This window comes from Giraffa tippelskirchi, chromosome 5 (assembly GCF_054371585.1).
Source record: "Giraffa tippelskirchi isolate mGirTip1 chromosome 5, T2T-mGirTip1v1.2.pri, whole genome shotgun sequence".
Classification (NCBI taxonomy): domain Eukaryota; kingdom Metazoa; phylum Chordata; class Mammalia; order Artiodactyla; family Giraffidae; genus Giraffa; species Giraffa tippelskirchi.
The window spans coordinates 40546279-40690457 of record NC_137279.1 but is presented as its reverse complement, the minus strand read 5'-3'; the positions used below and the strand labels follow the sequence as shown (position 1 = coordinate 40690457).

At 38.4% G+C, this 144179-nt stretch overlaps 1 protein-coding gene across 14 annotated transcripts; it reads left to right on the top strand.

The window, feature by feature from the left end:
• The first annotated feature begins 45170 nt into the window (after positions 1-45170).
• On the top strand, positions 45171-143380 carry MROH9 (maestro heat like repeat family member 9). Of its 14 annotated transcripts, none has more exons than XR_014052273.1 (23): positions 45174-45218; positions 49994-50085; positions 52069-52115; positions 66735-66814; positions 71216-71351; positions 71904-71990; positions 74988-75092; positions 80418-80553; positions 83123-83247; positions 86745-86894; positions 107821-107975; positions 110144-110309; positions 111422-111564; positions 112830-112967; positions 114684-114804; positions 118627-118764; positions 121686-121862; positions 124721-124873; positions 124975-125091; positions 125315-125443; positions 125675-125777; positions 139598-139660; positions 141454-141974. XR_014052273.1 is itself a non-coding variant. In XM_081485598.1 (23 exons), the coding sequence occupies exons 2-22, from the start codon at positions 50031-50033 to the stop codon at positions 142602-142604; spliced, it is 2526 nt and encodes an 841-aa protein (XP_081341724.1). In that variant the 5' UTR covers positions 45174-45218; positions 49994-50030; the 3' UTR covers positions 142605-142643; positions 143251-143380. The 14 variants fall into 14 exon arrangements, 12 of the variants coding, with proteins under 12 accessions (XP_081341715.1, XP_081341721.1, XP_081341724.1 ...); XM_081485598.1 differs by lacking the exons at positions 125315-125443; positions 141454-141974 and adding exons at positions 142474-142643; positions 143251-143380; XM_081485592.1 differs by lacking the exon at positions 125315-125443 and adding an exon at positions 81626-81630 and having other exon boundaries at positions 45200-45275; positions 83125-83247.
• The last annotated feature ends 799 nt before the right edge of the window (positions 143381-144179 follow it).

Here is a 144179-nt window from a genome sequence, read left to right as displayed (position 1 = left end):
AGTCAGAGAAAGTTCCCTAACCTCCAGGGTTTCATACTTGCCTCCATGTTGCCTTCTAGAGAGGTGACCAATGAAGTGATTTTTTGGGTAGAAGACCAGGACTCCTAAGTTGCATCAGTATAAAGCCCATCTCTCCAAAGGAGCTAGACATTCTTTTAGACCACACACTCACATGTGATTCTCATAAAAGCTCTAAGAAAACTTGGTGACTTTGCAAATTGTGGTGGTGGCTTATAAGTGGCACCACACTATCTAGGGAAGAGTTATTTTTAAATTGCTTCTATTTCTTCAGGGAAATTCTCAAACCATAGGTAAAAATAAAAATGGTTCATGGCACATTTTTGGATGTTATTATTAAGTAGCTTCATTTGTTCATAAGGTAAATTTCTCAAGGGCAAAATCTTTGCCTGATTTATACACTGATATATCCCAAATACCTAGAACAGTACCTGGGACAAATAGACCCTCAGTGAATATTTGTTATGTTTATTCATGCGTCTAGGCCATAACAATACATTAATACAAGACATAAAAAGTCTCTGCTCTAATGATGTTTTAGAGATGAAAACAAAAATGTCAAAGGACAAGATGTATTTGCCCATGAGCAGCTTAAAGATAGAACAACAAGATCATCTCTGTGTCTGGAAGGTATCTCTGCTCTCCTTGGGGACTGTTACCTCCTTCATCAAGAAATCTGTGTCTAGAAGATAGAATAAGATCACCTCTGTGTGTACAAAGTGTCTGGGTCAGAGTTGGTGTTTATTAAATATTTGGCTAATTTAGCTCAGCAAGTAAATGTGTCTTGGCCAACATCTAAGAAAGCTACCATTTACTGAATTTTTAATAAGTTCCATTTACTGTGATGAATGTTTTATACACATGAACTCCTATGATCCTCAAAACAAACAAATAAACATCCAGTGAAATAGATATAAACTATTTCCAATGTTTCAATGTAGAGCTGAAGGTTTTGTAAGGACAATAACTTTTTGAGGTTGATCAGTTAATAAATGCCAATCCGAGATTAAAAATTTGGGGTCTGTCTTAGCTAAAAGTTGATATTCACATGCAGTCCCTATTTTCGCTCATGTAAAGCTCTAAGTGTCCCGGAAGGCCTGCTTCTAACACACCAAAGCTCAGGGATTTCATGGTGATGTATTTAAAAATCTGAAACTACATTATCATCATTTTGGAAACAACAATTTCCATTTCCACTTCTCCCTTGAAGCTTCTGGAGTTGTACATTAACTAGGCCTCCTAATAACAATGACATCCTTCAACTTTGGCTTCCTGAGCAACTGTAGCCTTTAGATCTTATGGGCTCCATCCAAGAAGCAGATATTCTCCTTGTTTTCCAAGCAACATGAGGGTAAGTAATATACTTTTTCTCTTTGGAATTGAAATGGTACCCTGTCAGGTTGGATGAACTTGGCAGGCTTGAATTAAAGAAAACCCACCCATCCATCCCACACTCTCTTTCTCTGATGATTTAAATGGAAGTGTAACAAAATCCCTTAAACCTTCATAATTTAATTCCATCCTCAACTTTCCAGAAAGCCATCAGAACCTTCCTGTAGGAATGCCAAGTGAGAAGCAGTACAGGATGTTGCAACAATGGGAAATGTGGAGGGAAGTGAGGGAAAGTTGGAAAAGAGAACAGAAGGACCCTAATTATGCAGTGGCTGAGCATCTTCACACACTCACACTAATGAGTGGCTTCTGAAATCATGTGGTAAAGAAGAAAGCTGGCCTCCATGTTCTTGAGCCTGGCATTCAGGCCTATGACTCATATGCTGGGTCTGGAGTAGACTAACGAGTTATGAACAAACTACTAGTGCTAATTTTACATTAGAGAGACTATGATCTATTTGTCAACTGTTCACTTATCACTAAATATTATCAATCACCACTTCTCAGTCTTCATGCACAGTGTACGAAATGTTACTCTAGGAGCAAATGAGATGTATATTTATTCAGAGAATGTCCCATTTAATTTCATTAAGCACACACATAAATAAATATGGGATGAAGATAAGAGCTCCCTCTTTCAAAGAAAATAAGAATGTCAGAATACAGGTCTTTTCCATCATTTGTTAGGTTTATTCTCTAATAGAAGAAACTGAAGATTACACATATATATGGAAAGATTTACTGTGTTTTTAGACTGGAAGAATTAATACTGTTAAAATGACTATAGTACCCAAGGTAATCCACAGATGCAATTCAATCACTACCAAATTACCAATGGCACTTTTTTAATGGAACTGGAGCAAAAAACTTTTAAATTTGTATGGAAACGCAAAAGACGCTGAGTAGTCTAAGCAATCTTGAAAAAGAAAAATGGACCTGGAGGAATCAGGCTCCCTGACTTCAGACTACAGTAAAAAGCTACAGTAATCAAAACACTATAGTACCAGCACAAAAACAGAAATATAGATCAATGGAATAGGATAGAAAGCCCAGAAATAAACCCATGCACTTACAGATTAAATCTATGATAAAGGGGGAAAGAATATACAAAGGTGAAAAGACAGTCTCTTCAGTAAGTGTTTCTGGGAAACTGGACAGCTACATGTAAAAGAATGAAGTTAGAATATTCTCTAACACCATACACAAACGTCAACTCAAAATGGATTAAAGACCTAAATGTAAGATCAGATACTATAAAACTCCTAGAGGAAAACATAGGCACAAGGCATTTTGAGACAAACTGCTGCAATATCTTTTTGGATCTGTCTCCTTGAGTAACGGAAATAAAAACAAAAATGAACAAATGGGACCTAATTAAACTTAAAGCTTTTGCACAGCATAGGAAATCATAAACAAAACAAAAGATAACCCAGAGAATAGGAGAAAATATTTGCAAATTATGCAACCGACTGGGCTGAATTTCCAAAATGTATAAACAGTTCATACAACTCCATATCAAACTCAATCAAAAAATGGTCAGAAGACCTAAACAGACATTTCTCCAGGGATGATATACAGATGGCCAACAGGAACATGAAAGAATGTTCAACGTTCCTAATTGTTAGAGAAACATAAATGAAAACTATAATGAGTTATCACCTCACTCCAGTCAGAATAAAGTGATAAAGTGAAGTCGATCAGTCGTGTCCGACTCTTTGCGACCCCACGGACTGTAGCCCACCACGCTCCTCCGTCCATGGCATTCTCCAGGCAAGAGTACTGGAGTGGGTTGCCATTTCCTTCTCCAGAGGATCTTCCTGACCCGACCAGGGATTGAACCCAGGTCTCCCACATTGTAAGCAAGACGCTTTACTGTCTGAGCCACCAGGGAAGTCAGAATTGCCACCATCAAAAAGTCTACAAATGATAAATGCTGGAGAGGGTGTGGAGACAAGGGAAATCTCCTGCACTGTGGGTGGAAATGTAAATTGGTGCAATCACTATGGAAAATAGTATGGAGCTTCCTTAAAAAACTAAAAGCAGTTATCATATGATAGAGTTATCAGAAATCCCACTCCTGGGCATGTATCTGGAAAAAGCATTCATTTAATAAGATAGATGTAACCCAGTGTTCATTGCAACACTATTTACAATAGCCAAGACATGGAAGAAACCTAATGTCCATCAACAGATGAAAGGATAAAGACAATGTGGTGTATATGTAATGGAATATCACTCAGTCATAAAAAGAATGAAATAATGCCATTTACAGCAACATGGATGGACATGCTGACAGCAACATGGATGGACATAGAGATTATCATATTAAGTGAAGTCAGCTAGACAAAGACAAATATCATATGGTATCATTTATAGTGGAATATAAAAAAAAAGATACAAGTGAACTTATTTACAAAACAGAATGAGACCTGCAAACATAGAAAACAAACTTATAGTTACCAAGTGGGAGGAGGGATAAATTAGGAGGATGGGATCAACCAATACATACTGCTATGTATAATATATGTAACCAAAAAGGACCTACTGTGTAGAACAAGAAACTATAAACAATATTTTGTAATAGCATATAAAGGGAAAAGAATCTGAAAAAGAATATATACATATAAATTGTATCACTGTGCTATACACCTGAAACTAATATGACATTGTAAATCAATATACTTCAATTAAAAAAATAAATTAAAAATCAGGATAGGATAAAAGTCAGTGTGTTAAAATGAAAAACACTAATAATAACAACAACAAAATTAATATTTTTATTTAGCTTCTATTTTGTTTCAGGCACAATGCTAAAAGCTTCATAATAACCTTATGAAAGTAAAAGTGAAAGTCACTCAGTCTATCCGACTCTTTGTGAACCCATGGACTGTATAGTCCTGGATTCTCCAGGCCAGAATACTGGAGTGGGTAGCCTTTCCCTTCTCCAGGGGATCTTCCCAACCCAGGGATCAAACCCAGGTCTCCCACATTGCAGGCAGATTCTTTACCAGCTGAGCCACAAGGGAAACCTAAGAATACTGGAGTGGGTAGCCTATCCCACCTCCAGCAGATCTTCCCCACCCAGGAATTGAACCGGGGTCTCCTGTGTTACAGGCGGACTCTTGACCAACTGAGATATCAGGAAATAAGAACCCTTTTGAGACACATATTCTTATCCCTATTTTACAGATGAGAAATTGAGACTCAAAGAGTTTAACATTAGGTTCCACAGCTAGTAACTGACAGAAGCAGAATTCAAAGCAGCTCTTACATCACTAACAAACTTTCTATATATCTTGGATAAAGTCATTTCACCTTCTGGGCTTTAGCTGTACCATTATTCTATCAAATTAAGAAGATGAATTTCATGCTGTTAAGGATTTCAGTGGGAAGTTTTGGTATCCAAATCTTACCCTACTCCTACCTCAGGGTTCTGTGCTGGAGGTATCTCAGCAAGGCTAAATAGCAAAAGGGGAAATAATGTACCAGCGTTTCAGGTGTAGGGCTCTTTGGCTATGTCATTCTAGAGAATCTTGGTCTTTGAGGCTGTACTGGGCCTTCCTTTCCTTACTCCCATCTAACATGACTGGATCTGGATAGCATATTCCAAATTTACATAAATAATTAACCTCTGGATAATACCAGTCAGCTTGTCTCAGCCATCCAAGTGCAAGGAACCTATGTGCTCAGTCGCTGAGTCACGCCTGACTCTTTGCGATCCCATGGACTGACTGTAGCCTGCCAGGATCCTCTATCCATGGAATTTCCCAGACAAGAATACTGGAGTGGGTAGCCATTCCCTTTTCCAGGAGATCTTCTTGACCCAGGGACTGAACCCAAATCTCCTTCATTGAAGACCGATTATTTTAGCACTGAACCACCTGGAAAGCCCAGCTGTCAGTCAAACTGAGACATGGAGTGAAGCTGAGGATTATGTGTAAAGATATGACAATGAGATTAAGAGCAGAATTTTCATCAAAACAATAGATATCAGAAGACAATGGCATAATATATTTAAAGTGCTAAAGGAAACTCAGTAACCTAGAATTTTTCACTTAGCTTAACTATCATTTAAAAGAAGAGGGCAGAAACACAGTTTATCATGCATAGTCTCTCACTGAAAAAATTATCAAAGAATGTGCTTCATGACATTATCACTTCTTTTAACCATGAAGCAATATATAGCAGTGGTAAAGAATTTGCTTGCAATGCAGGAGATGCCAGAGATGCAGGTTTGATCCCTGGGTTGGGAAGATTCCCCTGGAGGAGGGTGGCGACCCACTCCAGTATTCTTTTTTTTTTTTAATAAATTTATTTATTTTAGTTGGGAGCTAATTACTTTACAATATTGTAGTAGTTTTTGCCATACATTGACATGAATCAGCCATGGGTTTACATGTGTTCCTCATCCTGAACCCCCCTCCCACCTCCCTCCCCATCCCATCCCTCTGGGTCATCCCATTGCCCCAGCCCTGAGCATTTGTCTCATGCATCGAACATGGAATGGTGTTCTGTTTCACATATGATAATATACATGTTTCAATGCTATTCTCCCAGAACGTCCCACGCTCACCTTCTCTCTCAGAGTCCATAAGACTGTTCTATGCATCTGTGTCTCTTACTCTGTCTCGCATATAGGGTTATCGTTACCATCTTTCAAATTCCATATATATGCATTAGTATACTGTATTGTTGTTTTTCTTTCTGGCTTACTTCACTCTGTATAATGGGCTCCAGTTTCATCCATCTCAATAGAACCGATTCAATGTATTTTTTTTTAATGGCTGAGTAATATTCCATTGTGTATATGTACCACAGCTTCCTTATCCATTCGTCTGCTGATGGACATCTAGGTTGCTTCCATGTCCTGGCTATTGTAAACAGTGCTGCGATGAACACTGGGGTACACGCGTCTCTTTCAATTCTGGTCTCCTCGGTGTGTATGCCCAGCCGTGGGATTGCTGGGTCATATGGCAGTTCTTTTCCCAGTTTTTTAAGGAATCTCCACACTGTTCTCCATAGTGGCTGTACTAGTTTGCATTCCCACCAACAGTGTAAGAGGGTTCCCTTTTCTCCACACCCTCGCCAGCATTTATTGCTTGTAGACTTTTGGATAGCAGCCATTCTGACTGGTGTGAAATGGTACCTCATTGTGGTTTTGATTTGCATTTCTCTAATAATGCCACTCCAGTATTCTTGCCTGGAGAATCCCATGGGCAGATGAGCCTGGCCAACCACACTCCATAGGGTCAGAAAGAGTCAGAGACGACTGAGCACGCACACAATATAAAGCATTATACCAGGTTAAGATAGAAAGGAGAAACAGGGGTGCAGGTTTCCCTCTCATATCACCTAAAAATAAGACAAAAAATATTTTAAAAGGCCAAAACTATATATCATACATAGGTTGTATGTATGTGTGTTTACTGAAGGTAAATTGTTACCTTATTAGTATAGTTTGTATGTGGTCCTACTGGTAAAGAGTATAGAGTTAAAATGTTTTCATGTCCATTCCAAGGCCTGAGTACTTGAAAACAACTTAAAGTATTGTGTTATCTGGATTTTACAGTTGTATATATGTGTCTATGTATAACATTATCTGTTTCTAAAGGGAAATTGTATGATCCAATATAATTTATTTTAATCTAGTTCAATTAGTTTATACCAATTCCTTCTAGGTCAGATCAGCACAGTTAAATTTAACTGAGTACAACTGCTTGCTCTAATCTTGGCCTACTTTTATAGTAGTATGAGAATACATTACTTTCCAAATAGTTCAAAGAGATAAAGAAGGCAGACAGGCTCTATATGGCTGGTAAAAATGTGGCATCAAGGGCAGATAATGGATTTGAACTAGAGTTTGCTGTATTTTTATGCTTTGAATGACAGCATAAGTGTCTTTCTGTTATTTTTGGCAAGGCAGAAACTCAAATTTTGCCTTTGGTGCTTTTTTGCTATTTTATTTTTTTAACTGTGGTAATGCTGTATTTCCCAAAACTGAGAAAAAACACTAAGTCATCTTCTTGATTGCTCTGGCCAAGAATTATTTCCTATGATGTGTTTGAACATCTATGAACAAATTAACCTTAAATCTTGGTTATGTTGTCACTACTCTCTTTGGGACATGTCTCCCAAATCAAGTGATTCTTATTAAATATGTATTAGATATTTATTTCTGATTCTGGTTTCCAAATTTTCTACTAATATTTCTCTAAACTACATCTGTCTATATTATGCAGTAATCCTAACAGGGGGTTATGACCTTCATATTAAGAAAGGCATTTAAGTTCATGTACTGAGTTATGTATTCAGTACTCAGTTAATGTACCCTGTACTCAGTTAATGTACTGAGAGTAAGAATAGGTATGTATAAGAGAGTGGGATGTTACAGAATTTCAGTGATGACCTCCTAACCCCCAACATGTGACATCTGTTTAAGGTAAGCATCAAAAGATAGCTTGGTGGATGCCTGAATTAGGGCAGTTCCAACTCTTCCTTATAGTTGAGAGAGCAGATCACCAACTAGTTAGGCTGAATCTTTAACGTTCTATACAGTCTTTCTATAAGTTCTTTCTGTTCTTTATGACAAACTGTGAACATTTTCCACCCCTGTATGAACTCAGATGGTTTTTTTAGCTCACAGCTTCTTGAAAGTTGCTCTTCCCCCAGTAGCTGCACTTTGCCCAGCATTGTAGAATCTTACCCTAAGCATGCACAGCTTGCTTGATTTGGCTAACTAAAATTTTGATAAAGATTTCTGGAGCTGACAAAGAAAGATACCCATTTTGACACTTAACATTTAAGATTATAATGGAGATCCCAGCCAATTAAAGAAGGCAAGAAAATAAATAAAAGATATGTATGTTGGAAAGAAAGCTACAAAACAGTTTTTATTCACAGGTAAAATAATCATGTGCATAGAAAAATCCGAAGAACTCCTTGAACAATATATTATAACTAATATGTAAATTCAGCAAGGTCACAGAACAGAAGGCCAATATATACAACTTTAAGTCTGGATACTTACAACAAATTAGTAACTGAAGAATTGGTTTCCACGTTAAGAATTGATGACTTCTTACTGTGGTGCTGGAGAAGATTCTTGAGAGTCCCTTGGATAGCAAGGAGATCAAACCAGTCAATCCTAAAATAAATCAATCCTGAATATTCACTGGGAGGACTGATCTGAAACTCCAATACTTTGGCCACCTGATGTGAAGAAGTGACTCATTGGAAAAGACCCTGATGCTGGGAAAGATTGAGAGCAGGAGGAGAAGGGGACGACAGAGGATGAGATGGTTGGATGGCATCACCAACTCAGTGGACATGAGTTTGAGCAAGCCCCGGGAGATGGTAAAAGACAGGGAAGCCAGGTGTGCTGCAGTTCATGGGGTCACAAAGAGTTGGACACAACTGAGCGGCTGAACAACAGCTAACAATAAAGTGTGGAAAATAAAATTAAGAAAACAATAACATTTACAATAGCTTTGAAGACTATAATATGCTTCAAGTCAAATATAGTGATATATACGCAAGACTTATGCATGCAAAACTACAAACACTGCTGAAATTAAAGAGCTAAAAAAAATGGAAAGATGTGCTATGCTTGGAAAGTGAAAAACTCATGCTATGTTATCAATCCAAAAATAAATCCATACTTTTAGAGTCACTTGATTTTTTAACTAAGAATACAAAGCAATTCAATGGGAGGAAGAAAGTCTGTTAAAAAGTGGTGCTGGCTACCTATGCAAAAATAAGTGAGGCTCACTCAATCTGCACCTCACATAATACACAAATGACTATTTTGAAATGGACCATAAAACTAAATATAAAAATCAAGTATACATAGTTTCAAAAGGAAAACACCTTCATGATGTTGGTGTAGGCAGTAATTTTCTAGCTGTAATCTAGCAAACACTAATCATAAAAGAAAAAAGTCAAATCAAATCAACTTTATCAAACCTAATACTGGAAGATTCTGCTAAGATAATCTAAAGACAAGCCATGGACTGGAAGAAAATACTGTATATATCAGGTTTCCCAGGTGGCGCTAGTGATAAAGAAACCACCTGTCAATGCAGGAAACATAAGAGATGTGGGTTAGATCCCAGGGTCAGCAAGATCCCCTGGAGGAGGGCATGGCAACCCACTCCAGTATTCTTGCCTGGAGAAACCCATGGACAGAGGAGCTTAGCAGGCTATAGTTCATAGGGTAGTAGAGAGCCAGAAATGACTGAAGCAACTGAGCACCCACACACCCACCATATATATCAAACTTTAAAAAATGAACAAAAGACTTGAACAGGCATTTTACAAGGACAATATGCAAATGGTCAATTTGTATATGAAAAAGTACAGAGTACTCTACACCATTAGTTATCAGAGAAAAGCAAACTAAAATCTCAATTAAATACCAACTGACACTCACTAGAATGGTTAACATTTAAAGACTGATAACACCAATTGTTGATGAGTTCATGAAATAATTAATCTTTTATATATTGCTAGTGGAAATATTATCATAAAACTCTTTGGAAATATTCTGGTAGTCTTTCACAAAGTTAAACATATACCTATTTATGATCCAACTATGCCATTTTAGCTACTTATCCAATATAAATGAAAGGATATATTTTAACAAGTGGATGTTCAAAGCAACTTTAATCATAATAATTGAAAAGTTGAAAATAACTCAAATATCCATTAACAGGTAAGTGAATAAGCTGTGGTATATCCATACAATAGAATACTATATGCAATAGGTGTGGACCTCAAAAAAATTATGCTGAGTTAAAGAAGCCAGACACAAAAGAGTATACTTTGATTTCATTTAATAGTGTTTGATTTTCATTCAACTGTTCTATAATACTGAAAACAAATCTGTGGTTCCCAGGGGTAGTGCAGTGGGTGCCTAGCAGGTTTTGACTGTGAAGGGGCAAAAAAAGGTATCTGTAGTGTGATTAAAATGTTCTGTATCTTGGAAAGAATAAGTGTAACATAGGTGTAACACCCATAGGTGTGGGCAAAATCATCAGTCCTTAAATCTATTTCATTGATATAAATTATACTTGAAGAAAAAATTTTAATGAAATATTCATACTGTAATTTTGCTCTTTGCTCTCATGTCTCCATAAATGCCTACCCCCAATTTTTTCACTCCTGATGAGTACTTGAGTATAAAATTAAATTTTATTTACTTACAAAATTTGTGGCTCAGTTTATTTAACCACAAGTATGCATTTAGTACCCATGCCAGGCATTGTTATGTGTCTTGGAAATACAGTGATAAAGTTTTTCCCAGGGATCAGCCTAAAGTCATCTTCAAAGAAGACAGTCTGACAGGGGCTGAAAACTAGGGGCATAGGAAGGAGACGTATATGGCCAGCCAGAGGAAATACAGACTACATGAAGGGAACTCTTGATAATAAAAATTGAAGTTTTGATGATTAAATGAAATTAGACAAAAAAATTACTGAAATAAGTTTTGTGAATAAAAATCACAATGGAGAATAATCAGAAAAGTCGCAGGACCTGCTCTTTTCATCAAAGAGGTGCAAACAAAAAGAGGGGAGGAGCAAACCCCCAAAAGACAACTTTACCTAGTAGTATGGGTAAAGGATAAAGACTGTTGTTAGTTTGGTGTTAGTATTGGTAGTGGTAGTTGACTTCTTTATTTTGCACTTTATCAAGATCTACTCTTTCAACCTAAGTTATTTTGTGTTCATTTCTCATAGTGGCATTGTCGAATAGAACTTTCTGTAATGATGGAAATATTCAAAAGCTGAGCTGTCCAATTTGGTAGCCCCTAGCCACATTTGGCTCAGTACCTGAAATGTGGCTAGAATGACTAAAAAACTGGATTTTAAATTTGATTTAGTTTTATCAGTTTATATTTAAATAGCCACCTGTGGCTAGAGGCTACTATATTAGACAAGTTATTCTCAAAGGTACACATGTACTAATTGATGTAACTACAGAACCAAACAGACCTAAAAGTCATTGAAGTTCTCCGTAAAATATTACCTTGGCTCTAGAAGGTGAATTTGCACACTTTTTTTTCCCATGAAAATATATTTGGCTTTATTGGATAGTATACCTTTTTAACATCTGTATCTCAGACTCTGTAGGGAAGCTCATAATTTTTCTCTCATCATTTCTCTTAAGGCCATGGGGTCTCATTGCTGAGGAGTCAAACACTTATAATATGCATGGCTCTTTCAGTAATTTTTATTTGTGCCTAAAGTACTGGAACAGGGCTTCCCTGGTGGCTCAGTGGTGAAGAATCTGCCAATCTTGCCAATGCAAGAGATGCAGGTTCAATCCCTGGATCAGGAAGATTCCCTGGAGAAGGAAATGGTAGCCCACTCCAGTATTCTTGCCTGGAATATCCCATGGATAGAGGACCCTGGTGGGCTACAGTCCATGGGGTTGCAGAGAGTTGGAAATAACTCAGTGACTAAACAACACCAACAACAAAAGCACTGGAAAGGCTACCGGTGATTACAATTGTGTGGTTCCTACCTGCATGGAATTTACTTCCTGCTTCAGGGGACTTCTACTCTGAGAGCATCAAGGAAAACCAGGTTAAGTAGTTCTACTCTAGACGTCAAGGAGAAACTTACATTCTTCCCCTTCTACTCCTTCTGTCCTCTCCCTTTCCTTCACTTAGCGTCCTTATCCTTAGGCTAGTCCTCATGGATTTTATTTTTCATCACACTGGTACAATCTAAAGCAACATTTCTACAGGCTTTTTGTTGAACATTCAGTCCACATGATCATAAACTTTATGTCAACTTAAAATCCAGTTATCATGTCAATGTATGGCAAAAACTATTACAATATTGTAAAGTAATTAGCCCCCAACTAAAATAAATAAATTTATAAAAAAAAATTTAAAAAAATCCAGTTATCAGAATTTTAAATAAAATTCCTAGTATTAAAAATCATCCATTACAATGAGTATATTATCTCAGTGACATTATTCACAAACTGTGCCAGCCCATGTGTTTACCTCTTGATCAGTGGAGGCAGCTTGACTCAGAGTTCTGATTACCTTCTAAATGGAGTAAAACGTAGAGATTAAAAGCAAGGGTTCCCTGGGTTAGCATAAGTGGTTTCAAAACCTGCTTCCGCCTCTTGCTAACTGTGTGACCTTGAGTAAGTTAGTTAGAAATGTGCTTCAGTTTTTCATCTATAAAATATAGAATCAGTTTTATAATATTATTTTGAGGATTAAGTGAGATAATGCACAAAAGGTCCCAAGTAGAGTGTGGGGCCCATAGGACACAGGACACACTCCATCAGCATGAAGTATCACTTCATCACATGCCCTGATTCCTCCTTGCTTAGTCCACTAAATTAAAAAAATACATCAACTCACAATTACAGACTGTTAAGATTAGAAGCATTTGTTGATTTTGTCAGATTGCTCTGGATATTCATATTCAATTGGACCCAGAAACACTAAGAACATTTTTCAACAAAGAAATCAGTACTGTGTCAAGCATTGACAAGGTAGCCAGTTCCACTCACTTGAAGTGTGGGAGAAAAAAAAAATGCTTCAGCGTCAGAGATTAAAGCTAGTAGTTTCCTAATACAGTTTTTGTCTTTTTCATTTGGCTGTGGAAAGCATTTCTTAGTTCTCTCTTGTATGTGACATTTTGTTTTGCTTTGCTTTGTTTTCCTCAATTCTTAATACATGAATTTCTTTCTCTAATGAAAGAAGGAAATTCCTAAATGTAAGAGAAGAATCAAGATCTCTGTGATTGACTTTAGTGCCAGCTCAGTCTTTGTTTTAAAAATCCAAATATTTTATCCTCAATAATAAAAATGGTGATAATATTGTCCCTAAACCAGTAAGTTCTGGATATATAAATGCAAATAATGTTACTGAAATATATCACCTGAGCAATTCACTGACAATTATAAAACTGACCTAATGAAATTTCCAGTGTCAATAAGAAAGTCTCAGTGTCATCCCTTGTTTCAGAACCTAAAATTTGCACTTTTAACTTGGACAGTCAGATAAATTTTATAAGACCAGTGTTGTGTAATTGCTTCTCTTCTTGCACAGAATGGTGAAAACACATATCCCCGTCACTGAGATTTGCTCACATTTCCTTCAATAATTCCTTCAATCCTTTGATCAAGATCATGTGACATTTTGTTAATCATTAACTTCTCTGGGAAATACAATAATCATAAAGATAAGTAGAAACAACATTCACTAGCAAGTTTCCATGAATTTACTGTAGTTTAGCTAATTGATCATTTTGTGATTTTCACGAACAACTAAGGTTTTAGTGCTGGCTGCCTAAATGATTCAGGATTTAGAAATGGAGATTCTAAAGAAACAAAGTCTTGATTAGCCACTAACTTCTGAAATTTCTCTGTGTGCTCCCATAACACCATATGCCATTCATACATCATTTCACATTTGTGTAACTGTTTAATTTTTCTCTTTCCCACTGAACTTGCAACCCAGAGAAGGCAAAGCCCGTTTTGTTTGGTGTTGTGTAGCCAGTGAGTAGCAGAGTGCCTTGTACCTAGTGAGGTCTCCATACACATTTCTCAACCATATAAATGAATAAGTGAGCAAACCAGTCCAAATTGTAAAGAAAAACTTAAGAGAAAAATTTATTATGAAAACTAAACTGTCTTTCTTGTATCACAATAATGAGTTGTTGAAAGACCATCATATAAATTATAGTATTTCAACATTCTCTCTATCTTATTGGTTGTCTTTTCCAAAATTAAACAAATGCATCTTACTGTAATTAATTTAAGTTGTACACTGTTTCAGAAACCAAAGATAAGACACATTTGTCAACCACATAGTTAAAGACGGAAAAATGTGTGAACTCTACCTTAAGCTAAATAGTTTCTAAAGGGAGATTTTTTTTCCTTGCATTATAATTCCAGCTAACAAGTGCAGAAGGAACGATAGAATTAGAGATCATCATTTTCCAAACCCCTGTGAAATAATGACCAATGATCATCGATGGATACTAAACCATTAGACAAAAAATCGAAGGGGAACATTACAAGGGGTAGCTCAGACTGACAATACCCAGACTCACTGGTCTCAATATCACAAAAAGAAAAAGAATCAGGCATTTTGTGGCTACTAGTGTGATGCATGTAACACTTACAACACCATCTGTGAAGTATAAGCATACCCTATTTTATTCCACTTCACAAATATTGAAGGTTTACAAACTGAAGGTTTGTGGCAACCCCTCTTTGAGCAAATCTATTGGCACCATTTTTCCAAGAGCATTTGCTAGTGTTGTGTTTCTGTGTCATCTTTAATTCCATCTTTAATTCTGTGTCATCTGTAATTCCCATGATATTTCAAACTTTTTCATTATCATTATATTTATTATGGTAACCTGTGATTAGTGATCTTTGATATTATTACTGCAAAAAGATAACAACTTGCTGAAGGATCATATTGATCATTAGCAATATTTAGCAATAAAGTATTTTTTAATTAAGTCTATTTTAATTATGTCTATTTTTTTAGACATAATGCTATTTATATTTAATAGACTAGAGTGCAGTATTAACATAATTTTTATAAAAATTTATTTTCAGTTGGAGGATAACTGCTTTACAATATTGTGTTGGCTTCTGCCATGCAAAAACATGAATCAGCCATAAGTATACACATGTCTCTTCCCTCCTGAACCTTCTCCCTATCCCTCTAGGTTGTCACAAAGCACCATGTTGAGTTCCCTATTATATAGCAATTTCCCATTAGCTATCTATTTTACACATGGTAATGTATATGTTTCAGTGCTATATGCACTGGGAAATCAAAAAATTTGGGTGACCTAGTTTATTGAGATAATCATTTTATTCCAGTGGTTTGGAACTGAACTCACATTATCTCCTAGGTATGCCTGTTTTCTTGCCAAAAATCAAATCTGCATCTTATCAAGCTTCTAGATCAAATTTCCAGTTTATCTGAACTACAGAGGACAGAGGAACATGCTAGTGACACCACAGAATGTAATAAATCCAGACTATATGAAATTCTACCAAATAAACAGCTCAGTTCTCTCCACAAATATATGGCAAGGAGGAAAGAAGAAGTAGGAGAAACCTATGGTTTGAAAAAGATTTAAAAGACATACCAACCAAATGCAATGTACAAACACTTTGGGATTTGAAAAAAATCATAAAATAACACATTTTTTAAACTATGAGACAATTATAAAAGTTTGAATACTGAATAAAGTATTTGGCTTTAATTAAGAATTATTGGTCATTCTTTTAGATATGGCAATAGTATTGGTAAAAATCTTAGAGATACATACTGAAGATACATATGAAAGAACTGTAATACAAAAAAAAAAATCTTAATGAACCAGATTACTACAATGGTGTGGTCAACCACTCAGAACCAGACATTCTGGAAAGTGAAGTCAAGTGGGCCTTAGGAAGCACTGCTGTTAATAAAGTTAGTGGATGCAAAGAAATTTCAGTAGAACATTCAAAACCCTAAAGGATGATGTCATCAAGGTGTTACATTCTATATGTCAGCAAATTCAGAAGACCCAGCAGTGGCCACAGGGTTGGAAAAGATCAATCCTCATCTCAATTCCTAAGAAGGGTCATGCCAAAGAATGTGCTAACCATCGGACAGTTGTACTCATCTCCCGTGCTAGTAAGGTCATGCTTAAAATCTTGCATAATAGGCTAGGCTTCAGCCTTATGTGAGCCAAGAACTTTCAGATGTTCAAGCTGGGGTTCGAAAAGGAAGAGGAATCAGAGATAAATTTGCCAATATTCAGTGGATCATAGAGCAAGCTAGGGAATTCCAGGAAAACATCTACCTATCTTTCATTGACTACACTAAAGCCTTTGACTGTGTGGATCATAATAAATTGTGGAAAGCTCTTCAAAAGAGGGGAATACCAGACCATCTTACCTGTCTTCTGAGAAACCTGTATGCAGGTCAAGAAGCAACAGTTAGAACCCTGTATGGAACAAATGATTGGTTCAAGATTGAGAAAGGAGCATGACAGGGCTGTGTGCTGTCACCCTGTTTGTTTAATCTATACACTGAGCACATCATGAGAAATGTTGGGCTGGATGAGTTACAAGCTGGAATCAAGATAGGCAGGAGAAACATCAACAACCTCAGATATGCAGATGATACCACCCTAATGGCAGAAAGCAAAGAGGAACTAAAGAACCTCTTGATGAGAGTGAAGGAGGAGAGAGAAAGAGTTGGCTTAAAACTAAATATTAAAAACTAAGATCATGGCATCTAGTCCCATTACTGCATGGCAAATAGAGAGGGAAAAGGTGGAAGTAGTGACAGAATTCCTCTTCTTGGGCTCTAAAATCACCACAGATTGTGACTGCAGCCATGAGATCAGAAAACGATTGCTTCCTGACAGGAAACCTATGACAAACTTGGACAGTGTTGAAAAGCAGAGACATCACTCTGCCAACAAAGGTCTGTACAGTCAAGACTATGGTCTTCCCAGTGGCCAGTACAGTTGAGAGAGCTAGACTATAAAGAAGGCAGAATGCCAAAGAATTGATGCCTTTGAAATGTGGCACTGGAGAAGACTCTTGAAAGTCCCTTGGACAGCAAGCAGATCAAACCAGTCAATCTTAAGGGAAATCAACCCTGAATACCCTTGGAAGGACTGATGCTGAAGCTGAAGCTCCAGTATTTTGGTCATCTGATGTGAACAGCCAACTCATTGGAAAAATCTCTGATGCTGGGAAATATTGAGGGCAGGAAAAGAGGGCATCAGAGGATGAGATGGCTGGATGGCATCACCGATGCAATGGACATGAACTTGGGTAAACTTCGGGGAATGGTGAGGGACAGGGAGGCCTGGCATGCTGCAGTCCATGCAGTCACAAAGAATCGAACACAACTGGGCGAATGAACAGCAACAACACTGAAGTATTTACAAATAAAATATATCATCCATGGGATTTGTTTCAAAGTAATCTAGTTGAAGAAGGTAAAGAATATATAGATAAACCATATTTGGTCATGTTTGGTCATTACTGAGGCTGGGTAACAGGCATATGCAGATTTATTATAATCTTCTTGTTACGTTCATGTGTGTTTTAGTATCTCCATAATAAATAATGTTTAAAGTGGGATAAAACAAGCAGAAATAAATATTGGAAACAGTCCAGGGTTGTGGTTAAGAATGCACCTCTCTAATCAACTGCCTCAGGTTGAATTCCAGCTCTCCCACTTACCAGCTGAGTGACCATAACAAGTACTAAATGTTCTTGTTCCTCAGTCTCCTCACCTGTTCAATGGGGGTAACAATGGTAACTTTCTAACAAAGTTGCCAAGATTCAGTGAATTCATACTGTAAAGCACTTAAAACAGTGATGGATACCTAGTATATACTAATACATGTTAACTATTTGAGAGGAAGTCATCCTAATAACCAGGAATTAATTTTGAAGTTCAACTGGAAAACATTCCAACTCTAAACATTTGGTAGTATTAGAGGAAAACAATAGAAAGGGAAAGACTAGAGATCTCTTCAAGAAAATTAGAGATAAAAGGGGAATATTTCATACAAAAAAGGGCTCAATAAAGGACAGAAATGATATGGACCTAACAGAAGCAGAAGATATTAAGAAGAGGTGGCAAGAATACACAGAAGAGCTGTACAAAAAAGATCTTCATGACCTAGATAATCATGATGGTGTGATCACTCACCTAGAGCCAGATATCCTGGAATGTGAAGTCAAGTGGGCCTTAGGAAGCATTATTATGAACAAAGCTAGTGTAGGTGATGGAATTCCAGTTGAGCTATTTCAACTCCTAAAAGATGATGCTGTGAAAGTGCTGCACTCAATATGTCAGCAAATTTGGAAAACTCAGCAGTGGCCACAGGACTGGAAAAGGTCAGTTTTCATTCCAATTCCAAAGAAAGACAATGCCAAAGAATGCTCAAACTACCACACAATTGTACTCATCTCACACACTAGTAAAGTAATGCTCAAAATTCTCCAAGCCAGGCTTCAGCAATATGTGAACCGTGAACTTCCAGATGTTCAAGCTGGTTGTAGAAAAGGCAGAGGAACCAGAAATCAAATTGCCAACATCCGCTGTATCATCGAAAAAGCAAGAGAGTTCCAAAAAACATCTATTTCTGCTTTATTGACTATACCAAAACCTTTGACTGTGTGGATCACAATAAACTGTGGAAAATTCTTCTTGAGATGGGAATACCGGACCACCTGACCTGCCTCTTGAGAAACCTGTATGCAGGTCAGGAAGCAACAGTTAGAACTGGACATGGAACAACAGACTGATTCCAAAAAGGAAAAGGAGTACATCAAGGCTATATATTGTCACCCTGCTTATTTAACTTATATGCAGAGTACATCATGAGAAACGCTGGGCTGGAAAAAGCACAAGCTGGAATCAAGATTGCTGGGAGAAATATCAATAACCTCAGATATGCAGATAACACCACCCTTAGGGCAGAAAGTGAAGAGGAACTAAGAAGCCTCTTGATGAAAGTGAAAGAGGAGACTGAAAAAGTTGGCTTAAATCTCAACGTTCAGAAAACTAAGAACATGGTATCCGGTCCCATCACTTCATGGCAAATAGATGGCGAAACAGTGGAGACAGTGGCTGACTTTATTTTTTGGGGCTCCAAAATCACTGCAGATGGTGATTGCAGCCATGAAATTAAAAGACGCTCACTCCTTGGAAGGAAAGTTATGACAAACCTAGACATCATATTAAAAAGCAGAGACATTACTTTGTCAACAAAGGTCCATCTAGTCAAGGATATGGTTTTTCCAATAGTCATGTATGGATGTGAGATGGACTATAAAGAAAGCTGAGCACCAAAGAATTGATGCTTTTGAACTGTGGTGTTAGAGAAGACTCTTGAGAGTCCCTTGGACTGCAAGGAGATCCAACCAGTCGATCCTAAAAGAGATCAGTCCTGGGTGTTCATTGGAAGGACTGATGTTGAAGCTGAAACTCCAATACTTTGGCCACCTGATGCAAAGAGCTGACATTTGAAAAGACCCTGATGCTGGGAAAGATTGAGGGCAGGAGGAGAAGGGGATGACAGAGGATGAGATGCTTGGATAGCATCGCCAACTCAATGGATATGAGTTTGGGTCAACTCCGGGAGTTGGTGATGGACAGAGAGGCCTGGCATTCTGCAGTTCATGGGGTCGCAAAGAGTGGGACATGACTGAACAACTGAAATGAACTGAATAGCTTCCTGAAGTCTTGAAATGAGTATGATTTTTGAGGCCAAATGTGGGTACAGTAAGCATGGAGAAACTGGATGCATGTGGTGATACTTACCATCTCTCCTCTGTGAAGCCTAAGAACCAATGGCAGGACAGTTTTCATACAATTACAGAACTTTGTAACTGGAATCTGTTGTATCCTTTTCTTTTACAGAGGAGATAACTGGGGTCCAGAGAGGTCAAGTAACTTGTTAAAAATTACACAGTTGGCAATTAAACAGTCCCTAGAATCCAGATCTCAAGATTCCAGTAAATTATGTGTTTCTTATATTCCAGCATAGCAGCAGTGTTGAAAGATCATTCATCCATGAAATCAATTATTACTATAGAGCTATAAATTATCTTCTTGGGGGATATCCCTAAATATTGGGAAACAGAGAAAGAAATCAATGTGGTGGGGCTGAATGGGTCTGAAACAGACAACTGGGCCATCATTGCCTGCTGCTGCTGCTGCTAAGTCACTTCAGTCGTGTCTGATTCTGTGTGACCCCATAGATGACAGCCCACCAGGCCCTGCCATCCCAGGGATTTTCCAGGCAAGAACACTGGAGTGGGCTGCCATTTCCTTCCCCAATGAATGAAAGTGAAAACTGAGAGTGAAGTCACTCAGTCGTGTCCAACTCTTCGCGACCCCATGGACTGCAGCCTACAAGGCTCCCCCATCCATGGAATTTTCCAGGCAAGAGTACTGGAGTGGAGCGCCATCACCTTCTCCGCATCATTGCCTGGTTAGTAGGAAATTGAATCATTCCCCAATTCTTTGTTTTGCAGAGTTTTGAGTTTCTCAAGGATTTTGTATTTCAAGCCTTAGACAGTGGTGCCCAAAGGAACTACTTCAGGTCTCTGGTTTCCTTCATGGCTAATGAGATCCCTCCAAAAACTCAAAAATGACAGTAGTGTGGATCATTTTTGAGGTCTGTTTGGAGGCATCTGAAAACACCATTTATTTGCCTTGAAATAAAGGAAACATTTGTTTTATTTGAGAGTGTCCTAACCGTTCACAGGGAACATCCAAAGTAAGCATATTTTTTCCCCAAGAACAGTTTTCAAGAAGGGTGTATATTTCTTGCACTGCCAAGAACAAAGCTTTCATCTGTGAGAGACTTGAGAGCTAAAGTATATTTCAAAGACATATTAAACTTATCTCCTAAAGGCAATTATTCTTGAGAAATTTCAGTGGCTGAGTTGAAGAAATGTTCACAAGGAAATTAAACCTGAAATTATTCAAAATTTTCCTTTCAAAAAGCACTGTTAATCAAAATGGGCTTTTACAAAGATCAGTCAATTTTTTTTTTTTTTTTTACTTTACAATATTGTATTGGTTTTGCCATACATTGACATGAATCCTCCATGGGTGTACATGTGTTCGCCTTCCACAACCCCCCTCCCACCTCCCTCCCCATCCCATCCCTCTGGGTCATCCCGGTGCACCAGCTCTGGGCACCCTGTATCATACATCAAACCTGGACTAGTGATTCGTTTCACATATGATAATTTACATGCTTCAATGCCATTCTCCCATATCATCCCACCCTCGCCCTCTCCCATAGAGTCCAAAAGACTGTTCTATACATCTGTGTCTCTTTTGCTGTCTCTCATACAGGGTAATCTTTACCAACTTTCTAAATTCCATACATATGCATTAGTATACCGTATTGGTGTTTTTCTTTCCAGCTTACTTCACTCTGTATAATAGGCTCCAGTTTCAGCCACCTCATTAGAACTGATTCGAATGTATTCTTTTTAATGGCTGAGTAATATTCCGTTGTGTATGTTTTTTATGTCCCCTCACCATGTACATGGCTGATGGGAAAGAAAACTATAAAAAAGTTACTACCATTTTTTTGGGCTCCAAAATCACTGCTGATGGTGATTGCAGCCATGAAATTAAAAGACGCTTACTCCTTGGAAGGAAGGTTATGGCCAACCTAGATAGCATATTTAAAAGCAGAGACATTACTTTGCCAACAAAAGTCCGTCTAGTCAAGGCTATGGTATTCCAGTGGTCATGTATGGATGTGAGAGTTGGACGGTGAAGAAAGCTGAGCACCGAAGAATTGATGCTTTTGAACTGTGGTGTTGGAGAAGACTCTTGAGAGTCCCTTGGACAGCAAGGAGATCCAATCAATCCATCCTAAAGGATATCAATCCTGGGTGTTCATTGGAAGGACTGATGTTGAAGCTGAAGCTCCAATACTTTGGCCACCTCATACGAAGAGTTGACTCATTGGAAAAGACCCTAACGCTGGGTAGGATTGGGGGCAGGAGGAGAAGGGGACAACAGAGGATGAGATAGTTGGATGGCATCACTGACTCGATGGACATGAGTTTGGGTAGGCTCTGGGAGTTGGTGATGGACAGAGAAGCCTGGCGTGCTGCAATTCATGGGGTGGCAAAGAGTTGGACATGACTGAGTGACTGAACTGAACTGAACTGAACTGACTCTTAGCTATCATTTGCACAGAGAGAAGCATTTTGGAAACTAGGCAGTAATTTCAACAAAGTAGTTTGGTGTCTTAAAGACAAATTTTTCAATAGCAAATATGCCTGCAAAAGAACCACTGTTCTAGTAATTATTGAACTACTTGTAGTGTCCTTGACATCATGTCTTTCCATATGCTTTTTCACATATTTGTGGTTATTCTTTGCTACTATACCAAAGCAGTAGTTTATTAAACGTTACTTACAATGTGAAATCTGAAATCATATCAAACACTTTTCATACTCTATTACATTAAAAACCCATTGGTTTGTCTTGCACTTTGAGGAAATCTTTCACTTATGCCTAATTTTGTAATATCATACATTGGTAATTTGGAACATTCTGGTTTACTTAGTTATACAGATCTTCCAAATACTGACACAAAGTCATGATTATTAATATCACCACCAACTTCATCAGAAAAGTCTTTAAGTATTTGGAAGCTGTCAAACTCATGGTGATAGATAAAATTCTCCAAGATTTGAATTTTCTCCTTAAAACTTTAATTGTATCATTGGCATCAGATAGTTGTTTTCCCCAAAGTGACAAACTCACTTGTTTTTGAGAAAATGTCTGCCAAATACCCAAGTCTGAATAACCATACTGTGTCATTCCTTCTTTCAAATAAAAAAAAAAGTATATTTCATGAACAGAGTGTTGAGTTCAGTTCACAACTCAAATAATCACACAAATGCTTTTCCCCAAAAACAAGAAGTCATTGTATTTCATTCTGTACAGGAGTGTTTTATGTGTCCTTCCCATTTTATTACACTGAATATTTCAAAGACTTTTTTGAGCTGTGCCTGTTTTCCTTGTTTTGTTTACTATGACTACTAATACAATTTGGTGCCACTGTACTGATTCATGCAAAAGGACTGGCAGTTTTACCCATCAATAATTTTACACTGTAAGTGTATTATTATGAAAAGAGTTTTGATCTCATGGATTCCTGATAGGATCTCAGAGGGCCTCCAAGGATCTGCCGATTGCTGGTGGTGCTTCGAAAAGTTAATTCTGATAGAGTATGATTTGAAATAAAGATTACAGGAGAGTGACAAGGATGAAAAATCTTAGGCTCTGTGAAGGAGAGCTTAATTCTTACTTGGTTTATGTCAAATGGAATGGAAGAATATTTAATGGAGAATATCTTTGGGTCAGGCTATAAATGGAGCACTACAGGTCAATAATAAAATGAAGGAATTTAATGAATAAAAACCTAATACAAAATAAGAAACCAAATTAAATATTATAAAAGCATTTTGCATCTGAAATGTAAAAAATCCATTTGGATTCTGTTATTATTATTTCCTTTTTACTCTGGGAATAATCCTGGTTAGATAATACCTCACTGGCAAATTTAGGAAAGTTCTTGTAGTGTATACAAGAATGAGAATTCTTTTTTCTAAAATTGCATTTTTTAATGTTTCAAAGAAATGTAAATCTGCAGCTTCAATTTGTCAGTATTAAATAGCAACTAACCTCAGAATTTGGGGAAATTTTATCCCCAAAGTAATGTATGAGATAAAGCCAATTTCAGGGCAAATGTAGATAGTTTGATAAAATAAGTTTGATCAACTTGAAAGGACATTTTTGCACATTGACACATTAAGATTTATCAAGAAAACTTGGTTTTGAAAAGATTTCTCAGATAAACTTTTGTCAGGCAGGTAATTATTTTCTATTTTTTAAAATTTTACATGTTGTCGTTTCTAAGCACAAAAGTAAAGCCTTTTCTTAATACGTAGAATGTGTTTTGCATTTTGTTTTTAGTTTTAAAAAAAAGACAGAAGGAAAAAAAAGTGAGAAAAACCATAGGAAATTTCTCTTAATGCCATGTTACCATTTCATACCTTTGGGGATTTTTTAGAGAGAAATACACATTCACTGTAAAAAAAAAAAAAGAGAGAGAGAGACAGGAAATATACAAAACAAAGCTTGACATAAGAAAATAGGAACAAAAAAGTTGTAAAAAATTCTCTCATTAAGTGGTTAATTAAATATTACTAACTCAGTAGGAATGTAAGTGTGAAAGAGTTTTGTATTTTTTCCTTATCATTGTCTTCAACTAAGCTAGGGAACAGTTTTATTTTCTGTCTCACAATGATACATAGGAGAAGACACAAAGCTTTTCCATGTTAATCTCACAGCCAGTGTGGACTTCATAACATCCTGACCCAGGTCCAGTCATGTGAACAAAACTTGAAGTTCATTGGAGAAGGTATTCTCTACAGCTTCACTCCTTCAATATATTCCACTTTTCTCCCACTATGGTCATTGCTAAGGTTCTTCCACTATGTTTTTGTTCTTCTTGCTTGCTTTTTCTCCATATAGAAAAGTTAACATTATCTAAGTGTTTTCCTTTTGTCTTAAAAATTTTTTTGAGCATAGTTTTAATGTCTACATATTATACCATCTGTTGTATGATTATTCCATAACTCTCCATTCTTCTTGTATTTAGTTTTCATAAACCTGACTTTCACATATCAGATTCTTTTTAAGCCTGTACATTCAATGTGCATTGAAACCCTAGAGCCCCCTTCTGTGAATTACTCCTCCCCTATAGCGTTTCAAGAGTTTTAGCTGTGTTACCTAAGAAGGAATTTAGTATCAAAAAGGAGAAGTTAGAAAATTCCTTTTAAAATTGCATCAAAAAATAAACAAAATATTTAGGAATAAACCAGACCAATGAGGTGAAAGACTCATATGCTGAGAACTATAAAATATTTATAAAGGAACCTGAAGCTGTTTCAAAGAAATAGAAAGATACCCCACGCTCTTGGATTGGAAGAATTACTATTGTCAAAATTGCCGTACTACTCAAAGCAATCTACAGATTTAATGAAATCCCTATCAAACTACCCATGGCGTTTTTCACAGAACTAGGACAAATAATCCTAACATTAATATAGAACCATAAAAGACCCACGGAGAAGGCAATGGCACCCCACTCCAGTACTCTTGCCTGGAAAATCCCATGGATGGAAGAGCCTGGTAGGCTACAGTCCATGGGATCGCTAGGAGTCGGACACGAGCGAGCAACTTCACTTTCAGCTTTCCCTTTCATGCACTGGAGAAGGAAATGGCAACCCACTCCAGTATTCTTGCCTGGAGAATCCCAGGGACGGGGGAGCCTGGTGGGCTGCCGTCTATAGGGTCGCACAGAGTCAGACACGACTGAAGCGACTTAGCAGCAGCAGCAGCAGCATAAAAGACCCAGAACTGCCAAAGCAATCCTAAGGAAAAAAGAACAAAGCTGGAGGCATAACCTTCCCAGAATTCACACAATACTACAAAGCCACAGTGATCAAAGCATGATGGTATTGGCACAAACACAGACATATCGATCAATGGAAAAGAACAGAGAACCCAGAAATAAACTCACACAACTACGGTCAATTTTCAGCAAAGGAGGCAAGAATATACAATGTAGACAAGACAGTCTCATCAGCAAATGGTGTTGGGAAAGCTGGACAGCCTCAGGTAAATCAGTGAAATTAGAACACTTCTTCACACCATACACCAAAATAAACCCAAAATGACTAAAGACTTAAACATAAGATATGATACCATAAAACTCCTAGAAGAGAATATATGCAAAAATTTCAAAATTAGAAGTTTTTGCATAAAAAGGAAACCATAAACAAAATGAAAAGACAATCTATGGAATAGGAGGAATTTTGCAAATAATGCAACCAACAAGGGCTTAATTTCCAAAATAGATAGACAGCTCACACAACTCAGTATCAAACAAAATAAAACAACCCCCCACAAAAATGAAAGAATATATAAATAGACATTTCTCCAAAGAAGACACACAGATGACCAATAGGTACATGACAAGATGCTCAACATTGCTAATTATTAGAAAAATGCAAATCAAAACTACAACGGGTTTCAAACGGCCATCATTAAAAACTCTACAAATAAATTCTGGGGAAGGTACAGAAAAAAAAGGAACTCTCCTTCGTTATTGCTGGGAATGTAAATTGGTGCAATCACTATGGAAAACAGTATGGAGATTCCATAAAAAACTAAAAATAAAGTTATCATATGATCCAGCAATCCCACTGCTGGGCATACATCCAGAGAAAACTCTATCATCATGTATCATTCAAAGAGATACACAAGGGACTTCCCTGCTGATCCAGTGGCTAAGACTCTGCCCTCCCAATGCAGGGGGCCCAGGTTTGATCTCTGGTCAGGGAGTTCAGTTTGGGAGTTCAGTTCAGTTCAGTTGTCCTGTCATGTCCTACTTTTTGCAACCCCATGGACGGCAATACGCCAGGCTTCCCTGTCCATCACCAACTCCTGGAGCTTGCTCAAACTCATGTGTGTTGAGTCAGTGATGCCATCCAACCATTTCATCCTCTGTTGTCCCTGTCTCCTCCTGCCTTCAATCTTTCCCAGCATCAGGGTGTTTTCCAACGAGTCAGTTCTTCACATCAGGTGGCCAAAGTATTGGAGCTTCAGCTTCAGCATCAGTCCTTTCAATAGGACTGATTTCCTTTAGGATTGACTGGTTTGATCTCCTTGCAGTCCAAGGGACTCTCAAGAGTCTTCTCCAACACCACAGTTCAAAAGCATCAATTCTTTTGTGCTCAGCTTTCTTTATAGTCCAACTCTCACATCCATACATGACTATTGGAAAAATCATAGCTTTGACTAGATGGACTGGTCAGAGAACTAGGCCCTAAATGCTGCAAGTAAGAGTTTGCATGCTGCAACTGAGTTCACATGTTGCAGTGAAGATCAAAGATCTTGTGTGCTCCAATTAAGACCCAGCACAATCAAATAAATTAATAAATACATATTTTTTAAAAAGATACACACACCTGTATGTTCATGGCAGCACTATTTACAATAGCCAAGACATGGATGCTACCTAAATGTCTGTGGACAGAAAAATGGATAAAGAAGATGTAGTATATATATTGTTGTTGTTTAGTCACTAAGTCTTGTCCAACTCTTTGTCACCCCATGGACTGTAGCCCACCAGGCTCCTCTGTCCACGGAATTCTCCAGGCAAGAATACTGGAGTGGGTTGCCATTTCCTCCTCCAAGGGATCTTCCCAACCCAAGGATCACACTTGCATCTCCTGCATTGGCAGGCATATTCTTTACCACTGAACCACTTGGGAAGCCCCAGAATGGGCTACTACTCAGCCATTTAAAAGAATGAAATAATGCCATTTACAGAAACATGGATGGACCTAGAGATTATCATGCTAAGTGAAGTAAGTCAGAGAGCCAAATATCATATGGTATCACATATATGTGGAAGCTAAAATATGATACAAATGAACTTATTTACAAAACAGAAACAGACTCACAGAAATAGACTCAATCATAGAAGACAAATGTATAGGTACCAAAGGGGAAAGGCGGAGAGGGATAAATTAGAACTCCAGGATTAGTCGATTCAAACTACCATATACAAAATGGATAAAGAGAAAAGTCCTACTGTATGGAAGTGAAAGTGAAAGTGTTTAGTCCCTCAGTCGTTTCTGACTCTGTGCGATCCCATGGACCACAGCCTGCCAGGCTCCTCTGTCCATGGGGATTCTCCAGGCAAGAATGCTGGAGTGGGTTGCCGTTCCCATCTCCAGGGATCTTCATGACCCAGGGGTTGAACCTGGGTCTCCTTGCATTGCAGGCAGATTCTTTAGCATGTGAGCCACTGGGGAAGCCCACAAGAAATTATATTCAATATCTTGCAATACACTGCAGTGCAAAAAAAATCTGAAAAAATATATAACTGAATCACTTTGCTGTACACCAGAAACTAACACAACATTGTAAGTCAACTAGATTTCATTTTAAAAAATAAGAGAGTTTAGCTAGTCTTTGTCCCTGGTTCCTGGGAGGGAACCTCTAAATCCTTGGAATTTCCTGAGTGGTAGGAGTGTCTTTGTTACTCATGATAACCACATGGGACTACACTGAATTTATGTTAACAAAGTGACTCATGCTGGCCCCTGGATAGGTTCTGGCCATGAAAGAAAGACCAACTCTGTTACCAGAGGGTTGCAAAAAGGGAAGTGGGGCTGGAGATCCAGTTTAATTACATGTCCAATGATTCAATCAGTCATGCCTATGTAACAAAACCCCAATAAAACTCTGAACACAAAAGCTCAGCTGAGTTTGTTGTGATACACGTTGATGTAGGGAGACATTTCTATAGTGTTCAAAGCAATAGCCACATCAAGAATGATGCACAGTGCAATGTGCCACTCAATTAAATATATTAATTATGAAGATCTTTGCCCAGCCTTAGCCAAAAAAAAAAAAAAAAAGATTAAATGAGTGGTAAAAGTGAAAGATAGTTTTTTATGTGTTGAGCAGTACAGAGGAGGAAAAATTTTCCTCTGCCCATCTAGGGTTTTTTGGCTGGTCTAATAATTAAATTGGCATAAGACAGATTCACAGAAAAACAAAGTTAGTTATAAATGTATGGCATCCCTATTAGAAGATGAGATGCAAGGGCAAGTCAGGCAGTTGAGGTTTATTTGTCATCCTGAGCCAAGGAATGAGATAAGGGCTTGGGACTTCAAAGGGGAAGAGGATAGGTTACAAGACTGTAAGAAGAGCAGATAGTTGATAATTAGATGCTTGCTCTGCCATACAGATATGCCATTCAGATAAAAGTTATCTCTGGTAATAGCTCTCTCTCTCTCTCAGTCAGGCTCCCTATCTAAATTCTTTTAGGAAGTTAAGGGAGAGGTAAGAGAGCTATGTTTTGTTTTGTTTGGGTCTAATGGGGTGATTTACTTCAGCTCAAAAATTATCCATTGTCAAACGTGGCATATTTGTGGGTCACTTATTCTGCTCCCCTTCAACAGACAACTGAGAATCAAAGGATGGATAGTGTGTGAGTTAATTTTCCTAGAATCTCAGCTGAAAGGGACAGGTGAGTGGCAGAGTGACAGAGGGTTTAAAGGGTGGCTTTATATGGAGAGTTGTACATGCCTATATGCTGATTGGAAGAAAACAATGGAGAAAGAATATGAAAGAGAGAGGACAGCTGATGAATTAACTTCTCTAAAGAGGGCACTGGAATATATATATATATATATATATATATATAATAGAGTTAGGAGAAAAAAGAAAAGATAGGACCTCTGAGATGACTGAGCTTTTCTCTGGGAATATTCTTCAGCTTGAGTTTATTCACTGTCATTAAACAGACTACTTAATCCAAACTGAAGCATACATACTTCAGTCCTTTGCTACAAAGGGTTGCTCCTAGTGAGTTATTGTAGCTGTTCCTGACACCCTTGCCTCAGTCAGATGAGCTGATCTATACATCCTCCTAGGTCTAGAGTCCATCATCGCCTCCAGGACGGTTCTTGCCATTCTCCCTACCAAACTAATTCCTAGTCATTTAGGGCCACCAGGATATTCCAGTGTCCTTTATTTAGAGCATGAAAAGCACTAAAGCCAATTATCCAGTGGAGTCCTGCTTCCCTCATGAAGGTGCATTCCAATGATTTTTCTAGAGAATGTCACTTCCTCCTTGTGCGTGTGCTACCTGGGATAGGCAGCAAGAGGAATTCATTTGTCCAATAAATGGAGTCATGTTTTAAAGGCCCACTGGAAATAGTTCTTGAAAAACACTGTGATGAGTTAAGTGCAAATAAATCAGAAATATAAGGATTGGATTTCCCTGGAAATACATATGAGCTGAAAAAAATGAAGGGAGGGAAAAATTTCCACCCAACATCCTTAAGACAGAACTAGACTGTGCTGCCAAGAAATGACAACCTGTTTTTCCAACACTCAAATGTCATTTGAATTCCCTGCCTTTCCTTTTCAGGAAGTGAGGGAGTGAAAGTCACTCAGTTGTGTCTGACTCTGCGATCCCATGGCCTGTTGCCCACCAGGCTCCATGCTGTGGAGCTATGGAATTCTCTAGGCAAGAATACTAGAGTGGGTTGCCATTTCCTTCTTCAGGGGATCTTCCTGACTCAGGGGTCGAACCTGGGTCTCCTGCATTGCAGGCGGATTTTTTACCATCTGAGCCACCAGGGAAGCCCAGGCACCCGACAAAAAAATGATAGATGCTTTTCTCCACTCTGAAGTATGACTTTATTAATTCAATTAACTATGGTCCACTTTCTTCCCACTACACAGACTAAAGGGACACCTAGAGTCTTACAAGAATAGCTGATAAAGCAGTGGGAGGCAGATGGCTCTCATGAAGTAGCGAAGGTCAGATAAGCCTTTGCTCAGGCTTCTCCCATGGCCCTACGGGACTACAATCCACTCACAGTTAACATGGAGAAGCTTCCACCTATGATAAAGCTTACTTTTCTGGAGGTGAAAGTATGGACAATGAGGTAAGGGGAGCCCAAGATGTGTCCCCTTTGCCTGCTGGTTCACTTGTACTATTGGGCTTCCTCGGTAGCTCAGTTAATGAATCCATCTGCAATGCAGGAGAACCCGATTCAATTCCTGAGTCGGGAAGTTCCCCTGGAGAAGGGATAGGCTACCCACTCCAGCATTCTTGGGTGTCCCTGGTGACTCAGGTGGTAAAGAATCTGCCTGCGATACGGTAGACCTGGATTCGATCCCTGGGTTGGGAAGATCCCCTGGAGGAAGGCATGGCCACCCACTCCAGTATTCTTGCCTGGAGAATGCCCATGGACAGAGGAGCCTCGTGGGCTACAGTCCATGAGGTTGCAAAGAGTCAGACATGACTGAACAACTAAGCACAGCACAGCACATAATAATAGAATAGTTTCTCCCTGGGCTTGAGTGACTAAGCGTATCAGTTAGCTTTGTGTTATATTACACAAAATTTAGTAGCTTAGCATTTCTCAAAATTCTATGGTTTGCCCAGGAGGTCCTCCAGGTCTGGGGCAATCATTTTGCTTTTGTTAGTCGTTGCATTATTATTATGTTTCACAGTATAAACCATACTGTGATGGATATCTTTGTAAACAAACTTTCCATTGAATCTCCTTTCAATCTTTTGAAATGTGACTGTTGTGTCACAGGGCATGAACTATTCCAAGGATTTACATTTCTGAATTATGTGTCAGGAAGATCCAAGTGTGCATTCCCAGAAGAGGATGACAGGGTCTGAGTCTCACCCCAGACGGAGCTCTCCTGCTGGGAACAGACATGTTGATAAGCAAAAGATAAAAGAAAAATGAGGGGGGAATGCTTTATTTTAATTTTCATAATTTTGATTATTGGTCAGTTTGAATACTTAAAATATATTTATTGACCTTTCCTTTTTCCATAAATTGTATCCTCATGACCTTTCACTTTTTTTGCACTAAATTTTAGTCTTTTTATCACTGTTTTATAAAACCTCTTTGTATAAGACTACTGAGTCACATTTGTCATATCTATGATATATTTTCCACATACTGTTATTGGACCACAAAGAAGACTGAGCGACAAAGAATTGATGCTTTCGAACTGTGGTGCTGAAGAAGACTTTTAAAAGTCCCTTGAACAGCAAGGAGATCAAACCAGTCAATCCTAAAGGAAATCAATCCTGAATGTTCATTGGAAGGACTGATGCTAAAGCTGAAACTCCAATACCTTGGCCACCTGATGCGAAGAGCAGACTCATTGGGAAAGACCCTGAGGCTGGGAAAGATTGAGGGCATGAGGACAAGGGGGCGACGGAGGATGAGATGGTTGGATAGCACCAGTGACTAAATAGACTTTGAGCAAACTCCACGAGATGGTGAAGGATGGGGAAGCCTGGCATGCTGCAGTCCAAGGGGTCATAAAGAGTCGGACATGGCTGAGCAACTGAACAACAACGAATAAATACTGTTATTCACATTATGTTTTTGATGGTATTTCAAACTTGCAGGTGCATAAAGCTACCAATATTTTCCCTTTTGATTTTTCCATTATTTTTATCCTCAGATCTTTTTTCATTCAGAGGTCAGAAATTTGCTCATTTTTCATACTGTTTTTTTAAACATTGACTTCTCTAGTCCAACTTAAATTCCTTTTGCTATACAGTGTAAGTTTAAACCCCAAACTAATTTCCCCTGAATAACTCATTTTCCCTGTACTCTCTGTTGACTAATTTATATGTTTGTCAGGGTCTTATGATGCATCTCGTATCACAGACTAAACTCTCATATCCATATGTCTACATCTCTACTAGAACATCTTCATAATTAGTATATAAAAGCTAAACTCCTTATTTTCTCTACCATCCTTGCTTTGCACTCCCTCCCTAGACTTCCTTTTTTACAGAATGGGATGTCCATCCTTCTATTTTCTCATAATTTCTCTTTTTCTCTCACCCCTCCACATCCAATCCATCACCTAATACAGACATCCTACTTTGAAAATAAAGTCAGACTCTCACCATTGTTCTTATCTGCACTGCATTAACCCTGGTTCAGAAACATCATCTCTTGCCTGAATTATTACAAACACCTCTTAACTGCTCTATATACTTCTCAAAAGAGATCAGAATGATATGTCAGTTTATGTCCTTCTTCTACCTAAAGTTTCTAATAGATTCTTTTCTCATGCATAATATCTGCGAGGTGACTATACTAGTCTATGAGGTTTCCCTCTCACCTTCTGTCCTAATAGTTGACCCCTTTCTCACTTATGTCCAACTATATTGGTACCAACTACAAATTGGCACTTGCCATCTACCTCTACAAGGATCAACTTATGAGTTACTAAAGCTACTGACCTTCAACACCCCCTGAAAGGAACTCACGGAGAAGATCAGGAATGAGTTACTCTGTGCTCTGGGTAAAAATGACAGGACAGGTCTTCAGATAGTTAGGTATTTTCAGGAGAAGATTTTATGAGCCCAATTTTTGCATCTGCTTATATCTAGAAAAGCATTAAAATCCTTCACAGTGACAGGACTAGCAATAACTTTCACAAGACTAGCAGCAACATTCTGCAAAAATTATGTGCTTGATTGCACATACTCCCCTTTCATCAAAATTATACATATACTGACCTCCTCCCCGCCACCTCTTTGGAGTATTTTCTCAGAGCTATATGAAATGCTGTCTCTGGGGCAATAGTCCTTATTTTGCCCCGTATAAAACTTAACCCATGACTCTCACATTTTTTTTCAGTCAACAGTGGTCTCTTTGAGGAGTCCAAGAATGCTCTGGTCCCATAACCTATACACTTGCTGTTTCCCCTACTGGAATGCCCTTCTTCCAGGTGCATGGATGCATGGTTCCTCCATCACTCCTTTTAGTCTTTGCCTAAATATAACTTTCTCACTGAAGCATTTGCTATCCATACTATTTAACACTGCAAATTACATCCCCTCCTCTTATGCCCAAAATCAAAATCTCTGCTCCCCCTTCTCTACTTTTTTTCTTTTTTTGCAGCATTTATAACCAAATGACACCCTACATTTTGATTTTGTTTATTGTCTTCTTCCCATTCTAGAGGGCGACCTTGAGGGTAGTCATGTTGTCATCAGTCTCTAAATTTTTATACTTTTTAATCCCATCAACATATGCTTTAATGTTTTCATCTTAATATTTTGAAAATAAAATAACCCTGAGTGTTTGACTAGATCATACTTTCTTGAGAGTCTTTTTTGTTTATTTACTCTTGTTGAATGGAGATGAGTTTCTGTATTTTCTATCTACTTTAGAAATGTGGTGGTGTTAAAGAACAGAAAATTATTACATAATGTCCGGTGCCCTACACATTACATAAGTCTTTTAAATTTAAAAACTTAATGGTGGACTACCAAGAGTATTATAGATTTTTCATACTTAAAAACTTCCATGGGGGAATCTTGAGTCACTTTGTAACAATTCTCAAATTTTACTATAAAACAGATGGCATGCTAAAATTATTTATGGACTTTCCTCCTTTTTTCCCCATTATAAGAATTTCATTCTAAATTCAATGATACATCCTGAAAATTACCATATCTAAATGAAAATGTGATATATAACCAAGTCCTTCTCCAACCCTCTAACTCATCAAATTGCCAGTTTTCCAGAAATTAAACTTAAAAAAATTAAGGCCAATTGTTGGAAGAATTTTCTTTAATGTGAAGGTGGAAAGTTTAATTATTTTTTTTTAAATGTGGCATAATCATTCAGCTATAGGTTTAAAGAAATGTCCTGATTAATTAAAATCTTAAAATAACCAAACTAAAAATCATATACAACGGAATTCTAAACTACAATGAACATGTTAGGGATGGGGCCAGCATCCTGCCTTCCTGTTGATTTTTCCATTAGGGATTGTTTTCCACTAGGCATTATTTTTAGCTTCATATATTTATCATTCCTATAATTAAATGCTAGGTAGTAAAAAAAATCAGAATGGCCTTTGCTCATTTTAACCATGTCCTTTCCATTTTGAAATACAATGTAAAGAGAAGAAAGAGAGGTACCTGGGAGAAAAAAACAAGGACATTTCTTTAGGTCAGTTTATAAACATGGGAAGGGTGGACTTCGCAGTGATTTCATTAATAAGCAAGCAATGTCTCCTCCTCCCTCTTTTCCCTGCTCTCAAGTCTCTCCCCCAATTGCCTTCCTGCTCTTTCATGCTTCCATCACTCAATCCAAAGAGTGAAGGTTCTCTAGCTCCTCAGTTGTACCTTTAAGATTCACCACGAGATGGGGTTCCCTGTTGACTCAGTTGGTAAAGAACCCGCCTGCCAAAGCAGGAGACAAAACAGACAAGAGTTCAATCCCTGGGTCAGGAAGATCTCCTGGAGAAGGAAATGGCAACCCACTCCAGTATTCTTGCTTGGAAAATTCCATGGACAGGGGAGCCTGGCTGGCTATAGTCCATGGGATTGCAGAGAGTCGGACACGACTGAGTACCCATGCACGCACACACAATCAAAGACAGTATCAAAATACATTTTATCAAAAGACCCACAAATACTTTTCCAACAAATATATGGTACCATATATGCATAACATAAAGTCACAACCATGGAAACTATTACTTTGGAAAAATAAGCCTAAATCTATAATTGGCTCTTTAAAAATTTTTTCAGTAATAATGCTTGTAACTTGTGCATTTATTCTGTCAAACAGAAAATCAGTCATTGATACCAGAGTTTTAAGTAAAATTTATGAGAAAATTATTTCAAACTAAGGAAATGCTCTGCATAAGCCTAACTTTTATGTGAAAATTATGAAAGACTTATTATTCAATCAGTGATCAAACTTGTGGACAACATGAAAGGCTCACTGTGACACCCCAGGATGCAGAGGGTGCCGTATTAATACATGCTGATAGATGCTATAGGATGAAAGGGTCCCCTAATCAAATGAGATTGGAAAATGCTAGGTTAAAGAAAATTAAATACATTTCTGAGAGCACCTCAGGGGTACTCTGGCATTTAATATGCTAATGTGCAACATGAACTTGCCAAAAGAGGCAGTAACTATAGAAACTTTTGTTCATGGAGTATGTCCTTGAACTGGAAGTCTCTTAGGGAAACAGTCTCAGAATCTGACAGAGAATTGACCATTTTAGGAAAAAAAATCCAAGTTCCTACTATATATTTTTATAACACATTATAATACATAATTTATCTAAGAGAAATATAATTATAGGAAATTAAGCATGAAAACACCATGGTAACATTCTTTCTTTACTTATTTCCCTGGATGTCAGTAGATATTCTTGGAATTTAATAAGGAAAAAACAAGGCATGCTGCCTCAGAGAACAGAGAAGAAATGTTGGAGAAGAAACCAGCCTCAGGGTGTTGATCCAGTGCCTGGTATGGGAAGGATGAGAAGAGGATGAGAGTGACCTCTTGTGGGCAGAACCTCCTTTACTTCACCTTTGTTCACTCTCCTTCCAGAACCTCATACAGTGTCATGAATGTAAAGTGATAAAAGTTAGGATGCATGAGTAAAGGCCATTTTCTTAATCTTGATTTTCTTCATCAACAAAGCTCTTCTAAAATTAAGTCTCATTTACTTATATGTTTCTATCACTTCAGTTCAGTCACTCAGTCATGTCTGACTCTTTGTGACCCCATGAACTGCAGCACGCTAGGCTTCTCTGTCCATCATCAACTCCTGGTCCATGTCCCAGTCAAACTCATGTCCATCAAGCCGGTGATGCCATCCAACCATCTCATCCTCTATCATCCCCTTCTCCTCCTGCCTTCAATCGTTCCTAGCATCAGGGTCTTTTCCAAATCTATCACTTAGGAGTTTGCTTGTCTGTAAGTGATAAAAACTTAAAGCAGTAGACTAGAAGTTTAACTATCTTCATTAAAAGAAGCCTATGTATACAAAGATAGGCTCGATAAAGGACAGAAATGGTATGGACCTAACAGAAGCAGAAGATATTAAGAAGAGGTGGCAAGAATACACAGAAGAACTGTACAAAAAAGATCTTCACGACCCAGATAATCACGATGGTGTGATCACTCACCTAGAGCCAGACATCCTGGAATGTGAAGTCAAGTGGGCCTTAGAAAGCATCACTACGAACAAAGCTAGTGGAGGTGATGGAATTCCAGTTGAGCTATTTCAAATCCTCAAAGGTGATGCTGTGAAAGTGCTGCACTCGATATGCCAGCAAATTTGGAAAACTCAGCAGTGGCCACAGGACTGGAAAAGGTCAGTTTTTGTTCCAATCCCAAAGAAAGGCAATGCCAAAGAATGCTCAAACTACCGCACAATTGCACTCATCTCACATGCTAGTAAAGTAATGCTCAAAATTCTCCAAGCCAGGCTTCAGCAATACGTGAACCGTGAACTTCCAGATGTTCAAGCTGGTTGTAGAAAAGGCAGAGGAACCAGAGATCAAATTGCCAATATCTGCTGGATCATCAAAAAAGCAAGAGAGTTCCAGAAAAACATCTCTTTCTGCTTTATTGACTATGCCAAAGCCTTTGACTGTGTGGATCACAATAAACTGTGGAACATTCTGAAAGAGATGGGAATACCAGACCATCTGACCTGTCTCTTGAGAAACCTGTATGCAGGTCAGGAAGCAACAGTTAGAACTGGACATGGAACAACAGACTGGTTCCAAATAGGAAAAGGAGTACGTCAAGGCTGTATATTATCACCCTGCTTATTTAACTTATATGCAGAGTACATCATGAGAAACGCTGGGCTGGAAGAAACACAAGCTGGAATCAAGATTGCCGGGAGAAATATCAATAACCTCAGATATGCGGATGACACCACCCTTATGGCAGAAAGTGAAGAAGAACTAAAGAGCCTCTTGATGAAGGTGAAGGAGGAGAGTGAAAAAGTTGGCTTAAAGCTCAACGTTCACAAAACTAAGATCATGGCATCTGGTCCCATCACTCCATGGGAAATAGATGGGGAAACAGTGGAAACAGTGTCAGACTTTACATTTTGGGCTCCAGAATCACTGCTGATGGTGACTGCAGCCATGAAATTAAAAGACGCTTACTCCTTGGAAGGAAGGTTATGGCCAACCTAGATGGCATGTTTAAAAGCAGAGACATTACTTTGCCAACAAAACTCCATCTAGTCAAGGCTATGGTTTTTCCAGTGGTCATGTATGGATGTGAGAGTTGGACAGTGAAGAAAGCTGAGCGCCGCAGAATTGATGCTTTTGAACTGTGGTGTTGGAGAAGACTCTTGAGAGTCCCTTGGACTGCAAGGAGATCCAACCAGTCCATCCTAAAAGAGATCAGTCCTGGGTGTTCATTGGAAGGACTGATGTTGAAGCCAAAGCTCCAATACTTTGGCCACCTCATGCGAAGGGTTGACTCATTGGAAAAGACCCTAATGCTGGGTAGGATTGGGGGCGGGAGGAGAAGGGGACGACAGAGGATGAGATGGTTGGATGGCATCACCGACTCGATGAACATGGGTTTGGGTAGACTCTGGGAGTTGGTGATGGACAGAGAGGCCTGGCGTGCTGCAATTCATGGGGTCGCAGAGAGTCGGACACGACTGAGCGACTGAACTGAACTGATGTATACAAAGCTGCTAAGTCAGTTCCATGATTGCCAAGGCCCTCAGCATAGGGCTTCCACCTCACTGTCACAGAGCCTGCAAGACTATGTCCTTGCTCCAGCTCATATGAAAGAGGAAAGGAAAAACAAAGCTAGCCTCTCCATTTAAGTATGCTTCGAGAATTTGTACATGGATCATGATATGGGTGACTGGGAAATGAAGTCCTTATTGCAAGGGGCCGTGGGCTCAGCTAAAACTTGGGACTTCTATTATTATAGAAGGAGGGAATACCACAGTATTTGATAAAGAAAGGTATATTAAAGATAAATTTGACTTAAAATAAAGAAATTTAAAATATATGAAAGAGTGAGAGAGAGTGGTCAGCTAGAAGAAAATGCTTAGCTTGCACCTTTGAAAATGCAATCAAATGTTTCCATCTCAAAAGCACCATTCAAAGAAAGACCATTTACTTCCCTTGTCATCTCTTCTTCTTTCCAAAGTATGTTAGGGAGTCAGAAAGGAGTTGCGTAGAAGTACTATAGGAGCTGAGAAGAGTATGTTAGTCACTTTTGGAAGCTGCCAGACCACCACCAGCCCCAGGTTGGGGAGGGGAAGTTGTGATTTTGAGTGAAATAAGTTGTGCTATTACATGAAATTGTACAGTTTTCATTACTAAATTGTGACAGTTCTACCACTGAAAGTGATCATAGGATGTTTTAATATCAACAGGAGGTCATATATCCTAGCTATGCCTGAAGGTTTTATCCAGGAGCAGGAAAAGAATTTTCCTACTGAATAAAGGTTTAAAGGATGATAAGAGATAAAAGTAAAGACCATTTGTCTTTATATGCTGTGAGTATTGCTTGTACTCACCCGTGATTGCAATGACTACCTCACAGGGTTTTTTGTGAAGATTAGGTGAAAAGGGAATGCAAGAAAGCCAGAAAAGAACAAGGCATAAAGAGGAACTAAATAAATACTGGTTTCCTTCCCTTGATTCATACTATTCATCCAGCAAATATGTGCTGAATTTATACTATCTGCCAGGTTTGTTTTTCAGGATAAAGACATAAATGGGGGAAATCCTAGAGAAAAGTAGAAATTAATTTGAAAAACATCATATCTCAATTACCTTGTCTAAAGAGAATTTAATTTATCTGACTCACTGCCACCTGGAGGCAGCTGTTGAAATTTTAGACGCCATTCCCAAGAGGGACTCCAGAACTTGAGGCTTGAAATTTTAACCCCATTTTATTAACAAAGTCATTCTATAACATACTTCTTGAGTTTTTTGTGAGGTCATTTAGTTATTTTTCTGCTAAATGCTTTTGCCAACCCAAATGGGTCCATGCACAGATATGACAGGGCCTGAAACCATTTCCTGGGGGTATTAAGCTAGGTGGTATTAAGCCATTTTCCATTGTGTCAAATGAAGGTGGAAATTTCAGTTCTCTCAGTTAACATGATGAATTGTGCTTGCCTTTTCTGTTTTCCTAGTTAGTCTCTAATATATACAAGCTTTATCTTTAGTGACACCTAGTGGTCCCACGTGGTAATGAGAACTCTTTTTGATGCTTTCTCTGGCTGAGTAACAGATCAAGAGGGACTAGGCTTGGGTTTGTTTTTCATTTTACCTTGTCAAATAGTCTGTGAGACAAATTATGTATCATGGCAATTCAGATTACCCCACTTACTGCTTGTAAAATAGAACTGATATGTGTGCTCCTATAATGGGATGTCAGGAATCTCTGGAAATGAGGTGGTAATTCTTTCAAGTGGTTATAACTGTAAAGTAACTCCTTTTCCCTCCACTGAAAAGCGATGGAGGCATTACAAACCAAGAATTTAGACAGAACAGAAACTCTGTCGATTTTTTCATTTCCATCACTGGAGCAGAGTCATACTATGGAGATTTTAGGAAGGCTGAAGGGAATGATTCACCTTTTTTCTATATGGTTTGAACTTGTGATTATTTTTTTTAAAGATGAATGAAAACGAGAATTTGACATTCCAGATTTGAAATCCATTTCAAAATCATTTTATAACAGACCCAATTGTGATTCAGCAGTTATTTATCTTACTCTTGTCTTTTCTTTTCTGTTCACTCATAGATTATAAAAAATTGAACAGAGTCAAGTGAGTTGCCAGAAAACAGAACCCAAACCATTATGACTTTCTTCTTATTTCTTCCTAAGTTCAAATAGAGAAAACCACAAAAATAATATAGCAAACATTCATGTGTCCATGTTTTCTTCATAAAAGAATAAATACTATAAATAAATATGGGGAAAGTTGCTCTTATTTTTTTATTGCAAATCGCCATCACTATTGTGCATAAGATATTTACCCTCCCAGCCTATGTTTTGTAAAAATAATTTTCTTTCAATATATGCACATATCAAAAATATTAGTGTGTTTTATGTGTTTTAATTATATAAATATTTTTACTATAGGTATCATTCTACAATTTGGTTTTTATAGCTATCCAAGTACAGATTTATACTCTTAGTCCATTATTTTAACTGCTGAGTTCCACTGTACAGAGATCACAATTAACTGTCCATTCTCTTACTATAACATATTTTTACAACTTTTTTCCTATTAAAAGTAAGGCTGTGTAAGTACTTTCATAATGGTGGAGTCCGTGCACGTGTGCTTCAGTCATGTCCGACTCTTTGTGACCCTGTGGACCATAGCTCACCAGGCTCCTCTGTCCAAGGGATTCTCTAGGCAAGAATACTAGAGTGGGTTGCCCTTCCCTCTTCCAGGGGATATTCCAGACCCAGGGATCCAACCTCATCTCTTATGTCTCCTGCATTGGCAAGCAGGTTCTTTACCACTAGTGTTACCTGGTAAGCCCAGTGATGGAGTAAAAACCTCTAAAAATTTATTCTTCTATAACAGCAATGAGAACACTAGCAAAACCCAATTGTTTATAACTTAGGGGATTAATTAATGCAATCATGTAAGAAATGTTTATTTTTAAAAATAGCTGAAAACCAAGAACCCCAATACCATGGTAGCTGTGAAAATCAGTAGGCTAGCCACTGCTAGAGAGGGCAGAATATGTTTGTAGATTTCCCAAATCCTTCAGGGAACCATTACTATTTGACTTTTTTGTTATCTCCCTGAAAAGTTACTGTTCACAGGGCCTGTCACTGTTTTACCTGACTCAGAGATTCTTCAGAGCAAACAGTTTTATTCTCAGAGCAACTGCCAAAACCAGTCAGTGGTAACTGTTTAACAATGTATCTCCCAGAGGTGGCAATACCAGTTGGAGCAAATAAGTTCAGTTCAGTTCAGTTCAGTCGCTCAGTCGTGTCCGACTCTCTGCAACCCCATGAACTGCAGCACGCCAGGCCTCTCTGTCCATCACCAACTCCCGGAGTCTACCCAAACCCATGTTCATCGAGTCGGTGATGCCATCCAACCATCTCATCCTCTGTCGTCCCCTTCTCCTCCCGCCCCCAATCCTACCCAGCATTAGGGTCTTTTCCAATGAGTCAACCCTTCGCATGAGGTGGCCAAAGTATTGGAGCTTCAGCTTCAACATCAGACCTTCCAATGAACACCCAAGATTGATCTCTTTTAGGATGGATTGATTGGATCTCCTTGCAGTCCAAGGGACTCTCAAGAGTCTTCTCCAACACCACAGTTCAAAAGCATCAATTCTTCGGCGCTCAGCTTTCTTCACCGTCCAACTCTCACATCCATACATGACCACTGGAAAAACCATAGCCTTGACTAGACGGACTTTTGTTGGCAAAGTAATGTCTCTGCTTTTAAACATGCTATCTAGGTTGGCCATAACCTTCCTTCCAAGGAGTAAGCGTCTTTTAATTTCATGGCTGCAGTCACCATCAGCAGTGATTCTGGAGCCCAAAAAAGTAAAGTCTGACACTGTTTCCACTGTTTCCCCATCTATTTCCCATGGAGTGATGGGACCAGATGCCATGATCTTAGTTTTCTGAACGTTGAGCTTTAAGCCAACTTTTTCACTCTCCTCCTTCACCTTCATCAAGAGGCTCTTTAGTTCTTCTTCACTTTCTGCCATAAGGGTGGTGTCATCCACATATCTGAGGTTATTGGAGCAAATAAGAGGTTGACCAAAATAAGAAAAATTGGAAAACAAGTGCCCATAGGAGGTTTTGAAAGCTCTGACACATTTCTGGGAATCATGTTCAGGGCTCTGCACATGCCAGGGAAAAACCTGAGAAGGTTCTAATCTCTTACCTCTGGGCAACCTTAAGGCTCTGCAATCAGGGAGCAAAGGCTAAGGCAGGGTTGTATACAGCTGGAAGTGTGGAAGGCATTCAACAACAACAACACATGCACACAGAGAGAGCTCCTTGGCAAAGAAAGGAAGATTTATTGGTTCAAAACCCTTAAGAAAATCTTTGCCTAATCATTAGCTGGTAGCTCAGCTGGTAAAGCGGAGAAGGCAATGGCACCCCACTCCAGTACTCTTGCCTGGAAAATCCCATGAACGGAGGAGCCTGGTAGGCTGCAGTTCCTGGGGTTGCTAAGGGTTGGACGACTGACCGACTTCACTTTCACTTTTCACTTTCATGCATTGGAGAAGGAAATGGCAACCCACTCCAGTGTTCTTGCCTGGAGAATCCCAGGGACGGGGGAGCCTGCTGGGCTGCCGTCTATGGGGTCATACAGAGCTGGGCATGACTGAAGCGACTTAGCAGCAGCAGCAGCAGCTGGTAAAGAATCTGCCTGCAATGCAGGAGACCCTGGTTTGATTCCTCGGTCAGGAAGATCTACTGGAGAAGGGATAGGCTATCCACTCCAGTATTCTTGGGCTTCCCTGGTGACTCAAATCATAAAAGAATGCATCTACAATGTGGCAGACCTGGGTTTGATCTCTGGGTTCGGAAAATCTCCTGGAGGAGGGCATGACAACCCACTCCAGTGTTCTTGCCTGGAGAATCACATGGACAGAAGGAGGTTGGTGGGCTACAGTCCATGGGGTCACAAAGAGTGGGACACGACTGAGCAACTAACAGAGCACAATCATTAGCTAACTGAACAAAGAAACTGGCTATATGTGACCAAAAATATGGACTTTACAGAATTAGTCCTGGAAAGTCACAACATTCACAAAACAACACCACCACCAACACCAACAATAAAAATAATGAGCATAACAACAAACTCTGAGAGGGTAGCAATAGATCACTAGGGCTGTTATTAAGTTATTTTAAATATCCATATTTTAATGAAAATTATGACATGCAATAAAAAAGGAACTATGGTCCATATGCAGGGAAAAAAAAAACAATAGAAATGGTTGTTAAGAAAACCAGATGTTGTACCCACTAGACAAAGACTTTTAATAGACTGTAAAAAATATAGTGAAAGAACTAAAGGAAACTGTGTTTTAAAAAATATATAAAAACAATGTCTCTCTTACCAAATAGGGTATATCAAAAAGGAAATAGAAATTATACAACACAGTCAAATAGAAATTGTGAAGTAAAAAGTATAACTAAAATGAAAATTTTAGTTATTTAGTTTATTTATTTCAGGGGCTTAACAGCAGATTTGAATAGCAGACGATAAAATCATCAAACTAGCAACTAGGTCAGTTGGGGTTACAGTTTTAAAAGCAGAAATTTGAAAGAATGAGGAAAAATAAACAAAGTTTCAGAGGCTCATGGTATATCATCAAGTATACTAAAATATGCCTAATATGAGTAACAGAAGGAAAGGAGAGGGAGAATATTTGTAGAAATAATGGCCAAAAGCTTTCCAAATTTGATCCAAAAAGCCATTAACCTCCACACACAGAAGTTCAGAGAATGTGAAACAGCATGTCTAAAGCCAAAAATCAAAGAGAAAATCTTAAAAGCAACAAATGAAAAGCGGTTCACTTGTTGTATAAATATTGTCATAAGATTAACAGCTGGTTTGTCATCAGAAACACAGATGGCAGAATGTAGTAGGGTGACATGTGGGAAGGGCTGGGAGGAAAAAAAAATTGTCAACTAAGATTTTTATATCTGGCAAAATTATGCTTTAAAAATGAAGAAAAACCTTTGCAAAATTGAAAAGATTATAAGGGAATGCTCTGAAGAATTTCCAGCAAATTACATAACATATGCAATGGAGAGATTTATAGAGACACACACTATCAAAACTGACTCAAAAAGTAGGGAAAAATTGAACAGAACTATAACAAGAGATTAAATTAACAGTAAAAAACCTTCCTATAAAAGAATGTCAGAACAAAATTACCTTAATGGTAAGTTCTACCAAATGTTTAAAGACAAATTTACACCAATTTTATAAACTCTTCTAAAAAAAGTAGAAGAGGATTGAACATGTCTGACTAATGCAATGAGGCCAGCATTAACCAGATATCAAAACCAGATGAAGACATCTAAAGAAAACTTCAGCCCAAATTTATATCTCTCATAGTTATAGCTGTGTAGGTAGTGCCGATGGTTGTACAAATCTCTAATTATAATTAAAACTACTGAGTTGTACACTTTAAAATGGCAAATTTTATGGAATGTAAAATATACCTTAAATTTGTCATAAAAATAATGCTACAGTGAATATCCTTCCCCATGCCTCCAAGTTTGCAAATTCTACAAATGTTTCTGTCTATGGACCAACAACTGAAAATTCTGGTATGTAGTTTTTCAATTTTTCTAAAATATGAAAATTGCTCTACAAAGTAGCTATGTCATTTGTACTTCCTCCAGTAGTGTGAGAAAGTTCCAGTTTCTTTGATCTTTGCCAATATTTAAATAATCGGTTTTTAAATTTTACTTGTTTTTAGTTTTTATTTTTACTTATTTGTTGTGAAATGGTACTCTACTGGTTTGCATTTCTGTGACGTTGAGGAAGATTAAGCATCTTGTAATCTGTATTGACCATTCACTTTTGCTCTTCTGTGAATTTTCTATTCATATCCTTTGCCCACTGGCTATCAAGCTGTTGGTTTGCAGAACTACCTTTAAGTGCTAATAACATAGGAACCAGAGGCTTCCCTCCCCGGGAGTGACAGTAAGCATTACCAGCCATTTGGGCATATCAGTACTTTCTAGGCAAGAACCATGTCCATTCCAAAATGGAATCGTTGAAATATATTGTTGTCATGACGAGCAACAACACCTCAAAGGATTCCTTTGTCTAAGAGGTAAAACACTGGAGTTTCTCTTCACTACCAATTGCAAAGAAGTTACACATAAGTTAAGTGTTTTTTCTTCTATTGATCCTTCAGTCAAAAGCCTGTCTTCTTTCTAACCTTGATTACTTTTCTTAGTTTTTGTTCTCTTGAAAAAATTACGAATATATTATAATTTACCTCACAATGAGCCCTCTTCTAAAGTTCTTAACAAATTTGCCATTTGGAAGAGTTCATTTTTATTAATCTCCTGACTCCATGTCTATCTTCTTTCCCACCATCTGACCACATCTCTCTTGCCTCACAGGCATCTTGAGTACTTATACTAACTTATGGCAGTTTACACCATCAAAATTTAGACTCACCTCAAGCACTCAAGCTCTAAAATTGAGCTCCTTTCGATAAAACATTTATTTTTCTCAATGAAGCTGGATTTCAAGGAGTCAGGAAACAGAAAAGTTCATCAGGTAGTGAAATGCTTGAGACTAAGTAGTTTAAACATCAATTTTTTAAATGTCAGTCACAATTTATTTATTAAAATAAACCTTGCACATGTAAAAACCCAGAATAGCAAAACTTGTATCGCAGGAAAAATTCTAGATCTGTTCTAAAATTTATTCACATTTGTATTCAATCCTGTGAGAATTTTAAAGGGAAAACTTTTGCTAAAGCTAAGACTTTGATACAGTACACTGGTAGTACACACTTAGTAAATATGGAATGTTTGAAAAAAAAACAATGAAAACAGAGTGAGTGTGAGAAATGGTTTTAAATATGAAAGAACTTAAGGAATGTGATTCCCTTCTTCAAGAGACTAATAGAAAATAAACTTCGGCTCAAAGAGATGCTAGAGAAGCAGTGTGCACTTAATCTATTTAAAAGAAAATGGGGATTGTTTTTACAGAACTGAATGCAGATATTTAACCTTGTAAGCACAAAAATTATAAAACTAATTACCCATGAAAATTAGGAAATAAGGAGGAAGAAAATGTAAGTACCTTGATTTCTTTATTATTTAAATTTGAGGATTAATAGGTCATCAAGTAATATATACAAAAAGGCATAAATTTTTCACTAAGTGATTTTATCAACTAAAATCATACAGGGAATGAGGGAAGAGAGGAAATAGAATGAACAAACTTCATCTTTATTCACAGTTGGAATCGACATATTCAGTCTATAACGTTTTGAGAAATAAATACATTATAAAAATTATAGTCATCTTAATGATAATCACAACAGGAATGTAACATTTCATATTTAAAGAAGTACCCAAAAACACACCATATCACACACACACACACAAAGAAAGTAAGGAAAAAAATACTAAGCATTAAAGGACTTAAAAGTAGCAAAAGTAACAAAAAAATAGCATAAAATTTTAACAAAATTATGACCAAATCTACTCTGTTCAGTTCAGTTCAGTCACTCAGTGATGTTCAACGCTTTGCAAGCCCATGGACTGCAGTGCACCAGGCCTCTCTGTCCATCACCAACTCCCAGAGTTTACTAAGAGTCATATCCATTGAGCCGGTGATGCCATCCAACCATCTCATCCTCTGTCGTCCCCTTCTCCTGCTTTCTATCTTTCCCAGCATTAGGGTCTTTTCCAATGAGTCAACTCTTCCCATCAGGTGGCCAAAGTATTGGGGTATCAGCTTCAACATCAGTCCTTCCAATGAGTATTCAGAACTGATTTCCTTTAGGATTGACTAGTTTGATCTCCTTGCAGTCCAAGGGACTCTCAAGAGTCTTCTCCAACACCACAGTTCAAAAACATCAATTTTTCGGTGCTCAGATTTCTTTATAGTCCAACTTGCACATCCATACATGACTACTGGAAAAACCATAGCTTTGACTAGACGGACTTTTGTTGACAAAGTAATGTCTCTGCTTTTTAATATGCTGTCTAGGTTGGTCATAACTTTCCTTCCAAGGAGTAAGCATCTTTTAATTTCATGGCTGCAATCACCATCTGCAGTGATTTTGGAGCCCAGAAAAATAAAATCAGCCACTGTTTCCACTGTTTCCCCATCTATCTGCCATGAAGTGATGGGACTGGATGCCATGATCTTAGTTTTCTGAATGTTGAGCTTTAAGCAAACTTTTTCACTCTCCTTTTTCACTTTCATCAAGAGGCTCTTCAGTTCTTCTTCACTTTCTTCCATAAGGGTGGTGTCATCTGCATACCAGAGGTTATTGATATTTCTCCTGGCAATCTTGTTTCCAGCTTGTGCTTTATCCAGTCCAGCATTTCTCATGATATACTCTGCATAAATAAGCAGGGTGACAATGTACAGCCTTGATGTACTCCTTTCCCGATTTAGAGCTAGTCTGTTGTTTCATGTCCAGTTCTAACTGTTGCTTCCTGACCTGCATACAGATTTCTCAGGAGGCAGGTGAGCTGGACTGTTATTCCCTTCTCTTTAAGAGTTTTCCACAGTTTGTTGTGATTCACACAGTCAAAGGCTTTGGCGTAGTCAATAAAGCAGAAATAGATGTTTTTTCTGGAACTCTCTTGCTTTTTGATGATCTAATGGATGTTGGCAATTTGATCTCTGGTTCCTCTGCCTTTTCTAAAACCAGCTTGGACATTTGGAAGTTCACAGTTCACATACTATTGAAGGCTGGCTTGGAGAATTTTGAGCATTACTTTGCTAGTGTGTGAAATGAGTGCAATTGTGATGTAGTTTGAGCATTCTTTGGCATTGCCTTTCTTTCGGGTTGGAATGAAAATTGACCTTTTCCAGTCCTGTGGCCACTGCTGACTTTTCCAAGTTTTCTGGCATACAGAGTGCAGCACTTTCACAGCATCATCTTTTAGGATTTGAAACAGCTCAACTGGAATTCCACCACCTCCACTAGCTTTGTTTATAATGATGCTTCCTAAGGCCCACTTGACTTCGCATTTCAGGATGTCTGGCTCTAGGTGAGTGATCACACCATCATGATTATCTGGGTGGTGAAGATCTTTTTTGTATAGTTCTTCTGTGTATTCTTGCCATTTCTTTTTAATATCTTCTACTTCTGTTAGGTCCATACCATTTCTGTTCTTTATCGAGCCCATCTTTGCATGAAATGTTCCCTTTGTATCTCTAATTTTCTTGAAGAAATCTCTAGTCTTTCCCATTCTATTGTTTTCCTCTATTTCTTTGCACTGATCACTGAAGAAGTCTTTCTTATCTCTCCTTGTTATTCTTTGGAACTCTGCATTCAAATGGGTATATCTTTCCTTTTCTCCTTTGACTTTCACTTCTCTTCTTTTCAAAGCTATTTGTAAGGCCTCCTCAGACAACCATTTTGCCTTTTTGCGTTTCTTTTTCTTGGGGATGGTCTTGATCATTGCCTCCTGTAGTTAACCTCCATCCATAGTTCTTCAGGCACTCTATCAGATCTAGTCCCTTAAACCTATTTGTCACTTTCACTGTATAGTCATAAGGGATTTGATTTAGGTCATACTTGAATGGTCTAGTGGTTTTCCCTTCTTTCTTCAATTTAAGTCTGAATTTGGCAACAAGGAATTCATGATCTGAGCCACAGTCAGCTCCCGGTCTTGTTTTTGCTGACTGTTTAGAGCTTCTTCATCTTTGGCTGCAAAGAATATAATCAATCTGATTTTGGTATTGACCATCTGGTGATGTCCGTGTGTAGAGTCTTCTCTTGCGTTGTTGGAAGAGGGTATTTGCTATGACCAATGCGTTCTCTTGGCAAAATTCTATTTGCCTTTGCCCTGCTTCATTCTGTACTCCAAGACCAAATTTGCATGTTATTCCAGGTATCTCTTGACTTCCTACTTTTGCATTACAGAGAAAGGAATCTGTTTAAATTACATGAAACCCAGCAATATCCTACCTACTAGAAACATTTAAAAAATAAATAACTCAAAGATGGGGGGGCAAAGTACACAAAGAAAATGTAAACAACAACAAATTAGGAGTCAGGATCTTAATTCAGACAAGTTGACTTTCAGGCTTGAATTAACTTTAAAGCATTAAATGTGATTTTTTAAGTGCATCACATAATGAGAAAATCCATAAACCGTAATGAAGATAAAAATTATAAAAATGCATGTGGCAAGAAGAATTTTAAGATGTCCTCCAATATTCCTGTCTCTGGGTATCCTTGCCTTGTATAAACCCCACCTCTTGAAGCTGAAAGGTTAAGAAAGGATAAAGCCTGGAGCTCTGAATATAATGGGATATAATTATTACACAATATTTGGCAAAAGGGACTTTATAGATGTAAGTAGGTTACTAGACAGTTGGCTTTGAGTTAATCAAAAGAGTATTATGAATGGCCTGATGTAATCACATGATCCCTTTAAGTATAGGTCTGGATGTTGGAGACAGAAGTTGTATTGGTAGTGTGAAGGGGCCGCAGAGCAAGGAACTGCAGACAGTTTCTAGAAGCTGAAAGATGCCCTCAGACACAGCCAGCAAGAGGGCAGGATCTTCAGTCTTTCAGCCTCAAGGAACTGAACTCTGCCAACAACTTAATGACCTTGGAAGTAGATTCTGAATCTCAAGTGAGATAGAAGTTCATACTGACACCTTTATTCTAGCCATGTGAAACCCTAAGCACAGCCTGACCATGATCAGCAGAAAATGTCAAATAATAAATGGGTCTTTTTAAAAATCTTTACATTTGTGGTAACTTGCTATACAGCAACTGAAAATTAAAATGATCTAAATACCATATAACATAGTAGTATCAAAATTCATAAAGCAAAACAAAGCTCTAGGAACCACACACTGGTTTATGTACTAATACAAAATACTCTCTTACAGCATTATTAGCAGAAGGCTTTAAGTCATCTCTGTCAGCATGTCCTCAAGGAATATTAAAGCAAGTAAGAATTTAGGCTATGTTGAAGACAAAGGTAAGTGTGTATATATGTGTGTGGGAGAGAGAGAGAAACTTGTGTATCAATCTCTAGCCCTGAATGCAAAGAATATATCTTTTTTTCCTAGTGCCCACAAAAAGGAATACTCACAAAAGATAACCATATGTTAAGCTAGAAATTTCTTTATAAATTCCAAATGTAGAAACAGCAGAAATATTCTCTGATCACAATGCAAAAAAAATTATGAGTCAGTAATAAGTTAAGGAAACAAAAAATTCCTATCATTTGTCATATAAGATACTCTATTTTAAACAACTCTTAGGTTAAAGAGAAAATTAATACAGAACTTACAGAATCCTGATAGCCCTACATATTAGAATCTATAACATATAGCTGAAATAGCATGCAGAGAAAAATCCACAGCTTTACATACTTAGAATTATAAACTAGGATGGATGGAAACAATTGAATCAAGAATCCACAAGAAGTTAGAAAAAGAACCTCACAGTAAATCCAAGGAAGATTGAGGAAAGAAGGCATACATAAAGATGAAGCTGCATCCTTGAATTTGATAAGGGAAAAATAGCACAGCTAGTGAATAAACTCAAAATCTGATACTTTCTGATAAGAAGAACACTTCACTTCTGTGATATTTTCCCAAAAAAACTTTATCTCCAATGAAATGTTGATAAAATATAAGATAAATGCAAACTTGAGGGGCATCCCAAAACATCTGACCAGGTACCCTTCCAAAATAGTCGAATTCATGAACAAGGAAAGATTACAAAATAATCACAAAATAGAGGAAATGAAGGAGAAATGACTATTAAATGCAATGTGGGATCCTGAACTGAATCCTGTAACAGGAAAAGGACTTTAGTAAACAAATAAAGTCTACAATTTAGTTAATAAAGTTGTACTTTTATTAATTTTTCAGTTTTGACAGATGTGCCATGGTTATGTAAGATGATAACACTAGAGGAAATAAGGTGAGGGGTACATGAAAACTCCATGGTATCTTTGCAACTTTTCTGTAAATCTAAAATTATTCTAAAATAAAGACATTATTTTTTTAAAAGAAGTACAGAAGACCTAGAAAATTTAAATAGAACAATTAGAAGAAATAAAATTAATGATCAAAGGGCTACCCCCTTAAACAAACAAAACATATCAGGTTCTAAAAGTTTAATTAGAGTATTTTACCAAACATTTCAGTCATCTATAACTTCAATGTTAGTTAAATCATTCTGATATAGACACATTTAAAGGGCACTCATATACTTTCCCATGAGATAAAGAATTAAAAGATAATAAAGTCTTTTTCTTTCCAATTTTAATATACTTATTTCTTTCTATTTTTCAATAATACTGGATGGAATGTCCAGAAATGGCAAATGATAGTAGTAATAATGGTCATCTTTGTTGTTCTTTAATTGAGAATGCTTCTAATTATCTCTTTATTACACCTGGCTCTGGCTTTTGTGTTTATATGTCACATTAAGAGAACGACACACATCTATTTTATTAAAGAATTGTTATCAAGAATTGATTTAAAATTTTATCAGAAATTTTGCCTTAATAAAAATCATGCAATTTTTTAATAATCGAAGTTGAGAATTATATTTTATGTTCTCTTTAATATCACCATTCTTGTATGTTTGAAATAAATACCACTTGATTATGCTTTTAATATGGCTTTTTGGCTAATCTTTAGCTAAGTTTCAGTAAAATTTGTGATGAATTTATCTGAAGTTTTCCTGTGTGTGTGTGTCTTCATGTATTATCTTTATTGGGCTTTGCCATTAAGGTTATACAAAGCTTTAGATTTGGGTTATGTTCTAACAGGTGGTAAGAGTTCATTCTCTCTTTTTTAAAAAAATTAATTTATTTATTTTAATTGGAGGCTAATTACTTTACAGTATTGTAGCGGGTTGTGCCATACATTGACATGAATCAGCCATGGGTGTACGTGTGTGAGTTCATTCTCTTTTAATGAGTCTCTCTCTTCTCTTTGACTAGTAAGTGATCTCCACATTCTACAGTCCATTGTTAAGTGGCACCGCATGGTAAGTAATATTCTATGAGGATATTAATGTAACTAAAATCTCTTGGGGGGAAACAAACAAATTTGTTCACTGTCTCCATTACACGCCTATTATAAATAATGCTTAAAATACAATTGTGTGGCTAGATGGAAGAGAAAAGGGAAGTTTGGTTGAAAACTGTTTTTAGCTTTTTCTTGTCAGAGTCCTATTCCTGCTTACCCTTGTGTGCCCTGGAAAACGACCTTCAACACTGATTCAAAAGGATGAAAGTTTTGACTCATCACACTATTTTTCCCATCCACCTTCACCTCCTGACTGGCCTGCTACAATAGCCTATTATTCTTCTTCATCACTGTGAAAATCCTTCCCACCAAACTAGGTCAGAAGTAATGACCACTAGAAAGAGGACAAGAGGTCATGCTGTGGGCAGCCAAAAAAGAAAAATATTTTCCCAGTTCACCACCACAACCTCAGAGAAGCTTCCCTGGTGGCTTAGCGGTAAAGAGTCTGCCTGCCAATGCAGGAGACACGGGTTCTATCCCTCGTCTGGGAAGATCCCACATGCCGCGGAGAACTAAGCCCGTGTGCCACAACTATTGGGCCTGTGCTCTAGAGCCCAGGAGCTGCAACTACCTAGCCCACGTGCCCCAGAGCCTGTGCTCCACAACAAGAGAAGCCACTACAATGAGAAGCCTGCACGCTACAACTAGAGAACAGCCTTTACTTGCCACAACCAGAGAAAGCTCACACAGCAATGAAGACCAGGGCAGCCAAAAATAAAATAAATACTATTTTAAAAATGAAAATAAAGACAGAGGAGACAAGGGGAGCTGTGAGAGAGAGAGAAACCCCATTATTCACTCCAATAATAGTAAAAATGGCTAACACTTAGATAGCTTTAATAACATCTTAGTTACGCTCTGAGTGCTTTACACGAAAAGCTCATTTAATCCTCACAGCAGTCCTACACAGTAAGTACTTCTATTATCCCTGCTCGGAAAATGAGGAAACTGAGGCAAGAGGTGTGACCTGCCTGTGGGCCCATAATTTTCAAGTGGCGGAACAGGATACAAATTCATGGAATCTGGTTCCAGAATCTCTGGTATCACCACCAAGTTATAATGTGTTGGCCTTAAAACCAAGAATCTTGCCTGCCCTTCGGATCAAGGAATAAATAATAAGGTTGAAGATTTTAAATAAACAGGATTCAGTATTAAAAATAACGGTGAATTCATTTTAGTAACCAAAAGAGATAGAAAATTCATGAAATCAGACTTAGAAGTCAATAAGGGAGACAACAATCTAGGAGAGGATCGGATCAGGGAGTAGAGAGGGATGGAGTACAGTAGAAGAATTACAGGAAAAAATAAAACCATTTCCTGGTCTTCTCAACCAAAACAGTGTTATTAGCACTTCCATATCGGTGTATTCTATCTCTGGATAAATAGAAGGAAGACTTGGAAATTTTGTCGCTATTTACCCTATTGTGCTGTGCTGTATGTGTGTGCATTAGTTTTTAAAATGTTTAAATAAATATAGTGCTTTAAAACTTTATTCAAAAAGATGCTTGTATAGATAATTAAGTTTCATCACTGGCTCAACCCACACATTTGTATCTAAATTTGAAATCCATCTCTTGCTCTTGTAAAGATGCTGCTTCCTATGTATGTCTGTGAATGTGCCTCACAGATGATCAATTTTATCCTAATTTTAACCTTTATTTTACTTTTATGTCATTGGGTTTCTTTTCTTTGTCTCTAAGTCACCCCTAATCCCTTTTATTTCTCTGGTGAAGGGGGATCTTAATAAAATAAATTAATATAGGGCAATCTTACTGTGTGAATTTGAAACTCTGTTTTGTTGTTAGCTGTTGCTGCTCAGTCAACTGTTTTACTGATTCCTGCTATGTCTTCAGAGATAAACTGGTGATCTAGTAAAACAGTTGCTAAACTTGTAAAGTAAGAATATGGGCCTAAGAAGGTTAAAATTGCACTGTAATTTCAGTTCTTAATGTTTTTCAGAAGCAGGGTCCATATTTCACTTAGGTCCAAAAACCAAATTATATTTAAGAGAATGACATAGACTTATGTTGGAAATAGATGTATATTTACAGAGAGGAGATGGTCAAATGATTCACAGGACAAAAATTAAACTTGTTTCATGTAAAGGTCATGGTTTGAGCCTAAACTAAGTTCTTGCTAGAATTCAGGCCCACTCCAGATGGACCACTCCAGATAAGACAGGACTATCAGGATGGAAGAGACTGCAAGAGAAGAACACCTCTTGTGTGAAAATATTATCAGGGTGCATAAGTGTGATTCAAGGACAATGGGCTGGTAGAAGAGTGGGCAGAGTCTCACTACAGCAGTCCTAGCTGCCAAGTCCTAGAAAGATGGGGCTGCTGTAAAAGAGAGAGAAACAATGAATAGATAAAATGGTGAGAGTGAATGTGGTCACCTGTGGCTCTTGCTAGAAAGTGAGAGAATCTTTGGTGCAACCCCAGTTTTCTTTCCCTCTCTTTTTAAATTGAAGTATAGTTGACTTTCAAATTATATTACTGCAAACCAGTAATTCAACTCCTTTGTATTTATTTGAAGAAAACAAAAACACTAATGTGAAAATATATATGACCCCTATGTTCATTGCAGCATTATTTACAGCAGCCGAGATATGGAAGCAATGTAATTGTCCACCAACAAATAAATGGATAAAGAATACATGGTACATATATACAATGGAATATTACTCAGTCATAAAAAAGAATGAAATCTTGCCATTTGCGGCAACATTAAAGGGTATTATGCTAAATAAAATAAGTTACGAGTTATCTTGATTGTGGGTATCACCCATCATGGGACTCTACCAGCAAGCACTAGCAGCAGTATCAATGCCTTTGACAGATGGCTGCTTCAGCAGCATCATTTGGCTCCAGAGAAACTGCGTGTTTTGTCCAGTCATGTCCAACTCTTTGCAACCCCATGGACTGTAGCCTGCCAGGCTCCTCTGTCCATGGAGGCAAAAATACTAGAGTGGGTTGCCATTTCCTACTCCAGGGGATCTTTCCAACCCAGGGATCAAACTCACATCTCTTGCATTGGCAAGTGGATCCTTTACCATCAGCAAAAATAGTCAATATTATCTTAGGAAATCACAGTGGTAAAGAAGCTATCACACCTTTAATCTATTATAGATGGCTCAGCTATATATGAATAGCACAAAGTTTTTCTATATCTAAGTGAACCTATCCAGTGGTTCCTCTTTTTCAAAAATGTATTGACTAATTTTACTCATTTATGGTTTTCAAAAGAACTTTGTTTTTTTATTTATTTTATTGAAGTATAGTTGATTTACAATGTTGCATTAGTTTCAGGTGTACAGGAAAGTAATTATTTATACATATACATTTATCCACTCTTTTTAATATATTTTTTTCTGTGTAGGCCATTACAGATTAACTTTTTTGTTTTTGGTCACACTGTGCTGCACGTGAGACCTTAGTTTCCACATCTAGGATTGTGCCCTCTGCAGTGGAAGTGTGGAGTCAACCTCTGGACCACCAGGGAAGTCCCCACTTTCAGAAAAATTTTGAACTGTAATTGTTAAATTTCTCCTAGAATTTCTTTTGGCATTTGATTAGAATTATACTAAATTGTATACCACCTTAATGGCAGAAAGAGGAACTAAAGAGCCTCTTGATGAAAGTGAAAGAGGAGAGTGAAAAAGCTGGCTTAAAACTCAATATTCAAAAAACTAAGATCATGGCATCCAGTTCCATCACTGGCAAATAGATGGGGAAAAAAAATGAAAACAGTGACAGACTTTCTTTTCTTGTGCTCCAAAATCACTCAGGACAGTGACACAGTGACTGCAGCCATGAAATTAAAAGACACTTGCTCTTTGGAAGAAAAGCTATGACAAACCTAGACAGCATATTAAAAAAGCAGAAACATCACTTTGCCAACAAAGATTCATATAGTCAAAGCTATGGTTTTTCCAGTAGTCATGTACAGATGTGAGAGCTGGACCATAAAGAAGGCTGAGCACTGAAGTATTGATGCTTTTGAACTGCAGTGCTGGAGAAGACTCTTAAGAGTTCCTTAGACAGCAAGGAGATCAAAGCAGTTAACTCTAAAGGAAATCAACCCTGAATATACATTGGAAGGACTGATGCTGAAACTGAAGTTCCAATACTTTTGGACACCTGATGCAAAGAAGTGGCTCATTGGCAAAGATCCTGATGCTGGGAAAGATTGAGGGCAGGAAAAGGGGGTGACAGAGGATGAGATGGTTGGATGACTTCATCAACTCAATGGACATGAGTTTGAGCAAACTCTGAGAAATAATGGACAGGGAAGACTGGTGTGCTGCAGTCCACGGGGTCACAAAGAGTCACACATGACTTAGCAACTGAACAACAACAACAATAAATACTAAATTTATAGACTAGTTTATGGAGACAGCATTTAAATTCTTATCATCAGGGACATGTTTTATTCTCTCATTTACTTGAATCTTCAGTAAAATTTTTTTCATGTATACCTTAAATATTTCTTAATAATTTATCTAGGTATATTTTATATATTTATAGTTATTGAGTATAGAATATATGATTTATAAATATTTTCTCCCAGCACATTGACTTTTTTTCTTTTCCTTAATTGTGTCTTTATGAAAAGCAAAAACGTTTAGTATTGATCAAATGTAACTTTTCTTTCTTCTGTTGACTGTGCTTTGGGGGCTGTATCTAGGAAAATGCTGCCTAAACCAAAAGTGACAAAGATTTTCTCCTACATTTTCTTCTAAAGGTTTTACAGTTGTAGCTCTTACACTTATATCTATTCTCTATTTTGAGTTATTTTTGTTTAGGTGTGAGGTAGGAATATAAATTCATCTTTTTACATATCCATATCCATTGTTTCATTCTTTATTTTTAATATAAAATCTCATAGCATTGTTGCAGCAGAATGTGACCTGCACAATTTCTGTTCTGGGAACTTAGAGATTTGTGTGTGTGTGAAGTGGATCTATGATCAATTTTAAATGGCTTTTTTTAGTTTTGTTAAAGTAGTATGCTTCCATCTTTTAAAATAATGCAATATAGATGAAATTTTAAAAATATAATAATAAAAACAGCTATCATCAATGATGATTCTAGCCATTTCCCTAGGTTGCAAATCATTTTCTTTAAACAATAAAATTGAAGGCATAACTTACATTTTTCTGGTATACAGTATAGTCAATGAAAATTCTGATCATGATCTGATTCTGTAGCCTTAGTCATCTGTTTTATTTCTTTGGAAGCTTTTAAGATTTTTCTTCATCTTGGCTAAACTGAAATTTCATAACAATAGTTTTAGGTGTATTTTTTATTCAAGTATGTTAGGCACTTACTCGTATTTCAATCTCAAGATTCCAGCCCATTTATCTTTGAGAAACTATCTTGTATTATTTTTTAAAGACTTTTATTTATTTATTTTTTGGCTGTGCTGGGTCTTCATTGCTGTACAGGCTTTTCTCTAGTTGTGGCAAGCAGGGGCTACTCTCTAGTTGTTGGTGTGTGGGCTTCTCATTGTGGGCTTCTCTTGTTGCGGAGCACAGAGTGCAGGGCACATGGGCACTAATAGTTGCAGTCCCTAAGCTTTAAAGTACAAGCTCAGTAGTTGTGGAGCATGTGCTTATTTGCTCTCCCGCATGTAGGATCTCCCCAGACCAGGGATCGAACTCATGTCTTCTACACTGGCAGGCAGATCCTTCACCACTGAGCCATCAGGGAAGCCCCTATCTTGTATTATTGTTTGGACAATTTTCTTCCTTAGGTTTTCTTCATTCTTTCCCCTGAGACTCCTATTAGATATTATACTGTAACATTTTAAGAAATCCCAAGATCTCCTGGCTTTGATCTGAGATGTGTGAAAACATACTGAAGAATCAACGCAGGATATAACCAAAGAGTTTCTCCTTCTGGAGAGATTGAGGTGTGTGTGTTAGTGATTTGACACATCGAGTGTTCACTGACAAGACAATTTCAACAATGCTCTAGAAGGACTATGTGAGGAGAGATTAATGCCTTAGGTATTCATATAATTAGAATGTAGCTTTTCCATTCTAACAGCTATTGCTAAATGTCTGTCCAAGAGTAACAGTAAAAAGAAATACAGAAGTTTTTTTAATTCCATGTATTAACATAATCACTGAGCTAATCCCTTCTATCTTGCCTTCAAGAGACATCAGACTACTCGCTGGAATGTTATGGTTCTCCATGGGTTACACTTGCTAAGTCAATGTTACTGCTTCCAATTATCATATAACATTGACTGATGAGGATAATAATAAAGGATTTTTCTGCCCATTGAAGATTTATTCATTTAAAGAGGAACTTTTCAACACTAAATAGAGAAGCAGTTTGGTAATATGAGTTACCTAGAATTACTAGTGTTCACAGATAACATGAATTTTGTCAAAGTGGAAAATAAAAGACATAACAGATGGCAAACTGAAGTCCTAGATGGACTCAGTAAAGCTAAATTGAAATTGTTCCAAAATAAGTGCCTCTTCTAGAGGCCTTTCTAAAATGTGGGGATTAGGAAACAATGACCAACTGGCTAAACCTTATTAATCATTTGGAAAAAAATGTGTTCTGCTTCCACAGATACCATGGAAGAGATGTGAAGAATGTTTATATTATTACAATAATACCTAATGACCTAACTCAGGGGTCTAATCTAGGTCTAAATTGGGGATTTACTAGAGGAAGGTGTTATAAGGAGCCTTGGGAAAATAAGTAACTAGTAATCCTCATAAATGGATGGAATTCCATTTGAGCTATTTCAAATCCTCAAAGGTGATGCTGTGAAAGTGCTGCACTCGATGCCAGCAAATTTGGAAAACTCAGCAGTGGCCACAGGACTGGAAGAGGTCAGTCTTCGTTCCAATCCCAAAGAAAGGCAATGCCAAAGAATGCTCAAACTACCGCACAATTGCACTCATCTCACATGCTAGTAAAGTAATGCTCAAAATTCTCCAAGCCAGGCTTCAGCAATACATGAACCGTGAACTTCCAGATGTTCAAGCTGGTTTTAGAAAAGGCAGAGGAACCAGAGATCAAATTGCCAATATCCGCTGGATCATCGAAAAAGCAAGAGAGTTCCAGAAAAACATCTCTTTCTGCTTTATTGACTATGCCAAAGCCTTTGACTGTGTGGATCACAATAAACTGTGGAAAATTCTGAAAGAGATGGGAATACCAGACCATCTGACCTGTCTCTTGAGAAACCTGTATGCAGGTCAGGAAGCAACAGTCAGAACTGGACATGGAACAACAGACTGGTTCCAAATAGGAAAAGGAGTACGTCAAGGCTGTATATTGTCACCCTGCTTATTTAACTTATATGCAGAGTACATCATGAGAAACGCTGGGCTGGAAGAAACACAAGATGGAATCAAGATTGCCGGGAGAAATATCAATTACCTCAGATATGCGGATGACACCACCCTTATGGCAGAAAGTGAAGAAGAACTAAAGAGCCTCTTGATGAAGGTGAAGGAGGAGAGTGAAAAAGTTGGCTTAAAGCTCAACGTTCAGAAAACTAAGATCATGGCATCTGGTCCCATCACTCCATGGGAAATAGATGGGGAAACAGTGGAAACAGTGTCAGACTTTACTTTTTTGGGCTCCAGAATCACTGCTGATGGTGACTGCAGCCATGAAATTAAAAGACTCTTACTCCTTGGAAAGAAGGTTATGGCCAACCTAGATAGCATGTTTAAAAGCAGAGACATTACTTTGCCAACAAAAGTCTGTCTAGTCAAGACTATGGTTTTTCCAGTGGTCATGTATGGATGTGAGAGTTGGACGGTGAAGAAAGCTGAGCGCCACAGAATTGATGCTTTTGAACTGTGGTGTTGGAGAAGACTCTTGAGAGTTTCTTGGACTGCAAGGAGATCCAATCAATCCATCCTAAAAGAGATCAATCCTGGGTGTTCATTGGAAGGTCTGATGTTGAAGCTGAAGCTCCAATACTTTGGCCACCTCATGCGAAGGGTTGACTCATTGGAAAAGACCCTAATGCTGGGTAGGATTGGGGGCGGGAGGAGAAGGGGACGACAGAGGATGAGATGGTTGGATGGCATCACCGACTCGATGAACATGGGTTTGGGTAGACTCCGGGAGTTGGTGATGGACAGAGAGGCCTGGCGTGCTGCAATTCATGGGGTCGCAGAGAGTCGGACACGACTGAGCGACTGAACTGAACTGAATCCTCATCCTCTTGAACCACTGAAGGTGATGTGAATAAGATGGCTTCATCACCTGTTCTGCTCAGGGTTTTTTATATTTATGTACTGACAATACTATGTAATAATACCATAGTTCCAATGGTTTATACAATTATATTTTTGAAAAATGAGAGAGGAAGAAACCATTAAGTTTTATCAGCAGAATTCTCTCAGATATTGAAGTGGATATATATGAATATAGGGCTCCAAAGTGGACAATCACCAAAAAGGTTTGGAATGAAGTAATATTAAGACTTGGACTTAAGTACTGATACTATTGCTACTAGGCAGTGATACTGGACATATTAACTGGTATTAACAATACCACATATTAACAATAACACATCTTGTTGTTTTTGTTTTGTTTTGAGTGTCTCACTTGTTGACTTTGGTCTTTCTTATAGAAAGGAAAAGCAATCTTTGATTAGTAGAATTTTTTTTCTTTGTTTATTTGTGTACAGCTTCATTTGTGTCAGAAGACAGCTGAGAACCCCAGATCCAAATATAAAACTTGATCTGAATACTCAGCATGATGACCTGCCAGTCTGGGCATCTATAGAAACCCTCCAGGTCTCCAGTAGCTTTCATGTCTCAAATCCAAAGGATAATTTTCTTGTATGACCTTTAAGCAGCATTTGATATTACTACCAGTCACTATGCATCTCTCTTTTTCTACTGCCAACTTTCTAATCCTAGTCTATTACAATCTCTCTTTGATAACATTCTCTTGGCAACAACTTTATCTCATTCAACCAAGTCTCAACAAAGCAGCCCTGTGGTCTTGTCCCTCCTTCTATTAAATGGCTCCCATTGGTCTTCTGGGCTTCCCTTGTGGCTCAGCTGTAAAGAATCCGTCTGCAATGTGGGAGGCCTGGGTTCGATCCCTGGGTGGGGGAGATCCCCTGGAGAAGGGAAAGGCTACCCACTCCAGTATTCTGGCCTGAAGAATTCCATGGACTATATAGTCCATGGGGTCGCAAACAGTTGGACACAACTGAGCAACTTTCACTTTTATTGGCCTTAGAGATGAGTACTAAATCCTTTTACTCACAAAAGGGCTCACAATAGGACCAGCTGTGATCCACCCTTTCTGGCCCCATGACTTACTATTCTCCTTATTCTCTTTGCTCCATCCATATGGTTTCATTTTATGATCTTGATACAATGGTTCTCAATTCCAGCTTCATATTATTTGGTTGGCTGAAAAGTTCATTTGGGTTTTTGTGCCATCTGATGGAAAAACTCAAATGAACTTTTGGTCCAACCCAATAGAATTGTGTGTGGAGCTTTTTAAATACTGTTGTTAGAGCCACACCTTCAGAGATTTTGAATCACTTTCGTGGGGTGAGGTCTAGGCATTTGTACTTTTCGAAGGGATCCAAGTGATTTTAAGGTTCAGCCAGGGCTGAGAACCACATCTGTAATGCAACAAATACTTTCTCAAGTCATCTTTAGACCCTAGTGTTTCTCTGCCTGAAAAACTCTTCCTCTGCTCTCCTGACCCCTATAGTCTCTAAGCTTACGTCTAAAACTTCTTTAGAAAACAAATTTTCCTTGATATCCTCTGCTAGATTAGCTTCCCATAGTAATCCCTGTAATTCCTCTTTCGATCATGTACCAATTTCCTTTGTTTCAAGTTTACTTACCCACGAGATTCTAGGCAAATACCGTCTGTCTTGCCCCCTGCTCTAGTCCTACTGCTTAACACAGTGCCTAGCACATGGTAGATACTAAATAATTGTCTGATGGTCAACTGAAAATATCTGCATCCTGGGAATCCAATCTTACAGTAATATTAAAGAACTATTCAGTTCTTTATTTTTCCATAGCAAGATGCTTGGTCGAAAGGGCAGATTTGTAAGGATGGCAAAGGCTTTTTGATGAGGGGAGTGCATATTTGGGGTCCTATCACAAGTCAAGCTATTAATATGTTGACACTAAAACCCTAAAATGTCTGGAGAATCGGTGAAGTATGACTTCTAGTAGGGTGCAGAGATGAGAGTCCCACACCTCTCTGGAAAATAACTTTCTAAGGAAAGACAGTGGAGGCACAAAACTAGTTTAAATAGAATGAATTTTAAAAAGGAGTGGGGCTCAATGCTCAGGGCTGGGGCAATGGGATGACCCAGAGGGATGGGATGGGGAGGGAGTTGGGAGGGGGGTCCAGGAAGGGGAACACATGTAAACCCATGGCTGATTCATGTCAATGTATGGCAAAAACTACTACAATATTGCAAAGTAATTAGCCCCCAACTAAAATAAATAAATTTATTTAAAAAAAAAAAAAAGGAGTGGGGCAGTTCTATGTAATATAACAGCATAGCAAATTTCTCTCAGGAATTTGTCCCACCAATCTTCCCCAGAGTTAAAGTCTGAAATGAATATAAGAACAAGTGAAAACTGAAAAAACTACAATACTGAGATTGCACAGTGTCGTTACACTGGTTCTGGTGCTTTTTGCAGTAGTAAAAAAATAATTTAACTGGATTGGGGAGTTGCTGTTTTAGTCATTAAGTCATATCTGACTTTTTGTGACCCCATGGACTGTAGCCTGCCAGGCTCCTCTGTCCAAGGGATTTCCCAGGCAAGAACAATGGAGTGGGTTGCATTTCCTTCTCTGGGGATCTTCCTGATTCAGGAATCAAACTCACATCTCCTGCTTGGCAGATGGATTCTTTACCTCTGAGCCACCTGGGTAGGGGGTGGATTTATTCTGGGTGTAGCCTTCAGCTCTCTTAGTATCTGGTCTTGGCAGGGTTGGTAGGGACACAAGAGTATTGGCAACAGTATTACTACCTTCAGTATGGCACCAGCACAAGACGAAGAGTAAGGGCATTGGATACTCATACCCCCAATTCACATGCCCCATTTCCATGAACTTTTGGTATTTTGCTATTGTCAGAGAAGGGAGATGTTCTAGTGAGGTAGAGATGAAGGAAAAGGTACAGACTCTCATACTATTCTAGAAGACCAAGTCCATGGCTCCCTTTGAACATTCCCAGGATAGTTTGTGAATTACCACAGGGTGTTCAAATTCCCTCAGGATAATGATTATTATGATAATATCCTGGCTAAAGTGGCATAAGAAACACACATGATATGTATATGATTTGAAACATCTGAGATTCAAGAAACTAGCCAAGTTGGCACAACTCCAATTTTGCTGGCCAAGGATGACAAGCGATACTGAACAAAGATGTCAATGATATAAGATATATATAAAGCAGATGGATAGCTTAGAGAAGAAAACCAAAATAATAAATATGGAAGCTTAAGGCCCATAAGACTGGCCCTAAAATCCATTGTTATCAAATATATTATGAAGTACACATTTTCAGGATTGTAACCATTTTGTCAATTATTATGGGTTTCAAATGAAGAGTCATAGTGATTAAGGAGTAATTGAAAATGATATAAAAGAGAACTTATCCATATAATAGAAGTTAAAGCTAGAATCTCCCCAGAGGAAGCACTAAAGAATTTCTGGGAACACTGGTGAACATGTTATATATTCTGAATAACAAAAAGCCTAATTGGGAAAAGCATAAATTCCTAGCTAAATTCTATAACTTCCTATACTGACACCACTGGAGAATCAGTTTGTATATGTTAGGCAATCCTTATTGCTTATCAGTATGTACACTGGCTTTTGGAATTAGGTGAGCATTATCAGTATATATAGTCCAGGTGAAAGCATACTTATAACAAGGATGGAGTATTGCTGTAAATCAGTGAATCCACAAATGATATGATGCTAAAGTAATATGGGCAGAACAATAAGATGGTGCTGGAGGTGTGGTAATAAATCTGGCTCCATGAAAAAGAGAGATGCTAGCTAACAGGGGAAGCAGAGGTCCACATTATTATAGATCAACTTAATGATGATTATTACTGCACAAGCAAGCAGGAGGATTAAAAAGGGCTTCTCAATTCTGGCTGTACATCAAAACTTCCTTGAAGCTTTTTTTTTTTAAATGTTGATGCCAGGTCTTGAATACAGACTTATTATATCTAAATCTCTGAAGGTGTGGTCCAGTATTCAAATCAGTGTTTTTTAACCCCTTAATGTACTGCCAATGTTGAGAACCAGTGACTGAGATTTAAAGTGTCATATATTAATTTCCAAGGTCTCAAGCTCAGTTAGAATGTATTCTATAAGAAAATTTCCCACTGAGACAATACCACCAGAGGATCATTGCTTATATCAGACGAAATGTTCAGTTAGTCATTGTTGAGAAATACAACTAGTGGATTTCTGGGCAAATCAAATGAAAGTGGTGACGAGGACAAAAATGTCTTTCCAAAATAAATGAATTACCATTATACTTCCATGTTGCAGTGAGAGTTGTCTGCCATACAGAAGGTTCCATGCTCTTTAAGTAATAATATTGTGCAAAATGTTAATAAGTAACATAACAAAGGCTTATTCTCTCAAGATTAAGTAAAATCATATTTGATGATGTTAGGAATCAATACTAAATATGAATATAAATATTTTAGAGAAAAGAAAATAAGTCCTCTGGACCACTCAGTCTGAGCACAGCACAGAGAAGAGGTGTTAGACAACAATAAATGTGATTCCCAGAAAGGTCATGGCAGGATGCTTATCTGTAGTGGGAAGATGCTATTTTCTAGTAAAGAGCCCCAATCAGGAAGTTTCTATGACTATTTCAGTTAGTTTGCACTGGTTTAGTATGAGACCAGAAAATGGGTGGGCTTCCCAGGTGGCTCAATGGTAGAGAATCTGCCTGCCAAGCAGTAGATGTGGGTTTGATCCCTGGGTCGGGAAGATCCCCTGGAGGAGGAAATGGCAACCCACTTCAGTATTCTACACCCACTCCAGTATTCTAGGAAAATCCCATGGACAGAAGAGCCTGGAGGGCTATAATCCATGGGATCTCCAAAGAGTTGGACATGACTAAGCACTAAACAACAACAGGAGAATGAATGGTTTAAACAACAGAAATTTATTTCTCACAATTCTGGATGCTGTGAAGTCCAAGACCAAAAAATGGCAGATTCAGTATCTGGTGGGATTCCTCTTCCTGGTTTTCAGACAGCCATCCTTTCCTTGTATCGTTGCTTGGTAGAGAGAGAAATTGAAAGCAAGCTCTCTCTTAGAAAGGCTCTAATTCCTCAAAGAACTTATTCCTCATGACCTCATCTAAACCTAATCACCTCCAAAAGATCCTGCCTCCTAATATCATTACATTGGGGTTAGCATTTCAACATAGAAATTTATCAAAATTCAAACATGCACCCCACAACATGGACTTAATAGACAGGAATATAGTTCTATCCTTCAAGATTTCTCTTACACTCCAGAGAGGCAGAACATAGATCCCACAGGGCACTCATTGCTGGAGTCAATGGAGCAGCACTGAGCAAATGAAGAAGGGCTTTTTTAGGGTGACAAGCAATAATGGGCAGTCATTTGTCTATGCGCTAGAGAGAAAAAGTCCTCTTTGAAAAATCATTATTATAAAGCAGTACCTAAAAGAAAGGGGCTTCCCAGGTGGCACAGTGGTAAAGAGACGTGTGTTTGATCCCTGGGTTTGGCAAGATCCCCTGGAGTATGAATTGGCAACCCACTCCAATATTCTTGCCTGGAAAATTCCATGGAGAGAGGAGCCTGGTGGGCTACAGTCCATGGGGTCGCAAAGAGTCCGACATGACTGAGCGACTACGCACACACACATGCGCCTAAAAGAGAACTCTGAGCTATTTCAGAAATACTGAGAATTTCTATAAATAGTACTAATGGGCCTGACACAAGAAAGTGACGTTGCAACAGAGGCTTACATAAACAAGGGTGAGATGCAGAGAAGAAAAGAGATCCTGCTCTATTAGTCCTTCTCTAGTTCTCCAACTTTTTGTATAAAAAACTGGAAATTCTTCTTGGGATCCGACTGAATATCATATACAAGTTTAAATAGTTATATTAGACAGCTATATGTTGACCTGTACCTGGTTCTCATTCTATAGTAGTGTGAGTTTGTACATTTTTCAGTAAGGCCTAACATAAACCACCTTGCTGGTATCATCATAGACAGACTCCACAAGGAGTATATAGCACTTAACAGTGGTGTATACAAGAGCACCTGGTAAAGAGCATTCCTAACAAAATTTTGTCTGGAAATGCCAATTATATAGACAACTATGGTTGGCTACAAAAGGCCAGCATTTAGTCTCATGCATAGGTTTTAAATTACAATTTGTCTGGTCTCAACACTTATAAAAGTTTGGGCTTATGTTTCAAGTCCAATTTGGCCTCTTTGGTCTCTGTAGAAGGCAGAATTACACATGGTGTTATGAGCCCCACAGATGTATCATCATTGATTCTTTTCTTTTTCCTGGTACTTGCAGGAGCAATCAGCTACCAGCCTATGGGATGCATACTCAGGTCTGATAAGTAATCAAGCCATGATCCTGGCCTTGAACTCCAGGTATAATAAGCTTTCATGCTCTCTTATTGGACTGGTTGAATACCTTTAAAATGTAATAGATACATATCAACAACGTGAAAAGTTACTCCAGATTCCTTCACCTTAATTCAGCAGCTATTCTTTCTGATATTTATAACCCTTTCTGTATTGCATAAATAGGCAGATACACTACTGTACTACTTTTCATTTTTACTTTGTCTTAATTTTAACTTTTCTGTAAGATCATATTTTCATTTTAATGGCAACAGAATATTTCCAAATTTTGACATTTTCTAAACTACATTTTACCAATACTGTGATGATCATCCTTGTACATAAAAGATTGTATCTGCTCTAAAAAACTTCTTTGAAATACCCTCTGAGAGTGAGGTTTCTGGTATAAGTGATGTGTGTGTGTGTGTGTGTGTGTGTGTGTGTGTGTGTGTGTTAATCGCTAAGTCATGTCTGACTCTCTTACCACCTCGTGGACTGTAGCCCGCCAGGCTCCTCTGTCCATAGTATTTCCCAGGGAAGAATACTGGGATGGGTTACCACTTCCTTCTCCAAGGGATCTTCCCAACCTAGAGACCGAACCCAAGTCTCATACATTGCAGGTGTATTTCTTTACCACAGAGCCACCAGGGAAGCCCTGATTTAAATGATAAGCAACCATAAAAATGCCCTGCTCTGAAGGATCTTCATTGGCCAACAGCTACAGCTGCTGCCTGTGTAGATTTGCCAACATGGTCTGTGAGGCCTCACTTCCTGTGGGCTGCTCCCATCAATGACCCAGCATGGTAGGACAAATAACTCCAATGGGTGCCAGTGGGTGACTTCAGCTTGAGAGATCCTCATCAGCCAGGCTGAACCCTCCTTGGAACTTGCTGTAATCCATGACGCTTCCTACCCTAATCCTTCTTCCTTCCTTCTCTAGTTCTCTTGGAAATCTCCCTTACTTCTCTTAGACTTCTTAAAATCCTCTTTTAGCATCTGTTTCCCCTAAATCCGAAGTAATGCAAATGAGATGAATTGTCTTAGAGCTTTTGATAGTGTCAATTTGTTCTCCAGAAGAACTGCATCTATAAGTGTTTCGTCAAAGCCTAGTCACCTGGAAGATATGCATGCATATATACAAAGATGCATATAGACAAGATTTGGCATATTATATTATTTTACAGGGTTCATGGAAGGGCAGACTGTAGATTAGAATCCCCTTCTCCATATTTTAATTTTTTGGTCTACCTAAATGTGCTAAAAATATCCCACATACATAATGGTTTTCCTTTATTTTAAAAAATTTATTATAAATTTTGCTTTTCATATTTTGATCAAGTATTATTTGGTATATAAAGATTTACACATTATATCTTCATATATACCTGTATAATTTAACAATATAAATAAATTTTGTTACTATTAAACCCATGGGCTTCCCAGGTTGCTCAGTGTTAAATAATCCGCCTGCCAAGCAGGAGATGTGGGTTCAACCCCTGGATTGAGAAGATCCCCTAGAGAAGGAAATGGCGACCCACCTCAGTATTCTTGCCTGAGAAATCCCATAGACAGAGGAGCCTGGTGGGCTCTAGTCCATGAGGTCACAAAATAGTCAGACACAGCTTAGCAACTAAACAGTAACAAAATTAAACCCATATACTATCTTCCTTCTTTTTTTGACTAATTTAGTCTTTCTAATTATTTAGTTTCTACTCCCTTTTTACTTCTGTTTTAAATCTTTAAAATTGCCATTATAGTTATTTCCCCTTATAACTTTTTTAAAATAATGTATTTATTTTGTTTATGCCCTTCATTCTTTGGTTGTATTTTTAGCCCTTTCAAAATCTTAAGTTATATGCATAGTTTATTATTTTTGTTTCATTTTAAATAAGAAAAAACTGTTGATAATATTTAAATACTTCAAATTTTCTAATTTTTAAAATAGATTTCTCATGGTGATTAGAGAATGAAATATATATGCTTTTATAGTTTGAAACTTTCTATGGCTTGCTGTTGCTGCTGCTGCTGCTAAGTCGCTTCAGTCGTGTCCGACTCTGTGCGACCCCATAGATGGCAGCCCACCAGGCTCCCCCGTCCCTGGGATTCTCCAGGCAAGAACACTGGAGTGGGGTGCCATTGACTTCTCCACTCTATGGCTTACTATATGCAAAATATTTTTCAGCATTCCATGATTATTTAAAAAGATAACCCTTGTTATCTGATTTAGTATGTTATTTATACCTCCTTATTAATTACATTAAAGACATTATCATTTGCAGATTTTTAATTTTTACCTACTATGTGATAATAACTGAATGCTTAATCTTCTATGTGCTTCTATTTCTCCTTATATAATTAGTAATTTAATAGTTTTTTTGTAAATTATATTTTAATAAATATGTTCAACAATTTTCAATTTTGTTTCCATGTGCTTGAGATTTTATGTTAATAACTATACTTTTTATCAATTTATATTAATTGTGTGTATCTTCCGTAATACTCTTTTATTTGAATTAATCATACAGCATATTGATATAGCCCTTCTAATTTATTTCTGATCATGTTTTATCTAATTTTACCATGCTTTTATCAAGAGGCATCTACTTTCCTTTATTCAATTATGATTCTTGAAGTTATACTTGCAAAAATTTCACTTACTAATATTATATAATACCTATTACTCTATAATGAGAAGAAATAAAACATTTTCAAGAAAAAATTTTAGTATATTTGGTTTACCACTAATTCTCACTTCACTCCAATATCAGAAACAAGTATTTAGCTCAAAAATTTTTAAAAAGCATACAGTAATTTGTGAGAGATATTTATTGTTTCTTCTCACATTTATTTCTATACCATATTGTTATATATCTTATAATATAAGAAAAGTTTTACACTGCAATTCTCAAAACTAAGATGTCTCTGGCTGTAAAACACACTAGTAATTTAATAACTGCTCTTTTGAAAACAAATTACATATAGGCTAAAAAAGTGTACTTGCTGATAATTGCCTATGTTGACCCATACATTTTTCTTGGGCTTTCTTTAGTATCACCAATATCTGACCCTCAGCCTTCTTCACACTTTAAATGGGAAGATTCTTAGTCCACCAGCAGTTGTGAATGGCATCAGAGCATCATGTGTGTGCTTGGTGTGCTTAGTCACTCAGCTGTGTCTCATTCTTTGCAACCCCATGGACTGTAGCCCACCAGGCTCCTCTGTCCATGGGGATTCTCCAGCCAAGATGACTAGAGTGGGTTGCTGTGCCCTCCTCCAGGGGATCTTCCGAACTCAGGGACTGAACCGTGGTCTCTCACATTACAGGTGGATTCTTTACCATCTGAACCACCAGGGAAGACCAAGAATACTGGAGTGGGTAGCCTATCCCTTTTCCAGGGAATCTTCCCAACCCAAGAATCAAACCAGGGTCTCCTGCATTGCAGGCGGATTCTTTACCAGCTGAGCTACTAGGGGAGCATCATGCTACTTTCCTAATCCTTGTTCATCATGTGGACCATTTTAGCATTTTTAGAACTGGCAATATGATTTCAAAGTACATTACAAGACAATTTTCTATTTTATCAAAATATTAATATTTCATTTTCCTAAACCAAATCATACATCTAGAATCCTACCACTGAAAAAAACCACTGGAACTTTTTGATAGGTAACACACTTCTATTTGTTCAGTCAGTCTGAAAATCTACTGGAGTCCATGAATAAGTCAAATCAATCTTCCTAAGATTTAAAAAATCATCTACTATGTTCCAGGAGATTCCATTTCAAACAATGGATAGCAGATATTTAGATCTTCTTGTCCAGCAGAGGAAAGTGATTCTGAGTTCAGCACAAGATTTCCTACCTTTACCAACTATATTACCATCTTGTAAAAAAAAATTATTATTTGTACTTTAAAAAATCAGGAGGCACCATTATCCAGATCACACTTATCAAAGGAAAAATAGCTGTGTCACAACTTGTCTTTTTAACTGTTGATGGGAAGGTTTCTTTTGCCATCTACTGGAAGATGTATCTCAATATCAGAAGTGTTACATGTGAGAAACACAGTATCATGGATTAGTTAAAATGTGGCAGTGATATATTTCAACTATCTAAATTTCAGCATGGCTTGACAAGCTTAGCTGGGAAATAACCACCCTGTAAAGTATTATGTCTATGGAGAAATATATTCTGAATTCTAAATAACTGATTACAAATTTTTTTTTTTACCAAAAAATGATTCTTTTATATTTAAATCACCATAATAATTTTAGAGTAATATTTAAAATTCACACATTATATAAAGCCAAAAGTTGGGCCTCATGTTCTAGTATACTGTCTCTTAAACTAAGAAAAGGCCACTAAATTTAGCTTACATCTGTTCTTTCCTTAATTTAATAATTATACCTTTTTTTTTTTTTTGGTCAGCTTCGTGGATCCTGCATTGCAGTTTGAAACTCAATTGAAGATAATAAAGTCATCATTTAAAATGGCATTTTCTATCACAAATCTTGATGAAGTGAGGGAAATTGGGATGAATGAAGATGACGAAGACGACCTAGAAGTAAGACTTTGGTTCCTTTAATCATGATGAGACGTTTTTATGCACAGCAATCCGACAGAATGTCTGCCCACAAGTTGTAATCTATGTTTTCTTCTTCACTTTTTAAAGATATAATAGATAAATAGCATATTCCAGCACTAATCTCTTTTCCTGAACTCCTGGTGAACTCTACAATCCCTGGGCTGTAAGGAATTGTATAGAAAATATAGGAACAAATGGGTGAAGAGATTTTGGTTAATTTGTTTAGCAAGTCTGGCAAGTTTACTGGCAAGTGCTTCAAAGAAGTAAACAGGAGCCAAGAAAAGTGCAGGTAGGGAGACTTCTGTAGTAAGATCAGTAACATCCATGGTTCTTTATTTCTCAGTCTTGCTACACAGTTCACTTGTCCTACAAGGTATTAAAGCAATTCATGGCATGTTGTATTGAATGAAGTCTCACCTCCATAGCTACATCTCTGCTTTTTTTCTCTAAACTTCAACTTATGGGGAGAACTGAGGACCTAGGATTGCATAACTACTGGCTGGCTGGTTGTCTAAATTCCTTGTTTTTCAGAATTTATACCAAAATATTTTAAACATATTTGAGGACACTCTTCTGATCTTAGTGTCTAAAGACGTCTACAAACTGCAGATCTTAAAGGTAAAGGGAAAATATATGGTTTTGTTTTCTTGTCATAAAGCTAAAGAGTATACTATATTGTTATTGTTGTTTAGTCCCTAAGTCATGTCCAACTCTTTTGCAAACCCATGGGCTGTAATCTTCTAGCCTCCTCTGTTCTTGGGATTTTTCCAGGTAAGTATACTGGAGTCGGTTGCCATTTCCTTCTCCAGGGGATCTTCTCAACCCAGGGATTAAACTTGTGTCTCCTGCATTGACAGGCAGGTTCTTTACCACTAAGCCACCAGGGAAGACCATACTATATTTTATTTTTTACCATTTGCCATACTTACATCTCCTTCAAGTATCTGGCAGCTGAAAGATTTTATTTACCTTTCAGAATGTGTGATTATCTCCCAAATGAAATCACTTCCTTTTATTTGAACCATAGACACAGAATTTTAAGAATTCAATTTTGGGAGTATGGCAACAACAGACACTTAAGAAGCCAAGTATTATGTGGCAACATAAGTGTGAACACAATATAGGGTAGCAGAACATAAAATGATTGGTCTAAACCATCTTCAGGTCCATGTAACAGTTAGCCATATTTTGATAATGTTTATGTGCATGTTCTCCCCTCACAACTCTGGGACTAGGGAATTCCATGGGCATCCTATTTTCATGGATACCATGGTATCAAGGAAGGTCTAATAAACATCCATAATCCCAATTTTCATATCCAAGACTCCAGTATATTTTTTTTTTTTTTTTTTTTTTTTTATAAATTTATTTATTTTACTTGGGGGCTAATTACTTTACAATATTGTAATAGTTTTTGCCATACATTGACAAGAATCAGCCATAGGTTTACATGTGTTCCCCTTCCCGAACCCCCCACCCACCTCCCTCCCCCTCCCATCCCTCTGGATCATCCCACTGCCCCGGCCCCGAGCCCTTGTCACATGCATCGAACATGGAATGGTGCTCTGTTTCACATATGACAATACACATGTCTCAATGCCATTCTCCCAGAACGACCCACCCTCACCTTCTCCCTCAGAGTCCATAAAATTGTCCAGTATATTTTTAATGTGCCAGCCAGAGACAGAGACTTATCTGAACCTATTATGATTTTCAATTTTGCATTTTTAACATGATAGCATCCAGAGGCAGCTGTCTGGAAATATTGAGAAACTAGATCGATGGGTTTTACAAATCATAAAATACATTCAAGGAAAGAAGAAGAATTGATATCTATGAAGATAAGGAGAAATGTGAAAGATAATAAAATATACAGATGTAATTTGTGCCTGGTTTTAGCCGTATATTTTCCATGCACTTAAAGGTGGTTATTGAAAGTGAAAGTTGAAGCCAAGGGCTTCCTTGGTGGCTCAGATGCTGAAGAGTCTGCCTGCAATGCAAGAGATGTGGGTTCGATCCCTGGGTCAGGAAGATCCCCTGGAGAAGGGAATGGCTAGCCACTCTAGTACTCCTGCCTGGAGAATTCTATGGACAGAGGAGCCTAGTGGGCTACAATTCATGGGGTTGCAAAGAGTTGGACACAACTGAGTGACTAACACTTGCACTAATACTCCCATGTATACTCTTTCAACCACCCTATGCTGCTTATCGGAGAAGGCAATGGCAACCCACTCCAGTACTCTTGCCTGGAAAATTCCATGGACAGAGGAGCCTCGTAGGCTGCAGTCCATGGGGTCACTAAGGGTCGGACACGACAGAGCGACTTCACTTTCACGCATTGGAGAAGGAAATGGCAATCCACTCCAGTGTTCTTGCCTGGAGAATCCCAGGGATGGGGGAGCTTGGTGGGCTGCCGTCTATGGGGTTGCACCGAGTCGGACACGACTGAAGCGACTTAGTAGCAGCAGCAGCATGCTGCTTATTGAGCATTTACTCTATGTCGGGCACTAAGCTGAATACTTAATAAATGGGTTATTTAATTTAATCCTTAAAATAACCCTGTGAGAAAGTTAAAATTATTTCTCCCATTTTGCAGATAAGGAAATGGGAGCTGAGAGAGGAGCAATAATATGTGGGCATCTAATGAGTGGAGGCGCTACTATAACTTGGGAGTCTGTTACTTGACCATCTTATTCTTAAACCTACCACATCTAGAAACTCCCCTGATCCTCAAAAAGAGCTGAACCTCACTCCTGGAGAAGGAAGAGGCTGAGATTTCAAGACTCTTCATTCCTAGGAAATAAACTTCAGAAGAGTTTTATACAATGGGAGCAAGTGAAAGGGAAAATATTTAGCCAACCATTGGCATAAATACTAAGGACTCCAACAATCAGTCTTAAGAAGTCTACTAATGGTGGTAACATGTGAGGCACATGCAGTCTTATTCCTTTCCCAAGGTTATACCTATGTCCTTGCACATGAGGATTTAGAACAAAGAGGCAGAAGTCACAGCAAGACAGACCAAATTTAGCAATGAATCAAAATTAACAAGAACTTTCTCACTGAGCTGCCTCCAGGAATATACTCTATACCATGAGACAGAAAATATCTGTATCATGAATTTTCAGAGGAAATTCTGGAATAAAATGACATTTTAGGATCAGATAACACTTTGATTCTTTTTTAAAACTGAAAATCAGGTCCTATGATTTAACAGAGAGAATTAACGTGCACTTTAAAATAAAAAGAGGAGAAGCAGTTAATGATAATCCTGTTTTCCATGATAATCATGGTAATTCTAATAATCCATGCTGAACTTTTCATGATGTCTGGCAAAGTGATTGTTAATAGCAGATATTAGTAAATACGTGTTGGACAGAATTAAATAAAACAAAACCCAGGTGTAGCTACTATGGCAAATGAAGTACTATACTATTATAGACAGTGGTATATAAGCTCATTGTCATACTTTTTAAATACGTATAGAATAGGTGTGAAATCACTGGGAGATCATGGGGAATTTTGACTTCATAAAGGTGATGATCTGAGCAGAAGAAAGGAACCTGTGGAAATAGAAACACCACAGTTCTAGGATGGTTCTTGTGTTTTCAACAGGAAATGGCTGTATGGATGAATGAAGATAATTCGTACATGCAGGAGAAAGCCATGGTGGTGATCAGCAGAGTGCTAAGCTTTGCAGCCAGGAAAGTCAAGGAATCTGTAAGTCACAGGGACTGCTCCTTTGCCACCTGCTCCTAAAGACTGTGTTGCGGCAGTATCGCTTTCCTTTGTTCTGCAGTGTTTGCTGAACGCCACCAGGTGGAAGCACACCAGCATTTTCCAGATGGTGGGAACTAAAATAGCCTCATCCAGCTTATCTCAGTCTTGGAAACAAACATTTACTAAGTTAACATTCTCTTAAAATAATGTCTTCTAAAGATAATCATTATTATTTTATTATTTTAGTCGCTCAGTCATATCCGGCTCTTTGCAACCCCATGGATGATAGCCTCTGTCCACAGAATTCTCCAGGCAAGAATACTGGAGTGGGTTGCCATTCCCTTCTCCAGGGGATCTTCCCGATCCAGGAATCGAACCCAGGTCTCCCACATTGCAGGCAGATTCTTTACCATCAGAGCCATCTTTGAGGCACAGGAAGATCACAATTTTTAAAGATAATTAAGTCAGTGAAATTAATGGAGGTGAGGAGACAAATACATACAATGGGCAAAAATATTACAAATTAAAACCTAAACTTCCCATAGGCAAGGTCTGCGTATATCTATATCTGACACAGTGTAAATAATAAAGGAAGATTCGTTCTGCCGTTCTCTAACTAAATATTACCACCCATTCTGTTCTCAGGTTCTGGCCATTCACTGGATAAAAACTATTTTCTTCATAAATTACCATAGCCTGTGTCTTCCAGACTCTCAGAGGCCCTTGTCCTATTGAACAATTCTTTCATTTGTATTATATCAGAAATATATTTTAAAATGGTATTCCTTTTACATGACCTGTGTACCCATCAGGGTGAAGAAATGGCTCCACTCAAAGAATATTTGTCCTTTCAATTAAACTATTTTCAAACAGGTGAAGACATGTGAGCTAAACATGTCCTCTTATCTCATCAACAGAGATTTTTCCTAGATTTGTTCCTTTGGCATATCAGCATGCAAAAGACAGGTGAAAGATTTCCAGTCGAAGCTAACAGCTTGTCCACATGTCCGCCTGCACTCCCTCCACAAAATGATAGTAATAAAATGTGTTAAACGTATAAAGCTACAGCAACAAACAGAATTAGTAACAGGATCTCAATGGGCTAGTGAGGTCAGCAAACTTCTGGATGACAGAATAGATAGAAGATGGTAACTGATAAAGTCTGACAGGAGAAGCTGAAAGACAGGGGCACGTGAACATCAGGATGGAGGATGGCTGAAAAGGAAGGTAGTTTGCCCTATGGACCCCGGAGAGTCTGAAGCTATGGAAACCCAAGTAACGATGAAGGGTGGGAGGCAGAGGAAACTTGAAGATGTGATAACTCACTGAAAAGACTCACCTCACACAGAAGGATCTACATTGCGTCCCATCCTCCTTTACACATACACTATTCCACAGGGAAATGAGTCCATTGGTAGACAAAATGTAAGGACTTATTTCTTAAAACAATTGCAAATTCCCTGAGAAAATCATTCTGGTTCTGTTGTTTAGACATACTTCAGCATGACCCCAGCATCCCCATTCAGCTACTCTAAAGCCAGGTCGACCAGTCGACAAGCCTTGCTCACATACAAAATCCCACCAGTGGTATCACATTCTTAAATATGACTAGACAACTGAGACTTGCCAGGCATTTGAGAAAACCTTCCAAATACAATAGCCCCAGGTAAATAAAGAGCACAAAAATTATTATCAAAAATAGATAATTTGGGGGTACAGATGAGTATTTAGTCTCAAAAGGAGTAAAGAAGAAATATTTATATGACAAAAGGAAACAACAAAAAGCGAATATGGCCTCTGTACTGATTCATCAAGCAGGAATAGATAGGCAATGTCCCAAACTGATGTGAGAACCGAAGTGGAAGTCCATTGTTTAGAGACGGATAAGAAGCAGCCAAATGACTTAGTAAGTGTTTGACTTTGGAAGTTAACACTTAAAACTCATAATTCTTATAAGGAATGGAGAGGCCAGATGTATGCAAAAGAAGGAATGCAGTAGGAAAGGGCCAGAAAACTAAGCAGGAGCACTTAGGGACAGAAACAGAGAAGCTACATTTCTCCAGATCTTAACTCTTTCCTACTTTCAGCACTTTACATAGATTTTCTTTAAAAACAACAAAAACAGAGTTATACTGTATTAAAAATTCCTGAAGTCTTGTGTTTGAGGAGGTGTGACTGAGGTTGGCAGACTTCTGAAGGGACCTGTGCAGGGCATAATAGGGTGCCCCAAGGTTCAAACAACCTTACTGTTCTCTTGGCCCATCCTAGGTCATGTCTCCCTTCCACCTCAAACATGCTATGCAATCTAGACATGGCCACACCTACTCTGCTAGAGACACACATCTAGAAAGACCCTATCTGGCATCTTTAGCAGCTTCCTTTACAAAGACACCTGCTCAGAGTTATACATACACAAGTTCATGAGAAGGGATAATCAGAGAGAATGCTCAAGGCAAAAAACTATACACAAAAAGGGCCAATCCCCTGTAAATGCTCCCCAGCTCCAGTGAGATAAGCTGTAAGACATACTCACCTGGTTCTAGGTACTTTTGCTATAAGCATCTTTGCCATAGATATCTTTGTAGTGTAACTAATTGGCCATGAGGCAATTTTTTTTTTCATAAAAAATAAAATAACGAAAAATAAAAGGAGGACATTGAAAAGGTCATTATGAAACTTGAAAATTTAATAACAAAATTTAAAAGACTTTCTTGAGAAATGCAATTTAAATACATTTAAAATGTGTATAAATTCGTGTCAATCCTGCCCCACAAAAAAAATGGATTTTATTTTGTGGGTGGTACTTAAGCACTTGTCTTTGAAGGTTTTCATTCATAGTATAAGTTTTTGCTTGTTGATTCATCTCCTCATTCAGCATGGCAGTTTTTCTCTTTTTTTGCCAAAATTTTTTCCTTCATTAAGAGAGGCATTGGTTTCTGAGTATTAGAATGCATATTTGTAGCTAAGCTTTGTATTGTGTAATAAAAACCTCTTTCCTGTTTTTTGTTCTTGGCATCTTACCACATGTCTGTTCATAGACATTCCAACATTCTATGGGAAATGTAGGTTCACCTCTCAGGCTTTGAGATTCTTAACCTCTTTTTCCTTCAATGTAGCATGTTTCAAAATAAGAAACCAACTCTTGGGGCAAATCATTGTCATCTGTCAGCTCAATAAAGCCATCAATAAGTGGGTTAACTGAAAGAAAGCCTGATTCATTTCAACCAGTTGAAACCAAAGTGTCAGAACAAACTGTCAACTAATTATTTTATCTTTCACAGCAAAATTGCCTTATCACCAATTAGTCATGTGTTAAAATGTTTGCAGCAGAAATGTATGTGGCAAAGATTTTTATGGTAGAGAAGCTTGTGGCAAAAATACTAGACACATACTCATACTCCTCCGTTAGCCCCAATAGAGAAAAAGAACACCTCGCCCTTTTTTCTTAAACCTATAACACAATTGCAATTCTGAAAATCTTGCCATTCAATGGAAAAAGAAACTTGAATGCAAATCAAAAGAGGAGAATACCCAGTGGAAATAAAAGGTTTCTTCCCAGGGCCTAAACAGCGACCTCTACTGTCTGCTTGTAGATTCTCCTAAGTCGTGCGCTGAGGCTTGTCAAACTCTGCCACCCCATGGACTGTAGCCCACCAGGCTCCACTGTCCATGGAATTTCCCAGGCAAGAATACTGGAGTGGGTTGCCATTTCCTACTGCAGAGGATCTTCCCAACCTAAGTATCGAACCTGCATCTCCTGCATTGACAGATGGATTCTCTACCACTGAGCCACCTAAGGATGGGGCGAGCCCCAGGTAGCCTTACAAAGAAGTATAGGCAGCAAGAACCCAAGGAAGACATCCACAGAAGCAAGAGATTATCTTCCCTTCTACTTAGACCATCACTCCCAGCATTCTAACTTGGTTATACCCTTGGCACATGACCTAGGTCACCTCATGTTTTTTCAGGAATGACTCCATATAAGTGTGTGTGTGTGCTGTGTGTGTGTGAATGTGTCTAAGATTGAGATAGATGTGAGTGAGTCAAGCAACAAGAGAAGCAAGAATAAGGGTATATGAGAGTAATACAAAGAAGGAGAAACACGTCTTGGGATCTCCCTGGAAGGTTGGTTTGACTCTTTTACCACCAACCATTGCTCATTCATCAAAACATCTATCTAGGAAAAGTAATAATTTGTCTTAGAGACAAGAAGATTCTGCAGGCCCACTAGTTGAGCAAACCTACATGTGGGCAGTCTTAATTGTTTAAAAAAATGGTAGTAATACTCACACCTTCAGAAAAGCGAAATGTCGCTTCCATCTCTTCTCCTACATGTCTGCTTCCCTCTCTATTTACATTTGATCTGACCAAACAAATCAGTCAAGATGAAAACTTAAATATTCGAGAAGCCTATTTGAGAAGCCACAAGGAAGCTGTGTGTGTATGGGGTGGGAGGAAGGTGGGAGGAGAGATACATAAGTGTTCTGATAGTAGCTTTGATACCAGAAGCAAATGTACTGAGTTTTTAAAAAAATTAATTTCCCTGGAAAGAATTAGAGCAATTGTAGGAAGAAAAGTCACACTTCTCCAGTGACTCACAGAGTCATCTGAAGTGTTTCATACATGGAGAAGGAGCATGGACGTTTTTGGACATTCGCTCCCCTACCCAGTATCCTAAGAATTTGCGACCTACAAATAGGTACCTACTTTATGGAATAGAAACTAACATTAGGTGGAATCTCTAGTATTTCCAAGCACTTTGCTAGGAACTTTTCTTTTTGTCATAAACGTTAGCCCCTTAGTTCCCACAATAATGCTACAAGGTAGCATTTGTTATATGCATTTCATAGATGAGAAAATTGAGACTCAGTAACAGAGCAAGGATTTTAATACATATTTTGTGTACTCGGATACTCAACTGTAACCATAGTCAGATACAGTAAGGCCCCTACATATAAATCTTCAAGTTGTGAACATTCAAAGATGTGAATGTAAATATGCCAGCTATTTTACTATACTTTTCAAAATACTGTACTGTAAGATTTAAAGTGTTTTATTTTTGTGTTTTTTAATGTATTTGTGTGAAAAGTATTATAAACCTATTACAGTACAGTACTCTATAGCTAATTGTACCTAAGGTAAATTTTTTGGACTTATGAACACACTCTCAGAACAGAGTATGTTCATATGTAGGGGGCTTACTGTGTGTGTGAGTCTGTGTGAGTGTGTGTATATGGGTGTGCATGTGTGTGTGTGTATCAGACACAAATATTTAACATTGACTATGCTTAGCAAATGCATTTTTCTACTTTGTTTTTTCACTAGAAAAGTGTTAATGCTCCATGTTTGGGTGTCCTGGCAGCAGAGCTATCTCTTTTGTGTTCCCATTCTGATCCCTCAATCACACAACAGGCATTTATGGGAATGTATCACCTCCTTTGCATTGCAAAGTGTCAGAGCGGTAAGATTCATCTTTTCTAAGGGTTACGAAGAATCTGTTCCTAATTATTCTACTGTGGGTTCCAAGGAAGTTCTACATTTGTAGATTTCCAAATCCTGCCCCAAGATCTATAGCTCCATTTATCAAAATGTATTTTTAAATCTTTTTTAGAATTATTTTTAAAATGTTATAGTTCGTTCTTCAATATTTATCCCTGGGTCGGGATATCACCTGGAGAAGGAAATGGCAACCCACTCCAGTATTCTTGCCTGGAAAATCCCATGGACAGAGGAGCCTGGTGGGCTATAGTCCATGGGGTCACAAAGAGTCAGACTGAGTGACTCACACTTTCACTTTTACACTTAGATTAGTGTTAGGGTGTTACTGGCAGGGACAGAAATGCTGGGTGGAGGCAGGGAAGAAAGAGAAGAAAAATTACCAACGGGACTCTTAAAAAAAGGCATTCTTTTTGTCTCTAATGGAGCATCAAATAGAATACTCAGATTCTTGCTTCAGTGATGGGGAAAAATTAGCCCAAGGTGTAAATAAATGCTGCTCTGGTCTACCTAACAAAGCACGAGAGCAAGACCTTATGGTCTCAAACTATCTCCAAGTACTTAAACAAAGAACAGATACGCCCTCCTACAATAAACTGTTTAAAGATATCAGATAATAAAGGCCAATGATTCCCGAGAGAAGAGAACAAATGAATACATAAAGCGGAATCTACAATTGATTGAGTTTACAACCTAGAGTAAGTTTCTAGGCTGCAGCCCAGAAATGAGCAACCCAAGGGTCCCAAGTTGAAGAGACAGAATTGGGAATCCAGAAAGATCAAGGTATCTAGAGTTCACATGGCAGAGTACCAGAAAGGAGTGTACAAAGAGACAGCTCCAGGGATCTGCAGAGAGTCCATGTAACTATTTTGCTGTGTAAGGAAACTACCTGGGGTTTGTGGGGTGAGGGGTAATACCCAAAATGGTCAAAGAGGTAAAGGCACTGAATTCCAAAAGACTGGGAATGGTGCCCATGCCTATAAGCTAGAACTTGAAACTTCATAATTCACAAGTAATAGAGCAGATTACTCAAAGAGATGTTGTCTCATCAGGAGGGAAAAATTATCCCTGAGTTACTTCGGTGCCATTCGGTCCGTCTGTGTTAGTTCCTCAGTTGTGTCTGACTCTTTGCAACCCCACGGACTGTAAGCCCGACTCCTCTGTCCATGAAATTCGCCAGGCAAGTATACCGGAGTGGGTAGCCATTCCCCTCTCCAGGGGGTCTTCCCGACCCAAGATTCGAACCTGGGTCTCCTGCCTTACAGGCCAGAGACTCTTTACCATCTGAGCCACCATAGAGTGTCAGAGGGAATGTGAAATGATACAACTTTGGAAAATAATTTGGCAGTATCCTAAAAAGTCAAATACACATCTACAATATGATCCAGTCATTCTTCAGCTTAGTGTTTACCTAAAAGAAATGAAAGCAAATATCCACTCAAAGACTTGTACATGAATGTTGACAGGATCTTTATTTTTAATAGCCAAAAACTGGAAACAACCAAATGTCCACCAAGAGGCAAATGAATACATAGATGATGGTATATACATACAATGGAGTAGTATTCATCACAGAGAAATCAATCAGCTACTGACAAATACAATAATGTGAATGAATTGCAAATAATTTGGCTGAATGAAAGATGCCAAGCAACAGAAGAGCAGCACATACTAAATTGCTCCACTTACATGAAATTAGAAAATACAAATGAAAGAATGCAGATCTGTGTGTATCTTTGAATCAGGAAGTGCTACAGTGTGTATCCAGTAGCAGGTTTGACCAATTATGAAAGGACAGGAGGAAACTTCTGGAAAGAGTAAATTTTTTTATTGCAGTAATACTTTTATGTGCACATACATATATATATATATTTTGTGCATGTGTGTGTGTCATTTGTGAAAGTCACTCAGTCATGTCCTTTCTGAAATACACTCAGTCTCTTTGCGACCCCATGAACTGTAGTCTATGGAATTCTCTAGGCCAGAATATTGGAGTGGGTAGCCTTTCCCTTTAAGAACTTACCAAATTATATACTTTAAATATGTTGCATATTGATTATATCTATATAAAGCTGTTAGCAAACAAAAATTCAGTTAAAATCTACCTTCTCTAGCACGAAAGACATCTGCACCTGAAGCTTATTTGAGAGCTTTCCTCTTTGTTGTTATACCGCTCCCTCAGTTCTTTGCAAAATGCCTCCAAGTCTGCTCTTTTACCAATAGACTTTCCAACTTAGCAGTAGCTCTTCCATTGCACTGAACTATGCATTTGATGGTCAAAATGTACTTGATACTTGGTCAACCTATTAAAATTATATATGTCCTCCACAGAGACTTCTCTTAACAATTTATAAATTCTGGGCCAATGTAGTCATAATATTAATATTTTATGTGACTAAACTTTCAATAGAGAGTTAAACATTCAGAAAACTTTACATTCCCAGAATTGGGCAGGAAGAGGAAACTAGAAATAGCAATGTTATAGAAGGAACCAGTGATCAAATGAAAATCTTAAACTTTCTTCCTTAATACAGAGGGTACTGCAAAAAGCAAAAATAAAAAGTATGATAAGCCTGAAAATCATTGTATCCAGCCTTCTTCCTCTGATACAGAATTTCTACCCAAGAATTTGCAAAAAGACAAAAGTAAAATTGCTCAGGTAACTTAGCCCTCACTTTGTCCTATAGCTTTTGTTTCATGTGTAAATTACTTTTAGTGACAACTTATTTCAACAAAATTTATATTAATGGATTTTTTTCTCTTTTATTTAAATTAAATTCAGTAAAGCAAAGAGTAAATGATAGAGTATTTGGCTTCTTGATCTTCATCTGTTAATGAGAATTATGCCTATTATTCCAGAACATAGCAATTTACACTATTTACTAGATAATTCTTACAGAAAACAAAATGAGGTAAGTGTTTCCTAGTTGTTATGGTTCTTTTTGTTTGGCTAATAAGTTACTATAGATGGGAAATTTCTGGTTTTCTAGAAAAATTAGTGAAGTCAGCAATTAAGAGGTTTTTCAATGCTATTATAATTTACTCAGCAAACATCAAACTAATTTGGTATATATTTTAAAAACCTATTAAATTTTAAAAATTTCTTAAGTTTAAGTGATAAACCTTAGTTTAGCACTAAGTAAGTAATTTCTACATTGACCCAACCTTAGGGAAAATCATAAGACTCTACATCTCTATACACTCCTTCACCTTCTTCAAAGTATATATGCTTATTCATATGCTTGTGAGGTCACCCAGCACAGGTGCCTAAATCATGCTGTCCAACTGATGCTCTTCTAGCTACACAGGAATCAACAGTTCAGCAAAACCTGCTGCAGAGGCCCTTCAGTCTAGCTTATCTCTTGAATCAGAAGGTCTTAGATTTTCTCCTGAAACTACATACATAAAGCAGTTCCTTGCCCTCCCACACTGAGGTAGATGGAATTGTAGGAGGCTGTGGAGATATGGAAGAAATACATCTCAAATAATACAATAAAAAATACCACATAGATATCCTTAAATATGCATCTGCATAATGATGCATCTTTCCAAAATCAAGCATTATTCTTAATCCATTTCCCCTCAAAAGTCACAAGCCTGGTTAACTATAAAGTTTTCTATTTACATGAAGAAACTAAGCATCCATCCAGGTTTACTAGAAAGTCCTTCTATATTCTTCCATTCTTAACTCCAGAGCCCTAGAATTGAAATCCTGAGACCCACGATTAGCTAGTGAGGCTAGCACTGGCAGCCTCCTCAGGGTCTGTCTCTTTCAAGTGGTTTATGAAGCTTACTATCTTTACTTCCAGCTTAGTGTCCTCTCATCTGACTTTAATGTCCATAGATTTAGAAATCCTGGGTTTGGGGAGGGTACCCTGGGTCCTCATGTTCATGACCTCTATTATTCAGTTCCCAACTGTGAGATCAAAACAGGCCTAGGACAGCACTGGGTGCAAGACAGTAGCTAAAAAATCCAGAGGTAGGGACTTTCAGAGGTAGATTGGAACAGGTGGTGAGAGAATCTAAGGTTGTAGTAAGGAAACCAACAAGACCATTTACAATAAAAAAAGTCCAGAGGATGCAAATAGGAGGATACGCATCAAGGTTTTTAGCCAAGAGAGCTAGATCATATTTTATAAGAGAGTCTATCACTTGATGTACTCTACTGTCATATTGTGGAGAAGGCAATGGCACCCCACTCCAGTACCCTTGCCTGGAAAATCCCATGGACGGAGGAGCCTGGTAGGCTGCAGTCCATGGGGTCGCTGAGTTGGACACGACTGAGCGACTTCACTTTCACTTTTCACTTTCATGCATTGGAGAAGGAAATGGCAACCCACTCCAGTATTCTTGCCTGGAGAATCCCAGAGATGGGGGAACCTGGTGGGCTGCCGTCTATGGGGTCACACAGAGTCGGACACGACTGAAGCGACTTAGCAGCAGCAGCAGCAGCAGCAACTGTCATATCTATACCTTTGTTACTGAGTCCAAGTTCATACTACTCACCACACAATAGACCAGTAAGTCAACAGACAAGGTGTTGGGATAAGAAATAGCAACATATTTGGAAAACCAGAAAACCCAAGAAGATGGTGGACTAGTATCCCAAAGAACCATCTTATTGGACTTAGAATTTAAGCTTCTTTTATATTAAAAATGGAGGAGGTGTGGTTGGTTGTTGGAAACTTATTGGTACTGGAATCCTTTGTTCCTGCACCTGTCCAGGTCGATCTGGTCACAATGCTCCTATAAACCTTCAGAAAGACAACTGTTATTTTCTTTTCTTCAACATTTAACCTCTATATGAATGGAAATGTGTTATCCTTTAAAGGTCAAGCCTGGGAGGCAGAACATTGAGAAAGGGCTAGTATGTATATTTCAGGCTATAGGCAACACTCTTTTACTGTTTGAGATAAAGTGCAAAGCCAGCATTTCTAATCATAGGTTATGGAGCACAAAGGCTAGAGTTGAAGGAATAGATCCAATATGGAGTCAGGTTTGTTTTTCACCATTCTACCTTCACATGACAGAAACTCTTAACACTATCTTTAAGTTTCACTGGGAATTGCTCCTTCCACAACTCTTAACAGACACTAAGCTATTTTGTTGAATAAATAAATATCCAAAAAGAATATCCCCTCTTCAATGATTTTTTTTAACATCTTGTATAATCAAATCTGACTTTCTCAAAGTATAGCCAACTATGATATTCTGTTCACCTCACCAAGCCTTAGAGACTATCCTTTATCTTTCTTTCATAGCTTTCCAAAAATACTATACCTCACCTGTTTGCTCAGTAGGAGGTAGCCTGGTGGTCATCAATTTTCAATTAGACCTCAGTCCTTCCCTACTGACCAGAAAGATGTATGCTCCATTCCTTTAATGGGGGTGCTGAAAAGCTGTTATTGACAATATTGAATACTTTCTGTATTTCAGAGACTGGCATACATACACACACACACACACACACGCACACACACACACACAAAAGAAGTTTTGTATATATACATATACATTTAGAAAGGGAGAAAATGTGGTTCATTCATCTTCCTTAACTGAGAGATCCATAGTACTGTGATTCTGTTCACACTTTATTGTCCATGGATGTTGCTCTAACTTTAAAAAGAGATTGTTTGAATTGCAGTTGTTGTGCCTCAATCATAGACATATGTGCCCTTTTTTCTCTTCCCACTTCTTGATGCTTCTCAGAAAAAGAGAAAAATTCACACCCTTCAATGGCCCTTCCTTTCTTATCCTATTCTTGTTTTGGATCTGAACAAGCTTATTTCCAAAGCTGAAGAACTTCACAATAGTTTTTAGTATCTGAATAGCTGAAATGAGGTTAAATCAATATTTTATAGTTGCTCTGAATTTTAATGCCATGGTTTCCCACTTTTCCCTGGCTTGCCCCAGAGCTGACTTATTCAGATGAAAATGCTTTAATTGCTTTTAAAATAAGGTGAAAAATAAATATGATTAAGTTTGAATGACAGTCATCTTAATACTAACACAGTGTAAAGTGTAATTTTTAATATGTTTAATGGAGGAAGAGGCTGACAACAGCAAAGGTACCTAAGACCCACAAAAATCATGTAGTTGTCTTTCTTTGTTGATATAAGTAAGGTCTGAGATCATGATTCTTCTTTTTGGTTTCAGAGTGTAGGAAAAACCTTATTGCCACCCTTGCTGACTGACTTTGTGTGGAGTCTCCTGATGAAACTCTCTGTCCCTGATCAAACAACTGCATCTGAGGCAGCAACCATACTGAAATTGACTCTGGAAAGTAATGCCCATAAGGTCACCATGGTAAGATATTTCACAATGAGTGGAGGAGTGCAGAGTGCATTCTCTAATGGGCTTTTTCTGCCTTTGTTATATGCCTACTTCTTTTCATATATATTTCTTGCCATTGTTCATTATGTCACTTCAATCAAATGAAGCTTTTTGCATGAAATAGTTCAAGCATACAGAAAAGTTTCAAAACTAGTGTAATGAACACCCAACCACCAATCATACCAAATTGTAACATTTTGCTATACTTGTTTCAAATTTTAAAGAAATACATTAACAACAATAAAATTGTAAAACTATAATTGAAATACCCTGTGTAACCATTAAGGAAAGTTTTAAGAGCCCTCAGTTTGCTGTAGGGCTGGCCACATATTTGTGGGTCCCAGTGCAAACTAAAATGTAGGACTTCTTATTCAAAACATAGAAAAAAAGTAGTATTAAATGCACAAACATAGGAAGCTCCCCCTCCTCAATTTATCATGGTGTTATTTTCTAATTTAAAAAAAAATTAAATTTTAAAATTTTAGCATGAATTCTGCAGTCCACCTTTATATTGTGCAATGCCAGTTATAGATGCAAATATAAGACCACACAACTTAACAAAATACTACAATTCCTATTTCATAGCTTATGCATGCATATGCCGGAGGAGGCAATGGCACCCCACTCCAGTACTCTTTGTCTAGAAAATCCCATGGATGGAGGAGCCTGGTAGGCTACAGTCCATGGGGTCGCTACGAGTCGGACACGACTGAGCAACTTCACTTTCACTTTTCCCTTTCATGCACTGGAGAAGGAAATGGCAACCCACTCCAGTATTCTTGCCTGGAGAATCCTAGGGACAGCGGAGCCTGGTGAGCTGCCGTCCATGGGGTCGCACAGAGTCGGACACGACTGAAGCGACTTAGCAGCAGCAGCATGCATATGCATTTTATTCTCACCAAAACACTACACACAAACTAACTTAATTGTCTTTATTCCACTTCTTGTCATTCACACATTCTTTAACACTCTCGATCACCATCTTACTCATGAATAAGGAAAGATCGGAAGGAAAACAATTTATGGATTGCCACATATTTCTCTTTCCTCTCTGTTGTCATTTTCAGCCTAATTGATTGAAGCATCAATAAATGCTTATCTTATGCCTGTTTTGATTTCCCACTGAACCCCTACACATTAATGTAGCCACTGGAATTCTATGGACTTAGGGCATTGTGAATGCTACCTCTGAAAGGGTCTACTGACTCACATTCTTGGGCCTGTCTGGTGGCTCAGCTGTAAAGAATCCACCTACAATGCGGGAGACCTGGGTTCGATCCCTGGGTTGGGAAAATTCCCTGGAGAAGGGAACAGCTACCCACTCCAGTATTCTGGGTTGGAGAATTCCATGAACTGTATAGTCCATGGGGATGCAGAGTTGGACACGACTGAGAGACTTTCACTGACTCACATATTGTACTTATCTCCTCCATGTACACACAGGCTCCATTGTCCTTTGGGACTTTATTAAAAGACACAAGCTAAAGGAAAAACTTATTAAAAATTCAATATAGTGACAGCAGAGGTTTAAACAAACTGACCGATCTTCAGCATATGGGACCTTATGTAAATGCATAGGTCATACGCCCATTAAACCAGCTCTGATGGAGACATAAGAGCTGAACTCCCACTTCTCTCTCTTGACATAGCAGTGTTACGTGATTATAGATAAACTGAGTGCTTGCACACAAATTCAGAGAACAGGAAAAAGGAAGTAATGCTTTTTACAAACTCCCATGCTAATATAGTCAGGAACATTCCAAAAGGGAAGCAGAGCAAAACAGAAAGCTTGAGGGAAACAGTCATTTCCTTAATAAAATAAAGTTCTCCTCTCATGCAGTGAGGAAAGGAATCTAGGTAAAGCCATATCAGGTCATAGAGAGGAAGAGAAGCCAAATAGAAAACTAGATGTGTAAAACCAGCCTGTTCTACAAAAATCATTAACTAGGGAGAAAAAATGAACAAACTGGGGTTTAGCAACTTATTTCCCCAGCTCCCACAAACAATTGAACTACTAAATACAGTGGATTCTTATCTTGAACAGGGTTAGGTTCTAAAGTCAGTTGTAAGGAAAAATCTCATTAAAATTTTCCTGAAAATCTCCTAAATTTCAAATATAGTTTGTGGGCTTACAATTTCTAAATAAATCTAATCCAGCATATCCTTCCTTGAGGATTGAAGAAAATTGTCTTTTCTACAGTTGAACATACAGTAACATAGCTGGCTTGTTTTAGGGGCATGCTGAATTTATAGTAGTAGTGGGAGGATGAGAAGAAAAAGATCCAAACATAAGAGTTAAGAGATCTGTGGAGAAGAACAATGGTTTATGTCTTCCATCCCATGTTCACTTTGGTAAGATGAATATTTTACAGTAAACGCTTGTTTAGAGTAAAGGGTTGAATGTATGCTAAGTTGCTTCAGTCAATTCCAACTCCATGATCCTATGGATTGTAGCCTGCTGGACTCCTCTGTCCATGGGATTCTCCAAACAATTATACTGGAATGGGTTGCCATGCCCTCCTCCAGGGGATCTTCCCAATCCCAGGATCGAACCTGTGTCTCCTGAGACTCCTGCATTGCAGGTGGATTCTTCACTGCTGAGCCGCCAGGGAAGTCCCAGAGTAAAGGGTTATACACAGATAATTCAGTTGTAAATAAGGAAACTGCAATGGAATGTAAATTTACATCAACCAACTTTTCAGCTTATAACCTCTGAGAAGCATTTTTGAAATAAGAAGTGAGGTGCTCTGGGTAGATTAAGCTTGATGTTGAATATACAACCCTTGGTTTGAGAAGAATTCCAGGTCTAGCTAAAACTCTCATTTAATAGTGAGGAGGAGTTGGAGACAAGATGGTGGAGTAGAGGGACTTGAGTTTGCCTCTTCTCACAAATGCACCAAAATCACAACTAACTGCTGAACAACCATTGGCTAAAAGGACTGGAACCAACCAAAAAAGATATTCTGCATCAAAGACACAAAGAAGAAACCACAATGAAACAGTAGGAGGGGCACAGTAGTGATATAATCAAATCCCATACCACTCAGGTGGGTAACCCACAAACCAGAAAATAATAATGTCACAGAAGTTCTCCCAGAAGTGAGAGCTCTGAGTATTATGCCAGGCTTCCCAGATTAGGGGACCAGCATTAGGAGAAGGAGTCTTCAGAGTATTTGGCTTTGAAGATCAGTAAGGCTTGACTGCAGGAGGTCTGAAAGACTAAGAGAAACAGAGACATCACTCTTGGAAGGCACACACAACTTCTTGTGTGTAACAGGATCCAGGATAAAAGCAGTTATTTCATAGAAGCCTGGGCCAGAACTACCTGCTGGTCTGGGAGGGTTTCCTGACAAGGCAAGGAGAAGCTTTGGCTCTCTCTGGGGTCATAAAAGCTGGTGGTGGACATATTGGGGAGTGCCAATCAATATGAACTCTAACTAGAGTAAAATATCTTGTTTGGGTCTTTGGCACCAAGACCTGGCCCCATGCAACAGCCTGTAGGCTTCAGTGCTGGGTCTCTTCAGGTCAAACAACAGAGTGGGAACACAGCCACACCCATCAGCAGACAGGCTACCTAAAGACTTCCTGAGCCCACAGCCACCAACAGATACATCCCTTGACATGTCCTTGTCCACAAGAGAACCATGATCCATTTCTACCCACCAGAGGACAGGCACCTACTCCTCCCACCAGGAAGCCAGCACAAGCCTCTAATCCAGCCACCCCCACCAGGAGGCAGACACTAGGGTAAGAAAATCATAATTGCACAGCCTGCAGAACTGAGTGTGCAAACACAGGTCAGAAATAACCCTGGGACCAGTTAGTTCCTGGCCATTGAGTAATAAGAGGAAAATGTACTGCTGTGATACATAGGCCATCCCCTACAGAGGGCCACTTCTCCAAGGTCAAGAATCATAACTAACCTACTACATGCATAAAAATACAAATAAAAATTTAGAATAAAGACCAAGAAATAGATGGCAAAGAAATGTTCCAGACAAAGGAACAAGATAAAACTTCAGAAGGACAACTAAGTGAAATGAAGTGGAAAAAGGCAATCTATCCAAGAAAGGAGTTCAGAGTAATGAACATAAAGATGATTCAAGAACTTGGGAAAAGAATGGATTCACAGAACAAGAAGTTTTTATCAAGAATACAATCAGTTTAGTTCAGTTCAGTCACTCAGTTGTGTCCGACTCTTTGCAATCCCATGGACTGCAGCACGCCAGGCTTCCCTGTCCATCACCAACTCCCGGAGCATGCTCAAACTCATATCCATCAAGTCAGTGATGCCATCCAACCATCTCATCCTCTGTCATCCCCTTCTCCTGCCTTCAATCTTTCCCAGCATCCGGGTCTTTTCTAATGAGTCAGTTCTTCACATCAGGTGGCCAAACTATTGGAGCTCCAGTTTTAGCATCAGTCCTTCCAGTGAATATTCAGGACTGATGTCCTTTAGGATTGACTCGTTTGATCTCCTGGAAGTCCAGGGGACTCTCACTAGTCTTCTCCAACAACACAGTTCAAAAGCATCAATTCTTTGGTGCTCAGCTTTCTTTGGGCTTCCCTGGTGGCTCAAACAGTAAATAATCCACCTGCAATGTGGGAGATCTGAGTTCAATCCCTGGGTTAGGAAGATCCCCTAGAAAAAGGAAAGGCTAAAAAAAAAAAAAAAAAAGGGAAAGGCTACCCACTCCAGTATTCTTGCCTGCATAATTCCATGGACAAAGGAACCTGATGGGCCACAGTCCATGGGGTCGCAAAGAGTCGGACACAACTGAGCGACTTTCACTTCACTTCATGTGCATACGTGTGTGTGTGTATATACAACTTGAGTTTCAAGAATACAATAACTGAAATGAAAAACACACTCAAAGGAATTAACGGCAGAATATGTGAGGCAGAAGAATGAATCAGTGAGTTAGAAGACAGAGTATTGGAAATTACTGCTGCAGAACAGAATAAAGAAAATAGAATGAAAAGTAGTGAGGAGAGTTTAAGACACAGCCGGGTCAAATACACCAACATTCATATTACAGATGTCCCAGAAGTAGAACAGGGAGAGAAAGAAGCTGAGAAAATATTTGAAGAGATAATAGCTGAAAATGTCCCTAACACAGGAAAGGAAACAATCACCTAAGTTCAAGAAGCACAGAAAATCCCATACAGGACTAACCCAAGCAAGAATGCACAGAGACACACTGTAATCAAATTGACAAAAATTAAAGACAGAGAAAACATTAAAAGCAACAAAGAAAAAGCAACAAATAACATAACAAGGAAATTCCCAAATAGTAGTCAGTTGATTTGTGAGCAGAAACTGCAGACCAAGAGGGAGTGGCATAATATATTTAAAGTGATAAAATAGAAATGATCTCATTCAGATTTGATAGATAAATCAAAAGCTTTATATACAAGCAAAAGCTACAAGAATTCAGCACCACCAAACCAGCTTTACAATAAATGCTAAAGAAACTTCTCAAAGTGGAAAATAAGAGACTACAAGTAGAAACAAAAAAAAATTATGAAAGTGGTAGCTCACCAGTAAAGGCAAACAACAGTAAATGTAGGAAATTATCCACAGACAAATATGATATCAAAATCAGTAATCATGAGAGGAGAAGAGTACAAATGCAGGATATTAAAAATGCATTTGAAATTAAGAGATTAGGAACTTAAAATAATCATGCACACATATATAGACTGCTATCCTAAACGTCATGGTAACCGCAAATCAAAAATTTGTAATGGTTATACACACAAAAAAGGTATCCAAACACAACACTAAAGATAGTCATCAAACCACAAAAGAAGAAAAGGAGGAAAATATCTACAAAAAACAAATCCAAAACTATTAACAAAATGGCAATAAGAACACACATATTGATAATTACCTTAAATATAAATGGAATAAATGCTCCAACCAAAAGACATAGATTGGCTGAATGGATATAAAAGTAGGACCCATATATATGCAGCCTACAAAACACTTACTTAAGATCTAGAGACATATACAGACAAAAGTGAGGTGATAGAAAAAAATATTCCCTGCAAATAGAAATCAAAAGAGCTGAAATAGCAATACTTATCAGACAGAATAGACTTTAATATAAAGCCTGTTATCTGAGACAAAAAAGGACACTACATAATGATTAAGGGATCGACCCAAGGAATAGAAATAACAATTGCAAATTTCTTTGCCCCCCCCCATCATAAGAGCACCTCAATATATCAGACAAACATTATCAAACACAAAAGGAGAAAACAACAGTAACACAATCATAGTGGGAAAATTTAACATCCCACTTACATCAATAGACAGATCATCTAGACAGAAAATCAATAAGGAAATACAGGTGACACATTAGACTACAGAGACTGAATTGATATTTAGGTGGAGCATTCCATCTGAAAGTAGCAGAATACACATTCTTTTCAAGTGCACATGGAACAGTCTCCAGGATAGATCCGGGCCACAAAGCAAGCCTCATTAAATTTATAAAACAAATCATATCAAACATCTTTTCCAACTACAACACTATGCGATTAGAAATCAACTATACGGAAAAAACTAAAAAGCACAAACACGTGGAAGCTAAACAATATGCTACTAAACAACCAATGGATCACTAAGGAAATCAAAGAGGAAATAAATACCTAGAAACAAATGAAAATTAAGACACTGATCTAAAACCTATGGGATGCAGCAAAAGCAGTTCTAAGAGCTAAATTTAAAGTGATACGAGCTTATCAAAAAACAAGAAAAATCTTAGACAAACAGCCTAACTTACACCTAAAGCAACTATAGAAAGAACAAAAAAAATTCAGAGTTAGTAGGAGAAAAGAAATCATAAAGATCAGAGCAGAAATAAATGAAATATAGACCAAGGAAAGAAAAGATCAATAAAAATAAAAGATGGCTCTTTGAAAATATTTTAAACAGTGATAAACCTTTAGTCATACTCATAAAGAAAAAAAAGGGAGAGGACTCAAATCAATAAAACTAGAAATGAAAATGGAAAAGTTACAATGGACACAACAGAAATACAAAGGATCATACTACTACTAGAAGCAACTATACACCCCCAAAATGGACACTATAGAAGAAATGGACAAACTGTCAGAAAGATACAATTCCCCAAGACTGAACCAGGAAGAAATAGAAAATATGAACCGCCTAATAGCAAGTTCTTGAAGAGGTCTCTAGTCTTTCCCAATCTGTTGTTTTCCTCTATTTGTTTGCACTGATCGCTGAGGAAGGCTTTCTTATCTCTCCTTGCTATTCTTTGGAACTCTGCATTCAGATGAGAATATCTTTCCTTTTCTCCTTTGCTTTTCGCTTCTCTTCTCTTCCCAGCTATCTGTAAGGCCTCCTCAGACAGCCATTTTGCTTTTTTGCATTTCTTTTCCATGGGGATTTTCTTGATCCCTGTCTCCTGTACAATGTCACAAACCTCTGTCCATAGTTCATCAGGCACTCTGTCTATCAGGTCTAGTCCCTTAAATCTATTTGTCACTTCCACTGTATACTCATAAGGGATCTGATCTAGGTCATACCTGAATGGTCTAGTGGTTTTCCCTACTTTCTTCAATTTAAGTATGAATTTGGCAATAAGCAGTTCATGATCTGAGCCACAGTCTGCTCCTGGTCTTGTTTTTGCTGACTGTATAGAGCTTCTCCATCTTTGGCTGCAAAGAATATAATCAATCTGATTTCGGTGTTGACCATCTGGTGATGTCCACGTGTAGAGTCTTCTCTTGTGTTGTTGGAATAAGGTGTTTGCTATTACCAGTGCGTTCTCGTGGCAAAACTCTATTAGCCTTTGCCCTGCTTCATTCTGTACTCCAAGGCCAAACTTGCCTGTTACGCCAGGTGTTTCTTGACTTCCTACTTTTGTATTCCAGTCCCCTATAATGAAAAGGACATCTTTTTTGGGTGTTAGTTCTAGAAGGTCTTGTAGGTCTTCATAGAACCGTTCAACTTCAGCTTCTTCGGCGTTACTGGTCGGGGCATAGACTTGGATTACCGTGATATTGAATGGTTTGCCTTGGAAACGAACAGAGATCATTCTGTCATTTTTGAGATTGCATCCAAGTACTGCATTTCGGACTCTTTTGTTGACCATGATGGCTACTCCATTTCTTCTAAGGGATTCTTGCCCACAGTAGTAGATATAATGGTCATCTGAGTTAAATTCACCCATTCCAGTCCATCTTAGATCGCTGATTCCTAGAATGTCAACGTTCACCCTTGCCATCTCCTGTTTGACCACTTCCAGTTTGCCTTGATTCATGGACCTAACGTTCCAGGTTCCTATGCAATATTGCTCTTTACAGCATCGGACTTTGCGTCTATCACCAGTCACATCCACAGTTGGGTATCGTTTTTGCTTTGGCTCCATCCCATCATTCTTTCTGGATTTATTTCTCCACTTATCTCCATTAGCATATTGGGCACCTACTGACCTGGGGAGTTGATCTTTCAGTGTCCTATCCTTTTGCCTTTTCATACTGTTCATGGGGTTCTCAAGGCAAGAATACTGAAGTGGTTTGCCATGCCCTTCTCCAGTGGACCACAACCTGTCAGACCTCTCCACCATGACCCATCCGTCTTGGGTGGCCCCACACGGCATGGCTTAGTTTCATTGAGATAGACAAGGCTGTGGTCCATGTGATCAGATTAGCTAGTTTTCTGTAGTTTTAATTTTAGTGTGTCTGCCCTCTGATGCCCTCTCGCAACACTTACCATCTTACTTGGGTTTCTCTTACCTTGGGCCTTGGGTAATTCCTCTTGCTGCCGCCACCGCCGCCGCCGGCCCCAGCCCCCGACCCGTCCTAGTCCCTGTCGGCCGCCACCCCCAGCCCCCGGCCCGGCCTAGCCCCTCTTGGCCGCCACCCCCGGCCCCCGGGCCCCGGCCCGGCCTACCCCTGTCAGCCGCCGCCCACAGCCTCCTCCGGCCCGGCCTAGCCCCTGTCGGCCACCGCCCCCAGCCCCCGGCCCAGCCTAGCCCCTCTCGGCCGCAGCCCCCAGCTCCCGGCCCCCGGCCCGGCCTAGCCCCTCTCGGCGGCCGCCCCCGGGCCCGGCCCGGCCTAGCTCCTCTCGGCCACGCTTCTGCGCCGAGCCGTCGCAGCCGCCTCGCTTCTGCGCTGAGCCTTCGCAGCCGCCTCTTCAAGAGACCTCTTCAAGAAAATTAGAGATACCAAAGGAACATTTCATGCAAAGATAGGCTCGATAAAGGACAGAAATGGTATGGACCTAACAGAAGCAGAAGATATTAAGAAGAGGTGGCAAGAATACACAGAAGAACTGTACAAAAAAGATCTTCACGGCCCAGATAATCACGATGGTGTGATCACTCACCTAGAGCCAGACATCCTGGAATGTGAAGTTAAGTGGGCCTTAGAAAGCATCACTACGAACAAAGCTAGTGGAGGTGATGGAATTCCAGTTGAGCTATTTCAAATCCTCAAAGGTGATGCTGTGAAAGTGCTGCACTCAATATGCCAGCAAATTTGGAAAACTCAGCAGTGGCCACAGGACTGGAAAAGGTCAGTTTTTGTTCCAATCCCAAAGAAAGGCAATGCCAAAGAATGCTCAAACTACCGCACAATTGCACTCATCTCACATGCTAGTAAAGTAATGCTCAAAATTCTCCAAGCCAGGCTTCAGCAATACGTGAACTGTGAACTTCCAGATGTTCAAGCTGGTTGTAGAAAAGGCAGAGGAACCAGAGATCAAATTGCCAATATCCGCTGGATCATCGAAAAAGCAAGAGAGTTCCAGAAAAACATCTCTTTCTGCTTTATTGACTATGCCAAAGCCTTTGACTGTGTGGATCACAATAAACTGTGGAAAATTCTGAAAGAGATGGGAATACCAGACCATCTGACCTGTCTCTTGAGAAACCTGTATGCAGGTCAGGAAGCAACAGTTAGAACTGGACATGGAACAACAGACTGGTTCCGAATAGGAAAAGGAGTCCGTCAAGGCTGTATATTGTCACCCTGCTTATTTAACTTATACGCAGAGTACATCATGAGAAACGCTGGGCTGGAAGAAACACAAGCTGGAATCAAGATTGCCGGGAGAAATATCAATAACCTCAGATATGCAGATGACACCACCCTTATGGCAGAAAGTGAAGAAGAACTAAAGAGCCTCTTGTTGAAGGTGAAGGAGGAGAGTCAAAAAGTTGGCTTAAAGCTCAACGTTCAGAAAACTAAGATCATGGCATCTGGTCCCATCACTCCATGGGAAATAGATGGGGAAACAGTGGAAACAGTGTCAGACTTTACTTTTTTGGGCTCCAGAATCACTGCTGATGGTGACTGCAGCCATGAAATTAAAAGACGCTTACTCCTTGGAAGGAAGGTTATGGCCAACCTAGATGGCATGTTTAAAAGCAGAGACATTACTTTGCCAACAAAAGTCCGTCTAGTCAAGACTATGGTTTTTCCAGTGGTCATATATGGATGTGAGAGTTGGACGGTGAAGAAAGCTGAGCACCGCAGAATTGATGCTTTTGAACTGTGGTGTTGGAGAAGACTCTTGAGAGTCCCTTGGACTGCAAGGAGATCCAATCAATCCATCCTAAAAGAGATCAATCCTGGGTGTTCATTGGAAGGTCTGATGTTGAAGCTGAAGCTCCAATACTTTGGCCACCTCATGCGAAGGGTTGACTCATTGGAAAAGACCCTAATGCTGGGTAGGATTGGGGGTGGGAGGAGACGGGGATGACAGAGGATGAGATGGTTGGATGGCATCACCGACTCAATGAACATGGATTTGGGTAGACTCCGGGAGTTGGTGATGGACAGAGAGGCCTGGCGTGCTGCAATTCATGGGGTCGCAGAGAGTCGGACACGACTGAGCGACTGAACTGAACTGAACTGAACTGAATAGCAAGTTCTGAAATTTAAACTCTGATTTTAAAACTTCCAACAAGCAAAAGTTCCAGAATGGGTGGCTTCACAGGAAAATTCTACCAAATATTTAGAGAAAACATCTATCCTATACTACACATCTATACTACTAATATCTATACTAAACATCTATACTACTAAAACTGTTCCCAAAGAATTGCAGAGGAAGGAATACTTCAGAACTAATTCTATGATGCCATCATTACCCTGATACCAAAACCAGATGAAAATACCACAAAAAAGAAAATTACACATCAATGTCACTGATGATCATAGGCATAAAGATCCTCAACAAAATGTTAGCAAACCAAATCCAAAAATACACTAAAAGGATCATATACCATGGTCAAGTGGGATTTATCCCACAGATGCAAGGACTTTACAAAATCTGCAAGTCAATCATAATGTGATATAACACATTAAAAACTGAAAAATATATTCATATGATCATTACAACAGATGCAGAAAAACCTTTTGATAAAATTCAACATCCATTTATGATAAAAACTCTTCAGACAGTGGGCACAGAGGGAACATACCTCAACATAATAAAGACCATATATGACAAACTCACATCTAACATAATACTCAATCGTGAAAAGTTGAAAGCATTTGCTCTAAGATCAGTAACAAGACAGTTAAACACCACTTTTGTTAAACATAGTTTCGGAAGTCCTATTCACAGTAATCAGAGAAGAAAAAGAAATAAAGGGAATCCAACTGGAAAGGAAGAAGTAAAACTGTTAGTGTTTGCAGATGACGTGGTACTATACATTGAAAATCCTTAAGATGCTACCAGAAAACTACTAAAACTCACCAATGAATTCGGTAAAGTTGCAGGATGAAAAATTAACATGCAGAAATATGTTGCATTTCTATACACTAACCATAAAAGATTAGAAAGAGAAATTAAGGAAACAATCTCATTTACCATCACATCAAAAAGAATAAAATAAACCTATGTAACATGGTCCACTGGAAAACGGAATGGCAAACCACTTCAGTATTCTTGCCTTGGGAACCCCATGAACAGCATGAAAAGGCAAAAGACAGGACACTGAAAGATGAACTCCCCAAGTCGGTAGGTGCCCAATATGCTATGGGAGATCAGTGGAGAAGTAACTCCAGAAAGAATGAAGGGATAGAACCAAAGCCAAACAACACCCAGTTCTGGATGTGACTGGTGTTGGAAGCAAAGTCCAATGCTGTAAAGAGCAATATTGCATAGGAATCTGGAATGTTAGGTCCATGAATCAAGACAAATTGGAAGTGGTCAAACAGGAGATGGCAAGAGTGAACATCAACGTTTTAGGAATCAGTGAACTAAATTGGACTGGAATGCGTGAATTTAACTCAGATGACCATTATATCTACTACTGTGGGCAAGAATCCCTTAGAAAAAAAGGAGTAGCCATCATAGTAAACAAAAGAGTCTAAAATATAGTACTTGGATAAAATCTCAAAATGATAATGATCTCTGTTCGTTTCCAAGGCAAACCATTCAATATCACGGTAATCCAAGTCTATGCCCTGTCCAGTAATGCTGAAGAAGCTAAAGTTCAACGGTTCTATGAAGACCTACAAGAACTTCTAGAACTAAAACCCAAAAAAGATGTCCTTTTCATTGTAGGGGACTGGAATCCAAAAGTAGGAAATCAAGAGATACCTGGAGTAATAGGCAAATTTGGCCTTGGAGTACAAAACAAAGTGGGTCAAAGGCTAACAGAGTTTTCTCAAGAGAGCGCACTGGTCATAGCAAACACCCTCTTCCAACAACACAAGAGAAGACTCTATACATGGACATCACCAGATGGTCAACACCGAAATCAGATTGATTATATTCTTTGCAGCCAAAGATGGAGAAGTTCCATACAGTCAGCAAAAACAGCAGCAAAGGAGAAAAGGAAAGATATACTAATTTGAATGCAGAGTTCCAAAGAATAGCAAGGAGAAATAAGAAAGCCTTCCTCAGCAATCAATGCAAAGAAATAGAGGAAAACAATAGAATGGGCAACACTAGAGATCTCTTCAAGAAAATTAGAGATACCAAGGGAACATTTCATGTAAAGATGGGCTCAATAAAGGACAGAAATGGTATGGACTTAACAGAATCAGAAGGTATTAAGAAGAAGTGGCAATAATAGACAGAAGAACTGTACAGAATATCTTCACGACCCTGATAACCATGATGATGTGATCACTCACCTAGAGCCAGACATCCTGGAATGAGAAGTCAAGAGGGCCTTAAGAAGCACCACTACGAACAAAGCTAGTGGATGTGATGGAATTCCAGTTGAGCTATTTCAAATCCTGAAAGATGATGCTGTGAAAGTGCTGCACACAATATGCCAGCAAATTTGGAAAAGTCAGCAGTGGCCACAGGACTGGAAAAGGTCAGTTTTTGTTCCAATCCCAAAGAAAGGCAATGCCAAAGAATGTTCAAACTACTGCACAATTGCACTCGTCTCACACACTAGCAAGGTAATGCTCAAAATTCTCTAAGTCAGGCTTCAACAATACGTGAACCATGAAATTCCAGATGTTCAAGCTGGATTTAGAAAAGGCAAAGGAACCAGATATCAAACTGCCAACATCCAAAGGATCATCAAAAAAGCAAGAGAGTTCCAGAAAAACATCTACTTCTGTTTTATTGACTATACCAAAGCCTTTGACTGTGTGAATCACAACAAACTGTGGAAAATTCTAAAGGAGATGGGAATACCAGGCCACCTGACCTGCCTCTTGAGAAATCTGTATGCAAGTTAAGAAGCAACAGTTAGAATCAGACCTGGAACAATAGACTGTTTCCAAATCGGGAAAGGAGAATATTCAGGCTGTATATAGTCACCCTGCTTATTTAACTTATATGCAGAGTACATCATACGAAATGCTGGGCTGGATGTAGCACAAGTTGGAATCAAGGTTGCTGGGTGAAATATCAATAACCTCAGATACGCAGATGACACGACCTTTATGGCAGAAAGTGAAGAAGAACTAAAGAGCCTCTTGATGAAAGTGAAAGAGGAGAGTGAAAAAGTTTACTTAAAACTCAACATTCGGAAAACTAAGATCATGGCATCTGGTCCCATCACTCCATGGGAAATAGATGGGGACACAATGGAAACCATGACAGACTTTATTTTCTTGGGCTCTAAATTCACTGCAGATGCTGACTGCAGGCATGAAATTAAAAGACACTTGCTCCTTGGAAGTAAAGTTATGACCAACCTAGACAGCATATTAAAAAGCAAAGACAGTACTTTGCCAACAAAGGTCTGTCCAGTCAAAGCTATGGTTTTTCCAGTAGTCATCCATGGATGGACTATGAAGAAAGCTGAGTGCTGAAGAATTGATGCTTTTGAACTGTGGTGTTGGAGAAGACTCTTGAGAGTCCCTTGGACTACAAGGAGATCCAATCAGTCCATCCTAAAGAAGATCAGTCTTGGCTGTTCATCGAAAGGACTGATGCTGAAGCTGAAACTCCAATACTTTGGCCACTGGATTCGAAGCACTGACTCATTGGAAAAGACTCTGATGCTGGGCAAGATGAAGGCAGGAGGAGAAGGGGATGACAGAGGATGAGATGGTTGGATGGCATCACCAACTCGATGGACATGAGTTTGAGTAAGCTCCAGGATTGGTGATGGACAGGGAAGCCTGGCATGCTGCTGTCCATGAGGTCACAAAGAGTTGGGCATGACTGAGCAACTGAACTGAACTGAACTGAATGTAAGGAGGCAAAGACCTGTACTAGGAAAACTTTAAGATGTTGGTGAAAAAAATTGAAGATGACCCAAAGGGAAGGAAAGATATACCATATTCTTGGATTGGAGGAGTATTGTTAAAACGACTAGGTTGGGACTTCTTTGGTGGTGCAGTGGTTCAAAATACACCTGCCAATGAAGGGGACACGGTTATGATTCATGCTTCAGGAAGATCCCACATGCTGTGGAGCAACTAAGCCTATGCACCACAACTCTCTGAACCTGTACTCTAGAATCCATGCTTCACAGCCCATGCTCCACATGAGAGAAGCCACTACAATGAGAAGTCCATGCACTGCAATGAAGTGTAGCCCCTGCTCAGCACAATTAGAGCCCCACATGCAGTAACAAATACCTAATATAGCCAAAAATAAATAAATACACTTTTTACAAAAATGAATAGACTACCCAAAACAGTGTACACATCGAATGGAATCTCTATCAAATTACCAATGGCATTTTTCTCAGAACTAGAGCAAAAAATTTTTAAATTTATTTGGAAATACAAAAGACCCCCAAATACCCAAAACAATCTGGAGACAGAAGAATGGGCCTGAAGGAACCACACTTCTTTACTTCAAACTATACTACAAAGCTACAGTAATCAAAATAGTATGGTCCTAGTGACAGAAACAGATACATAGATCAATGGAACAACACAGAAAGCCCAGAAATAATCCCACACACCTATGGTCAATGAATCTACAACAAAGAAAATAACATACAATGGAGAGAAGACAATCTCTTCAAGTTATGCTCAGAAAATTGAACAGCTACATGTAAAATAATAATATTAGAACATTTCTAACACCATATATAAAAAATAAACTCAAAATGGATTAAAGACTTAAATGTAAGACCAGATACTATAAAAATAGTAGAGAAAAACATAGGCAGAACATTCTTTGATATAAATCTCAACAATATCTTTCTGGATCCATCTAGATGGCATAATACTATAAACTAAAAATAAAAATGTATATAATGTAAAAATGGAAATGAAAACAAAAATAGACAAATGGGACCTAATTAAACTTAAAGGCTTTTGCACAGCAAAGGAAACCATAAGCAGAACAAAATGCAACCTATGTAATGGGAGAAAACATTTGCAGATGATGCAACCAACAAGAGATTCATTTCCAAACTATACAAACAGCTCATACAATTCAATACAAAAAAAAAGCAACCCAATCAAAAAAGGTACATGCAATGATGCTTAATGTCAGTAACTATTAGAGAAATGCAAATGAAAACTACAATAAGATAACACTTCACACCAGTCAGAATGGCCATCATCAAAAAGTCTACAAATAATAAATGTTGGAGAGGGTGTGGAGAAAAAGGAACCCTCCTCCATTGTTGGGAATGTAAATTGGTACAACCACTATGGAGAACAGTATGGAGATTCCCTAAAAGGCTAAAAATAGAGCTACCATAAGATTATTCAGCCATAAAGAATTAAACAATGCCATTTGCAGCAACATGGATGGACCTAGAGATTATCAGACTAAGTGAAGTAAGCCAGACAACAAAGATAAATAACATGTAAAGTGGCTTTACCCTGGTGGCTCAGAGGGTAAAGCATCTGCCTGCAGTGCGGGAGACCAGGGTTCAATCCCTGGGTCAGGAAGATCCTCTGGAGAAGGAAATGGCAACCCACTCTGGTATTCTTGCCTGGAAAATCCCATGGATGGAGAAGCCTGGTAGGCTACAGTCCATGGGGTCGCAAAGAGTCAGACACGACTGAATGACTTTCAGTGACTTTGTGAAGTGAAGTCACTCAGTCGTGTCTGACTCTTTGCGACCCCATGGATTATAATTTTCCAAGCCAGAATACTGGAGTGGGTAGACTTTCCCTTCTCCAGGGGATCTTCCCAACCCAGGAATCCAACCGGGGTTTCCTGAATTGCAGACAGATTCTTTACCAGCTGAGCTAACAAGGAAGCCCATATATATAAACTAACACAATGTTGCAAATCAACTATATTTCAATAATACTTTTTAAAAAGGTCAAGCCATAAAACAAGAGAAAAAGGTGAATGAAAATGGGAAAAATAAAACTAACACGAAGCCTATAAAGAGAACTTGCAAGATTATAACTCAGTGTTTACCATTCTAGGCCATTCCACTAACACATAGTTTACTCCTTCAAAATATAGATGCATGTCTTCTTTAACTGTCAAAATGTTTTTGGAAGTGTATTGTTCCATTATTATTCTATTCCATCATTTTGACTTGCTTTTTAAAGGACTCAAGTTATACATATGCTTTCTGAATTGAGCTTATATGTTACCTAATAAAGTCTACCCAACCAAAATAAACCTTTCTTAAAAAATGGCTTTTCTCCTATTATCCATAAATGCATAGACTGGGAGGCTGCCAGAATGGTAGAATAGGAGGGCCCTGAGCTCACCCACTCCAAAAGGCACACCAAAATTACAATTATTTACAGAGCAACTATTGATGAGCAAGACTAGGAAACTAGCAGAAAAACAAATGTACAACTAAAGAACTAAAGAAGGAAGCACAATAAGATGGGTAGGAAGTGCAGAGACACTATATAGTCAATATCGATACCCCCAGGTTGGAGACCCATGAAGCAGAGGATAATCACAATTTCAGAGGTTCTGCCCAAGGAGTAAGGCATCTAAACCCCACGTTGGGCTACGCAGCCTGGGGGTCCTGCACCAGAAAGATGAACTCCCAGAATATCTGATTTTGAAGGCCTCTGAGCCTTGCTTTCAGGAGAGTCAGAGGGGTGTAAGAAAGAAAGACTTCACTCTTAAAGCATACACGGTAAAACTCATATGCTCAAAGACCCAGGGCAGAAGCAGTAATTTAGAAAGAACGTGGGCCAAACACACTGATCTTGGAGAGCCTCCTAGAGAGACAGGAGGCAACTTGGAGTCACCTGGAGACATAGATTCTAGAAATGAGTAGAGTAATTACCTCAAACTCTGAGTAATAAGGATGAAAGTTACAGTGTGGCAAACATACCTAAGAATAATGTAATATCTTCATACAATGACAGATGAGAAATTTACATGGTGAACATTTTGTAACATATAGAAATATGGAATCACTATGTTGTATACCAGGAACTAAGGAAGTGTTGCAGGTCAATTATATTTCAAAAACAAATTAAATTCATACAAAAGAAGATAGGATTTGTGGCTTGCCAGAAGCTGGTGGGAGGGGTAATTTCCAGTTAGAAGATAAATAAGTACTAGGGATATAAGTAAGGCACAACATGATAAATGTAATTAACACTGCTGTATATTATATATGAAAGTTGTTGAGAGTAAATTCTAAGAGTTCTTCACCAGAAAGTTTTTTTCCTTTTATTTTGCATGATGGATGTATGCTAAAATTATTGTGGTAATCATTTCATGATGTATGGACATCAAATCATTATGCTATATGCTTTAAACTTATACAATGCTTTATGTCAATTATGATCTCAATAAAACTTGAAGGCGGTGACTCTCATGGAGGCAGCGACTCTATGGAGGCAGCAAGCACGAGATGTGTCCGTTGCCCTCATTAGGTTTAATTACCTAGTTGGATCATGATCATATCTTAGTCTCTCAAAGTGCTCTAGCAATTGTCAGTGGTTTACATGAAGTGACCATGGGTGTATCAAACTGTACAAAGCTGTATGGAAACTGTATCAAAGTTGTACATATTTCTAAAATGAAAAGGCTCTCATATTCTCCTCACTCTGCACTTTGCTGCTGGTGTGACAAGGCATTTAAAGATGTTCCTGGCATTTTTTTTTTTTTAATTTGTAAGGTGGTGCGTTAACTTTATGGTCATTGGCTAGAAATCCCAAGTTCTCAACTGTACATATCTAGAGTTTGTAAAAAGAACAAAGCAACCGAAATGCACTCTTAATGTTCCTTGCTTGGTGTGGAGGCTCTGGGGCCATGTCTTCTAGAGAGGCCGTAGCTCAGGGTGTGTACTGTGGAACTGGACCTGTGGACACTGCAATGGGCATCCAAGGATGTCTTGGTTTTGTATATAGTGACATAGCATCCCGCTGCCATTATTAGCTGTGGAAAAGCAGAGGGTCAGCTGGAATGAGAATTGTTTTGGATTGTTTTTCCTTGAAGTGCTTCCGTTGTGGCTCGGCTGGTAAAGAATTCGTCTGCAATGCAGAAGACCTGGGTTTGATACCTGGGTTGGGAAGATCCGTTGGAGAAGGGAAAGGCTATCCACTCCAGTATTCCGGCCTAGAGAATTCCATGGACTGTATAATCCATGGGTTTGCAAAGAGTCGGACATGACTGAGTGACTTTCACTTTCACTGAAGTACAGTAGTTTTAAACTTTTTAAAACAAACCATAGAACTCTGCATTGTCAACAAAGCCAAGAGCCACTGCACCAATGAAAGTTCAAGAACCTTCTGTACTAAACATGATCTGCAAGGTCCTATTAATTTTTTTTGTATGTTCAGTTCAGTTCAGTCGCTCAATCGTGTCCAACTCTTTGCGACCCCATGAATCGCAGCACGCCAGGCCTCCCTGTCCATCACCAACTACTGAAGTTTACCCAAACTCATGTCCATTGAGTTGGTGATGCCATCCAACCATCTCATCCTCTGTCGTCCACTTCTCCTCCTGCCCTCAACCCTTCCTAACATCAGGGTCTTTTCAAATGAGTCAGCTCTTCGCATCAGGTGGCCAAAATATTGGAGTTTCAGCTTCAACATCAGTCCTTCTAATGAACACCCAGGACTGATCTTTAGGATGGACTGGTTGGATCTCCTTGCAGTCCAAGGGACTCTCAAGAGTCTTCTCCAACACCACAGTTCAAAAGCATCAATTTTTCGGCACTCAACTTTCTTTATAGTCCAACTTTCACATCCATACATGACTACTGGAAAAACCATAGCCTTGACTAGATGGACCTTTGATGACAAAGTACTGTCTCTGTTTTTTAATATGCTGTCTAGGTTGGTCATAACTTTCCTTCCAAGGAGTAAGCGTCTTTTCATTTCTTGGCTGCAATCACCATCTGCAGTGATTTTGGAGCCCAACAAAATAAAGTCAGCCACTGTTTCCACTGTTTCCCCATCTAATTACCATGAAGTGATGGGACCAGATGCCATGATCTTAGTTTTCTGAACGTTGAGCTTTAAGCCAACTTTTTCACTCTCCTCTTTCACTTTCATCAAGAGGCTCTTTAGTTCTTCTTCACTTTCTGCCATAAGGGTGGTGTCATCTGCGTATCTGAGGTTATTGATATTTCTCCCAGCCATTTTGATCCCAGCTTGTGCTTCCTCCAGCCCATCGTTTCTCATGATGTACTCTGCATACAAGTTAAATAAGCAGGGTGACAATATACAGCCTTGACGTACTCCTTTTCCTTTTTGGAACCAGTCTGTTGTTCCATGTCCCATTCTAACTGTTGCCTCCTGACCTGCATACAGGTTTCTCAAGAGCCAAGTCAGATGCTCGGGTATTCCCACCTCTTTCAGAATTTTCCACAGTTTATTGTGATCCACATAGTCAAAGGCTTTAGCATAGTCAATAAAGTAGAAATAGATGTTTTTCTGGAACTCTCTTGCTTTTTTGATGATCCAGTGGATATTGGAAATTTGATCTCAGGTTCCTCTGCCTGTTAAAACCAGCTTGAGCATCTGGAAGTTCACAGTTCACGTATTGCTGAAGCCTGGCTTGGAGAATTTTGAGCATTACTTTACTAGTGTGTGATGAGTGCAATTGTGCGGTAGTTTGAGCATTCTTCAGCATTGCCTTTCTTTGGGATTGGAATGAAAACTGACCTTTTCCAGTCCAGTGGCCACTTGAATTTTCCAAATTTGCTGACATATTGAGTGCAGAACTTTCACAGCATCATCTTTTAGGATTTGAAATAGCTCAGCTGGAATTCCATCACCTCCACTAACTTTGTTCGTAGTGATACTTCCTTTGTATGTTTGGAGTACTTAAATATTTTTGAAATCAAATAAACAGTATTACATTTTTTAAAAACGTCAAGGAAAAAATAAATGCATGTTAATTTCTCATGCAAATAATCATTTCATTGTGTAAAACAATACATAAATATGCTTTCCATTGGTGCTTATTTGTGTGTTAGTTGCTGCCTTGGTCATTCTGAGAAGGGCTAAATTCTTATGTCTAACAAATGTTTGGTTTATAAGTGCCTAGGGAACAATAGACTCTAATTGGCCTGTGAAATTGCTTTTACAGGTGTCTAAAATTGTGGATACTATTTATAAGCAATTGTGTGGAGATGATTCTCCCATTTTGAGGGAAGCTATGTTGCGGGTCATCACCTTGTTGACACGTACTTCACCGAAGAAGGTCATCTTTCAACTTATGGACTACCCAGTACCAGCAGATGAGTAAGGCCCCTCACGCTCCTTCCACAGGGTTTGTTCAGTCTTGAGAGTCAGATAGAGCTGGGCAAGTCAGATCTTGTTTCTTTTTTTCCTGAAAGGTAATGTCTATTTTTATACCACATGGGATGATTGTAAGGCTTAACTAAGATCATATACAATATGTATAGCTTCATAAAATATGTGACACACAGTGGACAATCAAGAAATGATAATAGTTGTTATTATTTATGTGAGGCTTTAATTGTGTTCTGTTTTGTATCCCACATTGAAAAACCTCTCCTCAAAGTAATAATGGTTTTTTCCCCATATGTGATAGAATTCATAGTGGGCTTTTTTTTTTTTTCATTTATGAAGGACAGACCTAAGATATTTCCACCCACCAATAAAATAATAAAGCAAAAAATTCCCAGGTATAGTTGGGAGTCCCCTGTCCCTTAACTGTTTATCTGAAATTCATGATCCAGGATCATAAGAAATATTTAAGAAGAAAGGATGCTAATGTGAGCCTACATGACTTTATGAATCTAACAGCCAAATTAGAAGAGCTTATTAAATCATATTACTCCATTTCTCTAGTTCATACATTGGAAGGGAAGGTATTACTTCTCTACTATTACAATGTAAAAGGCAGGAAGTTACATTATGGAAAGAATTCAGGCCTTGGAAACAAATTGACCCTTATATCCTGTGTGACATCATGTAAGTTTCATAAACATCATGATCCTCAATTTCCTAATCTGTGACATGAGGAAACTTTTTATCTATGAAGCTGTTACATGGATTAAATTAGTTAATGTCTGTAAAAGGTCAATGAAATCAACAAAATGCAAAAACAATTTTGTTGATTTTTTCAACAAGCCAACCAAGTTTGTTGGGTTTTTGTTGTTTTTGTTGTTGTTGACTTTTTTCAACTGAGAGAGTACATTTTTTAAGGAAGCTTAAATTCACAAAGTATTTTACTACTTAGAAATTCCTGCAAAGTAAAAATATTCTTAAGACTCAGTGTTTTCTTGTTTAGGTAGGAACTGAGTACCCACTGTGTGTAAAGTATTCCCAGCCTTCAAGCATTTTGTTAGGAGAGTGAATATACCCACATAAATATAGGATAAAAGCTGCCGATGAGTCTATCATGAATAGTATGAATTGAGAAGGTACAGAAAGCAAACATAATTAAAATTAGATGAACTTTATTAAATTGGTCACCAGCAGGTCTTGTGCAATAGTAGGTGAGGATGGAAGTAGAAAAGACTGGAATTTGTAGGTAAGCTTAAACAGAGAAACAGAAAGAAGATCTGGTTAGCCAGAAGATACAATCAATAGGTAAAGGAAGAGGCCTTGATAGATTTGATGTCCATGTGGTTCTAAGCATGGTTCTATGAATAAGCCTTGCAGACAAAAGCATTTGGTACTAGGGTTCTAGAGAGCTGAGTGTGTCCATGTTCTGAGGGGCCAGGGCCCCATATTAAGAACCCAAATGCAGAGAGAATGAGCAACAGAGTTCAGAACTCAGCACAGCTTGACAAGGTATCAAGAATATACCAACACAGAGGACTGTTTTTAAAATGAGCAACAGTAAGAATAATCTTGAAGAGTAGCAGGTATGTAGGGAAAGGAACTTGGGAATTGGAGGCTGAGAAGCTGGGGTTCTAGTCACATCTGGTGAACTGACTAGATATGTGACATTTGGGGAAATGGCTTAGTTTTCAAATTTAATTTTCCAATTTTTAAGTTATGTAGCTTTTTATCTAGCTTTTACATTGATTTATTTACATATATATTAATTTGTATATTCATACCAGTTTTAAAATAGTCAATTATCCCTGGACAAACAAGGTCATACGGTGGAAAGGAAGAGTATGGGGTACAGAAGCTGATCAGTTCCTGACTTTGAGCTGGACAGATATTTAAATAACAGTAGGAAATGAACTTGCAGACTGAGAGACTGTATTTTCCATAAGACCTTATTAAAATTCTTCCTCTGTTTTCAAGGACAAAAATCTTAATGGAATCATTTGGGGATGGGAATATCAGTTTGTTTTGTACTTGTCTGCAGTTTCTTTGCTCTATAAAGACATAAAACCAAGATTGTTTCCTGATTTGAGTCACACTGTTGAGCAGGAAATGAAAAGCTCATGATTCTCATGATCAGGGGCGGGGGGTTGTGTTTGCAGCATTTTGATACTGATGTGGTATGCAGCCGGTTCTGAGTCAAGTGTGGCCCCTCATGTGCTGAAGACAATCTTGTTGATACTGAAAGGAAAGCCTAGAGAAATGGAGAAAATAATAACAGAAAGAAAACATTTCTCTCTCGACGCTACAAATATGATGCCTCTGGCGGTAAATAACACAATGAGCAATTTCTGTTTGTTGTCATTGTTCTCTCAATCACGAAAATTCCTGAGCCCACAGACTCAGTCACACTTCCTTGAGACAGTTTGGCTCTCATTCATTCATTCATTCACTCAATGCACATCTATGATCACAAAGCTTACAGTCTTGTAAGAGACACAGACAATGAACCAAAAAATGTGTCATATGTCAGATGATACAAAGCTTAGAAGAGATATAAAGCAGGGTAGGAAAAAGAAGTGGCCGGGAGGGTTTCAGTAAATTGCTCAGAGCAGGTCTCTCTACTGTAGTCATCTAATCAAAGACCTGAATGAAGTGAGGGAGTGATCCTTGCAGGTACCTGGGCATCAGAGTCCTAGACAGAGAGAAGGGCAAAAGCCATGTAGTGATGGGAGTTTACCTGGTACGTTAGTGAAGCAAGGTCAAAACATCTGGAGAGAACTAAGCAAGGGTGAAAGTGTAGGAGATGGTATCGGAGAGGTAGCCACCAGTCAGGTCACACAGACTTGATAGGCACGTGAAGGCCTAATCTCATTCATGCCATCATTATATATCTCCCAAGCACCCACACTGGCACTCCTGGGAATAAATTCAAGTCTTACAGAGATACAATAGGAAAAAATGGATAATGTTCCACAAACATGAGGTGGTGGGATATGTTTCTCTGATATTGTAGGTATTGTAGTGGTCAGGGCACCAAACAGTTTGTTAGTGAGCTGGTATGCCCCGCCCCCTTTAAATATTTTACTGTCCTGGATTGTTGAAGCAGTGAGAGGACCTGCGTTATTAACCACATCAGCATGGAGCCTGGGGAGGTGTGTCTTCCTTGGGAATCAGCTTGCTTCCTGCCAGTTTGGCAGTCAGGCACTGTTGATAGTGCTTTGGGGGCCCAGGGCCAGAAAATGCTTGGCACAGTTCCTGCTTCAGAATGGACTTAGTGACCGTTACTGAACGAATGAGTATACATGCTCGCTTCAGGTTTCCTTCAAGGAAATTGGGGGAAGGGTTGCAGAGTCCCTCCCTTTCCACATCCCTCATCATGCTGACTGGGTTTAAAGGGAGATGGTTACATTCTTGACACCTTTTCCTTTCCGTTACAGGCATCCCAGGCCCTGTGTACGTTACTGCCTCTTGGTCCTTACAAGAAAGCGGTGGCCCAGTTTTTCCCCCAGCTCTTGATGGCCCTCATGCTTCAACTCTTTTACAGCAGCAACCTGAGACTGATGACAGAGGACAGGCCTTTGTGAGATACTAGGGGTTGTTTCAGACTGAATAAGAAATGCGCTTCCAGCTGTCAACCTGTCCCTTAGGTTCCTTTGGAATCACATAATCCCATGTGCAGTATATTCATTTGTTATAGTTTTCTCCCCTTTGAAGGGTAGGATGCCTTTGGAAAAGTAATTACCCTAAATACCTCAAAGTAAGCTAGGACCTTCCCTGAATGTGTATGTAGTGTATAAAAAAAATCACTCCCACAGAACACAGTTTATTCCTGCCACAAAGGGAGGCCACCACACAGAAAGAGTAGGGAGGAGCAGCAGGTCCAAAGCTGGACATGTACTAGCTCTGCCATTTACTCTGATAGTGATCTCTCAGGGTAAATTAGGTGTAAGGTGAAATAATATGCCCACATGTGTTTTGTGAAATGTAAAGCTGCTTTGTGGTTGGTGATGTGATGGGTGGGCTTATGATAGCATGCTGCCATTCTGTCCATGTGTGCATGCATGCTAAGTCACTTCAGTCATGTCTGACTCTTTGCAACCCAATGGACTATATAGCCCACCAGGAAATTCTGTTCATGGGATTCTCCAGGTAAGAATACTGGAGTGGGTTGCCATGCTCTTCTCCAGGGGATCTTCCCAACCCAGGGATTGAACCCGCATCTCTTATGCATCCTGCATTGGCAGCTGGGTTCTTTACCACTAGTGCCACCTGGGAAGCCTGTCATTCTGTCCACATAAAGAAAATTCAGCTTTTCTATTTTGCCCAAGAGATCACAGTTAGCTTTGCTACTGTGCAGGGTAATCTGGACCCAACTGTCTGCTATTTGCCCTCATCTAAGCCAGGCAGGACTCTCAAACACAATCTGTCCCATTAAGATATTAAGTATGCTAATATAATCCACTCTCTTTCAAGCAGACATACACCAAATCATTGCAAGTAGGTTAAGAATGTATTCTATTTATTTAAAGCATCCAAAGAAGACAAGCAACAGGCACCTTTAGCATGTTTTCACATCATTTAGCATCTTTTGCTAATAAGCTTTTAATAAACTAATATGCTGCTCTATTATTAATCCTAGATTTTACATGCTACAATTTCAGTTTAACCCCACATCCCACACCCTGTTAATCAGGAGAGATGAAGACCATTTAGTGCTCTTTTCCTCTGAAGCAACCCCTTTCCCAAAATCAGCATCGTGCCCATCATAGAAAAGGCAGCTCACTTGTATTTAGTTATGTAACGGCTACTGGCAGGTGATGACTCTCCTCTTCTTTGGGCCCTTAGCTATGCCCTGGATGCCCTGAGAGTTCTGCTGAATTGTTCTGGACTTCAAGAGGTGGATACTGCTCTAAAGAGAAAGAACTGCTGGAACCAGTTTTCCCAAGTGCTGTATCACCATCACGGAGTCTGCCTTGTGGCCAAGTAAGAACAGGGGCTTTGAGAAATGTTCTCAGTCTCTTTCCCACCTGTTTCATCGTTCTTCAACTGAGTCATGTGGGAACACAGTCAGTATCCACTCCAAACTTCCAAATCTTTCTTAATGATCTAAATTGCCATTCAACTTCTACTTTTTCACTCATTTTTGAGGGGGGTTTACTTTTCCTTGCCTTGCTCTCTTACCTAATGATATGGACACCAAATTATCCTTCCTCTACCCAACAAGTTTCTCTTTCAGATATGGAGAACTAGAGGGAAATCTGCTTCTTCCTTCCTCTGTTGTTAGCTGATTTCGGCTTTATAGACATCAGATGGTTATAAATGTGCTCCCACTTAGAAGAGGTCCGATATAAACCTGTCCCCAGCGAGACAGATAAATTTGGGAAAATATAATAGAAAAGGGCTTTTACTTGTACCACAGTTCTTTTTCTAGCTAGTCCACCAGTGAATAATAGCAAGCTTCTGATTTCAGGAATCAGATTTTCTGATCAAGAATCACAATACATGGCCTTGACAACTTAGTTGACCGTTTAAGTTGTGACTGACTCAGAAAGTACACTGCATATGGTTTCTGGACTCTTGGTGCTTTTAAGTCAACATTTTATTTGCACGTAGATTTCAAGAACATATCTTATTTTATATAAAAACAAAAGGTGGTACCTTTCTATCCTACAGATAGAGTCATTCTATCATCAGTACCTTAGTACATTTGAATCTTCTTACTCAAAGCATGTTCCACATACCTATAGCAATAGCATCACCTGGGAGTGAAATATGCAGAATCTCAAGGCCCTCTCCAAACCTACAATTCAGAAGCTGCATTTTAGCAAGATCCCTGATTGATCTGTATGCACATTCAAATTTTAGCATCAGAAAAAGACCCAGGTGCTGGGAAAGACTGAGATCAGGAGGAAAAGGGGGTGACAGAGGATGAGATGGTTGGATGGTATCACCAACTCAGTGGGCATGAGTTTGAGCAAACTCTAGGAGATAGTAGGGGACAGAGGAGCCTGTGTGCTACAGTCCATGGGGTCACAAAAAGTCAGATGCAAAATAGCAACTGAACAACAACACTTTAGTGCTTCTCTACCTGGAATCTTCAAATCAAAGCTCTGTTATATGATCCTTCCCAGTCCTGCCAATTTGATCTAGGCCAGCATGTTGGAATAACTGTGAGCCTGGTCACTGGCCCAAGTGTCTTATAGAGAATGGCTCAGTGAATCAGGACTCACCACCTCTTCTCCTTAATAACCTAGGATATCTCCCAGGATAGTTTCTTAATTATATCATTCAAAGGAATGATTTGGTCTAAAACCACCAATGTAACCTGTGTGGCCATCTTTGATTGTCAAGATATTTATTTTGCATTATTTATTTTTTCTCCTTTTGGTCAGGCATGGATGGGAGCTTGCAGTAACATAGGGCAGTCTGTACTGTGACACAGGATAGGAGAAACAGGAAAGAGGAGTGATGTTAAGGACAGAGATATTATCAGTGATCCAGGTATATATAACTCCTCTGAGTCTGCATAAAATTAATAATGGGGCTTCAGTTTACCTTGGATTAAGGAATATTTGAGAATATTCTATCTGCATGATACAAAATATAAGGCTAATGGCTCTCCCTTTTCTACCATTAGCATTTGCTGATGCAGAAAGTGTTATCTTCTTTGCTAATTCAGTGCCTTATTCTCCTTTACAGAACTCTCAGTGAATATAACTTTCCACAGTTTCCAGAGACCTTGCATTATCTCTACAAACTCGCTGTAGAAGGTCCTAGAAGGTCAGAAGACAGTGTCATCACAATAATATTTCTCACTGAAGTGAGTTTCATTAGGAGACTGTGAATAACTGAGTTCTCATTTCCTTTCCTCATCCAAACTTAAATCAACACTCCAATGTTTTATCTCCCTCTCCAAATACTGATTCTTACCAAAAGTTAACACAATAACAGATATCTGAAGCTGAGGGGGTAAGGTGAAGATAGATTTGGATTATGAGAGGGTTGTTCCTTTAGACTGTTCCAGAAGTTGGCCTTTGAAGGGGTGTGGATTGTGCAAACTAATTATTTGTAGCACTAATTCATATATTTCTGCATGCTTGTTAAAGTATTTGGATAACTGAGTTTACTAAAGGTGCTAGGTAACATTTGGATCTAAATGAGACTTCAGATTGCATGGAGGGAAAAAAAAGAATGGACTAAATAACTGGGTAACATGAAGATACAGAACTCTATCACTTTGTACATGAACATTACGTCAAATATTGGAATGCCATAAAGAATTAAGCCAATTGAAGCTTAAGCCAATTAAGCAAATTGAAGATTTTTGCTTACAAAAGGCATGTAGAAAATTCTATAAAATGAAATTAACTAAATGAAATCTAATCTTCCCTAAAAGTAATGATGCTAAATATTTCCCAAAGTTTCACATGATTTCAAACTTCATAGCAAAACAGTTAAAAAACTACAAAGGCATACCCCTACACTATAGCATGTACTTCTAAAGCTTTCAGAAAGATACATGAATTAGTTTAACTTTATACTGCAATAGCAAATCACCTATGTTTTTCAAACTTGCTTAATACATTTGAATCTCTCATATTTTATTATGTGACTCATTATTTTTATTGTACTATCCTTTAATTATGTACAAATACCAAATCGGTCTAAACTTAACGTACAAAATCCCTCCCATACAATAACACAGTTAAAAGAAATTTACACCTACTATTCATTTTTAATTTCTATCTCAAATAAAGCAAATGAGTTCAGGTTTTTAACATAAATAGATGGATGAAGAGAAAGACAGGTGGTTGAGCAGAAAAAAAAGGATGGAGGGAGGGAGAAAAGAAAGTTCTTAGCTCAGAAAGGCCTAGAAGTTGTGAGTACCTCTACTCCTTAGATCTTGGTTTCTAAATACTGTTTCCCACAAAAAGGAACAAGCATTCCCTGTAGGAATGGTTGATTCTAGGGAATGTACGCAATGAATCTGGAACACCCTGTTCTGCCAGACTTACTTAAAAAGTGACAGAATGGGTCAAAAGGACACAGAAACCAGCTTGAATGAGCATCCCCAGGAAAACCTATGACAATCTGATCATCAAAAGGATTGACAGTAATGGCTTATAATCCTTTGAATAAAATAAGAATCATTGAGCCTGAAAAAAATAAATAAAAAATAAACATACAGACTACATAAAATTTATATAAGCATCATTAATATACCTGATAATGTTGAATGAAACCTAGTTGCCTCTCTCATCATGGATGTAATACTTACTTGATGTAATATTACATCATGGATGTAATACAATTGGAGAGTCACATGACTGTCCTAGGAAATCAGCAATGACCACATTCTTCCACCACTTTCTCTATTTAGAACTTCTGGGCAATTGTCAACTTTCCAGTTCAACTATGCAGCCCCTTGGTCTTTAGTTACTCTGAGCACACAATCTATGTATTTCACCTTATTTTGGTCTTCTCAGCCAATGATACCTAAGATAGTATTACCAATGGCTATGCTGCTGCTGCTGCTAAGTCGCTTCAGTTGTGTCCGACTCTGTGAGACCCCATAGACGGCAGCCGACTGGGCTCTGCCGTCCCTGGGATTCTCCAGGCAGGAACACTGGAGTGGGTTGCCATTTCCTTCTCCAAAGCATGAAAGTGAAAAGCGAAAGTGAAGTCACTCAGTCATGTCCGACTCTGCGTGACCCCATGGACTGCAGCCTACCAGGCTCCTCCGTCCATGGGATTTTCCAGGCAAGAGTGCTGGAGTGGGGTGCCATTGCCTTCTCCGACCAATGTCTATGCCATTTATTTATATTTGTTTTTTCTAGTATTCTACTAATGTAAATAGCAATCAGGTTTACATCTTTGTGCCTAAATTTTCTTTCTTTTGGTATTTTATTTTCTTATAATAGATTCCAAGAATTTGCAATAATAACTAAAGTGTATAAGCATTCTTGGGCTTCCCTGGTGTTTCAGCGCTAAAGAATCTGCCTGCCAATGCAAGAGACACAGGTTTGATCTCTGGGTCAGGAAGAGCATCTGGAAAAGGAAATGGCAACTCAGTCCAGTATTCTTGCCTGGGAAATCCCATGAACAGAGGAGCCTGGCGGGCTACCGTCCATGGGGTCTCAGAAGAGTCAGACACAACTTAGCAACATAAACATTCTCGGGCTAGGGACGGTTATCTGGAAGGCAATGCCATCAGTGCTCCCCACACAGTTCATGGGTGAGCTCATTCCATAGCACTTCACCACTGTGGACAAGCTCTCCAATGTGAGAGGTAGGCTGGATGTCCTGCGGGTGACTTGATTTGTTCTTACTGTTAAAACTTTCAGAGAGGTTGAACATTTTTAATGCTATTATTTTTTATAAATTATAAATTTATAAAATTTATATGTATAATTAAAATTATATAATTATTATATAAATTATAGAATATTATATAGAATGTTATATAAATTATAAAATTATATAATTTAAAATTATAAATTGTTAATAAATTTATTATTTATAAAGTTTCATATTATGAATACCCTGATCTTTATCCATTTAGCTACTATGACCTTAATTTTTTCTTAATGAAATGTATGATTCTCTCTCACACATGCACACACGCACACCACAGATTTGTGGAGCGTATCAAGTAACATATGAACATGGTACTTTAAACATCATTAGTGAGATAAACCACAAAGATTGAAAAAAATTCTGTAAAGAAATGTTTTTTTCCTCAGAGGGTTTATTGATGTTATACGTGTTGATACCATAATTTTATGATTATGATATGTATTGAAAGTGAAAGTGTTAGTCGCTTAATCATGTCCAACTCTCTGCAACCCCATGGACTGTAGCAGGCCAGGCTCCTCTGTCCATGGGATTCTCCAGGCAAGAATACAGGAGTGGGTCTCTATACCCTTATCCAAGGGATATTTTGGACCCAGTGATTGAACCTGGGTCTCCTGGGCTTCCCAGGTGATGCTAGAGGTAAAGAACCTCCCTGTCAATACAGGAGACATAAGAGACACGGGTTCGATCTTTGAGTTGGGAAGATCCCCCGGAGTAGGGCACAGCAACCTACTCCAGTATTTTTGCCTGGAGAATCCCATGGACTGAGGAGCCTGGCAGGCTACAGTCCATAGGGCCACAAAGAGTCAGACACAACTGAAGTGACTTAGCACACACACATGCTCCTGCACTGCAGAGATTCTTTACCATCTGAGCCACCAGGGAAGCCCATGGTATGCATTACATGGTAGAAAATGAATAAGTAAACATATAACTGCTATTAGGCACTAAGGTTCTCCAGGTAAGAGAAAGAGGAGGCAGTATAAAAGTATAAAAAGTTAACATAAACTCTTATCCCATATTTAAAAATTTCTTTCATCATATCTATATGTATGAAATTTTCTTTCATCATATGTATATAACAAAGCATGTATTTCCTATTATACCTGCTACTTCTCCTTCCCTCTATGGGCCCAGAAATATATGTGAAGTTAAAGTATGTGTATGTATTTAGAATTTTAGTGTGATTTGTATTTGTTTTACTAAAAATGTCTTGATTTTTATTACTGAAGCAAAAAAATCATGCTTGTCCATTATTCCATCTATGAACTTAACTGTTTTCTTTTAGCTTCTCAATAATTTCTTCAAGGACCCATTTCCAGAAAAATTTTTGGTTCTCTTCAGAAACTGGGTCAATGACCCTGATCCTGCAGTTTGCAAACTGAGCCTTCAGAAAATTGCGAGTATGGCACCAGTTATCAATGAGGTATGCGTGTGTATGTGATTTGTGTCTGCCAGCACTCAAAGTTAGGATCTGAGATTTGATACAACTCAATATCGTTACTGACAAAACAGATTATTTTTAGTTTATACACCACTAAAACAATATCAAAGTCAAGTATTTCATCAATAAGGAAACTGAGTTGAATTGAAAGGATGTGTTGCCAATAGGCTTTATCATCTTATTTATATTTTTCCAGAAGATTATTCACTACACTCAGGACTTATCAAAATTGCCCTACATAAACACTCTTGTTACAGTCTAAACCATATGTCTGTAAGTTATTTTTTACTCCAACATATACACATGAATACACATTAATTCCTGTCTCAGAGTATTTGTTCAAGTTTTTTCTTCCTTTATGATATTTTCCTCCTTCACCCATTCACATTTTTCTTATTTTTCAATGATTATCTCAAGTCAAATTTCACTGAATATTCTGCTTTCTAGCAGCCTGATCCCTTTCAGAGCCACACCAACTATAAGCACTGGCTTATATAATATTTATATTTATGGTTCTCTACCTTTGACTCTGAAACTAACAGCATCAACGTCTCTTGGAAACTTGTTAAAAATGCACATTGTCAGGCGCTATCACAGGCCTATGGAGTCAGAAATCCTAGAGGTTGTGCCCACCAACCTATGACTTCAAAATTTCTCCAGGTGATCCTCAGTTCAGTTCAGTTCAGTCACTCAGTCATGTCTGATTCTTTGCAAACCCATAGACTGGTGCATGCCAGGCTTCTCTGCCCATCACCAACTCCAAGAGTTGCTCAAACTCATGTCTATCGAGTTGGTGATGTCATCCAACTCATCTTCTGTCGTCCCCTTCTCTTCCTGCCTTCAATCTTTCCCGGCATCAGGTTCTTTTCCAGTGAGTCAGTTCTTTGCATCAGGTGGCCAAAGTATTGGAGTTCCAGCTTCAGCATCAGTCCTTCCAATGAATATTCAGGACTGATTTCCTTTAGGATGGACTGGTTTCATCTCCTTGCCATCCGCGGGACTCTTAAGAGTTTTTTCCAACATCACAGGTCAAAAGCATCTATTCTTCGGCGCTCAGCTTTCTTTATGGTCCAACTCTCACATCCATACATGACTACTGGAAAAACCATAGCTTTGTCTAGATGGACCTTTGTCGGCAAAGTAATGTCTTTGCTTTTTAATACGCTGTTTAGGTTGGTCATAGCTTTTCTTCCAAGGAGTAAGTGTCTTTTAATTTCAAGGCTGCAGTCACCATGTGCAGTGATTTTGAAGCCCAAGAAAATAAAGTCTGTCACTGTTTCCATTGTTTCCCTGCCTATTTGCCATGAAGTGATGGGACTGGATGCTATGATCTTAGTTTTCTGAATGTTGAGCTTTAAGTCAACTTTTTCACTCTCCTCTCTCACTTTCATCAAGAGGCTCTTTAGTTCCTCTTTGCTTTCTGCCATAAGGGTGGTGTCATCTGTGTATCCGAAGTAATTGATATTTCTCCCTGCAGTCTTGATTCCAGCTTTTGCTTCATCCAACCCAGCATTTTGCATGATGTACTCTGCATAGAAGTTAAATAAGCAGGGTGACAATATAGTCTTGACGTACTCCTTTCCCAATTTTGAACCAGTCCGTTGTTCCATGTCTGGTTCTAATTGTTGCTTCTTGACCTGCATACAGATTTCTCAGGAAGCAGGTGAGGTGGTCTGATATTCCCATCTCTTGAAGAATTTTCCAGTTTGTTGTGATTCACACAGTCAAAGGTTTTAGCCAGGTGATTCTAATATACGCTGAACTGGAGAACTACTGTCCTGTATCATTTCCCACTGAGTCATGTGAATACTACTTGCCTTCCCAGAAGAGTACATCAAAGCATACTCCTAAGTTTTGTAATTCACTTGCAAATTCCAAAGTACCTTGCACAATTCTGAGACTGTAGATATTCCATAAATTATTACTGATTTAATAATAAATTTAATAAATCCTAGTATATCTATTAAGCATAGTCTCTGAAAGCTTAAAAACAGTCAGTGGGCACTCATTTTGCATTTAGAATGAAGTGAGCCATAGTTTATTTGCTTTAGATAAATCATAGGAGTCAATAGTATGAATTGTGAATAGAAAGTTATTTATTGCCTTGTCTAGTGCTCTGATCAAGAGAGACACAGTAGAAAGTGATCTGGATTGAGGTTTCACATACTATCTACTAGTAAAGACTCAGTTTTCCTACATAACACAAGTGTCTTCTGGCTATTACTTTGGCAAATAGTATTTATTTCTTTTACTTCTTTTCTTTCCAGCCTTTCTTTCTCTTTTTTGATGCCTCCTTTTCATGTTTTAATGGCTTCATATTCTGCATGTCTCTGATCTGCAGTTGAGGCCCACAACTGAGCTCAGGAGCTCAGTGGCTCTCATGTCCAAACAGGTCATTGTCATCTAGTTTAGATGTTAGTACTGTCAATGACATGTTGGTAAATATTTATTAAACAATCAACTCTGTGAAAACAAGACCACTTATTCCCTGGTGTAAATATTCCCACCATTGCTGATTTCAGTCTATCAAAGGGACATCAGTAAACATGGATCTGGGCAGAGATGCACAGTAGCACATTATTAGTTAATATTTCCACCATACAGATACAATACATGTAAACAATAGTTTACAGAAAAATTTAGCAAAGGCAGAAAAATTTAGCTAATTTAGCAAAAGAAATAGGAAGCAATGAGTCTTGAGTATTTACTACCATTGTTTTTATTTATTTCTAAATTTATAAAATTTAAATTTTTAATAGTGACTTTTTTGGACAATTGATTCCTGTAAGCCAGCCCCAGCACATCACTGCATGCTGCCCAAACTCAGAGGTGTGCACATCAAATGTTACCTCAAGTCTCCTTCCAGTTCCTAATTCCCACCATTTTCTTTCTGTTATACATAGATAGAAAATGTCTGCAGCTTATTAATATCCATCTTGGATGCCTTCCTTTCCAAAGACACGACTGTTATAATCCGGGCCTTGATAACCCTTAGAAAACTTTTAGACAGACTGGACAAGGTGACCTACTCCTCCCTGTCTACCAGAATTGCTTCCAGCTACTGTCCTCTGATGGATCATGTGAGTTACACAGATATGTGAGATTATTAGGTTTCATCATTCAGCTGAAGCGCCAGCTAAGGCAATGATATTACATTCCAGAATAAGTGAACAGAAGGCAGTCATTTTGTGCAGATCTGCCATTTGTTTTCCAGAGATAATAATGTTAACCAAGTAAGCTCTAAGTTTGTATATGTGTTTTTACATATTTTTAAATTTTATTTATTTATTTATTTTTGGCTGTGCTGGGTCTTCTGTGCTGCTCAGGCTTTTCTCTAGTTGCAGCAAGCAGGGGGCTATACTCTAGTTGCAGTGCACAGTCTTCTCACTGTGGTTTCCTCTCTTCAGAGTATGGGCTTCAGGGCACGTGGGCTTCAGTCGTTGCTGCATATGGGCTCAGTTGCTGTGGCTCCCAGGGTCTAGAGTACAGACTAGTTGTGACTCACAGGCTTAGCTGCTCTGTGGCATGTGAGATCTTCCCCAATCAGGGATCGAACCCATGTCTCCTGCATTGGTAGGCAGATTCTCTACCACAGAGCCACCAGGAAAGCCCTGTATGTTTGTTTTTAAACTACAGAAGTCTGACCATAGGAAATGAGAGTCAAAAAGTAGCCTTTATTCTTAGATGAAAGAGGAATTGTAGTTTAGTGGCTGTATTTGTTAACCCTGAATCTGGACTTTCTAGGTTCAAATCCCTGTGCTGCCACTGACTAGCTGTGAAATCTTGAGCAAGTGGCTCAGTCTGTTAGTGTATCATTTGTAAAACAGAGTGAGTAGCAGGCATATTATGGGTATTAGAGTTGACATGTGTAATACCCCAAATGAATTTATTATCATAGAAAACATTAATTAGAAAGTCTTTGATCAGAAAGTTGTGTGTTTTGAAAATTCTCATTTTTATGGTAAATGTGTAGTATTTATGGTAAATGTATACTTTATTAAAAATATAGTATTTTAATAAACAAGAACATGTTGGTATGCTATGAGAAATCTATTTGTTTTTAAAGACTCCTTTGATGAGTTATTTGTGAACCAGAGAATTGTATCATAGTAAGTTATCTTGCCAAAATTTGTAACTTCTTACTAGTTCTGCAGATTTCATTGAAAAAAGGCTCAATATTATTAAATTATAGAAAGAGGAAACTTGTGGCAGAAAAGATTTTTATAAGGACATAATGATAATAATAGTAATAATAACACTGGCTAAAATTTATTGAGCATTTACTGTACACCAGGCATTATCTTAAGGGATTTACATGGACAATTTCATACAATTCTCTAGACAACTCTCTTGGGCTTCCCTTGTGGCTCAGCAGGTCAAGAATCCACCTGCAATGCGGGAGACCTGGGTTCAATCACTGGGTTGGGAAGGTCCCCTGGAGAAGGGAAAGGCTACTTACTACAGTATTCTGGCCTGGAGAATTCCACGGACTGAATAGTCCACGGGGTCGCAAAGAGGCAGACACGACTGAGCAACTTTCACTTTCACTAGAAGACAACTCTATTACTATTATCCAGTTTACATACAAGCAAACTGAGGCAAACTGAAGTGAATATTAGACCAATTTCATATGGCTGATAATTAGTATGTCCATGTAAATAATTATTTTCAAAATGCAATAATATTTTTGTAAAAACTGAAAGTGATATTATATTTTAAAAAAATTAACCTCTTCCTCTGGCTTGTAATTTTTCTCTTCTAGAATCCTTATAATCCAATCACCTTTCTATTTGGACTAAGTAAACCCTTGGAAACCTAGTATTATGCCAGTATGCAAAGAACTCGCATTAGTATTCAGTAACAATTCTGCAAACGCCTCCAGCATTTGAATACATCATGGTTACATTACCCTAAGTATTTTGATAGAAATTATCTCCAAGTTACATGGATTTTTACATGTTATATCTTTCAGCTGAGTTCAGTTGCTCAGTCATGTCTGACTCTTTGCAACCCCATGGACGGCATCATGCCAGTCTTCCCTGTCCATCACCAACTCCTGAAGCTTGCTCAAACGCATGTCCATCAAGTCGGTGATGCCATCTAACCATCTCATCCTCTGTCGTCCTCTTCCCCTCCACCCTTCAAACTTTCCCAGAATCAGGGTCTTTTCCAATGAGTCAGTTCTTCGCATCAGGTGACCAAAGTATTGAAGTTTCAGCTTCATCATTAGTCCTTCCAATGAATATTCAGGACTGATTTCCTTTAGGACTGACAGGTTGGATCTCCTTGCAGTCCAAGGGACTCACAAGAGTCCTCCAACACCACAGTTCAAAAGCATCAATTCTTCGGCTCTAAGCTTTCTTTATGGTTCAACTCTCACATCCATACATGGCTACTGGAAAAACTATAGCTTTGACTAGATGTACCTTTATTGGCAAAGTAATGTCTCTGCTTTTTAATATGCTATCAAGGTTGGTCATAGCTTTTCTTCCAAAGAGCAAGAACTATGGATGGAGGTTCATGACATTGTACAGGAGGCAGTGATCAAGACCATCCCCAGTTATATCTTTAGTATGTTATTAAATACTATCTTCCTAAATTTAAGAAGCTCACTTTTCACAAGGGATTTTCTTTCATGTAATATGAATTTTGGTAAGTAAGTCTTATTTTAAAATCAAAAGAAGAGATGACTTCTTAGACCCAAGGTGAATTCACCCAAGGTGAATCTTTTCTAAAAACAAATGATAAATATATACACACACATATATACACATCATATATAGTGTATATACATTATATAAATATATATACTATATAGTGTGTGGGTATATATATACATACTATATGTTTATATATATATATATATATATATATGTATATATAGTGTGGTTATATATATATATCCTCAAATGAGGTCTTTTCCGTGTGCATGTTTTAGGGTAATGAAGGTATTCGGAGTATGGCCATTCACCACTTTGGTCAGTTACTCATGGACATGAGTCAGTACACATGGATGCTAAATGATGTGGTTTATGCAGGCTTGGTACCTCTGATCCTGTTTTTGGAAGATACAGAGGAAAAAGTAGTTAAAGTAAGTCCTGAAATTTTGTTTTTCTTAGTTTTGCAGAGAATCACAGTGTTTTATGTAACACCAGATGGAATGGATCTTTACTGACTTTTTCTGCTTCACAGGCATGTAAATATACATTAAAAATCTGTGCCTCAGAATTAAAATGGTCAACATCATATTTCCTAAAGGATGAATATTACAGTTTTGAGCTGGTGGTGCTCAACATCTGTAACAATCTTGTAAGTGTCCACTCAAGATTTACTACCCCAAGAGTTACAGAGACAATTTTAAAGGATATACAAAGTGATGAAAAGCATAATGGTCACAAGGTGAATCTAGAAGAAGGACTCTGAAGAGAAGATAATAAACAGGCAATTACAGCTAGGGCTTGAGACCAGAGAAAAATTAAATTTTCCCACTTTCTTCTCATTAACATGGATCATCTATTTTTTCTTCCTCCAGCCCACCTACTTTGAGCAATGTAAAGGTGGGCACAGCATTTCAGATCACCAAAAGAAAAGCTGGAATTAGTTTTCCATGGCTGAATGATCTGGTTTTCTGAAAACCAGCATAAACTGCAACAATAGAAAGGTAGGGATGGAAGGATGTTAACCAAAGGTTGGAAACCCAAAGACTGGATATCATGTAACAAGCTGAATAATACCTGCAAGCAAGAGTAACATTCCTACATAAAAACCCCCAAGTTTTAACCTGGCCCTGATTTGATATAAGCAACCAAGTTCTTTTCCCTGGAAGCCTCTCTGAATTTAGCATATGTGTATTTTCAAGAAGTGAGAGAATTTTTTTCCTTTTTATTCTCAGCTTATTTCTCATCAAAAATACATTACAGATTTGATATCTGAGACCTTAGGATTCCTGGAGAGTTCCAGAACATATCTGAGAAGAGGATCAGTTATTTTACTAGGTAAGTAAAATTCAATTATCATTTCCTAATTTGTCTTAACAGGTAAAGAATGGATAGCAGCTAGAAGTTTTCCTTGAAAAAATTATAAATTTTCTTTGTTTAGGATGGACTCTAATTTTCATGATCATATCTATAATGAGCAGAAGTTAAAATATATGTTGAGAATAAAGTTCTCTTTTGTAATACACAGCTGAGTATAAGTATGTAATTAAACTATCATACAAAATATTCAACTGGATGAATTTCAAAATTTAAGAAGGTGGCAAACCACTACAGTTACCCTTTCCTGCTTAAAAATCACCTCTGCATGGAACAATTTTATGGCCTCTGAGGGAGAAGGTGAGGGTGGGACGTTCTGGGAGAATAGCATTGAAACATGTATATTATCATATATGAAACAGAACACCATTCCATGTTTGATGCATGTGACAAGGGCTCAAGGCTGGGGCAATGGGATGATCCAGAGGGATGGGATGGGGAGGGAGGTGGGTGGGGGGTCCAGGAAGGGGAACACATGTAAACCCATGGCTGATTCATGTCAATGTATGGCAAAAACTATTACAATATTGTAAAGTAATTAGCCCCCAACTAAAATAAATAAATTTATTAAAAAAAAAAAATCACCTCTCCCCACTGAAGAATAATACATTTTTTTAAATGACAGTCTTTAACAAAACATGAACATCTCTAACCACAAATTACAACATATGAGTGATAATCGCTCAGTCCTGTCTGACTCTTTGCAACCCCATGAACTGTCACCTGCCAGGCTCCTTTGTCCATGGAATTCTCCAGGCATGAATACTGGAATAGGTTGCCATTCCCTTCTACAGGGGATCTTCCCAAACCATGGACTGAACTCAGGTCTCCCACATTGTAGGGAGATTCTTTACCATCTGAGCCACCAGGGAAGCCCACAACAGACGAGGAAGAGCTACCAAATCCAATAAAGTTCAAAAAAAGAAAACGTAGAGTTGAGGGAGTACAGTAAGATTCTAAAAGAAGATAACCAAAATTTTTGACCTTGAACGAATCTGACCAATCAGTTTTTCTCCCACTAGCTTCTTACCATGAAGATCAAAACTAATAATCCTTTATTTGGAATGAGAGGAAAGAGTTCCCATTTGCCATCAGGAAGTACGTAGGGCACCAAGGAATGAGAAAATACTTAGTCATATCATACTTGTGGGCTTCCCAGATAGCTCAGTGGTAAAGAATCTGCTTGCAATGCAGGAGGCAAATCAAATTTTAAAAGATGTTTCTACAGAGTACTTGAAAATCACAATAATTATATTCACGAATCCAAAACTTTAAAAAATAAAGGTCTATAGATAGAAGTGTTCAGGAACATATAATGGTAAAATGGGAGCACATGAAAAATAATCTTTCAAAGTATGGTAGAAAGTGTAAGAAAAATATATAACCATTATTTAAAAAAAAAAACTACATTGAAGGCAATGGAAGAAAATACATAGTGTTGATAACCCAGTAAGGAACACAGAGTAAAGGGTTGAGAAATGTTAGCAAAATAAGATGTAAACCAATAAGAAATAGTTTGAAAAATTAGGGAATAACTATAGAGAAGATAGATTACAGAAAGATAATATCCCTGAAGAAAAATGAACAATTAAAACAGAAAAAAGTATTCAAAGATAAAATTTAAAAACTAAAAAAATGTTTGATTAAATATACTGAAGATGGTAAAAACTTTCAAGACATATTTTATACAGAATAAACATTCCTAACAAAGTTATGGAACTTTAGAGTTAAAGAATTCTTTGAACATTTGGGTAAAAAAAGTCACCTATACATTACAAAATAAATAAATCTGCCATTAGACTTCTCCACTTCAGTACTGAACTCTAAAATATAGTAGAATAGTACCTACAAATCCTTAGTAGAAAAATATGTGACCAAAGAATTTTAGATCATCAAAATTATGCCATGATGTGCTTAGTTGCTCAGTTGTGTCCAACTCTTTGCAACCCTATGGACAATAGCCTGCCAGGCTCTCTGGCATGGGGATTCTCCAGGCAAGAATACAGGAATGGGTTGTCATGCCCTCCTCCAGGGGATCTTCCCAACCCAGGGATTAAACCCAGGTGTCTCACAATGCAAGCGGATTCTTTACCATCTGAGCCAAAAGGGAAGCCCAAGAATACTGGAGTGGGTAGCCTATTCCTTCTCCAGGGGATCTTCCTGATCCAGGAAGCAAACCAGGGTCTCCTACATGGCAGGCAGATTCTTTACCAGTTGAGCTACCAGGGAAGCTCCGTCAAAATTATATCCAACTATAAAGATAATAAAATATTTCTAAAACACAAAAACTCAGCAAAAGTTCATTACCATGAATCCTTAAAGAAAGCATTGATGGATGGAATTCAGCCAACTAAAGAAGAAAGGGATAAATTATTGCATAAGAACTTCCAGATGTTCAAGCTGGATTTATAAAAGGCAGAGGAACCAGAGATCAAATTGCCAACATCAGATGGATCATCGAAAAAGCAAGAGGGTTCCAGAAAAACAGCTTCTGCTTTAGTGACTATGCCGAAGCCTTTGACTGTGTGGATCAAAACAAACTGTAAAAATTTCTTAAAGAGATGGGAATATCAGACCACCTGACCTGCCTCCTGAGAAATCTGTATGCAGGTCAAGAAGCAACAGTTAGAACCAGACGTGGAACAACAGACTGGTTCCAAATCAGGAAAGAAGTACATCAAGGCTGTGTATTGCCACCCTGTTTATTTAACTTATATGCAGAGTACATCATGAGAAACGCTGGGCTGGAAGAAACACAAGCTGGAATCAAGATTGCTGGGAGAAATATCAATAACTTCAGATATGCAGATGACACCACACTTATGGCAGAAAGCAAAGAAGAACTGAAGAGCCTCTTGATGAAAGTGAAAGAGGAGAGTAAAAAAGTTGGCTTAAAACTCAACATTCAGAAAACTAAGATCATAGCATCCGGTCCCATCACTTCATGGCAAATAGACGGGGAAACAATGGAAATAGTGACAGACTTTATTTTGGGGGGCTCCAAAATCAATGCAGATGGTGACTGCAGCCATGAAATTAAAAGACCCTTGCTTCTTGGAAGAAAAGTTATGACGAACCTAGACAGCATATTAAAAAGCAGAGACATTACTCTGCTAACAAAGGTCCGTCTAGTCAAAGCTATGGTTTTTCCAGTAGTCATGTATAGATGTGAGAGTTGGACTATAAAGAAAGCTGAGCACCAAAGAATTTTGTTGGAGAAGACTCTTGAGAGTCCCTTGGACTACAAGGAGATCCAACCAGTCCATCCTAAGGGAAATCAGTCCTGAATATTCATTGGAAAGACTGATGCTGAAGCTGAAACTCCAATACTTTGGCCACCTGATGTGAAGAGCTGACTCATTTGAAAAGACCCTGATGCCAGGAAAAATTGAAGGTGGGAGGAGAAGGGGACGACAGAGGATGAGTTGGATGGATGGCATCACCGACACAATGGACATGAGTTTGAAAAAACTCCGAGAGTTGGTGATGGACAGGGAGGCCCGGCATGCTGCATTCCATGGGGTTGCAAAGAGTTGGACATGACTGAGCGACTGAACTGAACTGAAAAACATACAGTATCTGCTTAACAGTAGGACTTCCAGCTCCCAATCCATTTTTCACTATTTTTTACATTTCTCCATGCCTCTGAAAACTGACCTCTATGTTTTATATCCCCCAGGCTCCCTTGTCTGCTTACTTCAGGTTCATATAACATTTAATGTCCATTAATGCATTTAATGTTACAGGAGTATGCTTAGTATTCAAAAGTAATTTTAACAGTACTAGTCACAACTTATCCCATCTAGAATCCTCTCTGAGCCCCCATTGAGAAATACTAATCAGTAAATTCAATACAATTATAATAAAAAAAAATAGATAATTCCATAGATCTTGACAAGTTGATTCTGGATGAATGTGGAAGCTCAATACCAACATATGAGAAATAACTAACAAATTGTAGACAATCTGTTACTCACTCAAGGAAAGATGAAACCTGTAAAATAGTATAGAAAGCCTAGAAACAGATCCACACATACCTAATATCCACACATACCTAAAAACACCTAATATAAAAATTAGAACTGGCAATGTATATCAGATCAGAAATGATAAGCTGTCAAATAAAAGGTGCTAGGACAATGGAAATGCACACACACACACAAATTCCTACCTTACAACCATACAAAAATCTGTTTAAGGTGAATCAAATCATGTCAATGGAAGGAAGGAAGATCTAAAAAGAAACTTTAAAATGTATGCAGTATTTCCATGAAGAACTTGCAAGCACTACTGAAATACACAAAGAAAAATTAAATAAATAGAAAGGTATAAACCACATTTGTGGAAAGAATCAAAATTTTAAATGTATCAATTCAGTTCAGTCATTCAGTCATGTCCAACTCTTTGCGACCCCAAGGACTGCAGCACAGCAGGCCTCCCTGTCCATCACCAACTCTTAGAGTCTACTCAAACTCACGTCCATTGAGTCGGTGATGCCATCCAACCAACTCATCCTCTGTCGTCCCCTTCTCCTCCCACCTTCAATTTTTCCTGGCATCAGGGTCTTTTCAAATGAGTCAGCTCTTCACATCAGGTGGCCAAAGTATTGGAGTTTCAGCTTCAACATCAGCCCTTTCAATGAATATTCAGGACTGATTTCCTTTAGGATGGATTGGTTGGATCTCTTGGCAGTCCAAGGGATTCTCAAGAGTCTTCTCCAACACCACAGTTCAAAAGCATCAATTCTTCGGCGCTCAGCTTTCTTTATAGTTCAACTCTCACATCCATACATGACTACTGGAAAAACCATAGCTTTGACTAGACAGACCTTTATTGGCAAAGTAATATCTCTGCTTTTTTTTTTTTTTTTTAAATTGGGTTGTTTGTGTTTTGTTTTGTTTTTTTATAAATTTATTTATTTTAGTTGGGGGCTAATTACTTTACAATATTGTAATAGTTTTTGCCATACATTGACATGAATCAGCCATGGGTTTACATGTGTTCCCCTTCCTGGACCCCCCACCCACCTCCCTCTCCATCCCATCCTTCTGGATCATCCCATTGCCCCGGCCCTGAGCCCTTGTCACGTGCATCGAACATGGAATGGTGTTCTGTTACACATATGATAATATACATGTTTCAATGCTATTCTCCCAGAACGTCCCACCCTCACCTTCTCCCTCAGAGTCCATAAAATTGTTCCATGCATCTGTGTCTCTTATTCTGTCTCGCATATAGGGTTATCGTTACCATCTTTCAAATTCCATATATATGCATTAGTATAAGGAAGCTGTGGTACATATACACAATGGAATATTACTCAGCCATTAAAAAAAATACATTTGAATCGGTTCTACTGAGATGGATGAAACTGGAGCCCATTATACAGAGTGAAGTAAGCCAGAAAGAAAAACAACAATACAATATCTCTGCTTTTTAATATGCTGTCTAGGTTGGTCATAACTTTTCTTTCAAGGAGTAAACGTCTTTTAATTTCACGGCTGCAATCACCATCTGCAGTGATTTTGGAGCCCCCCAAAATAAAGTCAGGCACTGTTTCCACTGTTTACTCATCTATTAGCCAAATAGCTCGACCACAATTCCCTCACCTCCACTAGTTTTCTTCGTAGTGATGCTTCCGAAGGCCCACTTGACTTCACATTACAGGATGTCTGGCTCTAGGCTAGTGATCACACAATCATGATTATCTGGGTCATGAAGATCTTTTTTGTACAGTTCTTCTGTGTATTCTTGCCACCTCTTATTAATATCTTCTATTTCTCTTAGGTCCGTACCATTTCTGTCCTTTAATTCTTTCCTATATCAGTCTGTACATGGAATGAGATGCAAATTAAAATATCAATGGGACTTTTTTCAAAATTGACATTCTAATTTTAAAATTGATGTAGAAAAGTTACCATGCAGGAATATCCAGGAAGTTCTAACCAAAAAAGAAAGCGGACTAGCCTTATCAGATATTACCATAGCTACAGTGGGGCTTTCTGATGGCTCAGTTAAGAATCCACCTGCAATGCAGGAGACCTGGGTTTGATCCCAGAGTCAGAAAGATCCCCTGGAGGAGGGCATGGCTACTTACTACAGTATTCCTGACTGGAGAATTCCATGGATAGAGGGGCCTGGTGGGCTACACAGTCAATGGTGTCACAAAGAGTCAGGCGTGACTGAGCAACTAACACAACAGTAATTATAATCATGTGGAATAAATAGACAGAAAAATGGAATAAAATACCATCCAAAAATAACTGCTGAAACATACAATTTTTTTAAAGTGAATCATTGGTTTTAAGCAATAGTGATGAAAATATGGAATATTCCTCAAATGGTTTGGGAACATCTGGTGAGTCATCTGGAATTTTTTTGATTACTTTATCCCTCTTTTAATTTTTACATTAGATAAATTCCAGATGGTCAAAGGCTCAGATACTAAAAATGAAACCATAATAATAAATAAAATTAAACAAAACAGTATAGAAGAATTTTCTTTATAATCATGGGGTAGGTAAGATTATTTTAAGTAAAAGTAAAGAAAACATTGACACACTATGCAGAAGTAAACACTTATGCAAGTAAAAACCACTATAAACAAAATCAAAAGGCAAATTGTAATAAAACATGTTTATAACACATATCATATATAAAGGGTGAATAAATTCTTACTGGTAGCTCAGCTGGTAAAGAATTCGCCTGCAATGCAGGAGACCCTGGTTTGACCCTGGGTCAGGAAAATCCCCTGGAGAAGGGATAAGCTACCCACTCCAGTATTCTTGGGCTTCCCTGGTGATTCAGATGGTAAAGAATCTGCCTGAATGCAGAAGACCTGGGTTCGATCCCTGGTTTGGGAAGATCCCCTGAAGGAGGGCATAACACCCCACTCCTGTATTCTTGCCTGGAGAAGCCCCATGGACAGAGGAGCCTGGCAGGCTACTGTCCATGGGGTGCAAAGAGTTGGACACAGCTGAGCAACTAAACATGGCACAGCAAAGAATCTTTACAAATCCCTAAGAAAAGAAACAACCCACTAGGAAAATGGTCAAAATACATGAAAAAATTTATTTGGTTCATATACATAAAATTTTCACAGCTTCATTCAAAAAGTGATGCAAATTGAATTGATAAAGTGTTTCCATCCATCAAACTGACAAAGAACAAAAGAGTTTATACTCTACAGTTCTGTCCAGGTTACAGGAAATAGGCAATCACATTACTGGTTAGTGTAAATTGCTACAATCTCTAAGAACAGTTTGGCAATATCCATCCAAATGTGAGATGCATATTCTTTTGACTCAATAATCTCCTCCCAAGAGAATTTATCCTCTGATATATTCACATATGATAAGTGATATGTGTATGTAGATATTCACTGCATCATTGGATTTATAATGCCATCATTCTTAGCACGTGGTTTTTATCCTTCTTTGTGTTTTCTGATTAACTTCAGCATTTTAGCAATATTGTGTGTGTGTTAGTCACTCAGTCATGTCTGATTCTTTGTGATCCCATGGACTGTACCTCACCAGGCTCCTCTGTCCATGGGATTTTCCAAGCAAGAATACTGGAGTGGGTTGCCATTTCCTTCTCCAGAGGATACTCCCAACCCAAGAATTGAATCTGGGTCTCCTGCATTGCAGACAGACAGTATTAGCAGTATTACACCAAGAAATAAGCAAAAACATAAAGGGCAAAAGGTGTCGCTGGGTTAACCTAATTATGGCTTAAACAAAACAGTAGCTGATTTCTTTCTCATTTAACAATCCTAGTATAAGTAGACTAGTGCCAGTTCTTTTGTAGCTCTTGTATTCTCATCACACAGTTTCCTACATCTGATCCAAGATGTTTGCTCTAGCTCCTGCCACCACTTCTATGTAACAGTCAACTGGAAAGGGAAATATATCAAGAGGACACAGCCATCTCTGTAAAGAGTGAATATAACCTACTAAATGATCATTTCCTCGGAACATAGACTTGTTGCCATACCTAGCTGCAGAGAAGTCTTGAAAATCTAGTCATCTGCTGAACAACCATGTGTCCAGCTAAAACTCACTTTAGTTTTAGTAAGAGAACTAAAGATAAAGAAGTAATCTGACAACTGGGAAAATTAGTATTCTCTAGCATAGGAAATTTTCATTCATTTATTTGTACCCTCCATTAATTCTAAAAGGAATTACACTGGATCACAAAATTAAGCAAAAGTATGCCAGTTAAGGATACCTCCACAACACAGGGCTTTGTCTTGAAGCATTAAATTCGTAAGCCCATGTTCTACCTGTCAATGAGAATATCCTGGGTTTTATTATCTGTAAATCATATTATCAAAATAATGTATTGCTATGATTTTTGTGATCCCTATTTTGACTGAGGTAGGGGCAACGTGAAATATTGGTGAAAGTATATAAGCTTCCATTGAAATCTCAAAATGAACACCCACTAGCCATGTGATCTTCACCAAATTTCTTCATCCCTATGAATTTTTATCAGGCTTCCCTGGTGGCTCAGTGGTAAAGAATCTGCCTGCCAATGCAGAAGATAGAGGTTTGATCCTTGGGTTGGGAAGATGCCCTGGAGAAGGAATTGACAACCCACTCCAGTCTTCTTGCCTGGAGAATTCCACGGACAGAGGAGCCTGGTGGGGCTACAGTCCATGAGGTCACAAAAGAGTCAGACATGACTTAGTGGCTAAACAACAATAACATGAATTTTTATGATGTGTAAAAGGAAGATAATAAGAATATCAACAAAAATATATTTTAAATCTATCTGAAAACATTTGAGAGCTTTTATAAAGGCAGTGAAGAGTAGAAAAACTAAAAGAAGTAGGCTTGATATTTGGGGGTTATTTTCCTTTATATATTTTCCAATTCTATATTCAAAAAGGGTAGGGAGGCTGATAAACTATGAAGAAATTTTAGCTGTTTCACTGAACTGGTGGAACAAAACTTGGAGTGGATTGACAATCAGAGGGATCCTGGTAAATACACCCAAGTTTTCCGCTCAATCCCTGATGTCTCTACCCTAGGAGTAAGAGTAAACTAAAAATATACCAGCCCTTAATAATTATCGAATCTTTGAATATCTAACTCCATGGTCGAATTAAAGAGATACACTTCTAGCCTAACTGCCTGCCAAAAAAGCAAAAACAAAACCTCTCTGGGAGAAGATAAAATGCCCAGATACTAACAGTGTCAACACAAACCTGTAACTGATATTTAATTTAAAAAAAAATCATTTAGATTTTTTTAATTACAAGGAAGAACAGTAAAAACAGAATCTAGTATATGCAGTTATTCAACTTTATCAGATATGAACTTTAAAATATGATTAATATGTTCAAAAGATTACACAATGAGATAAAATGCAGATCTCAATGAATGAAGTTAGCAGCAGATTAGAAAGAACTGAAATGAGATTAAGAGAATTAGAAATGTTAGAATGAACCAACACAACATTGTACTTATCCTTCAATTTAAAATAAATAAACTCAGGAAGCGAAAAAAAGAAATGTTAGAATAAAATATTCTGCCTCAAGATCAAAACTTGAAAAGATAAAAGTGGAAAATATGAAAAGAGCATAAGAACATGGTTAAAAGGCCTAATATACACTTCCATAAGGATAGTGGGAAAAAAATGAGACTAAATATTCAAAGAGACAATGACAAAGAATTTTCCAAAACTAAAATAAGGTAATAACAAGAAATAAAATGGATATGTTTGGAAAAAAAGAAAATAAAACTTTCAAAATTTGCAGATAAATAATTGAGCATTTAGAACACTGGAAAGAATACAGAAAAACTATAGGAATTAAATTTAGCAAGTTTTCTATATACAATACCAATATACACAAATCAACTGAGTTTCTACACGCTTAACAATAAACACTAGAAAATTAATTTTTTAATGCCTAATACATTGCACCAAAATTTATCAAATATCCCAAAATAAAACTAAGGAAAGAGGTACAAGACTGATACACACACACATACAAAACAAAACAAAACTAGAAAATTCTGAGAAGTTTTTTAATACTTAAAAAGAGTGATATATCATGTTTACGGATTAAAGGTTTAAGTATTGTAACATGGTCAACTCTCCTCAACTTGATCAGTATATTTGATACAACCCCAAACAAAATTTCACCAGGAGTTTTGGGTGTGTATGTATATGAAATATGAGAAGTTGATTCTAGTTTTTACATGAAAATTTAAGAGTTTGAGAATAGCCAAGAAAATTTTAAAAAGAACCACAAAGTTGAAGAATTTATACTATCAGATATCAAGACCCATCATATATTAAGGTAATATAGAAATGGCATGATGATAGAATGGAGTTAAGAAACTGACCCTCACACAATTTTTGATATAAATGACCCTACAAAGCAATAGGGAAAGGACTTTTTTTTCTCTCTTAATAGTGCTAGATTAATTACATAGGTAATTAATCAACCTCTATTTTATGCCATACAATTTCAGTTGAATTTGCAATCCAAAAGTGTGGAAGGGTAAAACAATAAAGTTTCTAGAAGTAAATATGGGAGAATATCTTTATGACCTTGAGACAGCAAAACTTTCCTATAAGGACCCCAAGATTCACTAACTGTAAATTGGACTGCAATAAAATTAGAGGACCTCTCTGGTGGACCAGCGGTTAAGAATCCCACCTGCCAATGCAAGGGTCACAGGTTTGATCCCTGGTCTGGAAAGACACCACAGGCCTCAGGACAACTAAGCCAATGTGCCACAGCTGTGGAACCTGTGCTCTAGAGCTTGTGATCCACAAGACAAGCCACCACGAGTTTCCCCTACTAGCCACAACTAGAGAAAAACCCCTGTCCAGAAGCAAAGATCCAGCACAGCCGAAAAATAAATAATTCTGCTCATCAAAAAGAAAAGTACAAATGGAAAAGTTTTGCCCTGGGGTAGGAGAAAATATTTGTAATAGGTGTAATATTTTTAAAAGATTAGTAACCAGAATTTAAAATGCCTAAAAATAAATAATTTAAAAACAACTCAATATAAAAACAAGCAAGAGACATATGAAACAGGCATTTTGCAAAAGAAATATACAACTGTATATCCAATATACAAAATTATATATCTAATTATATATTCAATATATATAATATTATATATCCAAATTGTATATCCAATATAATGATACCACCAAACCCATGAGATTGACTGAAAGATTGACTAACAATTTATCAAGTGTTAGAGAGGATGAAGAGCAGTAGAAATGTTCATACATTGCTGGTAGAAGTGAAAATTGGTACAATCACCTTGGTAACTCTTCTGCAGTAATGATTAAAGGTGACCATAAGCATAACCATTAGCTAGTAAGTCCACTCCTAGCTATATACCAAATAGTAATCAGCAAATTTGGAAAACTCAGCAGTGGCCACAGGACTGGAAGTGGTCAGTCTTTGTTCCAATCCCAAAGAAAGGCAATGCCAAAGAATGCTCAAACTACCGCACAATTGCACTCATCTCATATGCTAGTAAAGCAATGCTCAAAACTCTCCGAGCCAGGCTTCAGCAATACGTGAACCATGAACTTCCAGATGTTCAAGCTGGTTTTAGAAAAGGCAGAGGAACCAGAGATCAAATTGCCAATATCCGCTGGATCATCGAAAAAGCAAGAGAGTTCCAGAAAAACATCTATTTCTGCTTTATTGACTATGCCAAAGCCTTTGACTGTGTGGATCACAATAAACTGTGGAAAATTCTGAAAGAGATGGGAATACCAGACCATCTGACCTGTCTCTTGAGAAACCTGTATGCAGGTCAGGAAGCAACAGTTAGAACTGGACATGGAACAACAGACTGGTTCCAAATAGGAAAAGGAGTATGTCAAGGCTGTACATTGTCACCCTGCTTATTTAACTTATATGCAGAGTACATCATGAGAAACACTGGGCTGGAAGAAACACAAGCTGGAATCAAGATTGCCGGGAGAAATATCAATAACCTCAGATATGCAGATGACACCACCCTTATGGCAGAAAGTGAAGAACTAAGGAGCCTCTTGATGAAGGTGAAAGAGGAGAGTGAAAAAGTTGGCTTGAAGCTCAACGTCCAGAAAACTAAGATTATGGCATCTGGTCCCATCACTTCATGGGAAATAGATGGGGAAACAGTAGAAACAGTGTCAGACTTTATTTTTGGGGGCTCCAAAATCACTGCTGATGGTGATTGCAGCCATGAAATTAAAAGATGCTTACTCCTTGGAAGGAAGGTTATGGTCAACCTAGATAGAATATTTAAAAGCAGAGACATTACTTTGCCAACAAAAGTCCATCTAGTCAAGGCTATGGTTTTTCCAGTGGTCATGTATGGATGTGAGAGTTGGACGGTGAAGAAAGCTGAGCGCCGAAGAATTGATGCTTTTGAACTGTGATGTTGGAGAAGACTCTTGAGAGTCCCTTGGACTGCAAGGAGATCCAATCAATCCATCCTAAAAGAGATCAATCCTGGGTGTTCATTGGAAGGTCTGACGTTGAAGCTGAAACTCCAATACTTTGGGCACCTCATGCGAAGGGTTGACTCATTGGAAAAGACCCTAATGCTGGGTAGGATTGGGGGCAGGAGGAGAAGGGGACGACAGAGGATGAGATGGTTGGATGGCATCACCGACTTGATGGACATGGGTTTGGGTAGACTCCGGGAGTTGGTGATGGACAGAGAGGCCTGGCGTGCTGCAATTCATGGGGTTGCAAAGAGTTGGACACAACTGAGCAACTGAACTGAACTGAATGCATACAAATCTACACCAAAGTTCATGTACAAGAATGCCCACAATAACATCACTATTCATAATAGCCTGAAATTAAAAACAACACATTTTCCATCATAAGCTGCTGCTGCTGCTGCTGCTAAGTCACTTCAGTCATGTCTGACTCTGTGAGGCCCCATAGACAGCAGCTTATCAGGCTCCTCCATTCCTGGGATTCTCCAGGCAAGAACACTGGAGTGGGTTGCCATTTCCTTCTCCAATGCATGAAAGTGAAAAGTAAAAGTGAAGTCGCTCAGTCGTGTCCGACTCGTAGCAACCCCATGGACTGCAGCCCACCAGGCTCCTCTGTCCATGGGAGTTTCCAGGCAAGAGTACTGGAGTGGGTTGCCATTGCCTTCTCCACCATCCTAAGCAGAATGGCTAAAAAGTGGTGCATTAATAAGATGGCATATCATACAAAAAGCATTCAGGAAACTCTGTGAAGAGCCAGATTGGAAACATTTCAGGCTTTGAATACCAGGCTCTGTGGCAACCATTCAACTCTGCTGCTTGTAGGGTGAGAAAAGCTGGAGATGATCCATAAGCAAATAAGCCAATAAGCATGGCTCTGTTTTGAGAGAGCATTGCTAACCTCTGTCATGTAGCAAAGGAAATGAATGAACTATTGCAATGTTTAAAAACAGGGATGAATCTCACAATGTGTTGAGCAAAAGAATGTATTCTGAAAGGTGAAGGAGGAAATTGGGAAGGGCATAAAGGAGGCTCCTAGGATAATGGTAATATTCTATTTAAAGGCCTAGGTGTTAGCTAGAAGTATTCACTCTGTGGTCATTTACTGAGGTGTACACATGTGATTTGTGCACATTTATACACACCCATATATCTCAATATAGATTTATTATTTGAAATCACTAAAAGATTATTCAAGAATAATCTAGAGATGTTTTGCTTTGAAGAAAGTATTGAAGGTAGATAATATCAAATAACGTATTTTCACAATGTATTTTGGGGTAACTTTAATTTTAATTTGTGCATAGGGTACTTGGCAAAATTGGGTGGCCATTTACTTCTCAGAGATGAAATTGATGTCATGCTTGAGGGTAAGTGTTGAAATTATAATGAAATCTTTATATATAGGCCCAAATAACTTCCCTATTTGTGATTCCATTTATATCTGAGCTCTACAGTGATGCCAGGGATGGGAGAGTGCTATAGAGGTAGTCAGGCGGTTAAGGGGATGTCAGTAGAAGGACTGGGTTAAGGGGCATCTTTTTTTTACTTTTTATTCTTTCTCTCTGTCTTTCTCTCTCTGCTTCGATCTCTCTATCTAGCCCTCTCATTATCTGAGACCTAGCTATCATCCTAGAATCCTTAGGAACTACAGATAGTTAAGAATTCAATCGCTCGTTAATTCATTCAACAAATATTTATCTGGCATCTACTATATGACAGCACTATTCTATGAGCAGGACATACAGCAGCACACAAAGCAAAGACCTTCCCTTAGAGAATTTACGTTTTAGGAGATAGCAATATATACTTGCATCAGAAGAGCTTCCCTGATAGCTCAGTTGGTAAAGAATCCACCTGCAATACAGGAGACCCTGGTTTGATCCCTGGGTTGGGAAGATCCCCTGGAGAAGGGAAAGGCTACCCACTCCAGTATTCTTGGGCTTCCCTGGAAGCTCAGCTGGTAAAGAATCCACCTGCAATGCGGGAGACCTGGATTCAATCCTGGGTTTTGAAGATCCCCTGGAGAAGGGAAAAGCTACCCACTCCAGTATTCTGGCCTAGAGAATTCCATGGACTATAGGGTTACAAAGACTCGGATATGACTCAGCGACTTTCACTTTCACTTTTCAATACTTATTCTATCAAAATGTTTGGATCTCTCTTGGCCTCTGCCTAGTTCCTCTCGGGATCAGAATTCCAAACAGGTTGAGGCAGAAAATAAGGTGGCTGCCTTCCTCCCTTCTTTTGGTAACAGACTTTATATTGTAGACCCGTTTTAGATTAGTAGAAACACTGAGTGGTAGATAGAGATTTCCTGTATACCTCCTGCTCCCACACAGGCACAGCCTCCTCCTGTTACCAACATGTCCCAGCAGAGAGGTATATTTGTTACAATTGATGATCCTACATTGACACACCATTTTCTTCTTTTTTCATTTTTTCATTCACTCATATTTATTGACTGCCTGCTAAATGCTAAGCACTCTTTCCATGTTGCTCAGATATTTTTGTTTGCTCTCTTCCTCCTCCTTCTGCTCCTTTTCCATTTTCTCTCATTTCTACATCTATCTGTTTTTTCCTTCCCTATTTCTTTTTATTAAGAAAGAAAATAATAACTTCCCACAAGCTCAGCATCTGGATATAATGATATTTGCATTTTGGTATATATTTAATTGCAGGTATTTTTAAAGAATATAAACTATTATGTATTTATTTTTTAAACTATCATAACTGTTTTATAATTTTTTCACTTACTCATGTCATAAACATCTTTTCATGCTAAGAAACATGGGTCTACATTATCATGTTAACATGTATGTTCTATTTGGCTTTATGAGATTCCATTAATAACTTTAAGCCCTTTCCTGCTGATGAACATTTAGACTGATTCTACTTTTTTCATTATTCTGAGCAATATTGAACCTATTCATGAATATATGTTTATGCTGTCTTAGCAGAATGCTCAACACATAATATGCCCTCAGCACATAATGAGGTCTAGTGAGGACAGAAGACAAAAACTTCCTGGATGCTATTTGTCTAAGTAACAAAAATTAGAGCAGCGGGGCTCCTGTGAAAAGTGGTGAGACTGTTTTGAGTCTGAGAGCTTCTCATACTATGAAAGCAATGCTTTGAATTAATGGCCTTTCTACTGTTACAGCTATTGACCGAGTGATTCGGGATGAAGATCCTGTGATCAAGGAGTTGGCAGAAATAACAAACAAAATTTTTATGGAAATAGCGTATAAATTGACCACCTCAAATATTAAACAAAGCTTCCAAAGACTGTTTAACCTCATCTACTTAAAAAAATTGAAGCTTCTTTATAATTATAACGTGCCCAAGGACCTGACAGGCAGTCCTACGGGGATTAAAGAAATCAGTAATGATAAAGAAGCCATCATAAATGATAATTACGAACCTGGATGGGTAAAGAATGAAGGTGCATCGGTAAAGAATGCGAGGTTCCCCAGTGCCTTGGAGCACTCCTCGTAAAAGAAATGATTTCCTTTCTCCCTTGATAACTGGAGTCCTTTTTAGATGCTTTTGTGAAGGATGCAAGAAACTTTTACAGTCTCTTCTTGATCCTCTACTCAAATGTAGAAATGTCCAGCCTCTCTCTGTCTGACAGTGATTAAAAAGACTTACTTCATCAAAACCACTAATAAAACTGAAAAAACATATAAGCAAAGTGTTTGATGAGAAACTCTTGGAGCTTGATGTGGTCAATACTTACCTATCTACCTACATCTTCTAAGTGCCAGACACTGCATGGGGATATGTGGATGATGTCAGCAAGGTTCCCATCCTCAGAAAGACACATGGTATTGTTATTTCCATCCTGCACTGAATGCTGCCTGTTGTTGTTGCTGTTCAGTTCCTAAGTCATGTCCAACTCTGTGACCCCATGGACTACAGCATGCCAGACTCCTCTGTATTTCACTATTTTCCAGAGTTTGTTCAAATTTATGTCCATTGAGTCAGTGATACTATCTAAACATCTCATCCTCTGCTGCCCCCTTTTCCTTTTGCCTTCAATCTTTCCCAGCATCAGGTCTTTTCCAATAGGTCAGCTCTTCCCATCAGGTGGCCAAAGTATTGGAGCTTCAGCATCAGTCCTTCCAATGAATATTCAATGTTGATTTCCTTCAGAATTGATTGGTTTGATCTCCTTGTGCAGTATTTACAAAGGAAGAAATGGCATTGCAGGGGAAGAAGATTGAGAGCAGGCAAACTATTCCAGGTAGAGATACTGAGGCAAGAAGAGTGTTGGGGGAAGCTGGAGAGTTTGTTGCGGATACAGATGGTTAAGGAGAGAAGAATAAGAAGAGCTGAAACCTGAGGGGAAGAGTGTGCTCTGCTAATGGCTTTAAACTTTTTGAAATGAAAACTGCATAATCAACATAGTTAGTGGTCCCCATTGCCATCAGGATCCAGTTTAACACTTTATTCTGGTTTATAAGAAAGTTGATATATAAATACTGATCTGCAGTGATCTTGCCTTACTTAAGGCTTCAGGTTCATCTTTCACTCATCTCACCTTACCTTCCTCCCACCTGTATCACACCCTAGTATAAACCATCCCAGCCTCAGGGACATCTACTTATAGTTACATGAAAGCCCCTTTTCTTCCACTATTTCCAGTGTTGTGGCTTTGGGATGGGTCAACATGCAGTTCGCACACATTTTCATCTCTCTGCCAGCTCACCTCACTGGTGTGGGGCAGCAGCCACACTACTTTCCCTTGGGTGTTCCTCCAGCTTCTGTCACTTCTGGGCCAAGTGGGTTGAGTAATGTTGAAAAAAGACACCAACTTCTCCTGCAGGACACCTACATCATCAACATCCTCAGTGTTGGAGACAGTAAGAGACTGACACAGTCCCCAGCTTGTGGGTTCTACCTTATCCCTGCTCTCCACTTTACACCCACCTTCCCTTCTCTGTTGCCTATCCTGCAGACTTCAAGCTCCAACATCAGGTGTGAAGACGGCAGCCTTGCAGAGATTTCTTCATCTGCTTCCACAGTTGCTTACAGTCAAACCTCTGGTTCTGCCTCTCTGATTAAACCCTGACTGATGTATCTGAGATGTATTTCCAGTCCTCTTTGATCAGATAGTTGGGTGTTGTTCCTATATTTTGCCTTAATGCTCTGAATACCTATTATTAAATTCATCACACTGTAACGAAATTACTAATGTCCTTCTCTCTCTGCCCCACAAAACTGAAATTTCCTTAAAGGAAATGTTACACTTGGTTAAGTACTCTGGAACTCAGTCTCGTACCTAATATATGCTCAATGAATAAAATGCTTGCCAAATGAATAAAATGCTAAACAGACATATTGCTCTCATGCTTCAATAAAAATTTTCAGATAATTATGAGTGCTACTTCATATTAGAAATGATGACAGAATAGATGATTTTAATTTACCTTTTAACCCATATTATTTCATATCATCCAGATGTCCCAGACCTAATTTTCCTAAATCACAGCAAATTTTCTTTCTCACCTTCTAAGCTAACAGGATACCTACTGTGGTAGGCTGAACAATAACCTCTTTAAAGATAACCAATTCCTAATCCCAAGAATCTATGAGTATGATATTTTATATGGCAAAAGAAAATTTATAGATATGATTAAATGACATGATCTTGAGATGGGTAAATGATTTCTGGATTATCTGGACTGGCCCCATCTAATTGCAAGGGTCTTTATAAGAGTAAGGTGGAAGTTAGAGAGGAAAGATTTTTGAAGATACAGTGATGCCAGCTTTGAAGAGGGAGATGGGGGCCATGAGGCAAGGAATTCAAGGAATACAACTCTAGAAGCTGAAAAAGGCAAGGAAATGGATTCTCCCCTAGTGCCTCCAGAGTGAGCATAATACTGC

Bases quoted from the DNA above. Each gene is read 5' to 3' on its own strand.
- MROH9 (XM_081485592.1), top strand. From the start codon at position 50,031: ATGTCCTCAAGGAATATTAAAGCAAGTAAGAATTTAGGCTATGTTGAA. The intron at 114,805-118,626 runs GTGAGTTTCATT...GTTTTCTTTTAG, and splicing joins CAATAATATTTCTCACTGAA to CTTCTCAATAATTTCTTCAA. The intron at 118,765-121,685 runs GTATGCGTGTGT...TGTTATACATAG, and splicing joins TGGCACCAGTTATCAATGAG to ATAGAAAATGTCTGCAGCTT.